Source organism: Hydractinia symbiolongicarpus, chromosome 12 (genome assembly GCF_029227915.1).
Source record: "Hydractinia symbiolongicarpus strain clone_291-10 chromosome 12, HSymV2.1, whole genome shotgun sequence".
Taxonomy (NCBI): Eukaryota; Metazoa; Cnidaria; class Hydrozoa; order Anthoathecata; family Hydractiniidae; genus Hydractinia; species Hydractinia symbiolongicarpus.
Genome location: NC_079886.1, coordinates 24,133,653 through 24,276,785, shown reverse-complemented (window position 1 = coordinate 24,276,785; position 143,133 = coordinate 24,133,653). Strand labels below are relative to the sequence as shown.

The 143,133-nt window shown below is 33.9% G+C and overlaps 13 protein-coding genes across 17 annotated transcripts in view; 6 read left to right on the top strand and 7 right to left on the bottom strand.

Annotated features, from left to right (window-relative positions):
- LOC130621690 (RNA-binding protein 48-like) overlaps window positions 1-184 on the bottom strand; it is a 3,518-nt gene extending 3,334 nt beyond the window's left edge. The window contains exon 1 of the mRNA XM_057437021.1: window positions 26-184. Coding sequence (XP_057293004.1) covers window positions 26-133 — 108 coding nt within the window. The 5' untranslated portion in view covers window positions 134-184. The remainder of the gene's footprint in view (window positions 1-25) is intronic.
- A 1,146-nt stretch (window positions 185-1,330) lies between these two features.
- LOC130621685 (partitioning defective 3 homolog) lies at window positions 1,331-14,716 on the bottom strand. Of its 3 annotated transcripts, XM_057437014.1 has the most exons (17): window positions 13,965-14,716; window positions 12,033-12,134; window positions 9,011-9,163; window positions 7,787-8,233; window positions 7,227-7,674; window positions 7,006-7,080; window positions 6,789-6,928; window positions 6,226-6,369; window positions 5,814-6,005; window positions 5,423-5,726; window positions 4,632-5,333; window positions 4,396-4,443; window positions 3,806-3,856; window positions 3,615-3,717; window positions 3,150-3,281; window positions 2,373-2,498; window positions 1,331-2,228 (listed from the first exon to the last, which is right to left on the bottom strand). In XM_057437014.1, exons 1-17 carry the CDS (start codon window positions 14,079-14,081, stop codon window positions 1,442-1,444), a joined length of 4,071 nt encoding a protein of 1,356 aa, XP_057292997.1. In that variant the 5' UTR covers window positions 14,082-14,716; the 3' UTR covers window positions 1,331-1,441. The 3 variants fall into 3 exon arrangements, with proteins under 3 accessions (XP_057292997.1, XP_057292998.1, XP_057292999.1); XM_057437015.1 differs by lacking the exon at window positions 3,150-3,281; XM_057437016.1 differs by lacking the exon at window positions 9,011-9,163.
- A 146-nt stretch (window positions 14,717-14,862) lies between these two features.
- Window positions 14,863-36,528, bottom strand: LOC130621689 (SWI/SNF-related matrix-associated actin-dependent regulator of chromatin subfamily D member 1-like). 2 transcript variants are annotated; one of them, XM_057437019.1, is made up of 18 exons: window positions 36,375-36,528; window positions 25,560-25,714; window positions 25,413-25,455; window positions 25,017-25,139; window positions 24,774-24,839; window positions 24,319-24,384; window positions 22,904-23,020; window positions 22,726-22,767; window positions 22,579-22,644; window positions 22,145-22,243; window positions 20,844-20,906; window positions 19,856-19,953; window positions 19,259-19,313; window positions 18,854-18,934; window positions 17,709-17,786; window positions 16,879-16,923; window positions 15,491-15,592; window positions 14,863-15,056 (listed from the first exon to the last, which is right to left on the bottom strand). In XM_057437019.1, exons 1-18 carry the CDS (start codon window positions 36,393-36,395, stop codon window positions 15,006-15,008), a joined length of 1,371 nt encoding a protein of 456 aa, XP_057293002.1. In that variant the 5' UTR covers window positions 36,396-36,528; the 3' UTR covers window positions 14,863-15,005. The 2 variants fall into 2 exon arrangements, with proteins under 2 accessions (XP_057293002.1, XP_057293003.1); XM_057437020.1 differs by lacking the exon at window positions 36,375-36,528 and adding an exon at window positions 27,743-27,899.
- LOC130621694 (transformer-2 protein homolog alpha-like) lies at window positions 36,525-43,925 on the top strand. Its single transcript, XM_057437024.1, has 8 exons — window positions 36,525-36,665; window positions 39,442-39,662; window positions 41,928-41,967; window positions 42,126-42,254; window positions 42,327-42,386; window positions 42,464-42,579; window positions 42,726-42,853; window positions 43,139-43,925. Exons 1-8 carry the CDS (start codon window positions 36,660-36,662, stop codon window positions 43,153-43,155), a joined length of 717 nt encoding a protein of 238 aa, XP_057293007.1. The 5' UTR covers window positions 36,525-36,659; the 3' UTR covers window positions 43,156-43,925.
- A 2,942-nt stretch (window positions 43,926-46,867) lies between these two features.
- Window positions 46,868-82,210, bottom strand: LOC130621688 (origin recognition complex subunit 2-like). Its single transcript, XM_057437018.1, has 18 exons — window positions 82,052-82,210; window positions 61,530-61,586; window positions 59,443-59,652; window positions 56,069-56,152; window positions 55,940-55,996; window positions 55,521-55,537; window positions 55,041-55,089; window positions 54,110-54,194; window positions 53,330-53,351; window positions 53,143-53,250; window positions 52,369-52,475; window positions 51,811-51,943; window positions 51,170-51,266; window positions 50,145-50,209; window positions 48,707-48,788; window positions 48,021-48,254; window positions 47,793-47,911; window positions 46,868-47,240 (listed from the first exon to the last, which is right to left on the bottom strand). The coding sequence occupies exons 1-18, from the start codon at window positions 82,053-82,055 to the stop codon at window positions 47,160-47,162; spliced, it is 1,611 nt and encodes a 536-aa protein (XP_057293001.1). The 5' UTR covers window positions 82,056-82,210; the 3' UTR covers window positions 46,868-47,159.
- A 226-nt stretch (window positions 82,211-82,436) lies between these two features.
- Window positions 82,437-94,406, top strand: LOC130621691 (poly(rC)-binding protein 1-like). Its single transcript, XM_057437022.1, has 15 exons — window positions 82,437-82,640; window positions 84,060-84,111; window positions 87,101-87,124; window positions 89,101-89,133; window positions 89,278-89,321; window positions 89,784-89,856; window positions 89,953-90,072; window positions 90,598-90,618; window positions 90,891-90,998; window positions 91,272-91,340; window positions 91,841-91,874; window positions 92,058-92,101; window positions 93,047-93,096; window positions 93,282-93,401; window positions 93,622-94,406. Exons 2-15 carry the CDS (start codon window positions 84,067-84,069, stop codon window positions 93,734-93,736), a joined length of 900 nt encoding a protein of 299 aa, XP_057293005.1. The 5' UTR covers window positions 82,437-82,640; window positions 84,060-84,066; the 3' UTR covers window positions 93,737-94,406.
- Window positions 94,407-96,564: 2,158 nt separating this feature from the next.
- LOC130621682 (proteasome subunit alpha type-2-like) lies at window positions 96,565-101,518 on the bottom strand. The gene is made up of 8 exons (XM_057437011.1): window positions 101,342-101,518; window positions 99,150-99,226; window positions 98,072-98,145; window positions 97,937-97,995; window positions 97,736-97,858; window positions 97,127-97,282; window positions 96,973-97,030; window positions 96,565-96,778 (listed from the first exon to the last, which is right to left on the bottom strand). Exons 1-8 carry the CDS (start codon window positions 101,383-101,385, stop codon window positions 96,659-96,661), a joined length of 711 nt encoding a protein of 236 aa, XP_057292994.1. The 5' UTR covers window positions 101,386-101,518; the 3' UTR covers window positions 96,565-96,658.
- A 123-nt stretch (window positions 101,519-101,641) lies between these two features.
- On the top strand, window positions 101,642-105,701 carry LOC130621684 (40S ribosomal protein S13). Its single transcript, XM_057437013.1, has 6 exons — window positions 101,642-101,742; window positions 103,415-103,463; window positions 103,684-103,762; window positions 103,887-104,056; window positions 105,326-105,426; window positions 105,634-105,701. The coding sequence occupies exons 1-6, from the start codon at window positions 101,720-101,722 to the stop codon at window positions 105,665-105,667; spliced, it is 456 nt and encodes a 151-aa protein (XP_057292996.1). The 5' UTR covers window positions 101,642-101,719; the 3' UTR covers window positions 105,668-105,701.
- A 1,187-nt stretch (window positions 105,702-106,888) lies between these two features.
- On the bottom strand, window positions 106,889-115,093 carry LOC130621681 (polyunsaturated fatty acid 5-lipoxygenase-like). Its single transcript, XM_057437010.1, has 10 exons — window positions 114,611-115,093; window positions 112,532-112,863; window positions 111,643-111,799; window positions 111,417-111,532; window positions 109,476-109,665; window positions 108,486-108,865; window positions 108,097-108,200; window positions 107,930-108,008; window positions 107,326-107,541; window positions 106,889-107,202 (listed from the first exon to the last, which is right to left on the bottom strand). The coding sequence occupies exons 1-10, from the start codon at window positions 114,738-114,740 to the stop codon at window positions 106,969-106,971; spliced, it is 1,938 nt and encodes a 645-aa protein (XP_057292993.1). The 5' UTR covers window positions 114,741-115,093; the 3' UTR covers window positions 106,889-106,968.
- Window positions 115,094-116,416: 1,323 nt separating this feature from the next.
- LOC130621683 (uncharacterized) lies at window positions 116,417-118,180 on the top strand. The gene is made up of 2 exons (XM_057437012.1): window positions 116,417-117,392; window positions 117,618-118,180. Exons 1-2 carry the CDS (start codon window positions 116,919-116,921, stop codon window positions 117,708-117,710), a joined length of 567 nt encoding a protein of 188 aa, XP_057292995.1. The 5' UTR covers window positions 116,417-116,918; the 3' UTR covers window positions 117,711-118,180.
- A 2,988-nt stretch (window positions 118,181-121,168) lies between these two features.
- On the bottom strand, window positions 121,169-125,900 carry LOC130622168 (uncharacterized). The gene is made up of 4 exons (XM_057437601.1): window positions 125,148-125,900; window positions 124,120-124,752; window positions 123,302-123,691; window positions 121,169-122,212 (listed from the first exon to the last, which is right to left on the bottom strand). Exons 1-4 carry the CDS (start codon window positions 125,203-125,205, stop codon window positions 121,914-121,916), a joined length of 1,380 nt encoding a protein of 459 aa, XP_057293584.1. The 5' UTR covers window positions 125,206-125,900; the 3' UTR covers window positions 121,169-121,913.
- On the top strand, window positions 123,420-132,468 carry LOC130622167 (uncharacterized). Of its 2 annotated transcripts, none has more exons than XM_057437600.1 (5): window positions 123,420-123,559; window positions 126,521-126,931; window positions 127,646-127,999; window positions 130,495-131,034; window positions 131,678-132,468. In XM_057437600.1, the coding sequence occupies exons 2-5, from the start codon at window positions 126,559-126,561 to the stop codon at window positions 131,962-131,964; spliced, it is 1,554 nt and encodes a 517-aa protein (XP_057293583.1). In that variant the 5' UTR covers window positions 123,420-123,559; window positions 126,521-126,558; the 3' UTR covers window positions 131,965-132,468. The 2 variants fall into 2 exon arrangements, with proteins under 2 accessions (XP_057293583.1, XP_057293582.1); XM_057437599.1 differs by lacking the exon at window positions 123,420-123,559 and adding an exon at window positions 125,917-126,105.
- A 4,986-nt stretch (window positions 132,469-137,454) lies between these two features.
- LOC130622461 (pancreas transcription factor 1 subunit alpha-like) lies at window positions 137,455-138,483 on the top strand. The gene is made up of 2 exons (XM_057437920.1): window positions 137,455-137,968; window positions 138,143-138,483. The coding sequence occupies exons 1-2, from the start codon at window positions 137,554-137,556 to the stop codon at window positions 138,295-138,297; spliced, it is 570 nt and encodes a 189-aa protein (XP_057293903.1). The 5' UTR covers window positions 137,455-137,553; the 3' UTR covers window positions 138,298-138,483.
- The last annotated feature ends 4,650 nt before the right edge of the window (window positions 138,484-143,133 follow it).

The window sequence follows — 143,133 nt, the reverse complement described above, 5'->3', positions numbered from 1 at the left end:
AAGAACTTTCAACTTCATGACCTACCTTAACTGCGCGTTCCCATCGTGCTTCACGATAACCTGGTCTCGTATAACATACCGAACCTTTCTTATGGTAAGCTTTCACAAGAGTGTTGGCAGAAGTTTCCATCATTTCTTTAAAATGTACTTTTATAACTTGTTACCTGGTTCAAGAAAACAAAACATGCATTATCAGTTGTGTCGATTATTATTTTATTATTCTTAAATAATCTACGTAAGAACTTCAATAGGATGATCATACTAAATATTTTGAGTTCACATGACGTCATGAGAATATAAATGCATACAGTCCAAAGTTGAATTTTAACCACCAACACAAGATAAAATTAACAGATTTTTCTAGTACATAAACATTTCAAGGCTTCTTGCTATGCGTTATATTAAATATTTGATGTAATTTTTATTTCTTATTAAATAAGACTCTTCCTAAAGACAAATCGTAATGGATACTCGGGGCCGGATTGTTGATGATCAGATGAGAGTAGTTAACTTATCGATCAGTAGAAAATACATTTTTATTTCTAGAATTTGTTGAATTTTATTTATTTTTTAAACTTTTTCATATTTTACAAAGAATTTTCCCAGGAACATGTACAAAGTGGTATTTATAAAGAATATATATAAAAAAGTCTATAATCAAACTTCACAAAACTTTATATACATGCATTCATTCATTCATTCATTCTGTAATATATACATATATAGTCACCATGGTTTTTTTTTGAAAACAAGTGAAAATCACGTAACATTGAAAGTTAAAACTTTTTCATAAGCCAGAAAATTTTCAAGATTGTTTATCACCCGGTAAAATTCAAAGAGAAAAAACAAAAAAGCCGTACCTGACAGCAAAAGAGACAGAGGATTGAATATTATCTTGGTCCTTATTTTATATTGAGAAAAATTCTATCAGTATTATCATTTTTGCATCGAGTGCAACAAGCACTTATGCAATAGTCATAAAACGCTGACTCAGTTTCTATTTTACATACGAATTCCAACAAAACTGCTAGTTTATAAAAAGATGAACAAAACAACCTCAAATGTTTCATCGTACATGCAGAATCGTTTAAAAATATTTATACACAATAAATAAATCCATTATATATTATAGAATGTATACTTTATCGCTTTTTATAAACCTGAACATTCAGGCAGTATTTACTAACAACCTGGTGGTTAGCATAAAGCAAGTGCAGAGGAGATTTATAACTCCATCGTTCGCATGTAAGTATCATTTAGGATAACAAACTTAAGAATCTGTTTTTTATAGGGTGTCTCATATATGGATTGGAGAATAAAAAGATCTTCATTAAGAGAAAACATTTTCTTCCATTTCCATAAAATCATACTAAGCACCAAGCCGCAATGTAAAATAAGCAAATATTCTATCTAAGATACAGTTGAAAAAAAATATTGCTTCTTAGATATCAGCTTTGTGTGATATAGACACACTACCCCCTTTTCTAGTCAGATCTGAAATGCTTGAATACATGGTTGAACTGTTCGCATGCTGTCTAGATCCTAACGTATGTTGAGAGGAGTCCTTTTTGATTTGCTTTTTTCGAGGTAGACTGTCAAACGCTGATTTAGGAACTTTTCGTACGGGTGTACTTGGTTTTGAGTTCGGCGCGGAATTACTTCCGCGAGTATGATCGTGTTTGTTTTTCGGTGAAGTCTCGGGGGATTTATACATAGGGCCGGATGGCATTTTCGGTAACATTCGCTGATCCACACTGTCTTTTTTATTACGAGGAGGTAACGAACTTTGTCGTTGTAACTGAATACTTCTTTTCGAAGTTCGAATTTCATCCTCGTTAAATAACTGTTTGCTTTTCTCGCGCATGTTCGCCGCGTCGTGCGCCTCCCACGATTGATAACTCGATTTGTGGGGAGCAACTTGCGTTTCTCCTTGCTCTTTTTCTTTCGTCGTAACACCAAGGTGGCTTTTTCGTTTTTTTCGTTTGTCCATCTCCTCCATCTTCGCTTGAACTAACTCCTTTTGCAGTTGATCCGCTTGGAAATATTTTAAACTCTTGTCGGCCGTCTTGTTTACCATTAAATTTCCGGCCACACTTACAGGCCGTTTATTTTTGTTTTTATTCGTCCCAGGCTTTAAGGAGTCAGTAAACATCTCGTTGTTTGTAGAATTGGTTGGATTAAGATATTCGGGTGATTGACCACGATCTTCCCTCTGCTTTTTGTTTTTTCTGAAACAAAAATGCCCAGACATTGTACACAAAAATATAAACAACAACAACAGAAATAAACAACAAAAAATAGTTAGATCAGTAATTTTTTTTTTTTGGTGAGAAAACACATTTCTAAATACAAGCAATGTCATATAAACATACTTTAGCAAGGTAGAGATTCCCTTCAAAAATCCTTTCTTTTTCTTTTCGTTATACGTTTGTTGATCTTCGTTCATCGGCCGATCAATGGCTGTTTTGAAACTGGTATTCAGCGCGTTGTTTCGCTTTCTAAAGAAGAAGAACTTAACATTTAAATTAAAATAACAAGCTAGGTTGCTTTTATAACATAGAAACAAAAAGTAGGAGCAAAACAAGCACGTAAGCCTGTAAGTCACATGAAGCATTTAGTTATCTTAAGGGAATTAATTTCGCGAGAACTAATTTTCGCGAAGTTAGCAAGTCTTAATATTTTCGCGAATTTTGAGAAGAAGAAAATATAGGGACATTATGTAGAAAACAAAATAAAGATTACTGAAGTTGGAATTATGTAAATCATATTTAAAAAGAAATAAAATCCAAATTTCGCGGATATTCATTTTCGCGAATTAGTTTATTTTAATAATTTTCGCGGAAACTAATTTCGAACGATTCGACAAAACGTGAGCTGATAGGTTAGGTTTAAAAATTAAAAGATACAAGGATTTATTGACTATAGAAAAATAAAGGAACAAACAAACAAAACAGGAAAAAGATGGTGGCGTGAAATACATCATGCATATTAATGATTTATAAATAAAATTAAGGTTAATGTTTAGTGAAACTAAGAAAAGGTTATACAAGACAAAGTTACAACTCAGTATTAGTAAAACGTGGTTAGTGAATGAGGTATTAGTGAGGTTAAAAAGTCAGTATTAATTATTATCATTATGTCGTGTTTACCTTGCATCGTCCAAAATGCAAGAATATGGTCTTGATTTTATGTTGCTATAATTACTTTTGGGCCTCAGTTTTACACCGGCTGGAGGTTTATCGTTTGTATCAATCGAATTACAATTTGTCCCCTCTTCGAGCCTAAAAGTCAAGATGTATTAACATTATTTATATACTGTTAATTAACAGAAATAGAGTATTCGAATGTCTTTATCATTTCAATAGTTTAATATCTTCTTTAGAGTTTAAGTTATTCAACCGTATAGTGCATGTTGATGGACAAAACAATTAGAAGGACGATGTTCGTGCAACACGAATATGAACAACTGTAAAGCAATTATAAATATAATCTTCTTCAACAACTAAAAACTAAATGCGCTGATTATGCCTCGAACAAGATAGTTCAGTGGGTGATAGTCAAAAAATCTCATGATGAGGAATACAAATGAAATTTCAGTAAAAAGATTTTCATACCCAGCTCTTAGTTTTCCTTCCCCTTCTGTGTATGTGGTAGACCAAGGCGTACTTGAACTAAAAACTGTCCCTCTATAGAACGGCGAGCGCTCCTCTTCGTCAACTAAAATAAAATCATATACAACTCAGACAGGCACGTGCATTTAAACACCCACAACGTAGGAGCGTGGATGTAATTTTAACTCGCTTACTTTTACTAATCAGTGTATCGATAGACTCGCTTCTCCTGTTACTAACCATCTCTATAAAAAGAAAGTCAAATGTTAGTAATAAAAGCATCGTATCTAAATTTTATCGAACACGCTACTACAGTTCTAAATGATCAAGATCGAGGAGAGTTTAAACATGAAGATATTTCGAGATTAATGAAATTCCAAATATTAACCAAAGTCTTAATACTTTACAGCCTTTTTTTAACAAATGAGGAAGTTAAAACGTTGCGTTTTTACATTCAACTTCACACGTTCTGTACTACACACGCACAGTAAAACGTAATCACGTCCACCGCCCCAACTTTCCTCCACCTACAAGTTGCAATAAATTTCCGCTATTGCTCATATCGAATAAAACCATTTTTAACTATAAACCGAGGCGTGCCGAACTCTAAATCTGTCAAACTCGAAATCTTTTACAATAGGTTACTGTCCTTAACGTATTAATTTAAGCAAGTGGAACTACATATGTTACGTCCCTTCACTTTGCGTTTCGTGAGCGCAATCAACAGTCCCAAAGTAGCAGTACACGGGTTCGGGATAACTTAGTTGATTAGGAAACTACTTACGGTTATCTTCAGCCATCACAATATCCTCGTCATCTAACATCTTTGATCCTGCAACAACAAAATCGTAAAAGATGAAAACAAGCTTAAAATTGTATTAGTTGCACGTACATACCCTAAGACACAGTCACTGTACACGGATGTATACCGATATTTCGGAGATTGGAAAGTAAAAGGGGGCAGATAATGATTATTTGATTACAAAAACATAAATTAGTCTTAAAAACAAAGTTTCATACCTCTTAGTTCTTCCATACTTTTAAATTTCTTTAGTTTATTATAAAAATCACTCTTTGTTGCATCAATATGAGCTCTTCCTTTTCTTTCAGAGATGGATGATCGTCCAAAGGCGTGCCGACTAAAGGGTATTTGGTTGGGTCCCACAAGTATCGAGTCAAGTGAGGACTGCGAGGCTATCGACATTGACTTATATAACTCGTGCTCAGGATCTTTTAAGTCGTTCATACTACCATGAGTCCGCGAGTCTAGTGAGAGTGATTTTTCGAAATGACTACTCAATAATTTCTCTTCTTTGGGAATCGAAGTTTTATCTGGAAGTAACTTGAATTTCGTCGAGTCGCTTTTTACCGTTTCAGTTCGACTCGATTGCGAAGAATTCGAACTGTTCGTGTCCCTACGATGCAAAGCTTCCTCGTAAGACGGTAGAATTCTGTGTTTTTCGTTCATCGAGCTGCGAACGTCCACGTTATAACGATTATTTCCCGATTCAATATAAACAGGTGTAGATTTTTGTATTATCGGTATTTCGCCAGAGGAGACAGACACTGAACGCGGCGATGGATTTTCACTTTCAGAGTCTCCACCATTATGTTCAGGCCGAGGTGAGACAGCTTTAAAATAAGACTTATTTCGATTTATATTATGTCGATTTGGAGAGTAATGCTTTTTTAAATATTTTTCATCGAATTCTCTTTCTACATCTAAATGCAAAAAATAAAATAAAAATAATGACTAAAAACGATTAAATTATCGTAGTGTAAATGCTAACCTAAAAAACTAGAATGCTGACCTTGCTCAGAATAGCTTCTTCTTTTAGTCATAGGACTATGTCCATGTAACATTTTGACACCTCCATGTAAGATCGGACTAGGGCCACGAAAGGGACTTGGAGCACCACTGCTAAAACTGCCACTACTTGGTCGAGAATCTTTTGGAGCACTTTGTGATCTACCAATGATAATACGAATAGCTCCAAGTGCTATGGACTTCTCCATTGATGCTCGAAGAACATTCATTGCGTCGTTATTACTTAAGCCAATCAATGACGTATCATTAATGCACAGCAGTTGATCGTTGACAATTATGCGTCCATCCTAAGGCAAAAACATGTGGAAAATAAAATATTTTTTTAACATTGATTCAAATTTACATCTTAAAAAAATTATCCTGTGTAAACCTACCTTAGCAGCAGCACCTCCTTTAATGACAGACTTAACATATATGCCTTGGTCATCGTCTTGTTCCCCGCTACGTTTTCCCTTGACGCTGATGCCAAGTCCTGCTGATCCTTGACTAGTAAGGGGTATGGTTAATGTTAGTATATCTTCATTCTGTGGTGATATACTTTCCTGGTGACTGGATATTGTTTCTTCCTGGAAAACAAAGGTAATATCAAAGGCTGTCCCAAAGATATATTATGCAAAAAGTGAGTCCTTATAAATCAGGTACAAATCTACAGTTAGCCTATTTCTTTATTAATTTTCGATAAATGCTGCTTTATAAGGACCAGGCAATGAACTGGAGAATTTTTTTTTAGTATTGAAGTATCAAGTAAAACAATGATTGTAACAATTTTTCAGCATTAGAACTTACGTTTCTTTCTAAGCTGATTGATGCATCCTCTTCAGTAGTAGAATTTCTAGGTCTTGCTAACTGTAGAACAACCATGCCTTGTGCTTGTCTCAACAGCTGAACAACTTGTGCTTGATTTTTGTCATTCACCAGTACATTGTTTACCTACAGATGATATATCTATTTTTTATACTACACCCTTAAACATCCCTACTAAAAACGTAAATATTAATGGGAAATATTGATCTTTTCCTAAGAGCCACTTGCATAACATATGGATAATACATAAACGTGAATTGCACCATAACACAAAAACGTGATGGCCTTATTCATTCAACATTTCTAACATTCAGCAATAGCTTTTTATATCAAACTTTCACCACTTATGCTCTCTGTGGTCTTTTTTCATCAATAAATTATTTAAACAATAACAAACTTTAAGATTTAACATAAATGATGAATCACGTTGAAATGGTCTGATACAGCATGTACCAATATGAATAAACATAAACTTTTGCAAAATCTGCATACTCTAATAACTTATTATTCAAGATATTCAATTTGAACCGTTAGTAAAAACATACTTTCATAAGTTCATCGCCGGCTTTGATTCTGCCATCAACAATTGCTGCTCCTTTGTGTAAAACATTTTTGACAAAGAACATTCTAGATTCAGTAGTTGCAACATCTCTACTAGTAATGCTAAAACCCAGTCCATCTTTACCTACAGGAGAAATACACAAGGCATATTAGAAAACCTTGTAAGCCTGTACGTTTTCCAACAATATTATAATATTTTACCTTTCAGTAAATTCACATGAAAATAAATCTTCTTATTCGTTCCAGTATCTTCATTTTTTAACTCTGTGGATGGTGCTAAATTTAAAATAACAAAAAATTTTAAAGTAGGAAATTATTTTAACATTTAGCACATGAAACCAGACATCATTGGTTAATGATAATCAGAGATAGACAGTTAGATAGCTAGAGAAACAACCTTCATAACCAACATACTGTATTACCTTCTATAGCAGCTTCCTTGGGCTCACTATTTGGCATAACTGGTAACACCCTGGGTGCTTCTTTACTCATTTGTAAAACTTCCTTCGGAACTTCTTGTTGAGGTATGTGGTCTAATTTAATTTGATCTTTTAAAAACATATGTGAACGTGTACGCTTTATTTTAATAATGTCAGATATGAGTGCTTCCTCAAAAATATCTTGCACTGCAGCATTACTGAGACTGTCTAATTGAATACCATTAATTTCAGTTATTCGGTCAGCAGTTTGTAATTCACCAGTACGATCAACATAACTCCCTTCGATTACATGATGAACCACCAAACCAATTTCGCGACCATCTGCAGTTGTGTATGGTTTTATATCAACACTTTTTAAAGCATGTTTATCTAATTCGATTTCTTCATTCGATTTCTCAGAATCATTTTCATCACTTTGTTCTTGTGAAACCTACAAAAAAAGAGAAAACATGATTTTTGTTCAGTGAATCAGGAGAGTTAACATTTACATTAAGTTGAAGCAAGGCTCCTGATACACTTTAAAGTAAACTTCGAAAACTCACCCTATATCCAGAATTAAATTTGTCTTGTTGATCAATCCAAGAATATAACATAGGGTGATTTGTTGATAGAGATTTTCGATTCAAATCACGACTAAAAACTGGTTTTAAGGCTCGTTTGGCTAATTCAGGACTAGATGCGGGAGAGTTTGATGACACTGACGATCTGAAGGAAGCATTTTTATTTTGTGGAAATTTTCGCTGAATTCCTCGTGGTGGCCGTGAAGAAGAATTCAAAGATGTGTGTGTACTAGTCTGGTTTGATGATATACCGTAAGAGTCAGCAGCAACGCCTGAATCGTTATCGGAAAGTGCTAAGATAATGTTAGTATCTTCCTCCTGCTTGCTGCAGTATGCATCAACAGGTGTGGATGCGATATTGTTATTGTCAATATCTGATCGATCATGTTTGCTGGGTTTTGGGTTTGTTTCATCATACACCGCTATTAGCTAAAAATAAAATTAAAACATTGTTAAGCATGTATTTGTTTCTTAGATCTGATACATGTATTTTTAATAAAAGGCCCAGCAGGAAAAGATTTTAAATCAATGGAAAAGACAAGAAAATTTTTCAGACCATCATGACTTATACAGACGGCACGACACTTTATATTTTAATCCTCAGCTTACTTAGGAAGAAAAAAACTTATAGATAAGCTTTAAGTCTAATTAATGAATGTATTTTGCTAAGACTAAAGATTGTACATGATTATTAAAATTGTCTTTCATAAGAAACAGTGAGTAATGGATTAAAATACTAAAATAATAGATATATTGAATGAGGTAATGTCTAACATATCAGTAAAAAATATTGAACAAAGTAGATAAAAACAACATTAAAAAAGATGTTAACATTCTCAGGTAAAAAGAAAAAATTCTTAACACAAAAGAAGGAAAAGCATTTTGTTATTATCAACAAACTGCTAACAGTTATATGAAAAAAAATAACTGTTATTGGGATAATTTAAGACACTGTTTTTTCACAAAGGATATTATTAAAATAACAAAAAAGGTTTATCTTAAATTGATCTATCTTACACTTATCAATGAAAAACACATAAAAGAGATTTGAGTTTATTTATAAAATTTTGCATTGTTTATCTCACAGCCACAATGTATATGTGCATGTATATGAATTAAATTAAGCATAAAATGCTTTACTGCTTAAATTTAAAGCAAAATATTTGGCAATATATTTTCAAACTCAGTTACTTGTAATTAACTTACCGATCCCCATTCATGCGCAATTTTTATAGGCGAAACTAAAACATTATAGCCTTTGCCGGGTGAAGATGGCACACTCACAAAGACATCAGTTAAATTACCATCCCTCATCTCATCCACAATGTCAATCCAACTATGTACTTCTCTATAATCCAGCTGCAGGACAGAAACAATTTTAAAGTCTCTCAATGTATCCACTTCAGTCACAAAATACATGTCATGTTATAAAAACAACGAACTTCTTAATACTTTGTTTTTGTAAACTTAAAAGCCCATTCAAGTTGAAAAAGGATCATTTACTCTGTCAAAAATTATTCACAACACATGAGATTTTTTACGTCAAACTTTTTACAATTCAGAAATCTAGTATGTCAGTTATATCACAGGTATTTATCTTTGTAAAAAAGCTTACGTTTTTTAAAAAAACAAGAAAAAGATTAACTCCTTTGATACAAATTAAAAAACAAACAATTTTAAAAGAATACAATTATTGTCAGAAAACAGTTTGAACACATACAAGAAAAGAAGAAGTTTTGTTTACATTTGAATTTTCAACATAAAATAAAACAAGTTTTACATGACAACATGGAAAAAGGCTCGTCAGTGCTATTAACCAAGATTTCATAGGGGACCATGAAAATATATTACAACATAATGCTTCTTGTCAACCGAGGATTTCTATTCTTTTTACAGATGTAATTGGTCGTAAAAATTATTTAATGACTTGAACAAAGTAATTACTGCAACATGCTTAATTCCATAGGCTGACACCCATTAACAAAAAGAAAATGGCAATGAACATGGTGGGGAAAACCACACTATTGGCAGAAACAATTAATCAAAGATAATGTAACCTCACTAAACCATGGCAATTATTTTTAAATTATTCTATTTTTCTTTTTATCCATTCATAAATGTGTACGAAGTATATTTAAACTTTTTTTAATAGCAGTTCATTTTTAGTAAAAATAAATAAGTAAACTATTAAATAAATTTAAAATAAAATAAAATTAAATAGAAAGAGAAAAGCACACATAAAAGCAACATGGTAGTAACAGAACAAAAAATATCACTAAGTAAGAAATACATTTTTGCAAAAACATACACCAATTTTATACAAATTTTTATTTATCAAACTGTAGTCCTACCTCCTAACTCCTAACTTATTGTCAATTAAGTAAAAGACCCAAGCTGCTAAGATTGTTTATAGATGAAGCAGGAAATTGCAGCTTTTAAAAGCATTGCATAATTTTAATAGTTTTGTAGGATTGAAAGTATTAAGGTGCTAGTAAATTTAATATATTATATTAAATTTTATATTTGGAAATTTGAAGAAACTATGATTTTTGTATGGTCATTGTTTGATTTACAAACGTACATTAGAAACTAAAAAATAAGACAATCAAATTATATTGTTGCCAATGCTTTTCGTTGTTTTCTTTTAAAACATTTTGTCAATATTTTGCACCTATCAACAAGTTGTATCAGGCTTCTAAAAGCTCGATAGAAAGCCCCATAATTTCATATGTTTCATTTTTTTTTTGCTGCCTGTAAAATTAAACAAAAACAAGTGAAGGCATAATTTTCTCCCACAATGGGATATAAAAAAAAGGATAAGAAAATGCTATGTGAATATAATTTCACTTAATAGTTTTTCCCACTATGAAATTAATATTACTCAAAGTTAAATTAATCATTTTCCTTCGACCCACTAATTTCGAATTTAAACTCATTTTTTTAAATTTGTATTTTTGGAAATTCTTGAGTTTTTTTTAGTTTTAAAATTAATGATTTACGCTTTAGGCTGTTCTTATTTTTCTTAACAAAAAACATGTACTCTTTTTTTTTCTTAACAAAAAACATGTACTCTTTTTATATAAAAAAAAGAATAATAAAGTATATACAGTAATAATAAGAAAAAACAGTTTCAAACAAACAAAATTTCTCCTGATGGTTTAATATAAGACTAGTAATTAAAAAATAGCTTCAAAAGCCCTGCCCATCCCTGGAGTATACATAACATGTTGCTAAGCGCTCAAGGGCATGGCACAAAGCAAAGATATCAAGACTACTAAATTCAAATTAAAACAGTTAGACAGTAATTGTTTTCAGGAAATTATGGTAAAGACAGAGCAATCAGTAGAATAAAACATGTCTTTGATTTCATCATAGAGTAATTTACATTCTTAACATGTTTAAGTAGTTAATGGAAGAAGTTATTTAAACATGTAATAAAAAGATAATACTGAGATATTTTAATTAAGTTGCACTGTTGACATCTATATTGCATTTCACTCTTCCACACACATATGATAGACACGAAATAGAAACTTGTGTCATATATAGCTTAAATTTCGCTTCGTTTTAAAAAGATTAGAACTGCTAAGACGATATACGTAGCAAGCTATATTTTTCCATTTGCTTTTTTTCCACAATAAGAAAATTTATACCTACTGTTAGGGAAAAAATCTGACTAAGAAAGATACTTTAGCCTGCCAATAAAAGAAATCTAGCCAAAATTCAGGATAGTTAAAAATTGTGAAGTAAATCCAAATCTACAGTTTCTTGTGAAACAAAATGTTAGAATGTCAGTAAAGAACAATGAATGGTGACAAGGCAGAAACCAACATTTAAAAAAATATATGTTAGCTTTTAAAGCACTGCGAAGATAAACAGGTTCCAGATAATTTCAAGAAAAAATCAGAATATGGAGATCACCCAAATTTTTTTTATTATTTAATGGCACTTCTTTGCTTCTGTAGTAAGGGTTCATGCCTTAAAAAAACACTTCAAATTTATTGCCTACCTAATTTATTATATAATTTCGCTTATTTCAACTATGAAATGCTGCTTATAAACAAAATGAGATGATCTTTGACTGACCTGATCTTTTTCCGCTGTGGGCAATAAAGATAATGATTTTATTAATCCCCAATGTGATATAGGTAATAGGGTATTCAAAAAATGAATTATAATCAAATGGATTATTTTAATAAAATTAATAAAATACGTTTATTTCACATACCATGTCTTTGTCATCACATACATCCACAACCAAGTCATCAATATCGAGAATAGCATGTTCTTCTTTTGTTTTCAGACAATCCACACGGACTTTTCCTGAACCCTACATAATAAAAAGTGACCTTAAACATTGAGAAGACCTTTCGTGTTAACATTTAGTGTGATCCATGTGACACAAATTAAATAGAATTTAGCTAAATGTTAACACATTCTTCTAAGTACCTAAAATTTTAAAATTAAATTTAAAGTACATATCTTGGAATTATGTTTGCAATGAATTAGGAATGGAATGGAAGGAAGTTTAGCACTAACACGGCAAACAACTTTTCATGTCTTGACCTTTTATAGCTTGGACACATTCCAGAAAATTCATATATTGATTAAGTTGACAAATAAGTTGATACATAAAAATGTAGTAAAATGGACCTTGAATTTCTTTTAGGTAATGTTGGCATACATAATTGACTCAATGGTGCATACATTTTTTTTGTTGACAACATCCTATTATATACATTGTCACAAACAAAATATGTATTAATTACATAAATCAATAGGCAGGCTCTGAGCCAACTCCATTTTAGAACAATTTTTTAACAAATATATAATATGAATTAAGTATAGTTTAGATATAACTTTTATGGTCTAAAGAGACAACTTTGCCTTTTTAGGCTATTTAACATATACAAAGCCATTTTGAATTTTTCTCTCTTCAGCATTCATATAAAATATTCCTGTCAGACAAAACAGATAAATATTACGTCTATAATGTTGTCTATGCTAAAGCAACCAAAATAAGCTTAAAAAATTTCGCTTAATTTGTAACAACTGATAAATACTCAGAAAACTACCCTTTTTCAGATGGAGTTTGACTCCTTAGTTCATCTTTAGAAGGATATGAAAAAGAACATGTATCTAGAACTATGCATACGACAGAAAATTTTCCTATATGTGACATGCTTTTGAAGTATGTCATTGGGTCTTAAAGATATAAATGTACATTTCGTTGTGTAATTGTTTGTGATATTTTTTTTATGTGTGCAAAAATTTAACGAAACTTTGGAAATTAAAAATTTGTAAAAAAGTTTTGAAGGAACTTAAAAGGCTCAGATACAACTACTCAGAAAAAAACAACTAAACAATGGGTCTCTCACAAATATAAAATGATGCCCTGTTAGTGGTACCTGATAACAAAATGAGGTTGAAGTGAAAATCTCTATATCATAATACCTGTATGTCTGTCTGCCATGCAAAATGGTACCTCAACTAGTGAGACGCACACAATGCAGTATAAAAAGGATAGAACACGTAGATTTTTCTACCAGCCCCAACTAGTACTGTGTGTTCTTTTGATTAAATAAACCAGGAAAAAACATGGGATTGGCATGGAAAATGTCTTATTCAGTATGGATGAAGTCATTCTTTAAGGGGTATATATACATAAAAAAACTTTGTAGTTTACCGGAGCTAATACCTCATTACTGTTTTCTCTTATCAGTTACAGTACGAGACAAATTGTGAAATTATATGTGTGCGCATTCTGCCAGGCAAGAACAGAAGAACCACATCAGGGAGTTGTGCACAAAGATTCCGAACATATCAACAAAATACTACTAAAACAATTAGCTAGCAAGCTAGTTAACAACAATTAATATGAAATTTTCTGTGTAGCTAGCTGTTAACAGGACAACAGGACAGGTGAGGTGATTTTCTTTTAGGCTGCTCAGCCTATGGCATACAATACACAGAAACAAAACACTCTTGTGCAAAAGTTAATGAAAAATGCATGCTAGTTGCGTATTGCTTTTTAAAACTGTTGTTTAGTTGGCCAGGCAATTTACCAAGTAAAATATTTTTAATTACTTTGATGCAATTTACTCAAACAATAAATAATAAGCTAGCACGCACAACCTTGAAAAATATCTTGCCTACTTACCTTCTGTGCTTTGCGATATCTACTTATAGCTCTATTTGTTAATTCCAACACAGTAAGTTCGCCATCACCACAAGGGACGATAACTCTAGCTTCGCCGAAGGACACTGTAACCCTCATATTCAAATATTATATGACCCCAAGAGTATATTATGTATCAGCGTGTAAGACATAAGCAATTCATATTCTAATTTTAAAAAAAATGGTGTGCGTAATAATTTTATTTCTTTATATATGTCGCAGCACTACTATGACACTTGATAAGATTTTCTATGACGCATAGCCGCAACTTCTAAACATAAACACTGCCACCAATCGCTGTACTTGAATCACGTAAAATAAAAACATGTTATTTCGAAGATTTCGATGTCCACAGGGAGTCCAAACCGATAAGCTTAGAGTTTAATCTCACAACAGTTGATGACCAACTTGCTTCAACGCAAGGCACCCTTGTTCCCAGGGAACTTCTCTCATCACGGAAAAGGCGAAAATCTCAAGAAACAAGGAGCGCCAAGTTTTATAGAAGAGATCGACACCTTTTAGATCACTATTGAAAACATTTCTTCTCACAAGATCATCAATACAATTTTTGCCCATCATGCACACAACACACAACAAACAAAAACACGTCAAATCGCAACGCGATCAAGGTGTGTGATGGAAAAAGATTCTCCATTATTTATTTGCTGCTCACTTAGATTGTCCTTTGAGGCCTGGTTCACAAGTCAATTATTCGTAAGACAAGGTATGGAATGTAAATTTAAAAGGGCTGTTATTGATTGCGTTTCGGGTACACGACACGATATATTCCTAAAATGCATACCAATCTTACGGGTGCGGACACTCGCTATATAGCCACCACAGTAACAAAGGAGTAGGGAGAAAAAAATACCACTAAATGTTTACTCTACACATTCTTTTGAGTTCAAAAAAATTAAATAAAAACTCGTCTAAATATTGACATAATTGCATCTCTCTCAGACAAGCAGCGCAAAAATTCACCCAAAATCTTCTACACATCCAAAAACAACCGAGAAAGCTCTGTCAGTTACGGATGCCCAAGGCTTGTTCTAATTCAGCTCGCTTAAGTTGAACCTGCAACGGAAAAAAAGCAAATTAAACAAAGGAATAGAAGTTTGACAACAATTATAGTATGATGACAGAATAAAAATGTGTGGGCTATAGTATTTACTAAGAAGTTTTGACCGTACCAGGAATAAATAATATATCAATGTACAAGGCCAAGCTATTGTGGCCGCTGGTGCACCAAAGAAAATTTTTCTGCATAGGTCTCTTCCATACAAATCATTTTTTAATTGGTAGTGGAGAGAGGGGGGACACACTCCTAACTCCTCCCTTTCCCCAATTGGCTACAGGGCTCCATATTCGGTCAGTGCTATATGGAAACTATGTACTGTCAAATTGAAGAAGTATTAAAGTATAATAATTTCATGCAATTACTAATCCTATTATTAACAAAGAAAAAATAATCATTATGACAAAATTATCAAGTTTTATTTTCAACTAACCTGTCTGTAAAAATAACGGTGAACGGCTTCTTCTGCCCACGGTTGGTTGTAAAACTCAGATGTGCGTTCTTCCTCGGGATTACCTGACACATCAGTCATCGTCTAAAAACACAGCAGGGAATAAACTTTCTGAAGCAGAGAATTAACTTGTTAAGACCTGTTCTCACTGAAATTAAATCCTTTTGCGGGAGAAATAATAAGTGAAATCGTTTTCGTAGACGGCGAGCGCGAGTATGTTGGCTTACTTCTTTTGTAAAACATTCCCGCAAAATATGAATTCTCTATATATGATTATATACATTGTTTATGTTAATATATGAACAATTTCACAAACATACAAACTCAAACGAAACAATTGGCAGGCATATAAAACGCAAGAAGAAAAAGAAATGTAACACATAAGTTAATGAAGTTATTAAAACATAAAAAGTTAATCCAAAATAAGCGGGCGCAGAAGCTTTACCTCCAGTCAAACTCTTTATTGAAAAGGTAAAATTATCTATAAAGCCATTGTAGGGATGCTGACAGCACATATAGAACATTATTTTACACATCATGTCAATTCCTTCGAGTCGCTACCACAAGTTGAATTAAATTTGTACCCTATATACTTGTGTGGGTTGAAATATAAAGTTATTTCAAACTTCTTATACGAATACTGCAAAGAAGAATACAACAAAACGAAGCATTTATTAACACTCTCATTTCACTGGATTTACTTGCAACAAAAATGTTTTACCGCGTCATTAAAAAAAATCCTTCATTCACTGAATTCAAAATAACTTTTTTTACGAATAGTTAATGTTGTTATTAGTATCTCTCCTTCTCAGATGATATTACCGCCACTTCAAACATGGCGCCTCATGTAAATAAAAATCGAACAAGCACTAGACAAGCCTAAATCCTTGCACAAACAGTGACGTAACAACTAACCGAAAAATAAATAACAATATCGTCATAAGTTAATTTTAAGTCGACCAGAACTAAATATAACTGCTCGAGTTAATTAATTAAGTTGTGAGGAAACTGTGGCGCATTAAAATCACGTCAATTCCGCGTTCGGTTGAAAAACACATGGATGTAAACAGATGGTCTTAATTAATGAAAGCATATTACATAACGGTTGACAAATAAGAAGTTTTACAGAATTAAAGATATTTAATTATAGTTTTATTAGAGAATACACGCTTTATTTATAAGCAACACAAAATTTTGGCTAAGACTTAATTTAGTTAAGTTTTTTGTATTGCTGATGATTACACATTGCTCAGTTTTTAAGTTGCTTATAAGATATTGCTTATAGCGCATATTGTGTCTAAACTGGTTATCCAGATAAAGCACTCTGCGAAGAAGTGTAAATGAATATTTTATCAGATCAACGACAGTACCTTTAAATCGGCGCATTGTGACGTCAGCCAATCGTTCATAAATTTCTAAAATAAAATACATTCAAAAATAAATACACCACATGATTTTCATAATTCATAGCACAACATCTGGTTCAGTGAGAATTTCATAAAATAAACAGTTCTTTATTTTAAAATCTGAAAAACCCTTTTACATATTATTTTCGGTTGACAAATTTAATAACTCTAGTCCTATCAGTTCGAATATCTATGCTTCTTCGAAAAACCTAGGTTTCTTCCAATTATTTGAAGAAAAACACCGATATAGTTTTGTGCAACATTTACACGGCTTTGAAAATTAATGGCGCCGCTTTGACATAATGCATGCTTTTTAAGAACCTTTAGTGTTTGTAAGAAATATAAAATATGCAGTCTCATCAGTTCGCTTTAACAAGGTCCAACTGTAGTTTATTAAAAACAAAAAACGAAAAAAAACAACAACAACAACAAAAATCAACAACAGGTAATTATATTCGCTAAAAAAAAAACTTCGTTGTTCTGGAAAGTGGACACCATCCCTTGTTACCTAACCCGGTAAGAAATGATAACAACATTGTTTAAACTCAACGCTAAATGGGATAAGTGTCTTTCTTGCATGATTGGATATGAGGGTGTCAATCTCAACTTTTACAGCACTGTTAGAACGAACTGCATAAAATACTCTTCTCAACATGCTTCGTCATTATAATTTCTAAATTTACATTCCTGAGTCAGGAAAACCTCACTGTTTTTCTTCTTACTGCAAATTTATATTTAAACCATGGACACACACACTAGTGTAAACACAGTTAAAATAGAATGTGAATCACAACCTGTGGATTTGTAGAGAAGGAAAGGAAGAAGTCACGGTGAACCTTCAATTGGTTGATACCTTCAACCGTCTCATGGATCTAAAAAAGGAAAAATACTTTAATCATCGCTCCTCTTATTATATTTGCTTGGCAACTTCTGCAGCAGTAGCGTTTTAAATGTCGAGATCGTTTTCGCATTCGCATCGCATCCTTTATTCGTTCGCATCCTTTATGAAGGATCACACCTGTCACCAATCATTCTATCATTAAGACTACACCCGATTAATATCATTTTAGGCATTTTTTTAAACAAAGATAATAAGAGTAGGGAAGCGTGAATTATTGTGAACATTTTATTTCGTGATGCTTTTCACGGTTTTTTTGTGTTTAATTTACAGTACGGTAAGAAGACTCATGACGGTTTTTTCTTTGTACATGTTGTAAGGGAATCGCTTACAAATTAGTGGCTGCACACATGTCTATTATACCTTCCATTTTAATATACCATATTACTGTAATTTATTAATTACCAAATCATGTTCTCTACCATGAAACGGACCAATTTAACGTCAATGCGTTTTTTTTCGTTGTTAAGGAAACATCTTCTAAACATGTTCCAGAAGTCATTGTAATAAAAAATGATGACAAACATTTTTTGTTGTGTTTTTATAGTACGTTGAACATGCGTCCTGTTCTTAAAATTAGGGAGTGCTTAATTTGCGAGTGACACATAATACGCTGATCATTTTCATCGGAAACTTATTCGGCATGATTTTATTGCGAAACTTTTGTCAACAAAAAAAATGATTATTTACTATAAATCTCAAAAAATGGTCAGAAACTCAAAACTTTATCTGGGTGTGAATTCAGAGGTTTTTTTTTAGAAAATGACTATTTCATAGCAGTAAAAAAAGAAATGGTTCCACTTTATACATCACACAAACGTTTGTAAACATTACCTGTGTTTTTTTACAAAATGAAACTCATTTTTATCCGTCGACGCTATTCGTGGAGACATTTATTTTGTGTGATGCATATTTATTTTTCCAGGTTCTATTTATACAAAGGTGTGCAGGTGGTATGTGCAGGTCTATTTTAGCATTAAATGTTATAGTAGTATTTAACTTTGTCAAGTTTCGTCTAAAAGATACCAAAATTAACTGTACCTTCGATTCAAGCGAGGCTATTTCTTGCTGACTTGCGGTGGATAAAAGAAAGGATTGCATGATATCACGTAGACTGTCATCCTAAAAGTTAGAATAATGGAGGATTGAAACTGACAGAAAAAACACGATGGCAAAATAAAAAAACTGCGAAAAGTGGCAAATTTTGAGATAACCTGACTAAGAAAAATAGCAAATATCAGTAAAAAAAATAGATGGTTAATGGTTAGTCCAAAAGAAAAAAGTTTTCGTTCAGTAAAAAGAACCTCCGAGTCAAAAATATTGTCACTTTGTACAGACTCTGTTTACCTATAGCTACGTAAGACGGCCCTTATAAAGTATAAAATAAGAATTTTATTTCTTTGCTACGAACATGATAATAAACTCACAAAAATATCGTATACTTACGAGGTCGATGTCGATATCAAAGCAGGATGGATTTTTATCTTCAGGTTTAGATGGACTATAAAGAAAGCAAACATAAGGTGTCTCTATTTTCAGTTCACCGGATACATAACAGTGTCTACATGTTTATTTCATTAAGTTACCTTGCAAAGATGAGAAAAAGGTATCACACGTAAGTACAGGACGGAGCTATAGCAAACTACGAAGCTTGTCCAGAGACTTAAATACTCATAGGAATATGCTGTAAAGAAAAAACTAAAAAAGCCATGCCTTTAGAAAAAAAATACAACATCGCACAATTCAGGCCAACGAAAGATAAAAACAAATAAATAAATGTTATGGGTTACATTGAAGTTCTTTAAAATTGAATTCAATTTGCTTTTTTTATTTATTATTTTCAAGACGAATATGGTAATTTTTCACCAATAGTACATCAAGGCTGTTTATTCATCCATGTACATCATTAGACTTTCTTCAAAACACTCACTGCAATCATCACAAAACCGTTTTTTTTTAACAAAACTACTTCGTTCCCAAGTCTTCTATGGGCCTGTCATTTCCGTAAAAACAGTTCGTACTACCACAACACATATTACTTACTCTACGGTATAGTGGATGATAATGGGATCTGGAGGTAGAAGATGGACTTGTAAACGTTGTGGTATTTCACAGAACTTCATTCTGTCGCAACTGAAAATCTACAGAATAAAACAAATTGAGTTTTGGTCCACTAAAATTTCTCAACAAGAGAGGAAAATGTTTTAGGAAATCTATCATATTCTTAGATCTCAAGGTTTTGTGTTTCCTTTTTTAAGCACAGACATTACTTATAGCGTATCTTTTTCCAAGATAATTGAGATTTAAGATGTTTGCAGTTTTGCAATAAATTTTGATGTCAAAAAAAGGGCTGAAATTCGAAGATTTTTTTTTGTCACAAATAAGGAGAGATAAAGAAATTTTCATTTCCACTCATTTTATAAAAGTAATTTTGTTATGATGTAAAACGCAACAAACAGGAATAAAACAAGTTTACACACATATTGGGTAATTGTTTTATACTTTTGCAAGAAGATAAATACATACATGTAAAATACTTTTCTTTGTATGAGATTTAAAAGTTTTAAGGAGACGTGGGAACCCTGTTTTAAACAGGTTACCCAAAGACGCTGATAGCAAAGTTATTTTTAGTGTCCAGAGCAAATAAAATCTTAGAATTTGTTTTCGCTATTAGCTCTGAAAAGTTAACATTTTGTTCAAACATGTTTTGGAAAGGATCAAAAGACGAAAGAAAATCATGTCAAATCCCAAAAAACTACTTTTTCCACACAAATTCCAAACATAACAAGAGGACCTAATCTTGAATATTTACGCCAAATAAAGATTCAACTAAACGTCGTTCATAGACAAGTGTGATAGCTTCACATTAAACTGCTTCTTCAGGTACAAGATATTCTGTTTTTTGTATTCTTCCATGAATTTAGAACAGTCAAGAAAGTTGTATCGAAAGAAAATCAACTAAACTTAACGTGTAAAATGTAAAAAAAAAAAAAAATAAATAAATAAAAAATAGTGAATAAAGAAAGTATACCTCTTTTAAATATTTATCACATGTGACATACTCTCGTTCTTCAGGATCTTGCAACTTATTTCTCTACAAAATGAAACATTACATGTTGAAGCATTTTTTCTTTCATACAACCTAGCATATTTAAAATGTTTAGACAAGCTTAGTCTATTTTACTACGCAAACATACTAAAATAATTTTTAATTATAATGTACGTATTTTAGTGTGAGATTCAAACTGTAAATCAAACAACCTACATCGTCAGTGCGAAGCTATATTCATTAAAGACACGATATCAAAAAAAAATAAAAAATTATGTGGGTTGTATGTGTATGTGAATATTATCATATTCTTGGGTATGGGGACTTGATTAAATGGCGGTAAATGACCACAAAACCCTTTCTCAAAATAATTTCCTCTTCCCTTTTAGTTCCTACCCCAAAATCGACTTTGCCAAATAAGTCCCTTAGACAAAGAAGCTCCTATATTTGTTAGATCAAATTGTAAGCATTATTTAGGCTTATGAGGGTAGCAGTATTACAAACGATTCTAGATGGTGATGAGAACAATGAGATCCATTGTTTTAAAACGAAATGAACCTGGTCATGCTAACCATGTAATACCCAAGGGGTAAATGCAGATATCAGACAGCAATAAGAAAAAAAATTTGTTTTAACTAGTGAGGAAAATATCGACAGAAATTCATAAGGAATGATTGATAACAAAGATAAAGATGGCGATAAAAAGATTAATACAGATTAATTGTTTTTTTTGAGGGATTATTTCTGCTGACATGCTTAAATATTCCTGACAAATATGGACTCAAACAAATAAGCCCAGTTGAAGTCTTTTCCATTAAAATCATTTTCTATAAATAAGCAACCTCAAGGGCTTATTTAGTCCTTCACAGTACAAATCTTTTTTGATACAAGAACTTGTGGGCAACTGGCATAGTAACGAGAAGTTTTAATGTCCTTGGGAATTCCATACTAATGGCTGGCTCTTCTTTTACTCTGACTGTAACTTTACATGCATTTAGCACAAGTTACATTACAGCCAGAGATATTTATAGCATTGCTCTTACTTGCTTGCCTGCCACACAAGCCGATTACCAGTCAGTAGATGGCACAAATGGGCTGATAACACTACATTTAAAGTGCGCTGGAGTGGGGACTCGAACCTGAAACCTTATGATTAAAAGCCAAATGCGCTACCACTACACCATCCATTTTCATACCGAGCATGATTATTTAAAAGGTCTGTAAAAATATCACTGGAGCATAAATAACAATAATTAACATTTGTGCATACTAAAGTTTCTTACCTTGATGTATTGCCATAAAGTGCTAATTATCATAGGTCTAGTTTGAGTATGTATTCCCAACACTCTGGCCAGTTGTGCAGAAAGTTTAAACTTTGAAGGCTAAAAAACAACAAATGCTTTAATGAAAAAAAGAGTTGCACAGCTACTGTTTAGGAATAAAAAAATACACTTAGAAACTTAATAAGAATGATTTTTAAAAACCTCAAAATTTTGCAGAACTTAACCACACAACAGCATATTCATATTCTCAAGTTTAATGTTGTGAAAGTTTTGTCCTGTTTCTTGTACAACATTGTGTGGCCTGTCAAGGATAAAGTATACAGCTTACTTCACATTATTTTGAAAATTTAAGGGACAATAACCCAATGCTTTTCATTCTTTTATGGCTTTTAAATCTTGAAATTTTTAAAAACAAGATGAAGAACATGACTTACTTGATATTCCATCATCATATATATGGAGCACTTAATTGATTTGTTTACTGATAACGGTCTTTTAACCTAAACATTGAAAAATAAGCGTACTAAAAATGTTGGCACTAAGTAAAATGTCACAATGAAATGATTTTTTAAAAAAGTTACCTGGAAACCATCTGTTTCTTGAGTACCTGTTGTTCGATGCCACTAAAAAAGAAGGAGTTAACATAACCACCGTTTTTATTTCGCTTTAAAATGTGCAAAATATGTGTTTAATTAATCGGTAAAATACTATTTTTCCTCTCTTCATGTTAAAAACCAACAGTTACTCCTACACTTTTACCTCCACAAGATGGTTGTCTGGTCCGTATATGTCGCGATCCAACTCTATTACCAGATTTTTAAAGAAGCATGAAAACTTTTTCTTTTTTTGATTATTTTCTTTTTGTTGTAAAAGTGGCTAAATAACAAACAAGTACAATAAAAATAACAGTTACATTAAGCGACTTGTTTAAATCAATATTTCCAAATCAAAAAAATCATGTAGAAAATTATCAAGAGGAGATTCCTTAACAGCGTGACAAATATCAATTTTTGTTTTATTTCACAGTAATCTTATGAAAAGTGTAAATCAACCCTAAAATTTTAACCAGGAAAGCTTTCATCTTTGTGAAAAAACAATAAAACTAGCATATGCAATAATTGTATTCATGCGCTGGGTGTTTTTAGAAATCCTATTGAGGTGTTCTATTAGTGAAGCAACTTTGGCGTGATCTATCACACCTCTGAAAGTGTTCTGTAGCGTTGTAGAAAACATTACACTAAAGAGTGTTTTAGAACATCCATAGGAGTGTTTTTAAATGGTTCATAAAGTACTAAAGTGTTCTAGAACACATTACTTTGGGTGTTAGGGTCATAAAAAGACCTTCCAGGGTGTTCTGTACCACTTTAAAATTCTTTACACTCAAAGGTGTTTCTAAACGCCCAATAGGTGTCTCAAGACCATATTTAGGGTGTTAAATCAATAAAACACTCAAGGCATGTACACCATCTGTATCATTGTGGAAAGATTTTTAACAAAATACGAATAAAAAAAACCTTGTCTTGTTTAAGATGCCCAGAAAAGAATCTGGGAGAGAGGTTGGACAAAAACTTTACACAGATTTTACTACTATCAATATATAAAATATAGTAAAAAGTACTGCTTGGTATACAAAATTATATATGTTATTTTAGTCAAAAACTTAAAATTAAATTCGTTGGGGTTTAGAATTTTTATTGTTAAATGAAGGAATAGTCCTTGGAAGGAGAGGTATATATGCTACGAGGAGGAGCACACAATGCTTATTTTGGTTAGTCTCACCTGGAGATGTCAAGAATATACCATTAAATGTTGTGTGTTCAGTGTGACCACACCATTAATCGGCATGCGTAATTTAACATAGGGAGTCAGCGATGTTGCCAAAATTTTAGGATGGAGCATTACCAATAATCAAGCCTTAAAACATGAGCTAGACAGACAAAACTAAGGTTAAAACCATTTGTAAAATGGTAAATGTTTGTTGATTTTATTAGTAATGCTAATCTTATCAAGGCCTTTGAAAATATGTTTTCAAATAAATGTTTTACCAAACTTTTTCCACTGATATAAAAATCGAAAAATAACAATATTAGATAGTGCTTTGTGTATTGTTTAGAAACAATGAGTAAATCTCCTTATGAAATTTATAGAAAAAAAAAATAAGGCTATAAGCTTACATCATCAATAAGACGTCCCTCAATGCGAACCTCCCATTCTGGAACGGCAGCAGGAAAAGTCTCTCTCTAAACAAAATTAATTGTTGTGATTATTAAAAGTTTTTTTTAATGTGGCAATGAATTATATTTGCATGCATCTGTGAATTATGCACATGTTGATCCATTGTTGTAAAATAAATCAGAATGATTTTGTGTAAGGTTTTTTCCATTGTTGTAAAATATCTGCCCCAGAACTTATAGTATAAAAAGCAAACCACTGATAGACATACTAACTGCTATTAAAAAAATCTTGTGCATAGGTAGAGATGTGAATTATTGTTATTCATAATGGCAACAAAGTAAAATAATGGTATGTTATCACATACTAGATTTTCAACCCCTGCCAATTTAAATCCTGGTAGCTACATACAATGCATTTGATTTTTAATGAATATTATCACATGTTTTAACCTTACCGTAGCATCCTCTGCTTTTGGTTGATAAAAGTTAGTTGATACAAAGATACGCAGTGTTCGCTTTTGCTAAATGTACAAAAAAATATATTTAAAACAACATTAAGTTAATTTCAAGGTTATATTTTACATACTCTGGTATATATCAGTTCTGCTACTTATTTTGCCACTACTGGTATTCTTATTTTCTTTACTTTTAACACATTTAAATAACTGGAAAGTCTAGAGAATTTAGATTATGCAAACCTTAACTGGTCGCTTAAGAGCCTCTTGAATATCGAGTCTTTTACGCATAATGGTAGAATCAAGTTTATTTTCAAAAGCAAGCAAGTCCATATATGCTTGTGATTCTGGAACTAACTCAATAACCTGTAACAAAGAAGCATAGAATAATAATAATAATAAATTGCAGAGAAATTTAAATGTACCATAAAGTGTAATATCATGAAAGGTTAGAAAGTTCCAAGTACCACAATGGACTCAAAAATGCATTTAATTTAAAAAAGAATGCCTTTTTTATGCATCAAAAATTTACTATAAAAACTTCACCAGCATTTAATTGTAGAATTATCCTAGTTCGATTACAGAACAGAATTGCAAAATTGTAAGAAAAAAACAAACAAGAATCAACCTTGCATTTACCTGTTGTGTTATAATACGATCTTTTATCTTTCTCTTCTTAGAACTAAAAGAATTCAGTGTAAAAAATCATTAAGCAGGTAAGATGATTTCTACCTGTGATGTGTTTATATAGAAATATTATGCATTGGATTATGCAAAGACAGTCACCTTTTGGAGCGTGATTTGCCGTCTGAAGAACGTTTCACACCTTCTGGAGTATGTTGACCTCCCATATTTTGTTGTCGCATTTGCATGCCTGCAGGACTTTGACTAGCTCTCATATTTCTTTGCCAATTTCCAGTCATATTTGGACCTGGGGATCCCTGAAAAATATCATAAATGTTGATTACAAATACACACTTGGAAATATTTACACACGGTTTAATTTATATCATGCCATTTGCCAACGTAAAATGCTATTTGCATGCTTCATGTTGCAAAGATTGTCTCTCCTTTCAGCAATTTATATTCTGTTTTGCAATCACATGCTCCTAAACACAACAGTACTGTGAGAGGAAAACCTTGAAGTTATACATTCTAATTAAAAAAAACAAGAATCTCTGTTAACATGTTCGCATTTCCTCTGGAAATTGCAACTTGCAGAGTGATAAAGTGAATTACAAAATCCTGGTACTAGTTCATAGGCTTTTGCACAGGATTGCAGTTTACACTATTAATATCATTGGATTTTAGTATAATTGATTACCCTTCCTCACATAACAGTTGAGTGTATAGGTGTTTTGTTTACGCAATAACATTTTCTTACTTGTGATTATTGTCTGAGCGTATGACTTTTTAATTTAAGCAGATGTGACCACCGAAAGGCAATAATCAAGGTACAAATATTAAAGTGACAGTGCGTTAGTGGTGGGCAAAACATGTTTTATAAACAAAATTATGTTTTCAAAGAAATTTATTTTATTGTAAGCTATACAAAAAACAAAAAAAATATATAGACCTTTTAATGTTAATTAGACTAGGTTATGATACTTATTTGTAGTTTGGTTACATGCTTGTAATTAGTTTCAAGTTTTTTTGTGTGTTAGGCAAGTTTTAGAAACAGATAGCTGTTAAAGCTGCTTAGCTTTCTTGTTGGGCATTTGATTGCTCTTGTGACTCTTATTTTATTTCATGAAAAATCAAGGAGTTTCTCACAGGTAAAGTTTCTGCTAAATATCTTTAAACTAAAAATGTAAATTAACCTGGAATAAAAAAACTTTGTAAAACAATCTACTGCCTTTTTGTTAAATTACATATAGCTGCACTGTCATTGACATTAAAAAAAAAAAACAGGGAACTCAACTCAAATGGACACAAAGAAAACATGGAAATTTCTATAAATAGTCACTAATGAGTAACGGCAATAAAAATGCAGCCAAATCAAGAAATTGGCAGCAAAAATAGAGGAGGTTGTTACTACAAAGACATCAGGACTTTTTTATAATTTTAATATAATGAAAATATGAGAAAAACACGCAGAAAATCTACAAACAAAAACAATATCCTAGACATTCAATTGCAGTCTTTTGCAACAAAATAGTGTTGCAGACAATATTTAACTGCAATGTGAACTTTACTGACTTTCATGAGTAAATGTTTGCATTATAATTCATTTTCCTTAAGATTTCCTCTTTTGCTTCCTGTAGTCTCCTTTCATTTCACAGGGCACTTAAAAATAAAGAGTTATCTATAATAAGGTATATGTTAAATACTAAGGACCAAGAAGTTTTAATTTTTTAAAGCTTCTAAAAATTACTCATTTTCAAGGTTTTCAAGATCATACTTTTAATTTTTTAAGGTATTTAAGGTCTGCAATATCCTGTAATACCTATGTTACCAGTACCAAAATAAGAAGTCAAAACAATATTGGCATGTTTATCATTTAATTTTATCCTATTTTTAAGGTAATCATTCATTGAATGCAAAGCAAGTCTATATTATTATATAACAATAGAAAAGATTCTTAAGAAAAAAAATTATTGTCAAATGTGTGCCTCATTATATTTACTTCAGCAATTTTCCTAATAACATTTATCCTTTAGCGCATTAAAAAAGACAGCAACCATTTTAATTCAAAAATAGGTTATTAAAGTAATTTCAAAGGGTCATTAAAATAAACACATCAAAATATAAATCACAGAACTAGGGAGTTTAAATATTTGTTTTTTGCTTGACCATGTGCACATACTTGCTACCTGACCTACATTTTTATCCACTGTAAGAGATGGTGTATTGTCAAAACCACAAAGTTATATGTATCGAGTTGCAATATCAACACCAAAGTCATTGTTTTTTTAGATAATATCAAGGCGGCATGCACTATGTGAAAATTAGTACTAAATGTTAGTTACCTTGAACAGAAAACAATTTCTCCAGTCAAATAATCCAAGTGAAAACAAACAATTAATTAACTCTCAATAACACCACTATTAATATCATTAACACGACGATTAGCAATTAACAATGTTCTCCAATGTAACCATTAAACAATATCACTGGTATAACTCAAGCTCCTCCACAGCTATGATTTGTTATTACTTTAATTAGTTAATATCTCGTCTAAAGGGAAAAGTATCAATCTCCCTTCTTTTCTTCTTTTCGTTGATTGTAAATTCGTATCAATTGCATTCACAGTATCAGGCCATAGTCTCATGGTTAGCTATCTCCCGAAAATGAATGTCAATCTCAATGTCCCTTTTACAACAATCTATCAACGAGATGTCTATCAACGAAAATCAACGTCTTTTCAATAACAAATTTCTATGAGCAATTATAACATAAATTTGCAATTTGCCCTTTTTTTTTTTTTTTTTTTTTTTTTTTTTTTTTTTTTTTAACACAAACAATGGTGAAATGTCTATTTTTCACCATCAATGACCGATGTTAAATCCCCTGACTTGAGAACTTCCATCAGGGAAAAAGGAGATGCCCCTTTCTTTGTCAGCACATCGGCTATTTGATGTTTTCCATCGATCCATCGTAGGGTGACTTCATCGTTGTTGATCATCTGCCTTAAGGCATTTATTTCCACTCGGAGTCGTTTGTCTGATACTGTCTTGGTTGAACCAGCACATTCGAAGAGTGATCTACTATCAGTTAAACATACAACTTCAGGTTTTTCGGCTAAAGACTCTTCAATCATTTTAGCCAAGAAGAATGCTGTGTCAGCTCCATCTACAGAAGCTAGTGACTCCGCTGAAAGAGTTGAACGTACTACACGACGAACTTTATTTGAGCTCCAGGAAATTGGTGATGATTTTCCTGAACCATCAGTTAAGAAGGCGATATGACCACCTTGACTTTGACCTCCTTCGAGATTGTTGAAGCTGGCATCAGTGAAAACCTTGATGCTTAGGTTATTCAAGGTAAGTTTTGGCACAGTAATGTGGCAATCTTGAGATTTCAAGAACTTTATCGTCTTATTGATGAGTTTAATATCAGCTAGAGTAGCTGTTGTTACTCTTGATGACACATCGCTTACGGTGAAGCTAATTTCTGGTCTTGACATACATGCCAACCAATTGAGCTTCCCAATTGATTGTCTCATTTTAGATCTTTCAACTTCATTGATTGGTTCATCCTTAGAGCATTTTATTCTCTCCATACTGAGAGTGATTGGCTCTAGCTCATTGATATAATCGGCTTGTTTGATGGTGATTGTTCCATCTTCATTTTGATCGAGGTCAATACCAATATATTTGAAGTGTCGCATATGTTCACTACTGGTCTTGAAGATACTCTTCAACTTTGATACCACATTAACGAAGGTAGAACTTCCTGCCCAAATCACGTCATCAACGAAACATACCAATATTCCGAAAATCAATGTATTTGAAGACCAGATGAATATTCCTTGATCTAGTTCAATAGGCTTTCCACCGAGTTGAATTAATTCACTTCGCAGTTTTAGGTACCAGCTACGACTTGCGTCAGCAAGACCATACACCGTTTTTGACAACTTCCAAAGGTTTTTGGTATTAGCCTCCTTCGGCGGCAGAACAATGACTTCTCTGTCAGTCAATACCAAAAGTAAGAACTATGAGGATTGGAAGAAATTAATTGGAATTTGGACGGAGCTTACAACACTAGATAAAAAGAAACAAGGACCGTCCCTTGTACTTACTCTTGATGGGAAATCACAGGAAGCTGCATTGGAACTTCCATCTGAACAAATATCATCTGAAGACGGAGTTAAGAATATCTTAAAGAGGCTCGATAAGATATATGCAAAGGATAAACTGACAGAAAAATTTGATGCAATTGAAAAATTTGAGACTTATAAACGAACAAAAGAGAAGAAGATTCGAGATTTCTTAACAGAGTTTGAAAAGAGGTACTATAAGATAAAGGCTTACATCAATTACCCAGATGACCTGCTAGCCTATAGATTATTAAAGGCTGCTAATCTTGACAGTTCTCATGAAAGACTCATAAAAGCAACAATAACAAACTTAGTTTATGATGATGTGAGACAGAAATTGATAAAAGTATTTGCCGAAGAATCAATTGATGGTGACTTAGACAGTAGTATGTCCTCCATCAAAATCAAAGCAGAACCATCGTTTTATGCTAATGAAGCATACCCAGACGAGTGTCAACAATCATCATCAGATGAAGAAGGGATATATTACACCAAACGTAATCTAAATCAAAGATTTGCATCATCATCAAGATACAACAAAAAAGGGAATACATGGCGCCAAGATAAACATGCTTCTCGACCCAAAGCAGATGGCACAAGAAAACCTACTAAAAACCCACTTGACAGGAATGGTCGTGTATCTCGATGTGCGATATGCGAAAGTGTTTTTCATTGGCAACAAGACTGTCCGGAAAAGCAAAATGATACATACATGGTTCATGAAATCGTCCTTCTCAACGAAAGCGATAAACCAGGTCAACTCAAACATCTAGTATCAGAAACATGGAATTGTGGCCTACTCGATTGCGGTGCCAGTAAAACCGTTTGTGGGGATGTTTGGTTAGATCAATACATAAGCTCTCTATCTGATGAAGAAAAGAGGGAAGTAAAACATCACCATAGCAAAAGTTTATATCGCTTCGGAGACGGTGAACAAGTCCAAGCTTGTGGAAGAGCATCTATTCCTGCTATCATTGGCAACACAAAGGTAAAAATAAATACAGATGTGATACCAAAAGTCCTACCCCTGTTACTATCAAAATCGTTTATGAAAAGGGCCGATATGATTCTTGACTTCCAGAGTGACACTGCAAAAGCATTGGGAGAAACTGTTCACTTGGCCACAACCTCAAGTGGACATTATACCATTCCTTTGACTCGACCGCGTCAAGTAATTGCATCAATCGACAAACCTTATGAATGCAATTTTGTTTTTATCTCAAGGGAAGACAACAACATGACTGTAATCGCTGAAAAACTTCACCGACAGTTTGCTCACCCATCTCTCAATCAACTCATGTCATTGATCAATAAGGCAGGACCACCATGGAACAACAATAAAGAATTGATATCAGAAGTAAAAAGAATTGATAAAGAATGTAAAACATGCCAAATCTACCGACGACCACCACCTCGCCCTGTAGTAGGATTACCCATGGGATCTAAGTTCCTTGAAACCGTTGCGATGGATCTAAAATTCTACGACAAGAAAATCATCCTTCACCTAATCGATCTCTGTACTCGCCTATCTGCTGCAACAATAATAAAGGACAAAAACCCGACCACTGTTATTGAAGCAATACTAAAGACATGGATATCTGTTTATGGCTCGTGTGATAAATTTTTAGTCGACAATGGCGGTGAATTTGCTAACGAAGAACTCATCAATCTAGCAGAACAATTTGGCATCACAATTAAGACAACTGCCGCGGAATCCCCTTGGTCAAATGGTATTGTTGAGAGACACAACCAAACACTATCCAACATGCTAGACAAGGTGCTCAATGATACAAGTTGCAGCTTGAATATTGCTCTTTATTGGTGTGTAAATGCAAAGAATTCACTACATAATGCACACGGTTTTACACCATATCAGTTAGCAATTGGAACGAATCCACGTCTACCATCACTAATGGATGACAAACCACCAGCCTTGTCAGGAAAACCAGCAACGCAGTTAATGAGAGAGAATCTGGAAGCCCTTCACAAGGCTCGAGAAGCATTTATTGCAAGTGAGCACTCAGAAAGAATCAGAAGGGCACTATCTCACAACATTAGATCTTCAGGAGAAACCAAATATCTTACAGGTGATAATGTTTACTATAAACGGAACGATAGCAACGAATGGAAAGGTCCTGGCACTGTGCTTGGTCAGGACGGCCAACAAATTTTGATCAAACATGGAAGCTATTACGTTCGGGTCCATCCTTGTCATGTAAAATTGGTACATGACGGCGGCTGTGGTTCATCAGAAAAAAACGACAGAGGCAGGGGACAACACCTTCACTGAGGAACAACCACCTAGATTCCAAGAATCAGAATCAGAATCAGGATCTGGCAATGAAAATGAAGATCATTCGTCTGAAAAATCAGAAAACTGGTATAACTCAAGCTCCTCCACAGCTATGATTTGTTATTACTTTAATTAGTTAATATCTCGTCTAAAGGGAAAAGTATCACTATGTTCCGTAGAAAGACTAGGAAGGACAATAAACTGTGATGTAATTTTTGTGAAGTGAAAAAGATCTTTACATAGCTGCGTACACAGACATGCTGTACATAACCTCTTAAAACTATACTATACTATTATAGGCTATCAGTTTTTTTGAGTAATCACTAAAAATTGAGGACACTTGAGATAGACACATTTCTGTGGAACATACTGTTTTAATTTGGCATTAAGAACAACACACTGTTACAGTTTACAGTCACACACAACCTTTAATACCAGGATACTGTATACAATTATGGCAAAGGAAAATCTGGATTTAGTTTTAACAGAAAGGTGTTAAAAGTCTTATTGTTGTCTGTCTGAATTTTTAAATCTGACAATTCTGGCTCTAACTACCAGTCATAACTGAAATCATGTTTAGGACTTGCAGGGCAGATGTTTCTGCTGCTTAATGTTTTTATGATTAACCTCTTTACAATATTCACCCTGTAATTAGAGTCTCGCCTTTTAACCCTTTTTATCTGAGCTATTTTCAACTTTATCAAAGAGTAGTAGTGCAGAGAAAGCAGAATTAGAAATCATGTTTAAACATATGGAAATCGTTATGTGATGAGATATTGTGTTTATATGGTTATTTATCAACACTAATGATATTGCTGTACATATATGGTTAAGATGTAAAAATGTAAAGTTCAATTAAAATGCACTACTCGTTTTTTTTGTTCGCATCAGTGATAACTTTACTCTTTTGTTCGTGTTTGAAAAATGAAAGAAGAACCCATCTTTGTTTTACTAATTTTGTAGAATTGTTGTGCAGTGAAATCGACAAAAAGTCTGTTTTGGAAGAAATATATTGTGAATGTGCCATATTTTATTCAAAAGTACTATTCTTTTATCGTTTGTCTGCACTACTTTTCAACCCTTGTCAATACAGCCAGTAGAGACAGCCAATCTCCAAAAATCAATAGCTTAAAGACACACAGCAATTTTATAATGTCTAAAATACCCTGAAAACAAATTTGATAAAGTCTTAGTAATATACACAAAAATAGAAATAAATACTTGTTGTATATATCCAAGCCAAAAACAATTAAACGGCAGTAAATATGCTGAGATTGCTGCAAAAAAGCAGAAACTTTACGTCATCAGACTATAGTTTAATAGAGTTCATGTCTTGTTTGCAAAACTCAATTAGCTCATGTTAACTGCGTGTCCCATTGTTGTATTTAATTGCTATGTTGTCGCCAACAAATCAAAGAAATAAAATATAATTTAACAAAGATTTAAGTATCTATTGTTTTTACTCACGAACAGCAATGTTAAACCATTCGTTTATAAATGTTATGTTTTCGCTGATGGTCTTGTTTTACGAAAGCGGAGTAAAATTTTATTTCTTTTCACACGAAACTAAATTTTATATTTCGCACATAAAAATCGCGCAAACAATTTTCTTATAAAAGTTAGCGTTTCGACATAAATTTCAATTGGCCTCTGGGAAACAGAAACAAACGAAAATAAAAACATTGTTTTAATGTCCAGATGCTCAACCTAAGAACAAAAAGCGATAAAAAAGCTTTGTAAGATCACACTTTAAAAGTTTAAGAATGTAAAGCAGTGATAGAAATGCTTTTTTAGATTGCATTTTAAAAGTGTAAGAACAAAAAGCAGCAATGGAAATGCTTTTTTACATCGCATTTTAAAAGTTTAAGAATGAATCAATACACATACAAAATGTTTTAACTTTAACGTGTTGTGTTCTATCAATTTTCTAAAATAATATATTTCAATAGCCTTCGCGACCTTAAACACTTTTAAACAATAACATGCAAGTTACAGGTGACAACAAAAGGATTTATCAAACCTTGTTGTTATGACTCGCGCACGACGATAACAATAGAAAGCAATTAAGTTCGTGTGTAAACAAAAGATATGTGTAGGTTCCTTATGTAGACATGAGATTGTTACATGAGGTCGTAAAACTTGCGTACATGTAAAGTTACATTTAAACGGTACTGTATATACATTAAAAAATGACAACATTTAAAAAAATTCAGTTCAAACCTGATGGATTTTGCTATCACGTACAACTTATTTGGTGCCATTTTAATAAATGATGTGACTATAGGGTTAATGGTCTTTCCTGATAGTAAAGGCTACCATAAAAAATATGTTATGTCTGCCTCCTTAGGTTAAACCAGGGTCAGTAAGTTCAATAAAAACCTGGGAAAAGGTTTACAGTGGTGCTATGTTGTTTATGATCCTAGAAAGGAATTTACTTTTGCAGATGGAAAATCACAAGAAAAAATCTAGTCAATCACCTAACTAATCTTTGCAAGGAATTTTTAAGGCAGAAAGTGAACATGATATTGTCCTCAATGGTGGCCTAAAAATAAAATTAAAATTGTATCGTATTTCTCATTATTAAAAGCCATTTTACCCGATATTGCTTTGCTTTTCCACATTCTAAAATGTGCACATGTGTAGCTAGCTATACCACCCCTAATTATGTGATTATTTAAAAAATGGCTCTATCAATTCTTTATATATATACAGATAACTTTATGAGTTTAAATATAGGCCATCCTTTGAAACAGCTTTTTAAAAATACTGGTGAACAGGGTGGGTATTTTCGCAGTGTTGATCCGAAAAAGAATCAATTAAAAAGTCCCAGTTGCGTTATTCACCTCTTAATCCTTAATTCACTGGAATTATTTGGCTGCATTAAACATTGTCATGTATCTTTTTGTTTATTGCTCAAAAAGATGCAATAGAAACTTGAAAAAGCAAATTAACAAAGAGGGTCTGTGGAAGGGAACACACATTGCAATGAAATTTTTCTTAAAAATATTCTTCTGCCTGTCTAGTTTCATAGTTTGTTTTTAGAACGTTTTTTCTCTCTTTTGTCTATGAAAACTGATAAGACGAAACCCTTTCTTATTGCACATTTTCTCTTTTAACAAAACCTAGATATTATTTGGAAAACATTTCTGGTTTCCACATAACCATTTTAGAAATAGCTATAAGCAAATAGTTGTCATTTTAAATGCAGCATTCAGCATTAACTGTTTTATTTATTTACGCTATCTTAAATAAGGCAGACATCAATAATATTTGGTGTTAGAGTCACCCGTCTGATCCTGTTTTTTGACAATAATTTTTGACATATATTTATACAGAATCAAAAGAAATACAACTACGAAAAATTAAATATACTTGTTGTCTTACAACAAGCATTATCCAGCATTATTATAGTGCTTCGCTCTAAAATTCCTGCAGTGAGTGCCAAGAGTCCTGGAAACTAGTTAAAAATGGCTTAAGGGAGCCGGTTTTAAACAAGATATACATACCATTATATATATGTGGTGAGGGCTGAAATGTATCCAACACCATTTGTGACCCCCACCTAATCTCTGCCTAAGTCATTGCAGTAACCTTGCAAGCCCGAGCCTATACTTTTGAATTATCTATCTATATATCTATATATTATTTTGAGGCGAAAGTTTTTTTTAAGACACCGAACTAGCCCTAAGGCCCTAAGGTTTTTGCCATTTTATCAGTGAGTTGGCACCCTTTGGAGCAACTTTAATAGATAAATTTCACGGTGTACATTTCTAGCGGTAAGCTCTTTCAGCTCTGGCATCTGCATATATGCGAGTTCGGGCAACTTTTTGAATTGTTTAAATTGGCAGTTGTCCTCTGAAACCGCCGGCACTTTCCCCGACTTGGCCTGAACTTGCCTGGAGCATTCCCGAAATGCAATTCCTTGTAATATACCATCCACGTAGACGACAATTGGAAGAAGAGGCTTTTTTCGGGCATTGTTGTTCGGGTCTGTGCGGGTTTTTTTGGGTAAATACTTTTTTAAATTTAAATATTTTTTTCGCAAAAAAATGAACTCGCCTGAAAACGCCTGCAATTTTTACAGCATATGTGGCTTATCAGCACCCTCGTGAACAAAATGAAGGCGCTCTAGGTGAAGCAAAGATATTTTCAGTCTATTTCTTCACACAAAGGCATTTTCTAGAACTTTAAATGAACTCAAATAAACCAGAAAGCATCAATCTAAACTTGATAATAGTCTAAATCTCAAAAATGTTTCTGTGGGAAGAAATTGATGGGAAAAGAACTCCCTTCACCAAATCCTACTATCAGAGCCAAAGAGATTACAACTGAAAAGTAAACAAATAACGTTAATAATAAAAATTTTCAAGTAACATATAAAAGCTGCAACGCAGATACACACAAAAAATATAAGTTTAAACCCATGTAGGAATCATTTTGGCAGCAACAAAGTCTACAGCTGTCAAGCTGTTTAGGGCTTGGTTGGTCAATTACATTTGGATAGCTATTCATCGCCAAATTTAAAATAAGCTTTTCTTAACACACTAACTTGCAATCCTGGACGAAACATTTGTTTGCCGTGCCGTCAACAACGTAGTACAGTACCCCTTGCGCCACCTTGCCTTGTTGATGAGTAAGATTTGAGTAAGATTTACAGCTTCGCTACCATTTTGCTATTCACGCGTATATTCACATCATTTCAGACCGTCCTTTTTCGCTGGATGCAATTTAGCTAGATTTACCCTTTCTTTCACGCGGTTTTATCATTCAAAGACCTTTTTACAGAAGTCCAACACACTCTTGTCCAAAACAGAACAGAAGTTTCAAAAAAAGAATGGCAGTAAGTAAATCTATACAATGTATCCTACGACTTAAATTATTTTAAGCGTTATGCGGACGCTATGTAGAGAATTTTTTGTGCTTGAAATATATGTCCAAAAATCTGATGATCCTGAATTGGATGACACATGAACCAAATACATACATTGTCATAAATAACTTATATATAGACCTTTTTGAATGTTCACGTTTTTCGCGGTAAGCCCTGGTGGCTGTAACAATTGTGTGTCAGGCAGAAAGATGCAGAAGCTTACTGAAAATAAGTCGTTTTCAGCCCATTTCACAAGGGTGCCGATAAGCCACATAGTTTGGTGTTTTGAAAAAAATTCAAGCATTAGCCCGAAAAAACCCGTATAGGCCCTAACAATGCCCGAAAAAGAAAAAAAACAGACACTAATATGATTCAAAAAAACTATAAAAATTAAAATAAACTTACTATGTGGTAGCAAAGTTCTTAAAAGGACTGTTTTTGATGGTTTTTGATAAAGTTTACTTTATAAATAACTTATATATAAACTTTATTAACTCCTTTCTCTTCAAGCGCCTTCTTCCCAAATATCGTCCGCATGGTTTGTTACAAGGAATTGCATTTCGGGAATGTTCTGGGCGAGTGCGGGAAAGTGCAGGCGGTTTCGGGGGACAACCAGCAAATTTAATCAAAAAGTCGCTTGAACTTGCACGTATATATGCGGGTGTTTACGGCTTATCGGCACCCTCTTCCCATTTCTTTCTACAGAAACATTGATGAGGTACTCAATTATTATCGAGTGATTAACATTATTTATATAAAGTCGTAATGATACCTTTCTGTAAAGAAACAGACTAAAAAGGACTTTACTTTACCTAGCGTCTGCATCTTTGGAACTAGATGCGAAATCAAAGCATTTGGTCATGTTGCTACTCGTCTAACAGTCTGGGAAAACTTTTAAATATGCTGTTGCAGTATAAATAAACTTTGCCTCCTAATTAAGCGTTATTTAAACTGTTATTAAAACAAATTTTTCCAAAATTTACACACTTCAGCTGAAATTCTAATCTTTTTTTGGTGCCAGGAAGCAAGTATACATACTTGCTCCAATTATTTTAAACCAATCAAAAAATTTGATGTAGTGCTTTTATGCGGAAACTCCCTCGCTTAAATAGGCAGCAAAATCCATCTTATTTTTATTCAACCAAAACTGCATGAGAGGCAAGATGGCGACAAGTCGCAGCAGTATTAATTTTTATCTCCCTTATTTTGATTGTATACATTTTAATATGGCTGTCTACAGGCAAATTAAACTATACCTTTGCTAAAAGCATGCTATCTTATAAACTCTTCGTTAAATGAACATGATTTTATTACCAAAGCTACATTAAGAGTTATTCCTTTCTTTAAAAACAAAACACAATCCGGCCAGGAAAAAAAGTCGTATATTAGCATTTAAAGTTTAACACAGCATATTTACGCTGTAATTCGCTTAAGTTGTATTGAACGTTTAATTTGAAGGTAACATACTATTTTCATACTATTTTTCCCTGACTGTCTAATGAAAAGTATATATATAACCAAAAGAAAAAAAGAATTCAGAAGGCTTTGGCCATGAATGTTATTCAAGTAGGTTAGGAGGATCGACAGACCCTGGACAAGTACCCTTTAAGAAAATTGCTATTACTGACACAAATGTGTTTTTGCGTAACAAAAAGTATCAAAAAAGTAAAATGCAAAAAAAATTTTATCAAGAATAGTTTTTTTTAATATTTTGCTAGATTACTTAAAAATATTATGATGGAGGAGGGTGTTACGACAAGCATAAAGTCGAAACATGGCAGTAAGTATTAAGGAGAATCAAAGTGAGAATTGACTGGCTACCATGCTAATTGACTAGCTACCCTGTTTCAAAATAATTAATCCTACTTAAATTATCTTTTCGTAGTGAGCTAAAAATTCGGATTAAACAAGATGCAGGAACTATAACTCTTGCATGCCAATGTCAATAACACATCAATGCAACAATATATTTGTATTTTATTAACAGGGTCATTTCAAAAAATCTAAAAATTGATTTACAGATGTTTCTAGCATTAGGGATATGATGCATGGCTATGATACTGTCTGACTTATTTATCTGTATAGACCCCTGCATGTGAAATTTTAAGGTCCCATACCTCTGAGAGCCTTTCACCATTTCTCAAAAATACCGCTTAAAAATTCTTATGAGATCCTTATAATGGGGAAATTTATTAACAACACAACTTTATTTCGTTGAGAGGAATCATTTCGCAAAAAAAAACTTTTGTACTTCGTATCAATAAATCATTTTGCGTAATTTGCCAGCCATCATATGAAAGCTGTCAAATTAAATAACTTTATTCAAGGCGCAAAAGCTTGGTTGGCTAAGACGTAGTAACGTGACCCCAGAGCTTGTGGGTTTAAATCCACCGAAAGGCAGTTTTTCTTATAAATAAATTAATTTTCGTAAAAAAGCTCGTTGATGATGTTGCAATTGATCATTTGGGGACATAGTTAGTCAGTTAGGAGTTGGAAACCAATGCTATCCTTTCAGGTGAGATAGTAAAAATAATAAATTTAAGGTAAAGAAATAAATGCCTAGCTATACATTTTATAGAATTTTGCGCATGTGCTTGAGCACACACGTGCTACTTAGTAACCCATATATGGTTAATTTTTATAAATAGGTAAAAAATAAATGTCTACACCTTTCTTTGTTTTATTTGCTGTTATATTAGGGAATTTGGTGATTTTTTATAACAATCAATTTTCTTTTTAATTTTAGCCTCATTCACGATCAAGATCTGCCTCTAAATCAAGGTCTGGGTCACGTTCTGCTTCCAAATCAAAGTCTAGATCAAGGAGTCGATCTCCAAAACGTTCACGAAGTCGTTCAAGATCTAGGTCCAGAAGCCCTGTACGCCGTAGAAGATCATACTCGAGGTCAAGATCATTTTCCAGAAGTCGATCAAGATCACCTTATTCAAGGCGTGGTAGAGATAGCAGGTAAATAGAAATTGCCAGTTTGCCACTGTAGCAACTGATTTGTTTCAAATTGCAGGTGTTTTTTTAAAGTAATCAGTGTAAAAATTTGCATCTCCTTGGAGTACCCGAGTGTAATCCAGTATTCTCAGCAGCTGTTGTGCATGCTATTTAACATTGCACACGCAACACAAAATTGCATGTGTCCCATACCTACTTTTTACTGCAATGAAGCAAAATAATGTTACATGGAGCAAAAATTTGGCTCCAAAACTTTGGGTACCAAATAGATCTGAATCTATTTTGTGCCTGTGCTCTGGGGACAAACTTTGAACATTTTGATTGTTGCATAGCTAATGTTGCTCGTGTCGTCACCTTCTGCAACATGTCCCAGGGCAAAATTATTGTTTCGCTACGTTTGTGCCTTGTGTCCCTATATCATGCAACAAATATTTTGCAAAATAATTTTATGCATAGTGTAATTGACCAATGAAAATGCAAGAAACTGTAAACATTGCTTTTCTTGAGAGGTCTAGGAGAAAAAGCAAAATTTTAGTCGACTTTTTAAAACAAATCCAACGTTATGGAATAGTGGTGATGCAAAAAAGCATATTCTTCTTCTTTTTCTTCATCGTCTAGCAAAAGTATAGCCAATACCATTTTCCTGCCTATACCTTCTGCCATAACTGAATCGCACTTAATTTAGGAAAATTTAAATCAAAGTTTTTATAACATCGTTCTGAGAAGTGGCGTCACAAGTGTGCATGCTATGAGACATGTTGCATAGCGTGCGCATGAAATTGTGCCTCCTGTCCCCTTGCCTTAAATCAAACCACCATGTTTTTTACTAGCTGTATATTATGCTATGGTCATTACCATTAACATTTGCTCCCTGCAACTAACTGTCAATGGTAATGACGATAAAATAGAAAATACGAAACATGACTTAAAAGTTTTGAAGATAACAGGGGTACTGTTTTGGCAAGGGGAACATTAAAGAGCAAGTTCCATCAAAGTTCAAGGTTTACCCTGCAACTGTCAATGGTAATGACAATAAAATAGAAAATACGAAACATTACTTAAAAGTTTTGAAGATAACAGGGGTACTGTTTTGGCAAGGGGAACATTAAAGAGCAAATTCCATCAAAGTTCAAGGTTTACCCAGCAACTGTCAATGGTAATGACGATAAAATAGAAAATACGAAACATTACTTAAAAGTTTTGAAGATACAGGGGCTACTGTTTTGGCATAGGGAACATTAAAGAGCAAGTTTCATCAAAGTTCAAGGTTGGAATTTAAATCCATGTATGGAAATTTATGCATAAGTCAATTAAACCTTGTAACTACTTGTGGGACAAACAATATTTAATGTAAATTAAAGTTCGTAAAGTTGAACGGCAGCTAAAACAATTTTTAACATTACTATGCTAACAATGCTAAGGATGGATCATAAAATACTATCCCAATATTGTTAAAGATTTTTATTTTAGTTATTTAGTTTAATTCTCCTTAAAGACAACCATAAAAATATTAAAAAATGTAAATTTTTATCTATAAAGCGTGACTTTTATTAAATCACTAAAACGCTACTCACAGAACACAAATATCAAAATGCAAAAAAACACCGTATCTTATAACAATATTTGGAAGAAATGGTCTCTAAAAAAATCCTTACAATTGTGCCTAAATCTCCCAAAAAAATTAAATGTTCATCCATATAATTCCTGTTTCTTGTACCTTGAAACAGTTTTACCAATTTTTATTTCTTCATACTTCCATTAAAAGTTCTTTTCTCATTTTAAAATGCAAGTATCCCGGAAAGCAGTCTTAGGCAAAATATATACTGTTTTTTGTTTCTACTAAAATTATGGAACCCTTACCCAAAATTTAGTCTGCAAATTTTGGGAAAAATGTAATCATGCAAAAAATATGTTCTGCAATTTCTACTCTTTAGATAAAAAATTAGGAAATAACCACTAACCTTATATTCTTCAGTCTATTTAAACCAGGCTTAAATTAGCATCTCGTAAATTGCGATTTACAAATTCATTGGGGATCATTTTAATCTATACTTGTTTTTTCCCAACCTTGACATTCATGTTAGCAACTACCCTGTGCCAACGTAAATTAAAGGCTGCAGTTGTATTCAGCTTTAGTAAATCAAAATTCTATATTTTATATTTTAGGCTAGAATTTGATCATATAAAAATCATATTACTTTTATGAAATAAGAGATGGTCAAAAGTACATTTAAATCATGCAAAGTTTTAATTATTTATTTTTTATAGATCACCTATGTCAAGCAGAAAGCGTCATGTTGGAAGCAGGGTAGGTGTTCTTTATTTTTTTTGCCTTTCGTACTTAATTTTTTGGATAAACAGATCCAGGATAAAATTTCGGTTGAGAAAAAGCTCTTTAACGACAAATCAGAATGCTATGTAATATGAAGCTTAGGTTGTTAACAATCATCTGTTTGTTTTCTACAGGAAGCTCCTCCACCTGGAAAATGTCTTGGTGTGTTTGGTCTTAGTATATACACAACAGAAAGAGAAGTAAAGAGTGCATTTCAAAGATATGCTGATGTTGTTGATTGCAACATTGTCCACGATCATGCTGTAAGTTAGACTTCGATTTTGGAAACTTATAACTAATCAATTTGTTTTTCTATTGTTACTATATAATTTTAGACTGGTCGTTCTCGTGGCTTTGCTTTCATAAATATGGCCTCACTGTCTGGCGCACAAGATGTAAGTTAAAAGTTACAGTATTAAAATGATTAAATTGTAGTATTTATGTATTTGTGACAACAAAATGGATGTTTTAGGTTAAAGAACGTTTAAATGGTAGCGAACTGGATGGACGGCGCATACGTGTTGACTATTCTATAACGCAAAGACCACATACTCCAACACCTGGTGTTTACATGGGTAGACCAACTCAGTAAGTTTGTTATACGCCTTGGTCGTTCACGTCATGAGATTTTTCTTATTTGAACGTGTGTTGTAGAATTTATGGGTGATTTGAGTAAAAAGTATGTCAAAGTTATGAAAGCCAGATAGTATCCTTAATTAAACATTAAAATTTAGGTCTTCTAAACGAGGATATCGGGGAGGTGGTGATCGATATGGTGACAGAGGCGGTGACAGAGGCGGTGAAAGAGGAGGAAGGTATTCCAGACGCTCCTATTCCAGATCTCGATCCAGGTCACCTTATTGTAAGTAACAGCCAATTTAAAAGGATAATCGAGAGTAGAAAAGTTGCTAATGGAGATGTGATAAAACTAAAGTTTGATTAAATACAAAAACCATAAAATCAGCAAAGTTGTAATATATGGTACACCTAAATTAGTGTAATGTATTTAAGGGCTTATTAAGCTGATTCAATACGTACAAATTCAATACGTACAAATTCTTTAGTTCAAATTAGTTTCGCATTTTTAATCTCTTTATCGTTTCTGCTTTTATCCTTTATTTCTCATACATATTTTTATTTCTTATAGATCGTGACCGGTACTAAAGCTTGAGCATGCAACACAAAGCAGAACTAAAAACTACTGGTTGTTTTACGTACCACTCAGCTTTTTTCTATGTAACACATTTCGTGTGCACGCGAAAACATCATTGATCGTTATACTAGTTTTCGTTTTAATGTATATATATATAGTAGTAGGTTTTACGTTAAGTGTCACATGTTTTTTTTCAGTATGGAATATGATTAAGAACGAAGTTTGAACCAGAATGAGTTATCCGAAGAAAGAAGCCAAAAGCTTCCAAGAATTTGTAAATTTATGAAGAGAGTTCAAAATGCTTCGTAATCAACGTAATTTTGAAGAAAGAAGCTAAAAACTTTGAGGGGGTACAGAAATTAGTATTCTTTTGTTGCTTTGCGAAGAAAGAAGTTTTAAGAAAAAAGAGAAGAAAGAAGCCAAAAGCTTTCAGATTATGAGAAAAATTTTAGCCTTCCATCTTATGAAGAAAGAAGCAAAAAGCATTCAGAATGTGGGAAAATAAGCTTTAGGGTTCGGTTCAGAAGAAAGAAGCTTTTAAAAATTCTAAAAAAAACTTTGCATAAGAAGAAAGAAGCAAAAACAGGCTAACGAGAAGGTATCTTGAGTTATAGGAGAAGAAAGAAGCAACTGAGAAAAAATGGAAGATTTTAAGAAGTATTTTCTTTGCTTTCCCTCTAAAAAAGTGAGAAAGTGTAGGGTTTTTTCCATTTATTTTTTGCCATGCTAACAAGTTGAACTTTAACGTGTTTACTTTTTAAGAAAAAAAACGAACCAATAATTGATTGTGTAGTCTTGTTGCGTTAATGCATGCAAAAAATCGCGTCATCTGGAGTAGTAGCCGCAAATCGATCATGCTAAGATATCGATTTATAGGTATACATGAAACTTAGGAACCAATGTATTTTGCTAAATACACAATATTTCGAGCGTTTTTGAAACTCTTCTGCTTTTTGACTAGAAATAATATGGTACGAGGTGATGCAGCCTTTTTTACCGAGTAACGGTATTTTTGTGCAAATTAAAAATATGTTGTTGACGCAACCTTTCTGCGGCCAGCACTAGATTTATTTTAAATCCAATCCTGTTTCAAGCGTTACACTAGGTTTTAAAAAGAAAGTATCTGGGTCTTCGCTGCACCTTATTTTTCGACCGGAAATGGCGGCGTTTCAAGCAAAATCGTAAAATGGCGTCCTGTTTGTAACGTTCATAAGAAATTCAAACTTGATTTGAAATGAACAGCGCGGAAGCGTTTCTTAAGCGTTTGTCTCAAAGCACTCGACTGTGACACTTGCGGCTTGAGCCGAGGTGCTATAAGATCAACTGGAAACTGTTGCTAATAATATCCTGTATTATCATCTTATTGCAAAAGCTACAATGAGGCGGGCATTTGCATGACAAACATTTTAACGTGCGTCCAAACGGTACAATGTCCAATAAAACAGGCAAAATTTCAAATAGAAACTGCCTGTCGTTACAAAATTTATCGTGAGCAAAAAAACAAACAAGATGCAAGAGCATCGACATAAGGAGGACTATATTTTGAACATAATATAAACTTTCTAGGTGAAGGTACAAAAATATTGTTAACTGTTTTTTCGTCAACAGCTAGCCTGGCCTGTGACTTTTTTTTCTGCAGTTTTTTAGTGATTTTTTTTTCTACTTTTCGCGGGCCTGTACCATAGTCGCCGTAGTGCCGACAAGACGGGAATGCATACTTTAAGGACAGAAATTTTTGCGAAGATAAAAAATCGCGAAATTTCGCGAAGGTAATTTTCGCGAATTCTACTTTTGGAAGAAATTTTACAGGAAAAACTTTCGCGAATTTTCTAAAGTCTTTATTTTCGGGAACAAAAACTTTCGCGAGTGACAATGAAAATGTGGGAGTAACACTGATGGGGGGAACTGAGTTTTAATTTTGTGATAACACTTCCTCCGTTAACTAACATGCCCGCCACTCTGTTAAAGAAAAACAAGAGAAAGAAAATGTCAATTTCGCATCAAGATTCTGAAAATGGGAGTAGAGATATTAGTGAAATGATTTTGAGCGGCAAAAAAAAAAGAAAAAAAAAAGAGATTCCAGCAAGAAAATTGTATTGTTATCAAGTCATTCTTTATATAAGAAAATAATCAAATACTATATAGAAAAATTCACCAAATTATTGTCTCACTTTTCTCTTCGTTTTTTGTCTTGAAATTTGAAATTTCTCGGTCTTGTGGCCCCTGAGCCGCTATCAACTTTATCAACAAGACAAAATGGCCTGATGGAACGAAAAATTTTTGCGAAAAAGGGGCAAAAATTTCTGCCCTAAAAGTAGTCACTACTTTCGCGCACACGTAGTCCAGGCGAAGACATCTTAAAAATTTGCTAGTCGCATACACAAACACGCCCACACCGAAAAATTTCAGTTCAGAACCCATGCTGACATTAAAAGTTCTAAGACCACTCTAAACATTGACAAGTTTAGGTATGGTGAAGATAACACCAAAGAGGGAATTATTTTTCTCCGTTTTTTTGTCAATTTCGCGAAAATTATTGTAGAACTCTAAAAAAAAATTCTCTCGATTTACGATTATGTTAATGGCGTTTTCGGCGGCAAGGTGTTATAAATTTCATTCACACTACTTCCAAGACCATCACACCGTTAACACAATTAGTTTCGTGTTTCCTATCGTAAATTGATAAAATGGAGAATACGAGGAAAAAAAGCAGCTTATTTACTTCTACTCTTCATCTTGCGAGAGCGAAAACAATGTAATATAAGAAAAAAAATGCGGGTGAGGGGAAAACAGACAGAGTATGGTGATTGTCCGTTTTTGTACAAGCTTAATTGATAATTATTCCAATTTTTTTCTTTTAGTTATACGAGGGTATTGCCAAACAGCTCCGGACGACAATCCTTTGTCTGTTCGTTTATTTCGTACAGTTTTCGAATCATTAATGGAATTACAACACACATGAACATGTGCGTGTATAGATGAAAAATATACAAGACAAGAGTACACAAAGGCATCAGTCATCGTAATTTATTCTGACACCGTGGGCATTCATTTTAAGTAAAACGTTTTGGGTCAGTTGAGCCATGCGCATTTTTTTCTCGACGTCTCGTTCCGCCATGTTCTTTTTCCCATTCTCAAATATTCGATTTTTGCACGTCACAAATCGAACATTTCAAACATTCTATATTTAACACCAGTGTTAAATATCAAAATCGAATGCTTCACGTTGCAATTCAAACGTTTTCTGTCACAAATCGAATGTTTAAAAATGAAAACATTCTTTTTAAACAATATGACGGGGCGAGCAGACGGGGAATTTTCTGAAGCTTTTTGGCAATGCCCTTTTGTGATACTACAGTACAAAAACACAATGTTTGTCAAGTTCCTTATACACGGTTGTGACAATCACCATACTGCCGTTGCCGTCTGTTTTCTATTAAAAATTGGGCCCACTTTTTGTTAGTTTGACGGCAAAATTAAAGGAGTTATCGCTACTGCGGTACCATTTTGATGCACGAACAGGCAGACACGTGTTATTAATGTAAATAAGAAAAAATAGAAATGAGAGAGAAAATAAGAAGATGAAAATATTAATAGAAAAACTAAGCCAAGGAGGGCTTTCGCATGTTTGCCATTACCTGGAATGTAAAGGAGATGAAGGCACTTATATTTTAAGAAATATATACCTGTTCGTAAAAATGTGTTAAAAAAGAAGTCGATAAATAAATTTTATTATCAATGCCGCTCAATGGAGGTCAAATTTAACCGATATATTCACGCTGGAATAAATACAGGTTGAAATAGTTCCTCGTTTAGAGAGGTTCCACTGTAAACCTTAGTAGAATAAAACGATTGATGTGTTTGTCCGCGTTCTTACAACGCCGAGTGATACAAGTCATAAAAATCATACATATGCCAGCATCATCATCACCCTTTAAATGATGATTAGCCAAACGATGAGTGGTTCAGTCGCAACATCAACAAACTGACAGCAGGCAAAGTTTCATGTTGGTCACTACGTATTGTCGTTTTCCATGTATTGTTTTATAGTAGATATGTCTAAGGCTACTGACAAGTATTCTACTCCATCAAAGCCCTGAAATTGAAAAAAGTAAAGTCATTTCAAAAAAGGAAATAAAAGAATACAACAACAAAATTACTAATACTGATCGAGCGTTTCCTATCCAATTTTCGACTGAAAAAATTCAAAAAAGCAATAGCGCTATAATACACTCTCCCAATCAATGAACTATTAACGCGGATTAAATTAACGCGGATTGCCACTTTCCTGCGCCTTAACGCGGAAAAGTGGATTTGACATGTAATAATTGAATTTCTTATAAATTAGTTCCCTCTGAGTTGATTTCTAGGTGAAAAGTGGAAATTCGTTATAGAGATTAAAGCCTTTTAAAACCGTGTATAAAAGGGGCCTCGGGCCATATCTCCTAAACTACTTACGATTAAATCTTATTTCAGGTAAAAATTTATTCTATTTTAAAAATGACATCAAATATTTTAACAACAGATTTTTTTGCTGTAGTTTGATTATGATACATCTTTTTTCCACATTAATAACTCAGAAAATTAAAGGACTGAAAACGAATCAACATTATGAATTTTAACATAATACCTTGTATCCTCTACTTACTTTTTTCGTTTTGATGAGTTTGTGATCTTTGAATTCAGTGAGCTGAGCGCGTAACGTTAAGTCACTGTTTACAAGAAATCGTTCCCGACATTTTGTGTAGAGTTCTGTGAATGAAAGACCTATAACAAAAACGAAATTATCAATTTTTTTCCTGGTCAACAGATTTGGCAAACTGCCAATCATAAAGAATTCCGAGTTAACATATTCTTAACGGAGACCTGGCTTTACCTTGATAACTTGTGTTGTCTTCGTTATCCAGTTGACAATTTGCGAGCAGTTTAAATATACCACACGCGTTAGGAGTCAAGCTGCGCAAGACATGCGTCAAAGAGCTTAGTGCTAATGTCCCGGATTGTTGAACTAACATCGAGTTTTCGTACGAAGTTTCTTCTGAGTATGGTTCAAAGGTTGTGCAATCATACCATAACCAGTTGAACTGGCTTGATTTGTTTTGATCCCAAACTACATAAAAACAAAAAACTTAAGCCATGAAAGCAGTCAGCCTAAACATCTATCCTGGTATACAATGTACCACAATTGCGAGTTTTTTCGCGCGAGTTGGATTTTAAATTTAATTTTTGTGCACCTAGGTTTAGCGTACATTTAATTCCCGCGCACTGCTTAATGAACACATCTTAAATCCACATTTACATATAGTTCAAATAATTTTTCAATATGGCGGAGTTTAATAAGCAAGAAAAAGGTCGTCGCCGTGGTCAAAATGCAGCTGCGATATTGCCGAATGAGAACAAAGGACCTGGATCTGAATTACGAACAGGCATCTGTATCGAGCTAGACAAATCCTCTTCATTAATCGCTATTTTGTTTCGCATAGAAACATTAGTTATAGTGTATGAAAATATAAAGCAGTAACTTGATAAATACATACAAAAATAAGAAAATAAACTACATACTCAGAGGAGCGTTGATATGATCAATCGAAGCTATAACGTGGATATTCTTTGCAGAAGCAAGATGTCCTAAAGCACTTTGTGCCTAAAAACGAGATTTAATCAATGATTTAATCTAATAACTTGAAAAACTATTAGCAGATATAAGAACAACAAAAAAGAAAAACACAAATCAATCTAATGTTTTATGATGACTGATTGATACAGATGGATAAAAAAAGATAGTTAATCGCGCCTCTTAAAAAATATAGAAAACAGTCCCAACGAGAACAAGAAAACTGTCCGGTTGGATCACACATTTGTATTGTACACATACTTTATACTTGAATATTGTATTATGTTTATCTATCATGTATCTATGGCAACGTTCTTGTTTATATAGGCCTGTTGCATAATTTTTATTTTACTTGAAAATGGGTGTATGAAATGTTTTTTTAATTTGTACAAATACACAAGGATGTCCAAGTTTTAACATAAAATATTGTCAACCAAATTTCTAATGTCTCATGTAAAAACAACAAAAACTGAAGCAGTTTGAAAACTCACACAACACTATGATGATAAATAATTAAAATGTATTTAGTAAAATATAAAATATACAATGATAAAATTTGGTATAAAATATTAAGGCACAAACTTAGAGAAAGAGATGATGATAAATTGAATCATATTAAAAGTTGTGACTATTTTTCGATAACTGAGAATGGCTGGAGTGCACACAACTCGAGTCAATTTCGAACATTATAACATTGTCAACATACAGTAAAACAAAACAATCATTTCAAGACAATAAACACCCTCATTTGATGCGAGATTTCTCGAAAATCGAACAGAATATATATCTACTGGTTTCATTATTTTGGGTATACTATATAAAGCTACACGATAATAAGAAAGCAACAAAAAAACGCTGCTATACGCAAAAAAATAATACATAAACAAAAACTTTTGGGCAATATAGCGCGCTATTTGTGGTGGCTTTGATTTTGATACTAATCGCGTCCCTTTTAACTTTTCGTTACCACCATGACAGAACGCAACATTTAAAATCTTCAATGGTGCAACAAAAATCCTGTTTATCTGCTTACGTACATTTGAACTTTGGCCATTTTACCACCCCCAATGAATCAAAGAAGAAAAATAACTATGAATCTTGGCACAGTTAATAACAAAATTAAAAGAAGTGATTTAACACCTAAAAAATAATGCTGACGTCATCATTTTTCTAAAAAAGGATTTTTATATTTGCTCAATTTACTTTAACACGCCAGAGACGGGTAATTACCACTCCCTTTTATATAAGGTTAAACTTCTTTTAGTACGTTTTTTCACTAAATAACACAGCCTGGGGACGGGATTCTCTTCATTCTGTTGAACAAAAAAAATAAATAAAAAGATTGCACAAAAAAAACGCGGTGTAATTACATAAAAATGCACTCACATTTTGAGACCTCAGCATCTGACCATCAATGTTGTGGACCAGTAAAAACAATCTTGATTTCATATCTACAGTAGAAGAAAAAATTTGTACCACAAACTTTTTTTGTGGAAATTTCAGCACGGTGGATAAGTCCTGAAACGCTGGTCCCGAAAAAGTGGATCAAACTGAAACTCTAGGACATTTGTGCACTTAAATACAGTGGAAACATCTTTTTTAACATTAGAGAAAAACTTAAACTGTCGTATAAGATTCCCATTCATTTTTCCCAAAATCTCACTGTTTTAACTTTTACAAAGGGAATACGGAACCCTGTTATGAAGTTCAGCTGTCTTCGAAATTCTGGAGAAAGAACAAGCCAAATTAATTGTCAGTTTTACCGACAAATTGGTTACTAGTTGTTACTGAACAAATACATATTTCAAGTTTAAGTTTTTAAAAAAATGCGGAGAAAAATTTATGACTTCTAACTTAATTTCTGTGTTAGAACAGAGATTCCAAAAGCACAACATTCCAGAAATTCTATTAACCTTCATTTATAGTTATAGTGTGATTACATGACTTGTGTTCATTTGCTTATAATCCACTTTCAATCCAGGTGGAAATGTAACATGAAACAGAAAAACTATGGGTACAACTACACGTCCGAATTTTTGAGGTACCATAAATGTACATTCAATACAGATTTTACTGCATGTGAGAGGTCATGCCTTCTGAGTTCTATACTGAGTGAATCCGTGTTTTTACAATAGCACAAGTCGAACCAACCAATAGCAAATTGGTGCAGGTACGCAAGGCGAACCAGCTCGACTACACGGCGCGACTCGTCCCAAGTTGAACTGATTAGTATATTTTGCATTTTGGTGGGTTGGATCACTTGGACGAGTTATTCCTTACTTGCAACAATGTCTTCGTATTACTTGAGCTCTGAAAATTAAGTGCTACTCTATGAGAATAATCCCACCCAAAAATATGTTCACCGTTTCAACTGGTTCACGTAAAACAAAACAAAAAATTATGTAGCATACCTGAATTAAACTCGTTTTTTATAAATGTGTACTGGTCTGAAATATTTTTGAAGGAGATATCCTTGCCCAATATGTCCTCTGTTATTAAATTTAATATCTAGAAGGAAAAAAAGCAGGTGTTGAAGACAAACTGAAACTGACAGACACCAAGCAACAAATAAAGATATAGAAACAGCAATAACAACAACAACAACAACAACAACAACAACAACAACAACAACAACAACAACAACAACAGCATCGGCAGCAATAGCGACAACAAAAACAACGACAACAACAAAAACAACATCATCAGCAACAGTAGTAACAAAACAACAAAAACAACACAGACAACAAAAACAACGACAACAGCGACAACAACAGCATCGGCAGCAATAGCGACAACAAAAACAACGACAACAACAAAAACAACATCATCAGCAACAGTAGTAACAAAACAACCAAAACAACGACAACAACAATGACAACGACAACAACAAAAACAACAACAACAATAACAATAACAATGACAACGACAATAACATAAACAACGAAAACAACAGCAGCGGCAACAGTAGCAAAAACAACAAAAAACAAAACAACGACGAGAACAACAAAAACAACAACAAAATGACAACAAATACAACAACAATCTAACTTACTTGTTTCACAGTGATATTTGGAAAAAATCCATTTATAACAAGATGCCAGCATTTCTTAAGACAATGTGTGCGAAACTGTTCCAAAAGGTCGCGTTTTGAACCAAAACCATATAGCAAGATGTTAAAACCACATCTAAGGAATTAAATTGTAGTTTTTATTTTGTTTATATGAATTTCCCACACTTTGAATTAATCTTCCTACTAAATAAGCAACCCTTTAAAAATTAAAAATTCCTAACAAGTACTATTGACAAATGTAGTTAGAATTATGTTCTTTTAAATGCGAAAGAGTTCCAAATTGGTAATCTTTTTTTTTCGGAAATTTGTTCAATGTAGTAGAAATACAACCAAATTTGTTTGATAGCCCTTTTTAGTTTAAGAGTTTTCAGAAATTTCACTTAATCGAGTAAATACGCAATATCACTTACAACCTACTCAATCAGCAGTAGTTAATTATCAAATTTTTTCCTATGATACTCAATTTAGAATAGACATTTGCTTTTTCAGTATGGGCCAAAAATAGTACATGATAAAGCAAATACGACAAAAAATAGTTACAGCAATTGAAACATCCATTTATCGAAGAGGAGAGTTTTCTCACTATGCAGTCTGACAGTTTCGTTGATGTGAGAGCTTTGCACGTCTTTCAAATGTTGCTTCAATTCCTATAAAAACATTAAATTCAAAATAATTGTCTTCTAATTTTATGGAGGAAGGGAGTCACGAGTCAATTTATGAAGTGAGAAGATTTTATTCAAACCAATATAACAATTTAAATATTACTGATATTAAACGCATTGGATAATCTGAGAGCAGAACTTTTATCAATATTAAATTACTGGAGTTAGGGAAATCACTTCCCCATGTTGTGACATGGTCCGAAATTTCTACTTGCCTTGTCCTGATTAACGTATCTCCCTTTATTTTGGCAAATATAACCAGAAGACAGTAAAAGCTTGTTAAATATGTAATCAAAAATCCCAGAAAATTAGAAAATGCCATGCACGAAAACATTTAACTGGAGAATGATGAACTTCAAAAATTCCCCACTTTTCTTTTTATCAACTTAAAGATTGTTCAGTTATCATGCAGCTTTTCTCACCTTAACACGCTGAAAGACCGAAGTAAAATGAATACAAAAAAACTATGAAAAGTAATTTAAAAGATTTAGAATTTAAAAGATTTAAAAATTTAGAAGCAGTGTGAACATGCCAACCTGGGCGTTGGCGAAAGCTTGCTGAAAGATATATTTGGATATGTCGTAGATTTTGTCGTTCTTATTATTTTTTAATATCTTAAAAAACTGCTTTACCAACAATTTAAAAGACTTACGTCTTGCTGCATTTTCGGGTTACTAAGTTTAGCTAGTGTTTTATCAGATGTTATTGACTTGTGACTTGTGTGGTGTACTTGAAAGTACTCATCTAGCAAATCGTGATTCTATGAGAAACGTGTAGTCAATTAAAAGATGACAAAATAAGAACATTATTTTGTAATAAAGTAGTGAAAAAACATCTACCTCCTTATGATCAGTAACTCCGCTAAAAGAAAATTATTTTGATTACTAGTTCAGAATTGACACTTGCATAGTACAACAATAGGTCAATTAATGAATATGATAAACCAACAGACTTTTCACAATATCTTACTTAATTATTCCACTCCATGGTAAGAAGAATTTTAGAGCTGAATGCGGTCGTTGTTCCAACGTCGACAAATAAAATAAACCAACCATTGGTGTACCCTCTTCCACAAACTTGCTTTAATGAAATCTAAGCCATGGCTGTTTCACTGATTTATTTAAACAAAATCACAAGATGAAACATTGTAAATAATTGTAAGAACATTTAAACATAGGTAATTTGAGGATATCAACTGATGTCATATTGAAGAAGAACTACTTTGTTCATCACTAACATACTGCCAAGCAGTGAGCGGGATTCGATCCGCGGTCCCCAGAACTGGGAGCCGCAGACGAACCCACTACACTACGTGCGGCACATATATATATATATATATATATATCAACTGATGTGCTTTACAATTCATTTATTCAGTGAAAGGTCTCTCTAAATGAGCCTATTGAGGTTCTTGTCTAGGAAACTATTCAAATGTACACATGATGCTGACACTGCATAAATTCCACTACTACTCTTTCGGTATGGACATTGAATTTTTTTTAAAAAAATGCTGCTTCATACAAATACAAGTTTAATGGATTTGCTGACACCCTGAGCACAAAACAGTTAGTCTTCAAAAGTATAAAAAGCTTGCATTCAATGACTTGTAGAGGAACTACCTTTCTTCGTCTTCAGTCTCTTCACTACTTGCATGTGAAGAATCGTCATCACTCTCATCAATATTGTTGTTGTTCATATTCACAGCTTAAAATAATGACAGAATGGGCTAGTTAAACTTAAAAAAATAAAAAGCAGGTATTACTATTGTTTAGGAGAAAATATCAGTCAGAGCCCACAATAGGACAGCTGGTCAATTATACACAGAGCCAGTACATAACACTAAGCATAAAAGCAAATAATTAGCCATTCAACTCTTTTTACTTTTCAAAAAAACAATATCATATCAGTATAATTTAACTCGCAATTCTGAGAATTTAGGAGGATGACGGAAATTTAGGATTTTTTGAGAGTGAAGGCCACCCCTAAATAAAAATTTTCCTAATTTTTAGGTTGATTGTAAATCCTGGTGAGAAAATGGAGAAAATAACATACACGTATGAAATAAAATAAAAAAAACTTGGGTTGCTTGGATAGCATGTGTCCTTTGAATTTTGTTTGTGGAGACCCCAAATGCATTAAACACCATGTTTTAAAAGAATGTTAACGTTTAAAAGAATTTTAAAAGAATTATAACATGTGTATTTGAGGTTTGGTTAATTTTCAAACAATTCTTAATATTTGGAACTATATTTTCACCCCATTGTCCAATGAAGTTCATTGACAGTCAGACATGAAATTTTTTCATTCAATGTATTGATGTCATTGAATTATAAAACAGGGTCAAAAAGGTCAGGTTTATTAAAATATCCATACAAGATTTCCATTTCTCTTACGATATATACTTTGCACTGTTGTTCAATTACATTACATTCCATGATAAAAGCTTGAAGCTATAGAAAAACGTAAATTTTGTCTTTTTTTGCCTAAGATTTGAATAGTCTAAGTATAGTATAGTATAGTATACAAAGAATCGAAAGTAAAATACTATACCATGTATATGTAAAGTCTTCTTCTTTTGCTTTTTATTATCCACTGAACTCTAAAATTTGCAGAAATAAATCTATCAGCAAACTTTCTATAGACACTCCTGTATAATTACTGAATTAATTGTTAAAATTGTTTTTGGTTATCACATCAGAGATTTTGCAAGTTATTAAAAAGAACAAGCATTTTAAATTTCTTTTTACAATATTGAAAAAGAAAATTAAAAGCGAGACAAGTACAATAAAAAAGACCTAAGACAATTGTATTTTTTTGATTTTTTTTTATCTTTAACAATAAATCAATTATTAAGAAATTAAACAGGTAACCGTCCACAGTTACATGGTCATGGTAGTGCCCATGGAACTGCTAGTTCACCAGTTAAGAATAAAGAAGTTAAATTTCATAGATGTTGATAAAATTATATTATCCACATCTTCCATACCTCTGATATAGAATATAACACAAAGAAAACAACAAAATATATACCTCCACAGACTTTTTATCTAAAAAAAAAAACAAATTTAGAAAAGGAGGAAGACAGAAAGTAGTACCATCTTGATGTAACAATTTTCTTTTAAGTGAATTCACCTATTGTGTGCATTCTGTATTTAAAAAAGGTTATAAATAAGAACATTGCAGTCTATTTATTGTATTGGCTCTCATGTGCATTTATTACATATGTACTGCTTGAGACTCTGGAACCTTGATACAGATAATAGCTGAGCACATTTGTGGCATATCTCTCTCACCTTGATAAAAAAATCGATTTTTTCCCAAAATTCTGCACATAAGACTGCACATCAAAGCTCAGAATACTGCTACGAGAACTGAATTTTCACAACAGCTAAACCAATTTAAGACAATTGTGTATCATACTTAACAAAAACGTAAAAAAATTTAAATACCACTTGGTGTCTTTGGTTGTTGAGAAGAGTTTAGGGGAAATCTCTGAACGCTGTTAGCTAAAGTTATAAAGACACAATAATAATCTGTTCATCCTTTTTTAATTGAACAAACAATAAAAAAAAGCTCACCAGCTTTCGCAATTGCTTCTTTCCTCTTTGGTGTTTTAAATCCATATATTGAATGACCAACACTGTCAAGATCATCAGTTAAAACTAAAAATAAGAGGTGAAATATTGCAACTAATAAACAGCTGATAATAACAACTTAACTATGCATGTTTGTGCAGAAGGAATTTCTAACATGAGAGGATGTAAATAAGGACTTGCAGAGGATTTTTAAATCAGGTCATAAGATACAGGGTAGTGGTGGTTGTTAAACATAAAATGCGAAAGTGTTCTTTTTCTTCAGAGATTAACAAAACATGTCTAGTTTGCAAAAGAAATATTTTTTCGTTAACTTCTACAAATTGCTGGGTCATCTGTACGTTTTCAAAAAAACCTGCATGTTTGAGCTTGACTTATACCAAGCTATATGATTATGAAAAAACTGAGAGGTTTATTGGTCGTGTGTCTTGTGTCATAAAACAAATGGGCTTCCATAAATTTCTGTATGTGGTTTGAGATTTTTTGGCGACAATGAGCACATGTGGGAATTATTGTTTCATTATACAAGAAAAAAATGATTGTCTATCTTATCATTCTGTTTTTTGTGTAAAATTAATACAAACAATATAAATATTGATTTTCTTTTTTATTTTGACTTTATATTTTGAGATGGGCTTAACAATTTCTTTTCCTCAATTTGGTTTCAAAAATATTCAGCTACATTATTTATGATTTTTTTCTATCAATAAATAAATTATAAATCAGTTTCATATGTAATACTGCTAATTTCAGCAGCTTCTTAGTTATCTCATCATCATCATTCTCAGCTTAACGTCCGTTTTACATGCTAGCATGGGTTGGACGGGGTATATTAATGACCCTCTTCCAATCAGATCTAGATTGTGTTAGATCTAAACTCAACTTCCTCTGTATCAAGTCCATCCTTATAACCTCCTGCCAATTTTTTCTCGGTCTGACTCTGGGCTTTGCCCCAGGAACTATCAAGTCTCTACACTTTCTTACCCAATTATCCTCTTCCATTCTTTCCCAGTGCCCCAGCCAATTCAATCTTCTATATGGATAACATCTTTAATTCTACAGATACTTAGCCTGCTTCTTAGCTCATCTGAACTTTTTCTGTCTCTTAGACTGGCGTTACACATCCACCTAACCATTCTGATATCATTCCTTTCTAAACAGTCAAGATCTTCCTGCTTCACTGCCTATGTCTCATTACCGTACAACATAACACTTCTTCCACAGGCCTCATACAACCTACCTTTTACCTCAATTGACAAGACTGCTAGTCAACAAAGGAAATAACTCTCTGAACTTTTTCCAAGCAGAACCTATCCTGCAAGTAACACTTCTTCCAACACCCCCTTTACTGCCCAACATATCACCTAAGTAACAAAAGTTCTGCAATTACTACATCATTAAAGCTGGAAATACTTCATTCTCTATAATCTCACCTTTGCAATGCTTGCATACAAACTGAATGCCAGCTCTTGACCTTCCATCAATACTACTGCACTTCTTATGTACCCAATGCTTGCAAGTCTGACAAAAAAATTGAGTTTCTACAAACCCCTTTCCTGCAAACTCCACAAGGCCACTTTCCAACTACAAGGTCACACCTGGCTACAATGCTACTAATCATGACTTTAGACTTTGCTGTGTTCACCCTTAGCCCTTTCTCTTCTAGTCCTTTCTTCCACTTCTCAAACTTTTCAACTAATTCTTCCATCAACTTTGCTATGAGAACCAAATCATCTGCATACAATAACTCCCATGGACAACCTGTTCTGAACTCCATCGACAGCACTTCTAAGACTAGAACAAACAACAAAGGACTAAGTACAGAACCCTGATGTACACCAACATCTACACTAAATTCATCACAAGTGAATCATTAATCCTGACACGACTTCTAGCATTGCTGTACATAGACTGTATCATTGTAACTAGCCACTCATCCACACCTAATTTTCTCATAGCCCACCAAATAAATTTACTCTATCAAAAGCTTTCTCTAAATCTACAAAGGCAAAACAGAGATTCTTTCTCTTTCCTAAAAACTTTTCCTGAAACTGTTTGAGTAAAAATATTGCACCTGTAGTGCCACGCCCTGGAACAAAACCAAATTGCATCTTATCTATATCAATTTATTCTCTAAGTAACTATCAATCACTCTTTCAATAACTTTCATTACTTGATCAACCAACTTCAAACCTCTATAGTTACCTCTTTCTAATGCATCACCCTTGCCCTTGAAACAATTCACTATTACACTCGACTGCCACTCACTTGGAATAGCACCATCCTTTACAATCTGATTAGCAAGACTTGTAATAAGCTTAACTCCAATATATCCAGATGCTTTTACCATCTCTGCAACAATACCTGATACTCCTGCAGCCTTGCCAATCTTCGATTTCCTAATAGCCTCCACTACCCAATCTGTCTTGATCTGCATAGCTGGCCCTTCTACATCATCATCAGACAAATTATCCTCGTCCCAATCAAACTCAGTATTAAGCAACCTCTGATAATAATTCTTCCAAGCTACCCTTTTCTCCTTCTCTGTGCCAAAACACCTTCATCATTGCGTATAAACTTCTCACCTACAACATCTTGATTAGTCTTCTTCATTTGCTTTGCTATCTTGAATACCTCATGCACTGGTCTTCCCTTCTAACACATCTGCAAATCTGTTTCTCTCTTCTTCTGATTTTGCCTTATACACTGCTGTACGAGCACAACGCTTAGCTTCTAAGTAAATATTTTTAGTACCACCAAAGTTTCCTCTTTTCCTTTATACACTGGTCAACTTCATTATTCCACCACCAGGTCTGTCTATGTCTAGCTGATCCTTTCGCCCACCCACAGGTATCATCAGAAGCTTCTAGAAGACAATTCTTCAAAGTAGTCCAAGTACTTTTAACATTGTCACTATCACATTGACCATTGTGGGCTACTTGCTGAACTTTTGCACTAAATTGTCTTGCTACAATCTTTTCCTTAAGCTTCCAGACTTTAAGACGGGGCCTGTACTTCTCCTTGGCTTCTTTAACACACTTCAAGATAATATCACAAACCAGCAACCTATGCTGGGAAACACACTCTTCCCCCGATATAACTTTCACGTCCTTCGCCATTTTCTTATCTGACTTTCTAACCAGGAAGTAATCTATCTGTGTTATAACCACCTGACTCATATGTTATCAGCCTACTTGTCTCTTACTGAATGATGTGTTGCAAACCAAACACCATGTCTAAACTAAACACCATGTCTAAACATTTTAATTCTTTTCATTTTTACTTCTTTCCGATACCTTAAAAGGCTCCACAAGTATGAAAACAATATACATTGATTAATATATAAAAATTTAACTTACCTCTCGCTTTTATAATGGGTTCATCATCAGACTGGCTATCCACTTCCACCTCCTCTGTAGTATTATCAAGACTTGCAGATGTTTGAAAGTCTTTTAGTTCATCTTGCTCAGAACATTCATCATCTGATGTTTCTAAGGATAGCTTCTTCTTTACTTCATTCTCCTTAACAATAGGGGTTGATCGGTTACGTAAACCTGTTCTTCTTGGAACTGCAAGAAAAGGTCATTGTATATTAATGCTAAAAATATAAACCTTGATTTCTGAGATTTGTAAACTTGAAGTTTAGTAATTAATTATGAATTATGAGTCTAATTATGAATTTTAGTTCAATACACTTTACTGAACTAAAATTAATTATTGGGCTTGACAGTACAATTCGAGGTGATTAGTAACCTTATCATAACCATTTTAGAAAACAATACAAGAGAATGTTGACAAACATCAATTTATTGCCTGAGCTTGTCAGGGCAAACATGACAGAGGACAGTATTGCTTAAAATAAATGGTTATAATATGGCTTATAAGTAATTAGCACAAGAATTTACAACGTTTTGGTTGCCATTTTAAGTACACATTTCATATACCAATTACAATACATTTATATATACATCAATATTGTACAATCATAAACTTATTCTAAATGGGAAGACAATTATCTGAAAATAGAGATAATGGCATGGAAGCAATATTTCGATTGAGAATTGACTTTTACCTATGGATCAACAGACTCTGATTTAACTCCAAATTAAATTATTAGTAGCCATGGAGAGCATAGAAAAGTTCTCCAAAGCAGGTCTACTTTTACAGACTTTGAGCTTTGACGGATTTTCCAGTCAAGGCAGAAACAACCATATGTTTGCAGGCTAATACTTTCAAATGTTGCATATTCTTACATACAATTTTTCTGATAAGCAATTTAGTCTGCCATTTATTTAGCTCAGTGTACCATTTAATTACTGTTTTGAATGAGGATGTAAATTCTGACATTTTTTTGCCTTACAAAACTAACTGCACTGGAAATAAAAACATATTTATGTTAAAAACACTTACGATCTACCTGATCTATTCTATTTTAAATTTTTTTTTACGCATGCTACTTTACTCAAGTTAAGAAATTAATAATAATGAATGAAGTATTTGCTGATATTGAAATTTAAAACTTTAAGAAAAACATTTCGACTTTATAATTTTGTCTAAATCGTTATCTTATGTTAAATTAACATGTATAAATATTTTATACAATTATTTATAGTGAGCTGTGTTTGATAACAAGGTTTTAATAACACTTTTACGTAAAAAAAACTGGCTTTTCAAAAGCAAATGTTATAAAACTTTCTCACTTTGTTTCATTCAAAACTTCAACTATGTATAAGTAAAATGCGCTAACAGATAGAATTTTTTTCCGAAAATTTGTTCAACCATTTTATTGTGTAGATCAAGACAATGTGTAGAGTCCTGTACTTGCATAAGATTATGAACTTTTTGATGATGTCGCCCTGCCTTCTCAAAGGGTCCTTAGGGAATTTTTATCCTATTTTGGTTCCAGTTGTTATGTTTCAGTTGCTAGTTATCCAGCTGTTAATGCCGGTTATTTTCTCCTGTTTCGACTTTACTTGACCTCACAGTTATAAGTGCAATTCCTTTAATTTTTGTTTGCTTTAAGAAAGTATGGTTTAAAGAATATGTGATTCATTACCACTAGCGTTTTTTGAAAGTATAATTGCCAGGATTTTGAAATAAACAATCTTACAATTGTCGCTTTAAAAACATTATTTTAAGCAGTGGCACAAGAACGGCCTTTTGCCACTGCTTTTAGAAAAAAGATAAAAGAAATAAAAGAAAAAAATGCTGAATGCCGTCGTGGATTTAGAGGGCTGTGTTAGGTGTATAAATCTGCCATTTTTGAGACTTTCTGGAAAAAATGACTTTATCACATTGAAGGGTCTATTGTTCCCTGGTATTGTGCAAAAAAACACCAATCATCCAATTCTGAGAAAAGTCTGGTAATGGATTAACAGACGCAGTTCATTTTTTAGGACCTCGCCATACCAGTAAACAGTTAAAGTACAGTTAAATTCTTTAATACCTGGTGTTTTTTCTGTGGTTGCTGATTTTCGAGTTCGAAGGCTGTCTCTTCTTGAGCCTGCAATTATAACAAAATATATTGTGAAGACAATATCAGGAAATCCTGACGGTTTTGCTATGAGAAAAGGAAAAATAATCACTCTGTTCTTACAGCCAATTAACATGAATGGTAATAGAGAATCTCTACTGCAAAGTGTAAATAAAAATTACAAAATCAGTATATACTGTGTATTCCATTTTTAGTAATACATTGTATAAAATATTTAAAATAATTCATACTTTTACTTTATTTTTAGTTTCAATTTCTAATATCATGCTTTTCAGGAAAGGCCTGCAATAGCACACACCCTCATATAGGTGGGTTATCAATAGCATATAGAAAACTAAATTTTCTCTATATACATGGTATAATCTTTCTAGAAAATCTGCCTTAGGGCTATCCGAGTTTCCTCCACACTAGCCAATTCTATCTGTCTATCTATAAATTTGAAATAAGTGAAGGAATTGGTTGAATTCTATAATATTTAATGAAATTTTATGAACAGTAATTTTTTGGAGAATTTCAAACTAATTGGTCTTCTTCACAGTTTACAGAAGAAAGGTAAACACAAAGGTAAACACAAACAGAAAAAATTGTGTTGCATAGTCTCAAGAGATAGGAAAATGCCGATCCTAGGACAGCGATTAATATGTTGTGCACACTCCACGTCAAATTATAGATCATCCACGTCAAATCAACGATAGAGGAGTCCATAAAATCCATGTGCACTTTACCACTTTACGTTAAATAAGCGGGCATGCTCTATAATATCTGTCCAAAACCCCCTCCCCCGGCCGCGTCCCCCTGGCCCCCTCCCCGTCCCATGGGTCCCTACCTACCCTCATCTGTCGTGCCCTATAATTTATAGTGATATGTGTGTCTATCTTTACCAGAAACAAGTAAAGATGATTGTAATGTTGCAAGGTTTAGCGCCACATAATGTCATAACTGAAGAATCGATTTTGATGATTCTTTTGAGATTGTTTGAGACCATTTGATCTGACAAAGGCATCACCCTTCCAACCATAATCCTTCAATTCATCACAAAGTCTTGCGGGCAACCATGTCTTATATTTTTTTCCCATTCTATCTTGAACCTCCGCATACATAGATTTTTCAGAAAGAGCACCAGGTCTTGATATTTCCATCTCTTTCACATATTTAACAAGGTAAATATCGTTTTTAGGCAGCTCTCTCCACTTTATGATTGGAGTAACTTGTTCTATGTTTTGTTCAAATTCTTCAACTGTTGGAAAAGCCATTGTGTTTATATTCACGATTATATCTCTTTATACCACTTTATAGATTTTATCGGAAAGCAGTTTTTGTTATCTACCATCTGTCAATCAAACGCTTATAACAATAGGATTTTACATACCAGAAAGTTGTTTACATAAGAAAAAAGTCAAAACGAAAGTAGCCGTTGCTAAGGATATTTGGTATGTAAGGAATGCATTGTTTCTCTATTGTTATTCTGGCTTGATTGACATTTAATTGACGTCATTCTTTATCTAAACAAATACCATATGAAATAACCTGTTGTCATAACAATCACAAGAGCGATCTTCTCATCTTCGTGTGTAGGAGGAGTATCTTTGTGGTAAGGTGCAGTAATGTGTTTATCTGTAGTATCCACGTGGTGTACGGTAATGTGTTTATCAGGATGGATATCAGGATGATCGGGTGTTACCGGCTTCTTTTTATGTGATTCGGTTGTTTTTTCAATAACATTAACCTTTAGATTGATACCAATGGTAAGATCCTCACCAGATATCAAAATCTTGTTGTTGTAACCTACCACCCCTGTCTTAATTCTGAGATTCATGTCACTAGGTAACATATAAATACCTTGTCCAACCGAATAATCAACCTTACTTGAAGCGTAGTTTAACGTATCCTGATAACGTTTAATGTCCTCCTGAATATCAACCCTACGGTTAACAATGTCTTCAAGGTTATTCATAAAAACTCTTTGGGCGGTCAGAGCACTTGAATCATTACCAAGGATGGAGGAGCGTGCTGAGGCCTGAGAACTAAGAACTAGATAGGCATAGGCCCTAACACTGATAGAGATCTTCACAAGGCCCGTTTTTGTAAATCCATCGGATTTTTCCACAATCCACCGCGTCATGGAGTCGTTAGTGAAATAACTCAACCCGGGAGTTGGATAGTCTTTACGTCTTTTTTGATATGAACTGAAAAAGTACTGACCTCTGTATTTCATGGGGTTGGAATCAACATCATACTCACCACAGATTTTTAGAAATTCCTCATTTGAATAGGGATTATCATATTGATTAAAACTATCCTCAAAGGGTAGAGGTGTCTGCAGGCGCTTAATGATTCGTCTAATGTGATAATACACATGAAAACGATATATCGACCTGACCATAGATCTACCATCCTTAAGGTGTTCGGAACTTACACCACAGGCACTTGAAGCGCACCAAGTGGCGAAATTTAGCTGGGTTTGCCATAATCTAAAAGGTTGCTCATTCCAAATTCTCATACGTTGCGCGTTCTGACTAAGTTCATAATTGGTAAAAATATTAGGAAAGGAAGCGGGGAAAGAGCCACTTTCAGACACAATAATGGCCTGTTTGTACAGATCCCTAGCGCTCAATATTTGAAGATCCAGCCCTCCATTTGGTTTATATGTCGCATTCGGGTTATATCTGAAAATGTCATCCATTCTTTGATTTAAATATATTCACAATCTCTAATATAATAATGTATATCACAATAAAGGACGTAAATAGCGAGAAGAAAATCTATTTGTATCAACCGATAGACAACTCACATGGTACAAAGGAGGTTGCGATCGTGGAGACGTTTTCGGATAATGTTACATATGTAGTTACAGCTACAATAGATATACCCTTGGCTGATGGAGTTACCACGGTTAGGTTACCACAGGGTCAGCACTACACGGGGAGGGAGTTGAATTCAATCATGAGAGGTGATGTAAAATCAACACAACTAGCTAGAAACTCTAAGTTGAGTAAAATATTCAATCTAGGGGGTATAACGGAACTACATTTTAATCTTAATGAATTGGATAACTCGTTAAATCTTAAAGATGGTGAATATAGCAACAACCTGATGACATATCATATATCCGAGTATGGTGGTGATTTTACATATATTGAACCGAAAAATCCGCAATATAAGAAACTAAAGAAAGGTTTACTTCAATCACTTACCATGAGAGTCACAGGTCAGGATGGTAAGGTGCTATGGGGTGGTATGAAGACAACAGTTACCCTACACATAAGAGATACGGTGGACAGATGATACCGTAGCATTAACCGAATTAAAGTAAAATAAAATAAAAGTAATATGGAATAGCATGGAATACGGGAAAAAGTTAAACCCAGAGCGTTCACTTAGAATCGCACATGGCGTAAAAGGAACGCATCAAAAAGTAATTGTCACTCACAACCCAAGTGAGATTGATCAGAACCAGTTACTCCTGATTAGGTTCCCTAATTTAGGTAACGATGATGTCATTGTTCCGGGTACTTCGAAAATAAGTTTCGACATTGATCTCGAGTCAAAAGCTGACACGAAGAGAACATTGGTCTCTAACATAGGGAGGGCAATTGTTAAAAAGTTGGCCATCAAGTTCGAGGGTACCGAGATTCTGAGCATTGATGACTTTGATCTTTTCGGGTGCTACAGAGATTTATGGCTAACCAAGTCTGAAAAAAGAAATGCAATAAGACAAGGTATCATCTTTGATGAAGGGTGTACAGAAAACTGTATGAAACTGAGAGTTGGAGCCGCGGATAAAGACGCATCGGAGGTAGCGGACAAAGCTATTTATGATGCATACAAAAACAAGTTTATCATTCCTCTCGATTTTGAAATGTTAGATAGCACGATCCCATATTATCAGGCTGGATTAGGTAATAGGCTGTGTTATGAGATAACATTCAACAATTATGACAGGGTAGTATTATCAACACCTACCAAACCTTCGGGTTCCGCCACGGCACCGGCGCCGGATGCTAAACACAAAATCTCCAACATATCTCTAGAATATGAGATTGTGACACAACCCACACTCGCCAGATTCATCTCAAATGCATACCAAAACATGGCCGTGCTCTATGACAGATTCTTGAGACATAGACAAATTAGGGTGGATAAGTCAGACACAACGTGGAATTGGTCGTTCAATACACCATGCAAGTCCCTGAAGGGTATATTGGTTCTGTTTGAGGAAGAGAAAGCTTACACACGAGATGCAGGTAGGTTCTACAATCCTGAGATCAAAAAGGTATCCGCCATAGTTGAGGGTAAGCCCAACCAACTTTTCGCTCAGGGAATGCAACCGTTTGAGCATTATGGTGAAATTTGCAAGTATTTTGCAGAGGGTAAACAAAGGGATGGTAATGCAGGTGAAATACAAAAACATCTGCAACTACATGTTGTGAAGGTCGCGGACTACCTAACCACGAAATATGCTCTATGGTTGGATTTCAGAACCATAGATGAAAATTCACTGCACGGGACCGGCCGACGGATTGAAAATGTGAGCGAGGGCATCACATTGCAAGTTGAAAAGACGGCCGAGGCAGCGGGATCCTTAAACGCCTACATATATCTAATAATGGATGCCCAATTAAACATTCAAAACGGTGAAATTATGGATGTACTATATTAAGATGGACTACATGAAAGATCCCCACACGGCGCTATTCGTCGGTCCAACCGGCTGCGGAAAATCCAAACGCGTAGTAACGCTACTAGAGAGTGAATACTTTGATCACTTCGATTTCATTGTGATTATATGTCCAACATTAAGATGGAATAAGACATATATGTGTCGAAAATGGTTCTGGAGGGATAGATAATGTTATTCTAATTGAGCCCATGGGCTTGTTGTATGAATGGATCCAAAAGATGACGGATTTATTCGCAGGATACAAAACATTATTCCTGATCGACGATATCATCGCGGATGAGAAACTGGACAAAAAGAGGCAACCATTGCTGGAGCTGGCCATCAGCGGTCGGCATCGAAACCACACCATGTGGCTACTCACACAATCATACACCGCAATACCGAAGAACTTACGAAGGCAGGCAAAAATGTTATATGTGTGGTATCCAAAGGACAGACATGATCTCGCAACTATCCACGAGGAGAATGATGTCATTGAATCATCAGAGATACAGAAGGTTAAGGAAAGGCTAAAAGATGGTAAATATACACATTTAGTCATGAGGATGGAACATCCAAGAACCCACGTGATTTGCTAGATTGGAAGTTTTTTGTTACAAGACCCTTGTAACAAATCTATAGGAAAACTACAGTACTATCCTATAATGATAGAATATATAAATTTCATATTACTGGTGATAGCTATAGTGCTATTGCTGGTATTGGTTAGTTTCTGTCTTTTTTGTATTAAAAAATACCTATCGCTATTGAAAATGGCTGAGACCGCAATTGACAACCTAATTTTTATCGAGGACCAGGATGATGGGAAGAGACAGAAATTGCTCGAGTGCGTGCTGACAGGAAATAGCAAGTTATATCTTGGTAAGATGTATACGGAGGCGGAGATCCAGAAGCTCAAGAATGATGAGGTGGATAAACTGTTCGCCATATACGAGGCTAAACTGTCCGGTCAAATGGTAAAGTCTCTAGGGGAGTCAATAATCCACATGTACTCCCTGGGTGCCTGTACAGCCCTGGGTATAAAAAATCAAAAAGCTCTGAGTGATGACCTGGAGAATGATCCATTCCTAAACTCGGCACTCCAAAGGTTCACATGTAATCTATATTATAAGTTCGGATCACTACTATCACCAATCAGTGTAGGTTTAATAACAGGTAGGCATTATATCGCGGGAAAAAATTTAAACAATATCGATACGGATACTAAAGATGTCGGATACTCCAGTTCAGGTGACAACGAAGAACCCTAAAAAGGTTGAGGCTGGTAAGAGGCTGGCTGAATTCAACCGTAAAAATAGGGAAGAATATAAAAGATTGCTCATGGCACAGACGGAGGTACAGTCGGCACCTCAGACACAAACCCAGCCGGCACCTCAGACACACTCAGCACCTCAGACACAGTTGGAGGATCCTAAGGATCCTAAGGATATTGTCATTGTGGATTCTGTGACAGATGGCCCTAAACACGGTGGAGTGAACTACACAATAATGGGTGGTGGTGGGGTGATAGTACTTGTCTTAATTGGTGCTTATTTCGTCTATAAAAATAAGGACAAAAATATTAAGGTGAAGGGTACCCCACCAATTAACTCAGGTAATAAAAAACTATGAGAATAAGTAAGCTTGAAATGGAATAAAGGGATAATATCACGATACTATAATCTTGAAGTAAATATAAGACATGGATAAAAAAAGTATAGTCAACGATATTTATAAAGCATCGGTCGTATGCGTTTTCGCTGTGGGCTATTCAATTCTCGGGAAAAATGTATTAAAAATGACACCACCCTCAATTCAGAAGTTTGACCTGGAAGATACCGGAAAGCTTGTAGCCATAGTCGCCGCAAGCGAGATGACAAGAGAATATCTAGTTAAGCAAAAAATTATACCTGAAACTATAAATATATAATGTTGCGAATACTGGAATGGTTGGTCTGGGTTTTATATCGACGTAAGAAAGTTGAGAGTATTTTACCCAAGGTGGAATACACGGAGGTGGATACGGATGTCATAGACTCCGAAGCTATCGTATTAAAATAACAACACTAAATTATACTGTAGTAGTAGTATATGAAACATGGCTTCAATTGCAATGATGTTGGGAGGTGCCTTCGCGAACGCTTTGGCTTTCACCGGATCAAGCTACCTCTTTTCAAGTTTATCCAAGGATAGGATAGATAAGGAACGGAAGCGGCATGATCTGGCCATAGAACAGCTGCAAAAGGCTCAGGTTATATGGCAACGTAAAAGACAAGAGAGGGTGGACTTTATCAATAAGCAGCTCAGACTTGAGAAGAAGGCCGAGGGTAAATTCACAGAGCTGGATGATGCGATGCGTGAATATAGAAAAGTGTTTGGAGGGTCAACTCTCACAGATATTCCACGCGAACCTGTATTGAGGGACTTTTATACACCCAGCAATGGCCAGCATGAACGGGAATTGGCATTTATCGCACTAAGCATGATTGGTGTCGGGGGCGCCGTGTGGTATTTCGAAAAATAGTACTATACCGCAGGTATTATGTTACATGACACATGTAACATATATTCCAGATTCCACTAACGCTTTGTAACCATGTAGGTGTATATCAGACCTCTGATTCCAACTATCAAAGCCCAAAGGTTTTGACTCAACCAACCAACAGCCTCCTTTGCTCTATTGAGGATCCACGATACGATGGATCCAAGTATACCCGGTAGTGATGCAGCCGCGGCACTGGCTAATCTACCTAGGAGAGATCCTAGTGCGCTCAGCTTGTTCTTTATCCATTCCCTCGCACCACCCTCTGTTTTTTCATGATTTTTTGTATTACTGGTGGATGACCCCCCACCCCCTGGTGTCAAAGCTTCAACTAGAAGGCCGATAACCATACCAAATGCCGTTAGTACACTGACGATGGTGATACCCTGCTCACGGAATAGCGTTCGTATCTTTTCACCCAATGTTGTATCTTTGCTAAGTACCTTGGCGATTGTCTCCTTTATGCTTTTTATCTGGGTGTTAAGTTCACCCTTGAGGATATCGATGGCATCCTGGTTGGCTTCCAACTCATCGTTTAGCTTTTCCAACTCCTCGGCCTTCTTCTCCCTCTGTTCATCCGTGTATGAGGGATCTTCCAACTCCTTCAACTTCATTTGTTCCTTCTCGATGTTGTGTTCGAGCTGAACCTTTTTAGCGGTCGCGAGTTGGAGACTCCCCCAAATTTTTTGCACGGAACTATCCAATCCACGAATATCACCCGCGGGATATTCGGCTCTAAGTGTACCATCATCGACCAACGATACCAGGTCCTCCACACTGTTCACCACATCTCCAGATATGGTTTCTAATTCTATATCGGTCGCTGTTTCTATTTTATCAGGTGACGGTAGTCTCTCTTCTATTTTGTTTAGTCTGGCGGCCTGTCGGGGGGTTATACTACCTTTCAGTATATCGAACCCCAAACTGCGCAGCCTTTTCTTGCCAAGTAAATCTGCAATGGTACCGGTAGACCTTAGAGATCCACCATGTGTCAGCGGTCTGTTATCACCCTTGTAGTATAATTCACCACCACGAATCTCAAACAGGTCGGTATGTATCACACTAGGGTCCTCGTTTGGATATTTAGTTAGTAGCACCTCATAGAGTGATTTAACCTGTTCACTAGTAACTCTAGCTCGTTGAGAGGAGCCTCCACCGAATGATGTCTCCTTTTCATCGGGTGTGTGTATCTGTACCCGTGTGCGTTCCTTTGGTACCAGGGGTGTGGTTTCATCGGGGCCCTCGTCGGTTTGACCATGTTCACCAAACGGATCAATATCAATGTCCGCCATTATTTTATTTATTTAGAGGATAGTTTTTTCCTAATATAATAGAAATGGCAGAGCGTTCTAATACCAGAGAAGAAGCGTTTAAAACAGATATATCCAATTCCCAACTTGAGGAGCTGGTGAAATTACGAGGTAAGTTCTATGACAGGATAGACAAATACGGCGGATCTCTGATTATATCGGCGCTTATGGGGGGTATATCCGGAATCATGGCCGTTACAAGCTCGATAGCGACCGCAGCGGCCATTATTAGAAAAGGCCGTGCAGTTTGGGGTCCGGGTATGTGTCTATTAAGCTCTGCTTCATGTGCGGTTACCACCGAATATGTTAAGATATATCGGGAGAAACTTAACAAAGTCAGAGCCTCATATCGCGTTGTACAAAATGCCATCGATGTGTTCGATAAAACGCTACCAAACTTTTCATCATACATCAGTATAGCCGATTTTGAAAGTTTGTGTGATACATATCACAGAACTCTCAAGGATCTGGATAAACTAGATAAACCATAGGTTATTTAGAGGAAAGTTTTTCTTTGTAATAACTAATGGCAGAGATTTATCCAAAGCTACCCACGGCTCCTGAGTATTCGAGCGAGCGGGACAAGTTTAATACTAATACCGTGAACTCTCAACTTGAGGAGCTTATAAAATTAAAAGGTAAATTCCAGTCAAAGGAGGACAAATACAACAAGAAATTACACAGACTTGTGATTCTAAATGCCGGCGCCACGGCCCTAACCATCACTTCCGGCATAGGTTCGGTGGTAACAGGTGCTACACTCATTGGGATACCCGTTTCTGTCGGATTGGGTGGTGTGGCCCTATCTGGCTCTATTTCCACCGGCATTATCGCGGCCTTGATAAAAAGATATCAGAGCAAACTTGACAAAGTCATGAAATTATATGATGTTGCGACGTCTGCCATCGCCGTGTTTGAAAACTCCTTCTCACGGGCGCTGAATAATGATGACATTAGTCACATTGAATTTCAAACCCTGTGTGGTATATACTACGAAGCTCTGGACAAGATGACGAAAACCGACAGAAAGATGGAGAGCGAAACGCGCAACCAGTTTGAAAAAAGTCTAATGGCCGAGGTCCAAATCCTCAGAAAGACGGTAAATCAGTAACAAGGTTAGTGATATGCGCATGTACACCACTCGCATATTTCGTGTGCTATTTGAAAAATTAATATTTGAAAGTAAGGCGGTTTGTGACATTATGTGGCGCGATCGTCCCGAGCCATAGCGGCCCTATCTGCTGACAGCCCTGTGCGATCCCCGGCATAATCTTTACCAGATACAGGTAAAGATACTTTTTATGTATCGTCCCCCTTTTTCACCAACCTTGCACATAATCAGGAGGTAATTCTGTATCTTCAGGTATTAACATCAATTCCTCTTTTACAAAAGCCCGTCTGGGTCCGTCTTGAACATAGTACATTACACGGTTACCAGGTTGCGCTATTACCTCACGCAATCTATATGTGTTTTTCGACCATATTCTATCGGTTGCCCGTCTCTGCCCATCATCATGCTCTTCACCAGGTTGTAGCATCATCCGCAAGTATCTTGTTCAACGCCTCAACAAAAGCTGTGTGCGTATGCTTATATTTTGTAGTCGCCCTTTTAATTTCAACCTTATGCTTCTCCAACAGCTTTGTCACATCTGCTTTGAATTCTGAACCGTTATCACATTGGAAAGTTTTCGGATAAGTTAATGGTCCGGCCTTGTAGATGTCTTCAATCATAGCGGCAACCTCTTTGGCTTTCTTAGTCCTCAAAGGTCGGGCTACTTTGTATCTGGAAGCAGCATCGACTCCCGACAAAATGTACTTATATTTATTACCATACAGTATGTCACCGGGCATGTACAATAAATCGAATTGATGTAAATCATTAGGGGTGGTAACTTCATAATGTGGTCTTTCAACATGTTTTGGAGCGGGTAATTGTACTTGCCAAAATGCTTGTTTTGATAGCCACTTCTTAATCCCCTTTGGCTTGAAACCGAATCCTCTTAAATTATGAACAGCCTTTTGTCCTTTCCATAAATATTGAGGTTGATAGTAAGTCTCTTGAAGTTTAGAGTTTTATTTATGCACACCTTTATTTATCTCCTTTTTTGTTATGATGTGGTACGATAAAAGTGCTTAAAGTTTTTTATATTATATTAATATGTCAGACATGGATACCACACCAGATTACAAATTGATGAAACTGAGAGAGTTGCGAGAGGTTGCTAAATCCCGTGGAATTAAGTATATCGTGGGGATGAGAAAGGCTAAATTGATTGAGGTGATTGAGAAGAATGATCTCGACCCATCCTACACCATCGATCTGGATACCAAGAAGGAATGGTATGGATACTGTTCAAGGTGGAGGTCGAAAAACAGGGAGGCATATCTAAAAGCTCAAAAACGTTATAACGACAAAAGATCCAAGTGATTGGGTATTTTTTTTTTACTCAGACGAGTAACAAATGTTGGTGGGTGGGTACCCATGGTGTACCGGTCACGGCCCTCTAGGTGCTGGTGGGTGGGTACCCATGGTATATCGATGTATGTGTGTTTTAGCGTGTTTTACTACAATTTTAGCATGGTGGGGCAACCACAAACTAGGACACTCACGACCCTTCAACACGGTTTACGATTTTTAAAACCGTCTTAAAGATTACAGATCGTATATCGTACACAAGCATGACATCGAGAAATACAGTTGATAACAAACCGTCCACCCGCGAAATGGACTGGATATTATTCCGAAGAAGGCAGGTTGAATTCAAAACCTACATCGTTAATAATAGAACGATTGATGATATAAGATATATAGCTAAAAAACTCGAACTCGAACTGACTGATAAGTATATTGATTCTGATGATGAGGATTATGATGAGGATGTTGACATTATAAACTGTTTAACACGGTATGTTGTGTCAACATCCGTTGATGATCCAAATGAACCACGGGCTGAAGTATCTATTGGCTATGTACCTATTGTTGCGAATAGACATATGAATAGACATCGATTGGGTGGATTTTATAGTCAAAAATGGTTCGAAGATGAGTGCCATGAAGCTGTACACATGAGCTGTGGTGAGGCCCACGATAAGGATGGGAATATCGAATACATTACATATTATGAGGATGTGATGAATAGAATATATAATGATGATTCTGATGATGAGGATGATGAGGATGATGAGGATGATAACAAATGTTGTTGCTAGTTTTACGTCGGCCAAAAATATTGATTGAACAACCCTTTTTGTTACCTGATCAGGTAACAAATGTGGACCCTCGAGGTGCTGGTGGGTGGGTACCCATGGTATATCGATGTATGTGTGTTTTAGCGTGATGGTTGTATTACAAACGATGACACTCATTACACTCCAACACGGTTTACGATTTATAAAACCATCTTAAAGATTACAAAATCGTATATCACAACCAAGCATGTCTTCAGGAATCGTTCTCGATTTGATACACAGTAGAGAATATATTGATGACTTTGATCTTTTCACGGTCCCTGATTTAAGAGCCAGAGCGAGGTACCTTGGCCTACGTGGATACTCGCGGCTCAGAAGGTCTGAGCTTATCGAATTATTGTTATCAACAGTACCCGCAAGATATCCCGATATGACTTTGCCGCTCGTCCTAGGGATGCTGGATCTCGAAGTGACCGAATTTTCAGGACCCGTGATGAGACCAAATGTATCAGTGCCAAGACCGGTACCAGCACCGATTAGACCAGTACCAGCACGGGTTGAGGTTGATGATGAGGACGACGCGGACGATGGTATTGATGAAGATGATAGATGTATCATTTGTCTTTCTAAACGAAAGACTGCCACCATTGTTCATGGTAGAACAGGGCATTTTTGCTGCTGTTTATCGTGCGCATATAAATTGGAGAAGAGTGGGGATAAATGCCCTATATGTCGCGCATCCATCGATTTTGTCATTAGACAATATAATTGATTTGTTGGGGGGGTCAGATTTTTTGTTACTCACGCGAGTAACAAATTAATCTTTTTTGGTTTCACGATTGTATCCAGCTATCTTAAAGGTCTACATATAGTATATCATAACCAAGCATGACTTCGAGAAATACAGTTGTTGAATTAAGAGCTCTCGCTAGAGAACGCGGCCTACGTGGCTACTCAAGGCTCAGAAAGGCCGATCTGATCGAATTATTGACACCCACTACTGTGTCAGCACCCATACCCGTGCTGAGACCAATTAGACCCGTACCCGTGCCGAGACCAATTAGACCCATACCCATGCCGAGACCCACTAGACCCGTACCCGTGCCGAGACCCACTAGACCCGTACCAGCACCGAGACCAGGCACTAGCCAACAAGACATGGATTTGAAAAGCAAGTTGATCGAATGGAGAGACTGGTTAATAAATCATGTACCTAAGGCTATTAAGGAGAAAGCGAGCAAAGCTTTCAAAACCATGAAGGATAAGATCATGGGTTTGTATAAAAAGGGCAGTGGAGAGGAAGAGGAAGAGGTGGAGGAGGAGGAAGAGGTGGAGGAGGAGGAGGAGGAGGAGGAAAACCCCTATACCCCCATTGAAGAAGCTTTTGTAGGTTCATACAAACGTTTCAAAATAAACTCGGATGGTGGGAAGAATGTCAGGGTCTTTCTCGAAAAGGTCGAGCACGTCGTAAATAGGTTGATGAGTGACATGCTAGGGCAGAAGAAGTCGCTGAAGACTCAGGCGACCTTGTGGGTGAAATGGGTAAGGGAGGACACCAGCTCGGCTGATGCCCCGTGTGTACATGTCGATAAAGCTTTCAATAGCTATATGGAGATACTGCACGCCCACGATGACATTTCTGATGTTTTCGATCGTATGTGTAAAAAGATAATCGAGCAGATTGAAAACCCTGCTCTACCTGCCAGCGGATTCACAATCGAAAGGATCCTACATATGCATGTGGACTTTCACAAATTAAAATTAACTAGAGGTAGTTCTTACTTGCCGCTAACTAAGAATTTCAGTGGAAAGTTCTCCGTGATTAACCCTCATAACGAGGATGAAGAATGCTTCAAATGGGCCGTTTTAGCTGCCTTATATCATGATAAGATTGATAATCATCCTGAACGAATCTCAATCCTTAAGAAGTTTGAAGACAAGTGCAATTGGGATGGTATAACTTTCCCTATGGCACTAAACAAGATAGATTTGTTTGAGAGAAGGAACCCTGATATCGCCGTGCATGTTTTGACAAAAGATGACATAGAGGGTGTCTATATGTGTCGAAAGTCGAAGCATCTTGACCGGGATGAGACAGTTGTTTTGTTTTTACTGTGTGAAGGGGATAAGAGGCATTATATCACTGTTAAGAACCTAAGCGGTGTCCTGAGCAAGGCCAACTCAAAGCATGAACATAAAGAGTATTATTGCTTGAATTGTCTCTCTGGTTTTCCAAGCGAACAGAAAAGGGATGAGCACTTTGAGTATTGTAAGAATAACGATGCCGTTAATATTCAACTCCCTATGGAGGGTAGCACCTTAACCTTCACCCACGGTCAGTACCAGCTCAAAGCCCCATTCATCATGTATGCCGATTTCGAAGCTTTTACAAAACCTGAAGAGATAGAGTGTGGATCGTCCACCGAGAAAGTTGGTAAACATATCCCTACCGGATTCTGTTGTTATAGTAAATATGCTCATGGTGAAGTTTTGGACCCTCTGAAGCTTTACCGTGGTGATGACTGTGTTTCACGATTTGTGGATCATGTGGTTTCCGAGGCGAAAAGGTTATACAACATGTTTCTACAACTTGGTATGCAAGATCTAACCGATGAAGAACTTGATGGATATGAAAATTCCACCAACTGCCACATCTGTATGAGAGAATTTGGCGATGATGACATCAAGGTTAGGGATCACTGTCATTTTACCGGCAAGTTTCGTGGATCGGCACACATGGAATGTAATCTCCGTTACAAGGTGCCTAATTATATTCCGGTTGTCTTCCATAATCTGAGCGGATATGATGCGCATCTATTTATCAAAGAGCTTGCGAAGAAGTATGGAGAAGGTGGTATGAGTGTAATCGCTGAAAATAAAGAGAAATATATCTCTTTCTCGACCGATGTTAAGGTTGGTGAATACACCGACAAAAATGGTGAGACCAAAGACAAAAAGATAAAGCTGAGATTCATCGATTCATTTAGATTTATGTCAAGAGGATTAGGTTCCTTAGCTGACAATCTATCCGATGATCAGTGTAAAAACCTTAGAAAATTCTTCAATGATGAGCAATTCAACATAATGAGAAGGAAGGGTGTATACCCATATGAGTATGTTGATTCATTCGATAGGTTTAATGAAACCAGGCTTCCTTCGAAAGATGACTTTTATAGCAAGTTGAACATGAATCAGCGATGCCGATTATGCACATGCTCAGAAGGTGTGGAAGGACATGAAGGTTGAAAATATGGGCGTTTATCATGATATCTATCTTAAGACGGATGTTCTGCTTCTGAGTGATGTGTTTGAGACATTCAGAGAAACATGTTTGAGAACTATAAACTAGATCCCGCTCATTTTTACACGGCCCCCGGATTAGCTTGGCAGGCATGCCTGAAAAAGACAGATGTTGAGCTGGATTTGTTGTCGGATATGGATATGTTACTGTTTGTGGAGATGGGTATTAGGGGCGGTCTATGTCAGGCCGTTCACAGACACGCGAAGGCAAATAATCCATATATGGGCGATATGTATAATACTTCAGAAGATACAACCTATCTACAGTATCTTGATGCTAACAATCTGTATGGATGGGCTATGATACAGAAGATGCCCACCGGGGGGTTTGAGTGGGATGATTCCGGTAAATTTACACCCAAACTCATTTCAGAGTTGGCTGTGGAAAACGGTGAAAAGGGGTACATGCTTGAGGTTGATGTTAGATATCCACATAATCTTCATGACACACATAACGATCTTCCTTTCATGCCCTAGAGGAAGGTTATCAATGGTGTCGAGAAGCTGACACCGTGTCTTTCGGACAAGAGGAACTATGTGATTCATATCCGTGCGCTTGCTCAAGCTTTGAATCACGGTCTTGTTCTGGATAAGGTTCATAGGGTACTGAGGTTTGATCAGAGCGCATGGTTGAAACCTTACATCGACTTCAATACACAGCTGCGCACGGAGTCAAAGAATGACTTTGAAAAGGATTTCTTCAAGCTGATGAACAATTCTGTCTTTGGTAAGACAATGGAGAATCAGCGAAGACAGAAGGATATACGTTTGGCCACAAACCAAAAGAATTATGAGAAAATGGTGATGAAGCCAAACTTCAGGGGTGCAATCCGTTTCTCGGAAACACTGATGGGGATAGAGATGTCCAAGATCAAGATCAAAATGAACAAACCGATCTACCTCGGCCCCACAATCCTCCATCTATCCAAGATGGTTATGTATGAGTTCCACCATGATTCCATGAGACCGAAATATGGTGATGATGTGAAGCTTTGCTACATGGATACGGATTCATTCGTTTACCACATAAAAACAGACGACTTCTACAAAGATATTGCGAACAATGTGTCTGCGAGATTTGACACATCTGGGTATGATAAGGAAGATGGTAGACCTCTACCATTAGGTTTGAATAAAAAGATCATTGGGCTGATGAAGGACGAGTTGGGTGGTAAGGTGATGACTGAGTTCATCGCCCTAAGAGCTAAGACCTACGCATACAAACAGCTATGTGGTAAGGAGGGTAAGAGATGTAAGGGGGTGAAGAAATGTGTGGTGAGGGAGACCATAGGTTTCGATGACTATAAGAGATGCCTGTTTGAGGGTGAGAAAATTTACAGAACCCAAATGACATTTCGATCGATTAAGCATGATGTTCACACGGTGAAAACAAATAAACTGGCGCTCAATGCGGATGATGATAAACGCATAATTTTGGAAGATGGTATTACCACATTGGCAAGAGGACATTATAGACACACATATCACTATAAATTATAGGGCACGACAGATGAGGGTGGGTAGGGACCCATGGGACGGGGAGGGGGCCAGGGGGACGCGGCCGGAGGAGGGGGTTTTGGACAGATATTATAGAGCATGCCCGCTTATTTAACGTAAAGTGGTAAAGTGCACATGGATTTTATGGACTCCTCTATCGTTGATTTGACGTGGATGATCTATAATTTGACGTGGAGTGTGCACAACATATTAATCGCTGTCCTAGGATCGGCATTTTCCTATCTCTTCTCATAATAAGGAGTACTGAGAACAATAGAAATATAAAGAACTAAACAATAGATTAAAGGTAACAAAATTATATCAACAACCCCCACCCCAGGACTCTGTTTACACTTCTTGATGTTGGGTCATCTTACATTGTGATTAACAATGTGACTTAAACCTTGAATATTTTATATTAGTCTGCCAACTAGTAGCACAAAAAACCTGTCTTAGATTGTCAAAACTATAGAAATGGATGATACAGACTGGTTTTGTCTATAATGGCCACCTGTCTAAACGGTGTTTAGGGGGACTACCTATAGGGTACTATCCAGGGATAATTCATGGGGCAATGCATACAAGATTTCTTTGTTTATTTTTCACCTTTATGTGACTTTGCTTGACAAAAAAAAATTAAGTGCTTGCTATAGACAGGTCCAGTGCATTCTCACAGGAACGTTGTCGAAGCTCTAAAGTATTATCATGTGTAGATTGACACATTTCAATGTATATAGATACTTACAGTTTTAATAATCCCTCTATGACAAAGAAGTAGATCAAAAAGATCTTGCTTTTATCTACTGGTTGCATCATTCTAACTGCCACAAAAACGTTTTAAGACCAAGAAAAACAAATCAACCAAGCAAATAGCAATGCCTGCCTGATACAAACTGAGCAATTTGAACAAGTTTGGGGAGCTTTTACACCAATGTCCTTTTAGGTTTCCTAGTCTTTTTAGAGTCAAATTTAAGGACTTCTAAGAACTTTTGAAAATAAGAATTTTTAAGCTTTTTTGAACAGATGATATTTTCATTTAAAAAAATGAAATTATAGGGCGTTATCATATTCAATGGCACAAGCCAAGAACAGATTACAGTACTGTTATCAGGACACCTAACCTTGTCATCATGTGCGTGTAACATTACAATTCATTTTCAAAATAAAAACATGTAACAAACCACATAGTTTTAATAATGAATTTTGACTAAATAACAAAGGAATATATATCCCCAAAGCAAACAGCTTATTAAACATGTCATGTATTAAAACATTATTGTTTTAGGTAATTGGTGATATTAGTTTCCACCCAATACTTAATTTGATCAAGAGTGTTGCTTTCAGCTTTGTTTGGAATAAAAATACAAAATAATTTTCATTTTGGATCTCCCTTTCCCATTTTAAAAGATGCATGTTTTTTACACATGCAGTAAGTTTCTTTATGGCCAAGATCTTGTTGTGACTTTCTATCTTGGTTTGTTTTTTCTGAATAAATAGACAAGCTACAATTTTTCAAGATTGTATGACAATGGGTCAAATTTGCCAAGTCAGGTAAGTTAAAGAATTATATATTGCTCCAAGATAGGATTTAGCAGCAAATTTATTGTCACAAATGCATTTTTGATGATCTAGACTTGTCAATTCTCAAAATTTTCCCCTCTATTTAGGAAAATAGTATTATCATCGCCATCGTCATCGTCATCACCATCACTATCACCATCATCATCATCATCATTCTTGGCTTAACATCAGTTTTCCATGCTAGCATGCATTGGAAAGGGTATATTAATGACCCTCTTCCAATCTGATATAGACTGTGTTAGATCTAAACTTAACTTCCTTTGCATGACCAAGAAATCTCTGGATACATCACTGATTTATTTTGAGATGACAAAAACACAACCATGTAAGCCTTACAAGTTGCTGTAATGGTATGTCAGGTTAAAACAGCTCTAAAAGGATTGAGAAATCACTGTGTATCGTTAAAACCTTACGGAAGTCAGTCTGTAGAATTGTAGAAGAAAAACATCACCAGTTTTCTTCTACACTTAATTATATGTACATACCAATATCTACAACATTAATAAGTCTGTAGAAGACGATTGGATAACAATTGACAAGCTGACCTATTTTAACACTGGGCGATTTCACACAAATAAATACCTAAACTTTAACATAGCTAACTAGCTAGCTACATGTTTTTCTTTTTCTAAGCGTGATGCTTAAGCATATTAAGGCTATTTATAAGAGTTTTTTTAAACCTTACCTCCTACTTGAAAACAAGTTAATTTCATATAGAAGATCTTGAAAAGTTGTCTAGCAATCTTTTATTTTTTTTGAAAAATCTTTTTTGGTTTTCAAGATTTTAGACTTAAAAGTTTCACAATTATGCATGACATCATCTCCCAGATTAAAGTTAGATGTTAAATTTAATAGTTTAACCAAGATATGATGATGTATAAGTTTTCAGCCATTTAGGTTGGTATCTGAAGCATATTAAAATGAATTTTAAAATTTAATCATTACCATTATCGTTAAAAATGGCAATACACCTTTACGATAATTCAATTGTACATGCGTTCCTACGGCTCTCCATCGTTTTACAATATCGGAAAAAAGAGGTAAAAATCGTGTTTTAATGAGAGTTTGTTAGAGACAACAGCGTGTTTTCTCAAGTTTTTTTAACTTCCGTCGTATTAATTTCTTTCAAATTTTCAGGAAACGTTAATAATAATAAGATACAACTTATGTGTACTTTTCATTAAAAACAAAACGCGGCAAAAAAAGTTATCACGAAAAACGTTTTTCTCATTAATAAACTGTTATAAAAGTGTGATGCTTACCTCCTCCGATCGCTAAATAAGCTGCGATGGAGTGTTAGTTTTCCCGAATTATCATAAAGGTGTATTGATCTTTATTATCAGGGAGATGATGTCATAAGTTCTGAGCTCAAAATCTTAAGAACCAATAAAGGTTTTTTTAAAAAAATAATTTTTAATACAGCTTTTGAATTTCACTTCGGCACTCGGCAATTGCCGAAGTATAAGCAGTGATAAGGCTTTCACTTTGGCAATAATATTGCTGAAGAAAAACTTGATCGTCGACTGTTGTAGTTTCCCTTTTTTAATAAATATTTATATTATCCATACTCTTGATTTCATCATCATTCTCTTTTAAGGGAGAATGTTGTAAAACCCTTAAACGATGTGAAAGTAGACAACATGATCCCTTCAACCAATGCACAATTATTCCGTTTGGCCTGCAGTTCAAAATAGTGGAGTGACCAAGTAAGGTTGCATTATTGTTCCAAGAAAAACAAAAACATCCGGATTAACTCAGTTGAATTTGTTGATATTTGATACTCGTCAAGGCTTGGCACCATATTTATATTTTTTTATTTTAAAAAGTGCCGAAGTCTGCCGAGGCAATTGCCAAAGGTTTTCAGTGCTTTTGACCATTGTCTTCGGCATTTTTTCTGCCGAAGGACTCCCGAAGTGATTTTGAAAAATTGCGAAGTTACTTTGGCAATTATTGGTCGAAGCAAATATATCTGAAATTCGAAGACTGTGATATGAAATAAGCTTGTTTTTAAGTGGGAGGTAAGCTTTAAGCATTCATGAATTTTACTGTACTTTTCTAAATTGGGGAGATGGCACATTGTGTGGTCCGTTGGATATTGCACTGAGTTGTCTGGTGGAGGGGGATAATTTGGTCTGTGTAGCTCAAAATGAGTATTTAATGCTCATGGACTATTTAATGCTCTAGGACTCCCAATCCAAGCAATGACCCTTCCTGGAAATAGTAGAAAGGGTATATCCTTGGATATTTATGAGGCTAGCCATGTAAAATACACACACCAATGTAAGTAAAACATGTAGCTAGCTATATCTAGCTATAGGTTTCGAACAATCAAACGCAAATTAGCTAGATAAAAAGTAAGAAGTTATGGCCAGAAACAAAGTAGCAAATGTCTTACTCATGTTTAATCTTTTTAGACGAGAAACATTCACGAAAACCACGGTAAGTAACGCTTTCACTTGGTGCAAAGACGCACTTACTTATTTACAAGCTGCTGCTTCTTGTAAAATGGTTACCATATTTGCAGCTACACGAGCTCTGAATTCGGAGAATTTCGCGCTGTAATTAGATCCATATATGTACCCCCCTCATTCTTGGTAATAATAAGTAAAAACCGGGGGGATAAAAAATTAAACAGCTTTCAGATTGATCTTTTGGTTTATTATGCGTACACAATGAGCATTAACATAGGTAGATTATTATGGAGATACCAAAACAACCACAGAAGCTAATAAGTACTACATGTAAATTATTTACTTCCTTAATTAAGTGCGTAGGTAGTTTGATCTTTGTTTTGGTTTTGATTTGAATGAGTGAATTCCATGAAGTTGTAGATCAGCAGCAGCAAAGAGTGAATAGTAACTGGCTGGAAGAAGCAATTCACAGCTTGTCCCCTTTTGCTGCTTCATTCCATACATGGTACTTTTCTAAAAAACCTATGAGCTCCGACCCCACTGTTCCCTAAAACCTCTATCGAAATACACAAGGTAGGGATCTTAGGTTTTTGTTTTTACTTGCACAGTAAAGTTTTGTTGCAGATTTAGTTCCTTTATTATAGGTGAAAACAAAAATTTAACTACCTGTTGAAAAATATTTATTTGTCTAGTCATAATAATAAAATAATTATAATCTATAATCTATAATGTAATACCGTAGTCATAATAATAGTGTAACTTGAATAAAGAATGTAAACACACAGTGTTTCAAACTTGTTTTGAAATATGATATGTTTTCTTTTTTGAATGAAATTCTTTTGCCACTATTTATACTCGTGACTGAACAGAATTCACCCTTTTTGCTTGGTGTTTGTTTTATCACCACTCTAGACAGGTAACGCATTGAGGTTACTCTTGCAGCTACAGCTTTATTTTTTAGATTTTCTGGAAAAATATATACATGATATTTCACATTCCAGGAAGAAAATGGAAAAATTATACTACCTATTAAACTTACATTACAAGACTTTATTCAGCCCTAGACTCAATCCCAATTGCTACTCGTATAGGTTGAAATTATTTGTTATTAATGGTGTAAACATTATGCAGATTTTCATAAAACCTAATAAAATAAAAATTCCTTATTTTGAAGATTAAGATATGCTGTTCATTAATTAGAGGTCAAGTTACATTGTCACAAAGGATCACCACAATGTCCTCCTTCCTCCTCATACTGGTGGGGGACTCAGATTTTTTATATTAAGGTCAAAATTATCATTATGGAGAATATTAGGGGATAAATATTATATACATAGAATGTGTTAGATTGAAGGAGGTTTGGAATTTTCTCACTTAAGGGAGGTGCTTTGAACGGGGTGAGGAAAGGGGGGGGGGGCGATTTTTAGTCAAAATATATTACTTTAAAGTCAATTTTTACACAATGTATTTTATATTAAAATAAAATGTTTATTTATATTTTCTGTTTTTTTGCGAAAGTTTCCTTTTTAGGCCTTAATAAAATCTCTACTTTTACCTGATCATAATAACCCATCAGATTTTTTATCTATTTGAAAAAAGGCTGATTTTTTCAAAAATCATAAGATATAAATTCATAAATAGCCAATTGCAAATAGATTATGCTAAAATTGATCATGCAATGATAAAGGAAATAAAATAGTTGTTTCTAATCAATCATGCTTTTAGAAGATTTAAATCTCAGGCTTATACTCCTTTAAAAAATGTTTACTGTCAAATTGCTAAATCATGATTTTCACTAAAAGTTGGTGCTTGTTCAATTTTTTAAATCTATTATTTTGCAGTAGGCTAATAATAAAAAATCAGAACCAAATCTTGATTTCAATTAAATAATTTAGTTTTTCTCTATTTTTGGAGATATAAGCTGACATATTAATATTGCTGGTATTTTGTGCCTTGTATGTTTTCTCCTTCATTTTTTTCATTTTGTCACAGGTAAATAATGGCTGAAGAGAAACTTGAGCTACACTTCATCATACTGAGCCAGGTACTATATGGTATTTAAATTATTTATATGTCAACATCATGTACAGCATAATTTTAGTGAGAAGTTCAGTGAACCTCTATGCTTCAGTTTATATCTAAATATTTCTATGACATATAATAGGTGTCATGAAAGTATTATGTCCTTTTTTCTTACTTTTTTATTAGACCTAAAATGATTATAGTTTAAGTATATTGAAGTTTAAACTACTAAAATTTGGGATACAATAAGAAAAATCATTAGGGTTAACCTTTATTTTTTGTCTAGTCCTAAGTTTCTCTTACATACAGTCACAAGCATTTGTTTGCCCTTTCGTCCTTGACATTCTTTCACATTAATGGGAAAAATTGAATTTGTTCTATATTAAAAGTATATATTTGTTAGGCTTAAAAACTAAAAATTGAAAAAAAAAAAAATTTTATAAAGATTTTGTTTGGAAACAGTACAGTTTATAAAGATGTACAAAGCAAGTTTATATGTAAAATACAGGTCACCTAAAAAAAGTTTGTTTTTATGGACATCTGTATTATTGCATTGATCACATGATTCTTTTACTGTGTGATACTGATTTTATTAAAATAACATTCTTAAGGTATTTATACACAAAATAAGGACCAGTTTAACACTTGTATTTTTATCGAGTCTGTAAATTGTTATTTGAGTACAGCCATTAAAAAATTCCAACCATTTTATTATAATTTTTTTCATAATTATTTTAAAAAGGCGTTTTCGGATGCATAGACGATGGTTTAGGTTTTTACAAAGCCAATGGTCTCTCACTGTGATTTAATATATGTAGAGCTTCCCAAACATTATAGAATGTTTTGTTTTTTCAGGAATTATATATTTGTTTTTTAAACCGTGAATAAAACAAATGAAGTACTTGGCTCACATTTCCGAAAAATGTCATATTTAAGAGAAAAAAAGTCATTTGTCATTACTGTATATGTGAATCACCCAAGGTGTAATTAATCTCATAATTTCATAACATTTTTGGATTACATTTTTTACTTTTTGCTTTTATCTGTGTGATCATTTGACAGGATCACTTAAGTTTCTTTAATGAGAATACATATACTATTTGTTAGAGTTCTATATTTAGTGCCCAAAAATGTAATTTACAAATGGTGCCATAAAGTAAAATCATTTTTGATAAAAGTTGTCTGACACAATTGAAAACGTATTATGACGATAGAATTCTAAATGAATTATAAATAATACATGCAAAATCATGTTGTTGGCCGATTTTAAAAATTAAAAAGGTAATACTATTTCATTTAGTTTTTATTCAAATTTTCAGCATTATATATAAGTACTCAGTTAAATAGCCTTCAATTGAGAAATGGCATGTGTATCACCAAATCTTTTATAGGAATACAGCATAACAAGTTAAATTACTGAGTGTCCTGTTTCTTTAAGTTGCTAGAAGATATGAGTTTTTTGACAAATATGTTTTTTTAAATTCATAACATATTAAATGTAATCTTTATGATGTGATGACAATTGAAAGATTTTATCAAGTTCTTAGATTTTAAACCTGTAGGTGGATTTGACCTTTAATTTTCCGGTGAAGAAGAAATAAATTTTACCCATAATAAGGTAGATGTGTAAATGTTAAAAAAATATTTTCACCTTAGTAGAATGTATAATATATCCTACTAGTATCTAAGTATTAGATATTTAAAATTTTATGAAAAGGATTTGTAAAAACATTTTCGATAAATTATGGTCAATTTCTTGTTGTTCCTGTGCCTTAAATATATTGTTAATTTTTTTTTAGTTTACACATTCTATTTATGCTTCCATCACTTTTTGCAATTCTCGATAAACTACAAACCTATCATCTGTTCTATTTTTCATTTTTTCGATAAATTATTTTGTACTTGAACAAAATTTTTAACTTTTCATCAGATCTTTTTATTGTAAAAAATTTTAAAAATGTAACAAATGATTTTGCTAAAGTTTTGGAATCAATAAAAGACAAATTAGAAAGCAACAACGCAATGTTGGTAAATTTGAATTATTATTTCACATCTGGATAATATTTATTTCTAAATTTTCCACTTTTTCTGAACATTTTCTGTTGTATTCGAAGCAGAGTAAATAAATTGTTAAGCTTAGCAAAATTACAAATATCTTAAAGATTGGAAATTTCTGCTTTCCATATTACTTCATGTTATTTGACTTTGGCAGAGTCATCGTGCAAAAATTAAGTTTAAGTTTTTAATTGCACAAAAATGCATTCTGTTTTTGCAAATCTTATTAGGTGTTTTCTGGTCATATGGTATCGTTTCTACACACAAGTGGAACAAACATTATTGTGTGATTAAACACAACATCACACAACTTTATTTAAAAGGACTTATAGTAAATGTATCAATACATAATTGTGTTTCTTATGTTACTTCTAAACGGAAGTTACGATGATTTCCTAATAACTGATGCCATATCTAAAAAACAGCCAGAAATGTTTCCCATATATTTTTTGTCATTTTAATATTGTAGTTGTAGATGTTGTCATCTTTCTTATTATTTTTTTATGTTTAGTTCTTTTATATTTGTTTTGTTACTAATGTTGCTGTATTTCTCATGTTGATGTAGTTGACTTCCCATTACTCATTTTAACTCTAGTTTCTGTGGTTTTCTGACTAATTTCGGTCCTTCTATTAAGTTTATTTTGGTACTATCAAGTATAAGTTCCAGTGACTATTGAAAATAATTTGAGGTTCCACACAGAAATAGTTTAAGTTCTTGAATGCTGATTCTATGACTTTAATGACTAACTCTGGTATTTAAGTTATGTTAATACCATTATGTTTCAATGGTAACTAGTTATTATTAATTAGACTATATGAAATACCAACAAAATTGTATGTCAAAATTGCAAAAGTCAATTTGAAATGTTGGTCCTAACTCATTTTTGAGGGTACTTTTATAATATCAATTTTAATTGATAAATTGAAAACAATATAATACTGTTATTGATATTTAGGATGCTGGTGGAATCATTGGAAGGGTATGTTTTTTTATTAATTTTATTGAGATTAGCTTTTTGTTTTTTTTAAACAAGAAACAATGGAACTTTAAAATATTATATTCATGAGGAGACTGGTAATTGTATTTGGCGCAATATTAAAACTAATTATTAACGGCTATAACAATACCCTTAATATCATGCAAAGCATTAGTTAAGAATATTTTTCCTTTATTGATGACATGAATTTGTTTTTACTGTGTTGTCATAAATAATTTTGTACATGATTTAAGAGGTTTAGTGATGTGTGTTATGGTTTTTGCTTATTATTTTTTTGAGATAAATACCCCCCCCCCTACCCTGCCTTTTTTTTCTTTTAAAATATTTGGAAATTTAATTTTTTTTGTGTGTGGTTATCTTAAACAACAAACTATATACTTACTATATGTAAACAAGACTGTTTTAAAAACAAGCCAAACAGGCTTTGTCGATGACATATTTGTCTTGCTGTGATAATTAAGATGAAAACAAAAATAAAGTGGCTTTTTACCACTACTTAAACAGCATAACAACTAGAGCTAATAAGCTTGTCAATAATATGTCATCTTTTGCTGGTTCTTATAGTCAGTTCAGCATAGTCAGAATATTTTCAGTACTAAGTTGCATTTGCATTTTTTTTTTGTCACATAAAAAAGGTAGACCTCACACGATGCATTTTTTTGTGAGTAAGGGAATTGTGACGGGATGTTCAAAGAAAGAAATATATGCATTCTTTAAAAATATTTAATTTAAAATATAAAATAAAGCTAACTTTATTTTTTATTTGTTAATTATTTTCGATGTCTAAAAATAAACCTATTATGTATATATCCCGGTGTTTCATCCAGGTGGCCATGTTTATCCTAAATCAACTAAAATTTGAACCCTAGTTCTCATAAAATATTTCAGCATTGTTTATATGACATGTATTTTTATTTTCAAAAGTTTTTAACCAGTATTTTTGTTAGTAATTCCCACTGTTGTATTTGTTTTAGTATTTTTTAAGAGAAAGTCAACATACAATGGTTCAGTAGAAAGCAATATGTTATATTTACATAATATTTCATGATTATTGCAAGGCTGATTGAAGTAATCAACTTCTCTGGTATTTAAGAAACAAAGGCCTAATTATTTATAGTGACACTTCCATTTCTTCCTAAATTCTGTAAAAACGTGTTTTTTTCTAAATCTTGACCCTAAAATCTCCTAAATTCTCCTAAAATCTCCTAAAATTATAAAATTTTAAAGCCGTGGCCACCTTGATTGAATGATTATGTCAAAACGCAACTACAACAACAACTTTGAGAAAATACAATAATTTACACTATTTAAATTGGAATTGAATGGTTTTATAAATAGAACCCAATGTCATATTACATGTGAAATATTTTTCATGTTGGTATTATTAGAGTATTTTTGTTAGGTAGTGAATTATCACTCTAAACAAATCAAGTTTGACCTACAATTCTTGTGTAAAAACACTGCAAAAATTGAGTTACAAGTTAACTGATCAATACAAGCATGCTGTAGGTTGAACAAAGCTTCAAATATAGACGAAGTAAACAGCTTTTAGAATGTGCATGTAGCAGTATCTGTCTATGTTGCATTCATTGACATGAAATCCCTGCACAGTAGGAAGCCAAAAATGAACAGTAACAGTCCTGTATGAATACTGATTTCGTCAAATGCACTACCCATAAACATTTATTTCATCAAACGGGCTTTAGATTTAAAACTTAAAATTTTTCTTGTGCTTGATATTATATTATTTAATTTTTTTAAATTATTTTTATATAAATACTGTGTTCTCTATCTCTAAAAAAACAATCCAGACCTCTGTTCCCCTGTTACTTTGCAATATCTGACATTTCTCACTTAAGATCCAACTTACTATTTGGAAGAATATTTTAGTTACTCACAATTTGACATATATCTCACAATTTGTTAGGCACCCTTTAGAAATTTGCACTATTTTTCAGGAAGGAAGAAACATCCGTCAAATGAGAGATGAGGTAAACATTTTTTTTTCTAAAAGCCTTGTTACAATATGTTTGTTGTAATCTGCTCTGAAGTTTATAATTAATTTAGTATTGTTTGTATGTAATAGGAACAGTCTTAGTTCAGGAGTTTGTATTTTTAATGTTATAATCTTTCAGAGTGGTGCAAATATCAATATATCTGGTAGTGCAGGGGTTGAAAGGTAAGAAAACCACCGATGAGAAATTAAAAATAACCATGTTATATAAAAAAAATATATTGAACATTCTTCTTAAAAGATGCCTTTCAACCTATTTTATTTTTTATCTTTACCAAGGGTAGGAAAACTGTTTCAGTCATCCAGGTTAATTTTAAAAGTACTTTGTGACTTTATATTTTTCTTTTTTACACCCTGTTTACATCTCACAAGATTCCAACTTTATAATGATGAGAAAACCTGATTATTGTTATCAATGTCCCTGAAAAAGTGTTTAACTTTTTTAGCCAATTTGTCACTGATATTAGATCAGAAACTAGATAAAGATTTTAAAGACTTTGTTTGTAACATTAAAGCATGCACCTTTTAATTTATGAACGAGAATTAAATAAATAAAAATAACTCTAGATATTTTAAATCAACGTTCAGAGTTTGCAATGTATTCAGTTAATATTATGCTGATTTTAGAATCTTGAATATCAAAGGTACAGCTTCAGAGATAAAAGCTGCAGTTCACATGACAAGTGAAAAACTACAGGAGGTACAAATACTTTATTGTTGGTAAAGCAATTCAATGTACTTTTAAACCAAGATAAAGACCTTGCCTTCAAAAGTTGTTCCGTTTGTTTACGTTTAGGTTTCATCGACTGGCACTAGTGATTATGTTCCTCCTGTTACTATGAGACTTCTTGTACCAAACAGCCAATGTGGTCCTTTAATTGGAAAGGGAGGTACAAGGATAAAGGAGATCAGGGAGGTAATTATTAGAAATATTTGGTCATTTACTTTGTTGCACTATTAGAGTGATATTTTATTGCTGTTAGAATTATTGATGAGATCAAAATGAAGCATCTTAGGTTGGATTAACATTTTCTTCAGTTTTTTTATACCAAGGGTACCAATTTTCTCTGGTTTTCACTTTCACGCTTTCCATAATTTTTAACCAAATTTGAAAGAATATGTACTTGCAAACTATTTTTACTATTTAAGAGAATTAATACTAGCAAAAAAAAAAAACTCGTGGAGTGTCAATCTTTTTTTTTTTAACCCAATTCGAAAAAATAGAGCAATTTTATTCACACAAATAAAGAAATGGACTGTTGTCGCCAAAATTATAACAAAGTATTGTGGGCTTCTGCACATGACAAACTCTACCCCCAGAATATTTTTATTTTTATATCTGAGAAAATTATTATCTACACGCTAGAGTGGGTGCCATTCAAGTGCACTAAAAGTTAACACCTTTTGTGATTTTGACATATTTATTTTTTTTCTCTTTCAGATATCAGGAGCTACAATTACTGTAAGTGACATTTAAGATGCTTGAGAAATATATCCAGACAACAATCCTGTACTCTAGTTTTTGCTTTGATATAAGGTTCAGTAGCAACAGAAAAGCAGAACAGTCTTCATTTTTATGTGAGTGAAATATCATACCAAAAGAAAATTTAATCTCAATTTTCCATCTGAATAAAAGTCTTACATGCAACGTCTGTATAATTATCTTCGTAGTATTGAATTAAAAATCACTTGCTTCTCTACTTTCTGACTTTATTTTGCTCAATAACATTTTAGATTCCTTCAGAGACACTGCCAGGTTCATCAGAAAGATCTGTAACACTAGCTGGCTCACCTGAAGCGCTTGGTAACTGTGTTGCTAAAATATGCGAAGTGTTTGAAGAAGTAAGGCTGTTTTTTGTCTCTTTCAATCCTAATTATGTCTGTTTTTTTGTGATTTGTTAGAATTAGAAAAATTTGGTGTTTGTTTATAATTTCCATCTGTTAACTGCCAAACACATGATAAACAATAGCGTTGCTAGCCACAACTGAGTTTGTCTAATTAAAGTTCTTTTTAATAGAATTGCAGTAAAAAGTTAAGATTCTTTTGGAGATAGGCCTGCCATTCTTAAAAATTTAAATAAGATGTGTATTAATCATTTTCCTTTCATTTTTTAGTTTCCAGCTCGTCAGAACAATGTGCAATATTATCCTCATATGTTTCCAAGATCAATGGGTCCACCTCAGGTTAGCATTTTTAATTTATTGTTTTGGTTTTAATAAAATTTATTTTATTAGTATAGTTTTTTCTCAGTTTTTTGTACACAAAGATTTAAAGAACAGTTTGGATAGTTCTAATATCAGTCAAATCGAATGTTCCTAAGTTTGGGAAGCAGGCAATACATAACAGACATAACTTTTTCATTGTTGTTATCAACAACAGTTGAAACGGCTGCTACATTCTAATATTGATGTTGTTGAACTAATTTCATAAGCGGATTCGTACGGAAAAATCTAATGTCCAAACTAGCCTTTGGCTGGCCTCTCTTTTTATAATGTCTGTCTTTCACAAATAGAGATTGGATAATCAAGGTACTGGTAAGTGCTATGAATTCGATTCAAACAAACCTCTGATTAATTTCCTTTATAAACACACAAGGCCTCCTAAAACGAGTCCGAGTCCTAATTAGCAAAAGTTCTTCAACTAGGGAGGTATGCTCCAACTAATATTGTTTGTATTTCTATAGGTTTCTATGATGAGTGGACAGCTGTCATTTACTGGTAAGATCCATAAATTAAGTTTTTTATGCTTAATTTTATGATAGCTAACAGAAAGTCTTAGATATGTAGATTTGTTTTACAGAGGCTTATTTGATCAATGTACTTCAATGCAAATTCTATTTTTAATCGGAGTTTTCTATTTTCTTTTCCTCTTGTAATGTTTTTGTTGTTTTTTTTCTTTAGGCTTATCGAGAAGAAGTGAACAGAGAGTTCGACTGCCCAGCAGTGTAAGAATATTTGCTCAACTACTTAATATTGTATAAGTGAGTTTAAACTAACATGCTAAAACAGTTAACTAGCGTGTTATGTTTTTTGATATATCAGTTTGAACAAGCATGTACTTAATCAGTTTAAATTAGCGCCAAAAAGTTTTCATGAGTTAAATATTTCAAAATAGAATGTGTTAAGCGTAGATTTTTAAACTGACGTATTAAACATCACGCTTATCCAAAAAGGGTGTTGTAAGTAATGGAATTATCACTGTAACCGTCCTCCACGTTCCATTCGTTATCTTTACGCAAAATATCTAGACGGTTAGACCCATCTTAAAAGATAAAAAATGGTTATGGTTTTTTGGGGTGCTATGTACCTATAAAAAATTGTGTTAAGGCGTTTGGTCATAAAGAAATGAAATTCTTTCTTCCGTCAAATAATTGTATTGATTAATGAAAAAAACATCACGAAAGTGTTCGAAATTTGATATATAACATTTTTTTATTCTCTCATCATACTGTGTCTAGTAGTGCAACAGTCTTTTCAAAGTCGCTTACAGAATTTCACTTGTGCTGCAAAATAGTTGGTTCAAAACAATTCCCGTTTATGTTGTATATGTATTTAGCGCCTAAGAAAATTTTTAAAAAAATATAAATTATCTAGCTCTCCATTTGAAGTGGTCTAGCTCTCCTTTTGAAGTGGTCTAATCCTTCCTATATACATACACTACAAATTCGTATCCTTGAGTTAATTTTTGCTATCCGTAATAGCATGCAGTAAAATTACACAATTTATTCCAAATTGTGTCAAAGAATAACAAACATGTATTTATGTGCTTCGTAATAAGAAGGGAAGCGGCGTGGCACGATGTTGGCTATGAAAAACGAACATTTTGACGCGACGTGATTAAGTGTAAGGTAGAAATTGCGCTATGGTTATTTTTGTATTTTAACTTTTAGGTTATTGGTTCATTGATAGGCAAAGGTGGTTGCCATATCAACGAAATCAGGTATTTACTTGTTCTGACGTGTTATGTTACATGTCAATATTTTTTCCACATTTTCTTCAACAGATAATAAAAAATAAAAAGTAATAAAACAAAATATAATAAATAACGGATAGGAAGTATTCTGAAATGTTTAAAAATATTATTTCCGTACGCATTGATTGAATATTCCTGTTTTTTTACCGTAGACAATTTTCTGGTGCTACAGTGCAGGTGGAAGAAAGTAAGAAAGATAACCGCATGTCTGATGTGATCATCGCTGGTACACCAGAAGCAGTCAGTTGTGCTACCTTTCTTATAAATGCTAGGTAAGTAATAAGTGGTCAGGACACGAGTGATAACCAAGATATGTAGCTTAATCAAGTCGGACACCATTATACACAATGTCGGTCGTTAATGGCGGGGGAAACTATGCACAAAATGTTCATGTATAGCTCAGTTAATAACTATTCTAAGGTCTCATCGGCTGCCATTATGAGAGATGCAATTTGCTGTCGAGCGAGAAACTTAGTTTTTCTTTTTTTGTAGAATATCTGCCGGACGCCAAGCTAGTCGTAACCGTCGCACTGGGATGCGAGAAGAAGGCGAAGAACGACGGGGTCGCGGTCAACGAAGTGATAGCAATGAATACAGCAGGGAGTAATGGGTATGAGCGCAAATCTGAAATTTAATTATATCATGCACCTTTCAGCCACCTATGCCAAAGCCCGTAAAAAGAGGATTTTTATATGAGATCTATAGTGTTTTAAACTAGAAAAGTTTGTACAGAATATTTGGACCTTGGGTGAATGTAAACCAATTTCAGCTTACCTATCGCTTTTTGCACCGACATTGAGATAACGTATAAGAAAACTAAGCGTGAAAAATAATGAACTCTCTCTATTTTTTCCATAAAGTTTATCAAAACGATGAATTCGTTATATATTTTTTGAGCAGTATTTATGCAGATTAAATTTTACAGTATGATCAACGGTTGAGACAGTTATTGGTACGTTCTTGCCCATTCGTCTTATCCGCCGTATCTGGCTTACTCACAGTTGCGTTGCTTTACATGTCTATGTAAGCCTTGCGGCGGGTGGTTTGACGTAAGAATGATTCTCTTCGACTTTTATTATTTATAGTCGATATAATTTAGTTTATTTTTAGTTTTTATTTATCTTATTTTCCCTTTTGTGGTTCGGCGTATTTTAGGCGTATTAAACGTGGGTGTTGTGCGCTAAAAGTTGAGAGTAAATTTCTGTTGCAAACAGTTTTTAAGTGGACATTTATTGTATTATTTCTTTGTCCAACACCAAATAGAGAAATATTATTAACACGTGTTTTTGCTAATAAAATTAACACGTTTCGAATGTTGCATGCAAGTTCGTTCCTGGGGCCGTTCCTAGGGCCTCTTCGCTGTATTACTAATAAAAACACAAAAAGAGACCCTGGGAACGAAGTTGTGTTACACATTGGTTACGTCAATTTCTTCCAGTGCTGCGAATAACAAACTCGTTTTCGGGGCTCATTCTCGATCAGTAATAAAACTGGTCAAGAATTGTATCATATGTTAGAAGAGCGGTAACGTAAGTAAAACTACTCACAAGGCATTTTGCATTTACACTCTAGGCAATGGGAAAAAAAGACTGAAGGACTGCAGTGTGATTAAAAGAGTTAACTGTAGATTTCTTTTTTTAAAAATACAGACTAAGCATAATAAAAAAATAAGAACTTTTTCACTGTTCATCACAACCTCGTTCACAGCGCATGTTGTCTCTTTTTTGTCTCACCGTCAGAAATCAAACCATACGCTAGCAACGAGTTTGTGTGTGTTCAAGGCAAGCAGACCAAAAAATGATTAAATTAGCGGTTACTAGCTGATCCTTTTTCTTAGATTTATCGAGAGTTTAAAGGAAGTAAATAACAGGAAGTTTTAACGTCCTTGGGGATTCCATCCTAACGGCTGGTTCTTCCTTCCCTCCGACTGTAACTATGTTACATTATCGCTAGAGATACGTCTAGCATTACTCTAACTTGCTTGCCTGCCATACAAGCAAATTATTAATTATTTACAGTATAAGCCGAATGCGCTACCACGACCACCACCTTCGCGTAAAGTTTATCGAGACGAAAATAGATTCAGCTTAAACAACAAACTGATTTGTGCGGCAGTCAAACAACAATTGAGGAGGAGCCGCAGACTTGGTCGTAGCTAAGTTTTCTCTTAAACAAAAAATAAATTTAAAGGTACATAAAATTTCCCCAACCTCTTTCCTAATAAGGAAGGGTGTCTGCATGCTGCCGTTCGTTCTGGATATTTTACCTGTTGCCAAAAAAAAACAAAAAACAATCCCTGACATAATATAACGGCCGTATTTGGCTATTTCTCGAAACAGTCAAACGGAATCACTTGGCCAGTGCTCTGCGACCAGTGGGCTGCAAAGGTTTCACTTTGGTAGGGGGTAAGGCCAGGTAACCGGCGTTAAAAATAACCTAGAGCATTATGGGAAAATCCGTTTTACTAACCAGAAAGGCCCGCAAGATCGCGAGAGCTGGTCGTGCTGACGCCAGCAAGAATTATCACGCTTTAAGATTTTGGATCTAACCAAATAACCAAGATCCAAAGTCCGCTGTGAAGATTAGAATGCGTGTTAATTAGATAAAATCGGCTTTCTCAATTGCTTGTGGTCACGAGGTTTGAAAATCCGCTCTCCCTTGCACTAATTCATGAGCAGAATTGTAGTTCAGCAAAGCAAGAGAGAAACTTACAACGAGCTGGAAATTTTCCTGAGTTTTTCTCAAAAGTAGTACTATTTTTCCTAGGCATTAGTGTTTACATTTGTTTTTAAATAAAAAAACGAAACATCACCTTTGACAAGGTGGCAACTAATTTATAAAAAGTAAATTAAAGAAGTTTTGTGAACTTTCAATGAGCTCGTTCGAAAAAACACGAATTTTAATTAATAAAAACCGTAAAACAAACCTGGCGACTTAAACCTGAGCAAAAAAATCAGTTAATCTTTTTTTTTAATATTTGCAACTTTTCAGGAGCATATTCTACTTTCAAAGTTTCGAAGAGTTGTAGCCAAGACTGATTATCATAAAAAGGCTGGGTTAAACATCTTCTTCGAACATATTCTCTCGGATGCTTAATTAAAGGGGGGCGCTTATTAATTTTCATCTGTATCTACTTTGTATCACATATTTTTGTCGTATGGGCGAGGATGATTTGAAAGGAGGCCACCACAGTGTGCACAAAAAAATCTGACCCCCATGTTTAATAACCCCCCCCCCCCCCTCGCTGCTTATTGGTTCTCAAAAAAAAATCTGACCCCCCCCCCAGCTATTAGGACCCCCTCCCTTGTATTAAGCAGCTGAAGTATCATCCTTACATAGCCCCAAAGATTTACCTTTATAAAACGTTTTAGGGTATCCAGATACGGTATGAACCTTATCTGCCTACCCGTATTTTTGAGATGTCGAAAAACCGGATTTCTAGTGGCAAGCTCTATTCGTTAAACAGTTTTAAACTAACGACGTAAATTACAAAATCTAGTGTCACAACCAGTCATCTCTGGGTGGGGGGTTATGAGAGTATTGAAGCAAGATAGTCCTTTATCTCGTTGGGCGTTAACTTTCGAAAACCACCTTTATCACAAACACCTATTTCTATGTTATCTTCTGTCATCTGTCCCTCGAAGCCTTCCTAAAAAATCAAACACAAAAGTGAGAACTTTCTCAACCTTTACTGCATAAGAAAACCACGAGTACTATTCTCCTTTTAAGGTTGTTAGGTATTCTTTCAACACAATTTTACTGTAAAACATAGACTAGTGAACCTAACTAGTAGTTGCGTTACGTAGATAAGATTTCAAAACTTTGGCTTGCAACAGATCTTACCTTTAAAGTTAACACTGCTGTATGAATGGCGTCCTCTAATTCGATAGATTCGTTATATCTATACAGTAAAGTAAAGAATGGTCAAGCGTACGAGATACGATTTAGAATGACTTTTAGATTGCGTCTTTTACACTGCTACAAAAAATGGACTTACCTTTTTTCGAGAAACGTTTTACCATTTACGAAGTTTTTTCCTATCGCTGTTGCTTTCCAAGCAAAATACGCACCAGAAGGATCGCATTGAAACAGATGAGGAGTGTCATCATCCCAACCGATCATTAATAATGAAACACCGAATGGACGAACACCGCTGTAGAAATAAAAAATAAAATTATAAAAGCAAAAATAATTTTCCTGAGATAACTTTACTGAAAATCTTTTCGATCTATCTTTATATTTTCTGCCATAACCATAGGGCTTGTTAAAGTTAACATATATCACAACTAACACAGGAGCATCTTATTCTGTTCTTTTACAGGGTCTTTGCCCGATTTTTTAATACTTTTAGAAGTTTTCTCAAGTTTTCACAATTTTTTTTGCTGTGTTTCAAGGTGTGTTTTGCTATAATTCTTATGACTACATATATGGAAAATTGTAAAAGGTGTACGTGTACAAAGAATGTAGAAAGACTTTAACATTTTGCGTGAATATTCAAAAATTGTTTTTTAAAGTCACCTGGTTTTTTAAGCCTGACAGACACCCTGTTTTAGACCAGATATAAAAATAATAAGAAAGAAACAGCAAACGTAAATAAACAACATACCCAGATTGTGTATACTCCTGCATAACCGCTGCAACACGGTGTACTAATTGTGACGTTGGGATGGGTTCACCATACTGCAAGGTATAATTTACAGAAATGCGACGAGCTTCAGCGACTAAAAGTCTAAAACAAAGAAGAGATCGAAATTAACAACTTCCAATGCAATTCCTTCACTAAATGAGCATAATTCAGATCAAATACCTAAAATCTGGACCCATGCCACTATAAACCATTCCTATGCGATCTGAAATAATTTCCATCTAAATAAGATAAAAATAATATTTTATGCGGACAAATCTTTACAATATCCTTCAATTGAAGAACAGACAATCAAACCTTGGAGACTGTACGTTCATCATACAGCATTGACTTTTGTTTTTTCTCTGCTGCAATAACAGCTCCATTAACAGCTAAAATAAACATGCATATTATAAAATATATCAACATACATATGTTTCGGTCAAAAAGATAATTGCCTAGATAGTCTCTATTTATAAAGTATATCATTTCAATTTGTTTCAGTTGTACCAGGTATATAAATAAAACAAATATTTAAAAAAAGTTATTTATTCATTAGCCTGTAGAATTTGCAACTTTCAAAGTTGTAAAACTATCCTGACGTCAAAGTTTATAAACACGTGGGTGTAAGAGGAATTTAACAATACTGTCATTCTTTATAGTTATTATGCTTCTTACTTCAGGTAGATCAAAAAGAGCACATAATATATATATACTAAGAGTTGGTGTAGAAATAAAATAGTGTACCTTTGAAATAATACAATAAGCGTTTCAAAGTTTGTCAGATATGTTTTGTATAACTCCAGGTTAAAAACAGTGTAATAAATTTCAAAGTATCTTACTGATTCACTTAAATATTACAAAAAGGATAACCTCCGTGTTTGAAATATTTAAGGATATTTCACATAACCAATTACGAAGTGTTTGGAGATCAATATTGACACAAATATTGACCTTTTTTAGGGAAGAACTGAGAAAAATATACAAGTATCATAATAATGTGGTTTTACTAAAAAATATAGCATTTAAAAGATCGTAAAGATTTACTTTCCTGTATCGCTGTGCTAAGAAGCTACAGCATTGTTATTCGTAACTGAGAGGTCTGGTAACAAATCAAATACATAGAACGAATAAACTTAAAGCCATTAAAAATCTCCATAAATGCTGACTTAGTGGCATGTGTGAAATAGGCTAAAAAGTATAATTAGAGAAAGATTTCTATGGTGTGTGTCTCAGCTAGCTTAAATAGTAGTCTGCTTTTGATTAGTAAAGTATATGTTCTATCTTAACTAAACGAAAAACGAATTATCTCATTTCTCAGAATTGGGTGAATCTTTGTGAGCGCCAGATCGATTCCTTTCTCTTACTAATAGGTCTTTTATCAAACATAGCAAACCTTTTAAACCCACAGATGGTCCACCAGCAGCAACAGCAGCTAATGCATATTCGATTTGAACAAGTTTACCAGAAGGACTAAAATTTAAATTAAAGAAAGGCAATTTTACACATAAGCATACACAACACATAGCTATAATACAGTATTATTCATCATCACACATTACAAAGTATTATACATCAAGCAATTATGATCAACTTTAACTTGTAGCACTTTTTTGATTAAAAATATGGTATTATTCAAAAAAATTTAATCCAAAAATTTTTGTAGACAAAAACTTTCTTGTTTTTTTTTTTGATTTTCTGCCATTTTGATTGCCCATTGTTTATTAAAACCTGTTTAAAAGTTCATTTAACCGTATTTCAAGACAAATATTCTATAAAAAACAAAGTCATGTCCTCACTATTTAGAACAAAATTAGAGAAATAATTAGGCTAAGAAATACTTGAAAAATAAATCAAAAAGCGAAGTCCTAGCTTATGTTATAACGACTTAGACAGCAAGTAAGATTTCATTTCCGTTCAAAATTTATTATATATTAATTTTGAAGGCAGCATAAACCAGTGCGGCTCAAGTTACAATAACAGAAATTCTTTCAATATATAGCTATATATAATATCAAGAAAATATTTTAACGTCTACATTACCAAGGCATTTATATATATTCTGACAAGTGTTTCTCGTGCAATCAACACCTACTGAAAATCTTCAAATATATATATGTATCATTCATTTTTTTGGTTCAATCAGAACAAATTTCAGAAAAATGAATAATTTCTAAACCAGGAAATAAATTCCTGATAAAGAAATATTTTCCGTTTTTGTATACTTGACCAGAACTACTGGCCCATGCAATACTATGATGGCCCCTATGGCTCACTTCTCTTCTCAATAAAAACACTTCTCTTCTTAGTCAGAACACTTCTCTTCTGTATAACAACACTTCTCTTCTGTATAAAAAAACCTTCTCTTCTGTATAAAAAACTTCTCTACTTTGATACCTAAAGTTCTCTTCCGTTCGAAACACTTCTCTTCCAAGTGCGAAACACTTCTCTTCCAAGTGCAAAACACTTCTCTTCCAAGTGCGAAACACTTCTCTTCCATAAGCTCGAAAATTTCCCAGACTGAATCTGGTCCTTAATATATGAATTTATTCAAATATTGTTTATGAATAAATGGCACACCCCGGCCCTGCGCATAGGAAATTTTGGACCCAGTAAAAAATATAATGATACCTCCACACCTCATACATTTCACTTAAATAGTTATATCCTTTTTGGCTTTACTTTTACCTTTCACACTCTTTTTCTTATTGATGGTGGTTAGTAGGGTGGTCAACCTACTTGATACGTTACTTGTTCTACCACTACTGCTAGCATGACTTGTGTTAGCTACACAAGACAGCGAAGACCTTGTGGCTGATGGTGTTATTGTAGTTGCTGTCAGGGACGAGCCAAGCTCCTCTTTAACAATCTCACGTACCACAGACTTCATGCTCATGCTTGCTTGACGACGGTTGAAAAATATGTCACATGGCGAGGGGACTGGTCCCGTGTAATAAACCTCACAAAAGGTTAAAACTACGGACCAATGATGTAAAATTGCGGACCAGATTTTAGAATTCAAGTTGTAAAGAGCCACATGCAGAGAAGTGTTAAGTGCAGAAGAGAAGTGTCAAAATACTGAAGGGAAGTGTCAAAATACAGAAGAGAGTGTTTCGTTATATAGAAGAGAAGTTTTTTCGATGTGGGAGAAAAGGGAGCCATAGGGGCCATCGTACAATATATACTGCGTCCGGGAACACACTGCGGTACTGCTAATGCAGAAACCCCAGGAAATGTTTCATCGAGGCAAAGATGAAATCGTTTGATTGATTACTATGAAGCACGTGGGAACTTTGGTTTTCATACGATTCATTATACGATTCAAATGAAAGGGGCATCTAAAAATTTTTGCTTGCGAGCCTAGGGGACTCAGTCCCCATGCTCCGCCGCACTTTCTATATTGATTTTCAATATAGATCAAATCAATATAGAAAAAAATGTTTCAGTATGGGCGGTAGTTAGTTCGTAACTAATACGCTCATAAAAATTGATCAGAAATATTAATTCAAACTGGATTACAAAGAAGAAGACGGGAAATGCACAAGCTAGCAGCTATTCTAGCTATACTTGTTCCCCAATTTAAATTACCTAAATGTCGTCAAGCTGAAACTGTATCTCTCTGTCGATCCCATTCTCAATAGTCCAATCTGAATTTGCGTTGGAAACTGTTTAATTTGCCAAAAAGGTTATCATCTGAAGCTGTGCTGGTTTATGCTCGGTGCTGTGTTTCCATATTTTTGTTAATTCACTGTGCCTTGCTGATCTAAACAAAGTTGTATAAAGTTTATAAAGTGGAAACTGTCTAGGCGAGGCACGGGTTTTGGAAGCCATTGAAATGGCCGGTCTTACTAAATCCAAATCTTGAAACGCAGTTCAGTCGGAAACAGTACCCCTGGTCAACCATGGCTTGCACTATCAGCCATTTACACATGCGATCAATTCTTTCGAAAAACACAGCCAGCCAAGATGGGTCGTATGCACGCAAAGGGGTATGTAGCGACATTTTTTTCTTAATTTCTTAATAAATGTGGTGTTAACTGTGGAAAACGCTTATGGTGTAATTTACTAGCTATTTTATGGTATATCGAAAGTTTCAAAAAACTTTTCAGCTAATATTTTGGTCCAAGGCTATTGTCAAAAAAAATAAATTCCGTGTTGATCTTGTATGAAGTTGTACAGTCAGGGAAAACAGGAAATTAGGTTATGTAACCTAATAAAGCTATTATCTCCTAATTAAGCAATGCTGATAGCCTAATTAGGATATGAAATCATATTTTCAACTTTTGCGAAAATAATACACACATTTGCGTCCATATTACTTGTTGTTTTGATTCTTACTAATGCTGCGCATAACTCATCAAAATTTTAACGAAAAATAATGACGGCTAGACAAAATATTTACATTTATGTAAATTCCTGCTAAAATGACCTAATTAGGATATCAAATAGCCTAATAAGGATGTTGAACTTAATGTGGTTTTCAAAATGGCGGTTGCGGAAAGCGATGTTTGGCCGAAAGGATCTAGTTAGGCCATCATACGCTAATTAGACTATGCACAAAATATTTTGTTGGTTTTGGTCAATATCTTTTAGTTCCATCGTACAAATGCAGCGATAGCTGCATTTGTACGATTGCATAACCAAGTTAGGTTAGAAATTCCTCTCCTAATTTGGCGAATAGCCTAATTAGTGTATGATATCTTAATTTGCTGTTTTCCCTGACTGTTGTATGAAGTTTAAATTCAAGCCACCTTAGCAAGAATATAAGTTTTTTGTTATTATTCTTTATATGGCTTCATTTTTTGGAGCAATTTAGAATACAAACAAAAAAAGATCTTGATTCAAAATTAAAATTTGCGATGATAATATGCACTTCCGAGTGTCATATAGCTAAGAGGTGCAACGCAGATACACACTTTTAAAGATCAAAATATTCAAGCATCATTTAAGGCTGTAACAAAGATACCAAAATATACACTTTCAAAGAACAAAAATTTCTGATAATTATGTAACTCGAGACCCAGAGTGGCACAGTTTCACGTTGTAGGTAAAATTTCACCCGCTAGGTTTAACTGTAAAAAAGTAACAAATATTCTGGGTAATCAATGTAACATGCTTAATTATTAGCTAACAAATTTGGGTTTACGGTAAATCTCCTAAGATCTATTAAAATAAGGCATACTTTAATAAACGAGGGTTTAACTGCCTCATACTGGCGAAATAGTTTGACACATTCTTCACAAAGAAGAAAAAAAATTTTTTTTGCTTATTTCTTTTTCAATATTGTTTCAAAAAAATAAAAAGAAACATATTTATCCTGGTGAATTTTTAGAGATTGTGGCATAACCCATAACCTTGGACAGCATTTAGAATTGGTTAGTCACGTTTTCTAAAATTCCAGCACAACTTATGCCCTGTTTTCACATGCAAAACGTCACACTTAGTGGACTGATGAAACTACTATAGCATACAGTTTTTACACCCACAATTTTCAAGTTTAATGTTCAAACAGAAAAATAAAACTATATTTGCTTAAGCAGACGCATTTTGAACATGTAAACCTTGAAAACATTGTGCAAGTAATTTTATTTTGTGATGTTCTATCCTTATGGTCTACATTACACAGTTTTTTGTATGTTTTTTTTACCTTTTTCATTCTAGAAAAGGTATTTCCGGATCTGCTCTTCCATACCGAAGAAGTGTACCAACAGTAAGTGTTTTTGATTTACTCGATGTGCTCTAAGGATTTACTGAAAATGTTAAAGAAAGTTATATTAACATTTACCTTTTGTTAGAGTAAAAAAAAATCAGACATTTGCTGTATTTTGCAGTGGATTAGTAGTATAAAGGTTCAGATTAAACCAACCAACAACTATAAAATCAACCTGGACCTTTCGCCTCTCATATCTCTTTTATGTACATTATTTCAGTGGTTAAAACTGACCTCAGAAGATGTTAAGGAGCAGATATTCAAGTTGGCCAAAAAAGGTTTGACCCCATCTCAAATTGGTAAGCTTGCCTTATTTCTTATTTTTTTATTTAATTTTTGAGCCGTGATTCCTTACTTACAGTTTTAAAAAAAGAAAGAAGTATATTTCACTTTTGAAAAACAAAATTTAAACTTCTTTTATAGGTGTTATCCTTCGAGACTCTCATGGTGTTGCTCAAGTACGTTATGTCACTGGAAACAAAATTCTCCGCATTTTAAAAGCCAAAGGTTTGGCACCATCTTTACCAGAAGATTTACATTGCTTGATCAAAAAGGCTGTGGCAGTACGCAAACACTTAGAGCGAAATAGAAAGGTGGGTTTTATTTATATGTTAGTTGTTATCTAATTATTATCCATGCATATAATAAATGCATATGTGCAGTAATACTAACTTTGTCAAAATTTAACTTTTGTGTTTATATGAGTTTTTTTACACCCACAATTTATACCAAATTGAGTTTCAGGTTAGGATTATATGAAGTGAGGTTTTTAGAGATTCTGATTGGCTTAGCGGTCTTGACGACAGGCCTATATGAAGGGTATGGTAGCTTAAGTGTAAACAACCACGAAAAACAAGTTTCAAGAAAGATTGGAATGATTATATATTTAACTCCTACACTTCATTTATCAATAAAAACATTTTCATAGGATAGAAACAACAACAATGTCAAGTTTAACAGTTAAAATAATCTGATTCAGGGACTTTCTGTCTAACATGGCTAGTTAACTAGCCACATTGTTAGATTGTCTGATATCCAGTTTTATCAAAAATACTTAATACAAGACGACGAAATTATAACAAATACGTCTACTCTCATTTTCAGATTCTATCTTAAGTTTTTTAGTTACTTAGTCAATATAAAACTCGTTGAAGCCCATGTTATTCTTGGCCAGCTAGGGAGCTACGTAGCTAGTTAAAAAATTTACTTTAAAATTTGCTGTAACTAAGTTTTAGTTGCACATTGTTCTGTAAGTGTCGAACATCGTAATATTATGTTTACAAAGATTTATTCTATAGGCATTTTTGAATTCTGCATAGAATGTTTGTTTTCACACAAGACTGTTTCGAATTTCGATCTCAAGTGTTAACGAAAGTAGTAAATTATGTTATTATAAGAACACTGAAATCAAACTTCCTATTTATATTTTTAACTAACTTGACGGTTAACAATTGCAATAATAACTGATTACCCCGGGCTGTCCTGCAAAATACTGCCCTCAGTCATTGCACTGACCTAGGGCGGTATTTTGCAGGACAGCCCAGGATAATGGGTTATTATTGTATTGTTATAAAACATTTGCTGCCGTGCAATTAAACTGTCCATGAAAATAAAATGAAGTTTTGATCAGGATTATTCCGAATGCGAAAGTAATACTGCATGTTATGATTTTTTTATTAAACTTTTGAAAAATAGAAAGTACTTAAAACTGATTATTATTCATGCGATTCACAATTTAAAAAAGGTTGTGCTAGTCAGATCTTAATTATCATTCCATAACAAACTATGGTTCTAACCTACATTTGCTAATGATGAATTTGTACCTTGTTGAAGTATTGTAAGTGAAATAACTTTTGTTTTAGGACCGAGATTCAAAATTTCGATTAATTTTGATTGAAGCTAGAATCCACCGACTTGCTCGATACTACAAAACAAAGCGTGTTTTACCTCCAAACTGGAAATAGTAAGTTCTTGGTTTTCTAATATAAATATTGAAGATTATAGGATCTTATGAAACCTGGTAAAATATTTCGAATAGATGATATATTAATAACTCTAAAATATAGAGTCAGGAGAATTTTGAGAATTCTTACGATGTTTAACTTTAAAATAAAAAATAAAACTGTACAATCAAGTAAACTTTCTCTTACATGTTTATTTTTCATTATAGCGAATCATCAACTGCATCTGCTTTGGTGGCTTAATGTTTCTTACCGAATAAACTTTAGAACATCAAAACGATTTTTTATTTTGTTTCCGTCTCCCTTGTGATAACCCTAAATGTTCTTGTTTAGCCAAGAAATTCTAATTGTCATATGTAAACTTAATGTTACATAGGTTTGGAAGCACGATAAAGCGGCATCTGTGACGATCAATCTTAATGTGGTTTACACTTTTTCATATTCACATATTTCGATATGTCTCGCAAGATTATAGAAAGTAAAAGTATTTATGAAATCAAAAATGTTTAATACCCCATCCAGTTGCGATGTTGATTTACTTGAAGAGAGTTTTATATGCACTAGTTGATGTTTGGCAAATTATCGTGAAATTACCAAGACTGTTGTACATCATGCATAACTCACGTCCGCTCGACGAAAGATTTGTATTAAGCTTACGGGCTAAACATAGCATTTGAAAGTAGTTCATAAAAATAAGGTACGTCTTTCCAATAGCGCCCTGTTGCGTCGTACATAGGGTAGTGCAGTCTTATGTTTGCTTTTTTAAACTTAACCGTAATTTATACTGCAATCTTTTCTTCCACAAACGAATTTTTTGTTCTGTACCGAGTGCTTTTTGCGTACTTGAATTCTTAAACACGGATGAACTGGGTGGCTGGTATAATTATTAGTTTTTTTTAAGCGGACATAAATCTTAGTTATAAGAAGTGAATTAAAGGATTGCAAAGAGCTAAGTTAACAGAAACTATTCTTATTAAAAATTCCACCTACCCAATTAAATTTTCACCAGCTTAAAGTTTCTTTTAAAGATATATTCCGCAAATAAATAAAACATTTCTTTCTGTGAGTTTTCGAGGGGATAAAATAACAAAAATTAATTATTATTACTTTTATCTACCCAGGGTAGCCTCCTCAATTCTTAATGGTACTGCTATCAACGAGGGTTCTGCAAGAGGGGTTTTACTGCATTAATGCTCCAATTTGAGCTACGAAAGTCGTACAATTACTCAACAAGGTAACCGTATAAGATATCAATCTCATTCTTATGCAGAACTTTTTAAGCAGAAAGGATCGATTTACACTTTTTATAGCCGCTGCAAGACTCGCCCGGGCTTAAAAGCTCTACCAAAAGTACAACCAGTATGTAAATAATCTGCTTGTTTTATTGTTTAAAAAAATAACATATATCCAAGATATTCACTTTGCGAAAATGGACTGACAATTGTGGAAGAAAAAACTATGTGATTTTGAGATTTAAACATTATTTTCAAACATATTTCCCAACTCTTATCAGGCATCACTATCCTCAAACAGCCAAGGATCCTTCAGCAATGAATGCTATTTGGCAGCCATCTTGGTTCCATGTATTGATAAGTCAAATCACCCTTCTCGTGTCGTTTCGCATTTAAACTTTCCAGTTGTTTTTGAATGCAGGTGTTCAACTTTTGAAATGTTTTCAACACAAGATTGCTTCCCTTACGATCCGGCAGCTTCAATCCATAGTCAAATAAACGATTGATTCGAAGAGAAGATAACGTAAAGGTGAGAACTTCTTGCGTCTGCAAAGAAAAGTTACAAAACCAATGACATACAAAGTCATCTAGCCGTTTCTCGTGAACAAATAATGAAGATATTGTTTTTGCATAGAGAATAAAGTCTAAAAAAAGTTAAGAGATTCTTACCAGAACAACTGCAGCATTTGGCAGGCTGTATGGGTACTTTCCTTGTGCTTCTTGTCGTGGATCAGAGTATAGCTTGGTTGGTGCTATTGGAAGGTACGCACCATTTGGATACAGAGGATAACTGTTTGCTGCATGTAAAACTGGCAGCCAAATAAAACGCGAAAGGAACGTTGAAACATCTGATTGCTTTTCGAAACTTGAAGGGAATCCGCGATACTGTGCAAAAAAAGATTTTAGGTTTATGCTACACAGTCAAGATAGTTCAGAAATACGTACTTACTCAATTTCTTATCATATTTCAGATTTGTTGCTTTACCTTCTTCAGGTAAAGCAACATACATATCATCCTACATATCTTATTTGCTCATAGGAAATAAAAAGATGGCAATCTTTAAGAATGCTAATTTTATAGAGACTCCAAGTATTTTTATTTCTTAGAGACCATCAATTTGTTTATACATAGGGAGTCAACAATATTTTTCTACGTAGGGAGTAAACAGTATACATAGGGAGTCAGCAATACTTTCTACACAGGGAGTCAACAATACTTTGTTACGTAGAGAGTAAATAATATTTTTATACACAGGGAGTCAACAATACTTACATCACCGACAGTTGCTACTTCTGTCACGAAATTTTGTAATTCGTAATCATTTTGAACATCTTTTTTATTTTTGTAATAACTAAAAATAATTATGACATGGATGGAAATGTAATTATTCCACAGAAACTGATTACTCCAAAAATTCCTTCTGTAATTTTTAAACTCACAGTTTTACATATTTTTTTGCAAATGTATTGATTTCTTTCCAAATTATTCTTCCATCATCACGAAAAGGATAATATTTGATATCATCATTATCCAAGCCTTGTTTCTAAAATAAAGAAACAAAAATTAAAATTCTTTGCACCCACTTTCCTTGATGCTATACAGTTTGCATAGCATATTTATACAATGAATTTTAACCAGGTGAGTGCATCATTTCTACGAAGAAAATTTCTCGGTAACAATAAATCTAAGAAAATCAGCAAAACCAACCTCAGCTGCAGGGCATCTTGTATCTTAAAGAGACAACAGCAACTCTTTTCTTTAAGGCAATATTTTCAACTTAAACTATACAAATAGCAACATTTCCATCAATTTTTCCAACAAAGTTTACCTTGAGTACATACTCCAGATCAGCATCTGCATAATTTTTCTTCTTATAGTATTCATTAATAAGAAATCTTGTCCCAGTATGTCCAAATCTAAATAATCTATGCATGTATCGTTCCTCGTTGATTAACGCTGTAATACCCAGGGCTCCCACGGGCGTTGTTCCCTCGCAATGATGTAACAAGATATGATAAAGTGGGTGAAACACACTAAAATGGCGTTTGTATAAATTGCATATGATTTCTTCAGTTTTATGTGTTTGTACCAAATGTCCATCCAATTGACATACAGCCATGTCCACAATGTCAACAAGACCTTTTGCTTTTAACCACTCGAAATCATCTTCAGGATTGTCTGTGCCTTTTGGCGTCACCACCCTAGAATCTAAAAATTCCAAAGCTCTTTATTATTATTTAGAGGGCGACTAAAAATAATTTACAAAATATTTTTTTAATCCATAAGCTTTTGTAAATTTTTTCTTAAACGTTTCGCTTATCCAACCTCGTTTCGAGGACTTGTTAGTGTTTTTATTTTATATTTTTTATATTTGGACGGCGTGTTTAAAGCCCAAAACGTCCTGGGGACGAGGTTGTTTCATATCACTTTTGCATTGTACAAGTCATTAAATCACCGATGATTCTTTATTATTATTCGATCTAAATTACGGACATATGCGCAAATTAAGAGTGTAATGCTCTACTTATATTATTGAAGTTAAAAGCTTAATTGAACTCTTTTGATCAACTTTGGCCAACATTTAATTATTTTCCGCAGGACAACAGGGCGAAATTTTACTTTTTGCGAAAATTAATTACCTGACCAAAAATGAGATTTTTACGTTTTCAGGTTGCTTAGGTTACTGTTGTTACTTCTATCGTTGAAAAAATTTTTTAGCGAATGTTGGGTTGCGGTCGTGGCCAAAGGAGAAAGGCCGGGGGCCCAGCTCGCTCTAAGCCTCTGCAAAACAAAAATTTCTAGCTGCGCAAATTCTCACCTTGAGTGTAATTTACTTGTATTGCTACAACTTCTAAGTTTCCACTCACTAATAAGAACACTGTAACAGGCGAAGCATTGTCAAGAGCAACGTGTTCGTCGTACGGATTCAAGTCCATGATATCACGTGTTGTTGGTATACCGTTAAATTCTTCATGGTGTAACACATACAGTATTCCAGCATCGATCGCCTATTGGTGAAAATGTAAAGCCAATTTGATTTATGTGTGGATTGGTTTTTAAAAAACGTAGATATTTGCTCGGCCTTGTATAATCCATTTTAAAGCTTATCTCCCGCGAAAAAAGCAAGTTAATTTCCTATGAAAGAGCTTGGAAAGTTTGTGTTTTTTGATAAAAATCGATTGTTTCTTATGTTTTACTAATTATGCGTGACATCATAAACTATGTGTTGTATTTAACAATTTTGCCAAGGCAGTGCCGTAACCACAATTTTAATATTGAGGGGGGGGGGGGGGGGGGGTGTTGGTGACTATATAGAAAATTACCACATATGAATTTCGCTTTATATAGTGGCTACTTGAGGTGCCCCCGAAAGAGATACGTATTTACATTACACGACTACAATAATATAAAAAATGTTATCACTAGAAATTTTAGAGTGCAGCCACTTTTTAGAAAATTTAAATCGCATTTGGACTTTTTAAAATGTGCTGCTAGCCCCCTTAAAACATTCAGTGATTTTTATAATAATGATCTTTGGGAAGGATCTTAATATTTCTGGACGACTTTCTCTCTGCTTTGTTTTGTTTTCTCTGTCTCTCTTGCTTTCTTTTTTTCTCTCTTTCCTCCCTTTTTTCTTTTCTTCATTTTTTCTCTCTTTCTTTCTTTTTTTAGCAGGGAAATTATTAGGGGGGGCTGTGCCCCCTGGCCCCCGGCAGTTACGGCACTGCAACGCATATACGACTAAATAATTTGTTGGTTCTTCACTTGGCATTTCCAGCATTTTACATAAATTCCAATATTTAGTTACTATATTTATCCTTCATAACAAGGGCAATTAAATGATTAAGGACTAATTAATTTTCCACCCTCGCATAATTAGCAATACTTTTAACACCTAAGTTCGTATGAACTTAACTTCTTTTATTCGCGGAAGATAACCTTTTTCATTGTTAATTTGTTTTTTATTTAAAGGACATTCACATTTTTTTACTTTTTAGTTGGGTTTATTAAACTAAAAGAACGTTTAGAAGAATTTTGCAAAATAAATGCTTCAAAAAAAATACATTTAATCTAGCGTTAGAGAAAATGGCAAATACGTTCTGTTTAAGTTTATGGAGAAGCTATGTGCGATATTATTAAAACTATTTTAAAAGTCTTCTTGTATAAATAATGTCCGCACTAATGGTTTATTACAACATACACGTATATTTTTATAAGAAACCCGTTTTTAAGAAACCCGTTTATAAGAAACCCGTTTATAAGAAACCCGTTTATAAGAAACGCGTTTATAAGAAAATAGATGCTGAAGCATCAAATATAATTCAGAAACTTTCAGTACTGAAATTTGTAAGCTTCAAAAAAATTAAGAACCTTATACGAATACTTTTGCTGTTCTTTTAATGCGATAATTGTCATTTCAAACGATCGAATCTTGCATTCATTTGAAATGGAATTGAACACCATGTATAAAAACACGTATCTGGAACATTAAAAACAAAAAAAGGCGAAAGAATAGCCTTTTTTTACGAAGATCGGAGTGTTTTGGCTACTGTAAAAATTACAAACCCAATACGAAACTTGCAGTATGTGTACGCAACAGAGTTGTGAAAGCAGTCGTTGTACCCTCTTCCCCCTAGTCAAAACACATCTAACATTCTTTCTTATGCAGACGTAGGCACAGACTTTATGAGCTTGTTCCTAAAATCTACAATAGAAGAACAGTGATAGATGGATCCTTTTGAATTTTTATTTACCATACCTCATCTAATGTTATCGTGGCTTTATGCATATTCGTCAAACGCTGATTCCAGTTAAATGAAGGATTAAGAAGACCTTTTAAATAACCCTTAGACATGCCAGTAATCTTCTTCGGATCTAAACAAACACATAATTATTCTAAAATGAAAGTTTAATGCGTTTACAGCCATGATTTACAAATAAAATGTGAACTTGCACATTTCAAAGGAGACAGTGAAAGCTTTTACCTGTTTCCTTGGTAACCTTTCGAATATAGTAAGCACATTGCGCGGCGAGTCTTCTTTGCACGAAATACTTGTCGTTTCTCCATTTATTGTCAGCGACGATGTTAGTAAAATTCGTCACGTCATATGGTTGAGAAAAAAAGTGCGGAGCAGGAATTTGCTGAAAAGAAATGGGCAATTACTGTTACTTATACTATTACATATTTAAAGTAGAAATGCTCTTTGGAAAAAATAAAACCATTTAACAACAACAACAATAATAAGAAAAATAGCGAGATAAAACGATATTATTTTTCTATTCGATCAAAAATACAGTGGTATTCCGCTACAGCGGTTACCGTCTAAAGCGAAAATCTCTATAAAGCGGATAATATTTGTTGTACCGATGGTGTCCACTTTGGGGAGATTCTGTTGTTTTATATTCCCTTCTACTCAGGCTTCGTTCCTAACTATCCTGTTTGTGGCACTTTATCAGTCTTGCATTGGAGGGGTTAAAGTAACCTTATTTTGTATGGGAAAGAATACGAACCTGTTCTTCTAGTTCAAAGAATAAAAATTTTGTCGTGACAAATCTGAAATTTACTTATTGCCACAAAGGAGAGGTTGTGTTTATCTTGCACATACGCCCTTTTTAAAACTAGTCGGTGGCGTGTGAATAAATCCACGGTGTTGCCGGTCCCTTATTTACCGCCTTTCGTGTGTTCCGCTGCTAAAGTACTATTTTGCGCAAAAAAACACATCAGACGACTGTTATTATTATAGAGAAGCAACATCTTATAAGTAACACGAGGCATAGGTCTTTCAAAATACGAAGCAATTTGTAACCAACCAAATTACACTTAAAAAAACAAGCCAAAAAAAAATGCGTGTAACAGAAAAAGGAAAGGGGTACCTTTATCACAGAGCGAAAGATTTCAAACAATTCTCTGTATTCGTCATATGTCGACATCGGTTTCTGCGTAACTCCTTTCGCAATCAAAGCACTCGCCGTATCATTTAGCAAACCTATCATACTGTAGTACACGCTAAACCATTTCGCATCTTCCTGATCGAACCTAGCTTTAATTGCGGTATGCACTTGGCTTTGATCCAAACTTGGCATGGAGAGTTCAAATTCTGGATGGATTGCTAATCGATACCATTGCTTAGCCGCTAGCTGTGAAGTATTCCTTTTTTCTGAGCAAGAGGTTTTCACCTTTTGTGGTAAAGAGATTTTACAATCATCTAAATAAAAAGTTCGCCTATATTATTAGGCTCTGTTTATTTGATGTAGCCAAAAAAGTTATGTCTCAAATGTCAAATTTTCTGACGTTACGGCACGACGTTAATAACATTAATGTCAATATTTTAATTTAAATTAATAAAGCCATTACAATGCAGTTATAACTTTGAAGCCAAAAATAAACAGGTGGTCACCTCGCAGGTAACTAAGGACACCCTGGGTCCAAATAAGGACCAATTTACTAAAGCTGGTTCAACCTACACGTTTCGGAACAGACGGGTTGATGACGTCATCAAAAAACAAATAAACTTCAATATTTCTGTAACCGTTCGTAAATAGTAAATCATGATAGATTTTCTTGATCAGCGCTTCAAACTCTACACAATACATGTAGCAGCTATGAAAATTTAAAAAAAAGTTCAATAGAGGGAATGAGTCAAAAAAATAATTTTTTTTTGCGCATTGGCACTCTTTACACCCTTTTATCTCCCTAACCGCCGATCGAAGCCGTGCGATCCTATACATTATTTTGATCAACATTTTAAGCTCTACACAATATAGGTATCATCATCATCGTCATCATCATCTTCATTGAAATTGTTTACCCAGAATAGCCTCTTCAGTTTCTATTGGTACTGCTATCAACGAGGATAAAAAAATTGTAAAAACAAAACCATTCGAGCATCGACGGGTCATTGTTGACGTCATCAAAATTTAAATGACGGACCTCTTTTGTTTTTGTTTTTTTCCGCCTAAGTGGATTTTTCTACAGACGTTATTGACTAGTAAATATATAGAATAATAATAAAAAATACAATTAATGCATTAATTGTTCGGCTCAAGAGACACCTTTAGTTTCTACTGTAACACAGTCCTAAAGGTTTCTGTGTAATTCTATAAAGAGAGAAGGTCTTGGTTTTTACAGAGTTAATATTTTCTGAAGGGTTAGTGTTTGGGGGAATGAAGACATTTTACAATCTCGTCCCCAGGACTTTTTAAGTTTCATGTAAGAAAACCTAAAAGCACTATAATTCTATAAAGAGAGAAGGTCTTGGTTTTTACAGAGTTAATATTTTCTGAAGGGTTAGTGTTTGGGGGAATGAAGACATTTTACAATCTCGTCCCCAGGACTTTTTAAGTTTCATGTAAGAAAACCTAAAAGCACTATAATTCTATAAAGAGAGAAGGTCTTGGTTTTTACAGAGTTAATATTTTCTGAAGGGTTAGTGTTTGGGGGAATGAAGACATTTTACAATCTCGTCCCCAGGACTTTTTAAGTTTCATGTAAGAAAACCTAAAAGCACTATAATTCTATAAAGAGAGAAGGTCTTGGTTTTTACAGAGTTAATATTTTCTGAAGGGTTAGTGTTTGGGGGAATGAAGACATTTTACAATCTCGTCCCCAGGACTTTTTAAGTTTCATGTAAGAAAACCTAAAAGCACTATAATTCTATAAAGAGAGAAGGTCTTGGTTTTTACAGAGTTAATATTTTCTGAAGGGTTAGTGTTTGGGGGAATGAAGACATTTTACAATCTCGTCCCCAGGACTTTTTAAGTTTCATGTAAGAAAACCTAAAAGCACTATAATTCTATAAAGAGAGAAGGTCTTGGTTTTTACAGAGTTAGCACTAGGACGACGTTGAACATCCTAATCTAAAAGCGAGTCGGATTAATTAATAAATAAATAAAATACATAAAAATTATAAAAAATTTGAATGCATTAGTGAAATAATATGAAGTTCAACTAACCAGGCTTGGTACAACTCAAACTATCCTCTGCTTTTCTAAACTGTTCAGAGTAAGATGTGCAGATTAATGTTGCTTGAATAAATAGCAGCAGCAGTAATGGAGCATCCATCTTGAATAGCTTTGAAACCATCAAACATTCGTGGTTTTCTCTGCCTGTGTCAGAAATTACCCGCAGTTCTCTGATAATTTTAACAATGTTATCGGAAACGTTGTTAGATTACCACCTTGAATTGAAAAATAAAAATACGACGAAAGAGGGTGGACTTAATGTAATTGTTGCTATTTCATAGAAAATAGTTAAATTCACATAGGCGTATTATATTTTGGTTTTAATTTATGATCTATTAGAAATATTCAGGAAATATACAATCACGTCGTAAACGCAATATTGTAAAAGTGTGTGAAAGTTAAACTGGAATTGTTTCTGCTTTATCGGCATGGCAACACATTGCCTCGCTAAGTTAACAGTTTACAAACATGCTTCTCTTACAATCAAAATGCGCTAGCGATAATTGGCTGCAGATATTGATTTCCTATGATTTGTCTGCAAGCAGAAATATTCATGTTCAAAGATTACTTCTCCTTTCTTTTGCTAAAATAATCTCTATATTAATAATACCCACATTCTATCTGTGCTCGAGAGAAATAATCGTGCAACGGACACACGGAATAGCAAATGTATTGTAAATATATTTTTATCCACTTTGTTTCGACCGACAAGTACAATTTTAAGGACAGGCAAACCCGTGGATTTCAACAGGCTAGTATACGTTATAATACGCTGTCCCTCCTACACAATGCAAAATGAAAAAATCAATCGACCTGCACTAAATTTTGAGGGGCATTATTTAAGCTGGCCAAACCCATAAAAATTATCAGCTTGGCTCAGTTCCTCGGCTCGTCACATTGTTTTCAAGGCTTGCGGCATGGGTCAACTGAGTGGGTCGGCTTGGTTTAGCACGCCTCGGTTCAGTACAGCTTGGTCCAGCACGGCTAGATTTTAGTTATATGAATGCCTTTTATGTTTTGAATTACCGACAGCGCAATTTATATTACGCAATAGTCAGGTTTGGACTTGTTCCGTAAAGTACACTTGATGCTTACACGTGCGTTTTGTAGCAAAACCACTATTCATATAGATAGCTTGTTACAGTAAGTTCCCATCCTTCCATTCTCCCTCCCCAAAATCCGCTAGCAATAATGAAAATTCCGCCAAAATATTCAAAATGTTTGGTTGCATATTAGCGAGAGTAAAATTTCAGAAACATTTATTTCTGTGGGTTTTGGTTTATTATTGAAATAGGTGTCCTTTTATTTAATTGTCCAGCTAATACAAGTCAGCTAAGAAGGTAGATAATTAGTGGGACAGAAGTAACGTAAATTACACTAATTAACCATATAGTTGCATTTAAGGTTATTAAAGGGGCTCGTTCTTTAAAATTTCTATTGTTTTCAAACTTCTGATGTGGCTTTTTTAATGTCCTGAGGGATCACGTGTAATATAAAAAGTAAAGAAATTAATCTTGTGTGTAAAGACTTTTACGTCAAAAAACAAAGAAGAGATTTACCTGTCAAAAACTGGCTAGGACCGACCACCCCAGCGCTACCGACCCTGTAATAAAATATGACATGATTTCCGTTTTTTTGTGACGCAACATATATATCAATGACGATCCCTGTATAAGCAGCTACACAATTAGATCATAAAATAACAGAACAAGAACTTACAATAAGACAAGCTGCGTTTTTTCCTATACAAAAAAAAAGATCAGGAGACGCAGTGTACATACCTACCGTGTTTTTATCCAAAGAGACAAGAGTTAATTATCAATATCAGTTTACTATCTAGATGGTTAGCGTCCATGATTTAAAGGCCTATAAACGAAGTTGTCTGATTTTATCCTGTTAGTTACTTTCGTGCCTGGAATCCAACCGTTGTTCCAGTCCACCAGCCAGTGTTAGGACTACCTTCGCCTTGCCTTTCAATGACAGGAGAAGTGGATAGCCCTGGAATCGAGGTTGCTGGTGCTAAACGACTTTGATTAGGTTGCATACCCTATGTATGGATGAAATAGAGTTAATCAGATTAATAGAACAATAGCTTTAATTAGCCAGCAACAATTTCTTTTGTAGGAACAATAAATTACTTCTTGACGTCATTTAGTGTAATTAACCAGAAAAATTTTACTTACTTGCAATGACGAGATGTCGACAGAATAGAGTAGTTATGTTTACAAAAACTTTGATGTTGTTTATAACGACTTATTATTTATATTTACTTGTGATTACTCTCTTTCTTTCGTAGAAAATGAAAAACGATACTGATGAAAAAATGCAAGTAATGAAAGATGGTGAATTTGTAGCGGTGAATTGCGAAGCTGAGCCAGACAAAACTGTAACAGAAGCAACAGAAAATCCACCGCCATTATTAATCTATGATGATAGACAATCAGAAAAAATAGAGAAGCATTATCCAATACAGGAGAAGAGAAACCCACACACGTATCTGGTTGCACATCGCAGGCCGTCGTACGAACCCTACTCACGATCACGCGTGAGTAACCTGACACCTGCAGCAGCACTGCACGACGAGTCGTCATATGACAGTGACAGATTCAATCCATCGCAGAGTAATGACAGACTTTATCACCGTCATCATTCATGTCACTCACGAATTTCAACAGAAAAATATCGTCATCCTATTTTCGCGACAGCTGAAGACTTGAAAGAAGAAGAACTTAGAGAGAAAGAAGAATGTAAGGAGTGCGAAAGAGGACCCCATGTAAGTGAACCTGAAACTGAAAATGAGGAATTTTTACATATGGACAATAGAAGTCCAGGAAGAACTCTCGATGTTCACCCTTATGAGGACGAACATGGAAGGAACTCACCACATGTGTTTCGGCACCGTGAAGGAGAGCGACATCGTCGTATAGCTTCCAGGGGGAGGCCTTCACATTCAGATGAAAGTGACACTAATGACGCGTTATCTTTATTTAAATTTCAGGTACTTGAAAAACGTGAAAGTTCAATTATTTTATTCGTTGAAGTCAATGGAAGAAAATATGGCGGAAGATTATCATTAGATGAAGTGTTGTAGCTTCTAATACGAAAGAGGAAAAATTCCTGGCATATTTTTCTTTAAACTCCCTCTGAGGCTCCTTATATGTATATGTATATGGTTAAAAAATATGATATACCATCAAGGGAAAGATCCAGCATGCTTTGTATATTTCTGCGCCATTTTGACAAAAATTACAGGCTAATTCGACAAAACATGCAGTCTGTAGTTATAGTTCTGGCGGGGGTGAAAGTCACGTTGCAAATGCGTACTATTACAATGATATTTTATATTAAAAAAACGCCTGCTTAATGTAAGATTTACTACGCGTCTAACATTTTTAACTCGCAAAAATGGAAAACAAAGATAACATGGCCTCTCCATGTTAAAAAAATGTATTACTGTGTAAGTATATATTATACATATTATGTTTACAGCTGATAGCATTTATTTAGATATAACTTGTTTTATTTAGAGAAAAGAGAAAGTCATGCTGCTCAATTTTAAAATCTATTTTATTTATAACCCTCCAAACACGTATTACTTAAAAAATAGGTTAAAATGGACAAAAATCCGATACTGTTATTTCGGGAATTTTTAAACTTATTTATTTTAATGAATTAATTTTTACATTTAATCTTTGGACGAAAACTTCTCCAGGCTTAACATTCCTTATTTTACAATTTTTTTAAATATTATGAAAGCCCACTAAATGATGGAGCAAGCCTCAAGTGATCTTTCTAAGATTATTTAGTAGTGTTAAAATTTGGCGTCAATTTTGACCAATGTGGAGGGCTAATATTTTTGAATTTTTTTTCCTCACTAGACCCCAATCAAATGATGGGGTCTCCTTAATCGCTACATGTCTTTTTCGCTATAAGAAATACGTTATTTCTTAACCTGAGTCTTTGATTATGTAGGTACTTCAAACTACTTTGAAAAATTTATGTTTACATTATAGGTTGACAGAGATCTTTGCTAAAATCAATTTTAAGAAGTCAGAGTTACAAGAGACAGCTCATATGCATACTCCTTAACTTTAATTTTTTTTAATGATTTTTTATACGATAACATTATATATCGATGGCGAAAGTAAACTATCTAAAAATTATTATTATCCATATATTTTTACGGGGGTACTAGGTGAATTGCCCCCCCCCCCTGGAGAGTTGCCGCCTGGTGAATTACGCCCCAGTAAATTGCCCCCCCCCGGAAGATTGCCCCCGGAGAATTATTCCTCCAGAGAATTACTCCCGGAGAACTCCAAAAATTTTCATGGAATGGATTTTTTTGTTATATGCCGTGAATTTTTTTGCAAAAAACCTGAAAAAAAAGTTTGTTTCTTTTACATTAAACTTTTAAGTCATTATGTACGTCAGTATTATATTGCTGTGTGGAATCACAAGTTTTATGAATTTGTCTTTTTACTTCCATTACTAGTTTATATCATATGAGAGTATTTTTTACTTGTTAGTTAGTACATCGGGTAAGCGATCGCCGTCCTAATGTAAAAAAGAGACAACATTGTAAAAAAGAGACAACATTGAAGGTCTTAAGCAGAGCTTTCCGTTGAACTCACAGCATAAGATGAAAAATGATGTCGTTTAGTTAGTTGTTTAGTTTTAGAGGTTGTCGCCATGTGCAAAGAAGCAAAGTTGGAGATCTAAAAAAAACACAAGGCTCTTTTTTCGCTGGAATCTTTTTGATAACAATGTCGTAAACATTTGTGAAGTTTATTCTATGAAAATAAATAAAAAAATAGGACATGCCAGGCGTGCCTTTAACTTACCCTTTGACTCCACAAAAAATATCATTATTTGAAATTACCTTTAGTATATTGAAGAAGAACTACTTTGTTCATCACTAACATACTGCCAAGCAGTGAGCGGGATTCGGTCCGCGGTCCCCAGAACTGGGAGCTGCAGACGAACCCACTACACTACGTGCGGCAATATGTTAGCGATGAACTCAGATAGTTTATCCGGATGGTGTGTATACATATAGGTGAATATTTATCATAGCACATCCGTATTTCATTCTCAACAGAGAATGCTTCACCCTGATCAGACCTCTGATCATGACGGACGAGTATAATGCGTGCAAGTCATATTGAAGAAGAACTACTTTGTTTATCGGATAACATGAATGAAATAGAAGAATGAAAGAATGAGAATGAAATACGGATCTGCTATGATAAATATTCACCTATATGCACCTTTAATATCTTTAAGCCTTTTGTTGTAAACAACATTTGTTGTATCTCCTAAAAACTCTGTAATTTGGAGACAGGGAATGTTCTTTTTGTCGTCTCTGTCTTAGCAATGCTCTTAACAACAGCTTGCTACAACTAATTAGAAAGATTTGGTAGCTGGTCAGATGAGCTAATTTATTAACATGTCCATAGGATGACAATATATTTTCTCCAAGGCAGTGTGATCACAAGTCTCAACGGGAGTAGTAAACTGCCAGATATTATAAACGATTCAACAAACCTGCCAGTCAAACCGTACTTCTAATCAGAAAAATGGAAAGCTTAATCACTATAGGAAAGGTTGACAGACGGCCTAAATGTTAAGTGGAAAAGCGGCTTAGTCTTTGTCGGATTAAATAATACGAACTCTGCACTCTGGTTAAACCGGGTATTATTTCTTTTGACGTCAACAAATTGTTGTCATAGCGACCAGGTATGTATTTCATTTGTCATGGCATGATAAACTTTTCAAGCAGTCTGCTGGTGATTATGTTGGAATGTTAATGTTGGAGAAATAACTAACCATGCTTTTCTATGACAGACTTTGTAAGAAAAATAAGAAAAATAGAACTTCTGAAACACAGGTAAGCAAACGATACTATTATTTTCTATACATTAAGGTAACACGGAGGTCGATTTGAAAAAATGCGTTGCTTATCAGAAAAATGTTTTTACTACAACCTCATGGCCTTGTGGCCCTGAGCCATTATTACAAAGCGGCCAACAACAAATTCATCAAAAAAGCAAAAAGCCCTGAGAACGAGGTTGTTTTTAGTAATTATTAAAAAACAAATTTCCTACACCGTATAAAAGAATTTTTAAATTTTCAAGAATAAATTTTTATGAATGTACGATTTCCTATTAAAACTGCGATGTCAAATGTGTGTTTTTATTATGGTAGTTAAAATGAACTCGCCAACTTGACTATCGAACTCGTCGAACTTGCCGATGCTAATGAAAATCATTTTGGCTTATTTACTGCGGAAAAAAAAACGGATGTCTAATCGCTCAACCTTGGTTTTAGTGTGTGTATATTACACCCGATAACTCAAACTTTCACTACTGGAACCATATTCTTCGGTTCCTTGAACGTTAATACTTTCTTTTAAATAACTCCGGTTAATTCGAACCTTGGATAACTCGAACATTCTTTAACTCCCATTTTATATAGTCTCTTTGAGGCTAATTTATTTGGATAACTCGAACTTTTTACTCTAGAATAGAAACCAAAGATACATAAATGTCAGGTTTGAGATTTCTTTAGTTTTTATTAGTAACATAAATATACAAATGTTGAGATATCATATCAAGATGACACGTATGCACACACATCAGCTCGCGGTCCTTGTTTTGGCGGGAACTTTGTAAAGTGATGTCAGAAAAAATTTCCGTTATAATTTGAAACTTTCTTCAATGACAAAAAACATCCACTTGTGTAAGAGACAAGCTCACAAGTAAACACTATAACTCTTGATCTCTGAATAAATAGATTACACAAATAGTACATCAATTTAGTACTAGCCAGAAAACAAACAATCTTAAACCGCCCAGCTTAAAATTTCCAAAAAAATACTGAAACAAATACGCCCGGGCGCTAACAATGTGCGGTATATCAATAAACTTAAAGTTATCAACTGAGTAAATTTTGTAGTAAGAAACTTAATTTTAAACGAAATGCAATCATTTTAATTTTAACCATAGAGATTTTTTTTTCGATCTCGTGGCAGAATTTAGTACTGATTAACCCCTCTCGGCATAGAAAATATCTGAAAAGATAAATTATTCATTCTTTCAAGAAGCAAGAGAAATATACAAAAAACAGACAACGTGATATAACAAAAAAAAAAAAGATTTATACGATAAAAATGTAATCAAGTATATATATATAAAAATATTATCTGAGATTTGTGATAAAAGCTAAGATGCATTTATAAATAAAAAATTCGTGAATAGTGTACATAAAAACGATGACGCGTCAACAAACAGTACTGTCAACAACTGTATACCACTTTCAAATATTTATTGACACCTGGACAAACGTCATCGCCAAATAGTTCATTTTCAGCCGCTAAGTCACAAGATTTCCTACTTTCGCATAAAAATTTAACCGAGTCCATAGCACGTGGGTTACTGCATTCAGGAATGTCATCTCGATAACCCAAATCACCTCTACAATCTTTGCCATTTTCTTTACCATAAAAAGCAGAGAGGATTTGAACGCCAACATCTCGTTCACAACTGATGGTTCGCCTGTCTCCATTACATATCTTGACCGTTGTGTTTTGTTTTTCTGAAAAATAAAAGTGGTACAGACTACTTAACGAAAACAACAACGACGATAAAAACAACGACAACGATAGCAACAATAAGCACGCCGACGTCAACAAAGCCGATGACAAGCACGACGACAGGGAAAAACGACGACAGCAACGAAGACCACAACGGAAACGACGACAACAACAAAAACAAAAATACGACGAGGTCAAACGGCGACAACGGCTACAACAATAAAAAACAAAAAACGACAAAAACAACAATGACGGTAGCAACAAAAGCGACAACCACGATAACAACAACGACGACAACAGCAACGACGAAAACAACAAAGATAACAACAACAACATCAAATTAAAACTTAACGGTTTGCAATAAGGCACTCGTTTGTGGTCTTGGTTTTAAATTTTGTTAAGTTATATAACACCAGACAAAATGTCCTCATGTAAAATATTTCAATGTTTGTATGTCTTAAAACGCAAGAACATCCCTTCTTCTCTCTAAAATCTATATATACAACTACAAGTGTATACTGCGCATGCTCATCTTTTATTTACTTTATTTTTAGATCTATTCTTCGATTTAAAGATAGACAATCCGGATCCTTAATATAGTGAGGCTTTAACAATTAAATCATGCTTGCATTTTATCATTAAATGATAAAATGCCAAGCAAGTTTCGTATTGAAAACTTAGTTAGAGATTGCTGACAAGGCGTGGAAAGATCTGGTCGTTTTTTTTACAATATAACAGAAGATTATTTTATTGCGTATTCACAAAACGAAGATAAACCAATAATGTGAGGAACAAATTTCAAGAAAAAACTTATTTCACACTATTATACTATTTAATACCATCACACAACGTCTTTGCTTATGTTACGAAATAAATTCGTATTCCAAACAGACAAGGAACTTTTTTTCACTAACAATTTTTTCAATAACAAGTCTTAAAAAATTGATTTTGATTCTGGACTGATTGAAAAAATGTTTTTTATTTTTTTCTAAATCATGATTTTTTAACAAGTGGAATCAATAATTTTTATGGGTTTAACTTCATAGAAAAGAGGGCGAAGCAAACTAGAAACTGATCTACAATGCACCTACCTGGAGTAGTTGACCTAGATACTGCATCTTCTTCTAAGTCTTCCTGTGGTGTCAACTTCACAGGCATGGATGGCAAATCTGTTGGCATCTGGATGCAAGAATATTTTAAATACAAATACTTGTTAACATTCGGACATAAAGATTTCCCGTAGATATTGTCATCAGCAAACAAGAGGCATGTTTGCTTTCCATTGCAGGAATTTTCAACATTACTTTTGGCATCCAATGCTGAACACGTTGGAGATTCGTCTTTATATGGTAAGTCCCCTTTGCAATCTTTACCAGTCTTTTTACCATAAAATGCATAATGAACTTTAATGCCTTCTTCAGGTAAACAAGCGATTAGCTTTGATTGACCATTGCAGATTGTACTTCCTCGAATTCCTTTCTCTAAAAATATCAACACGATAAAACGAAAAGCTTCCAAAGAAAAAAGATAAAGAATAACGATAATTTAACTGTTAGTCCCTGAAATTATTTTTCTGATTTACTTATTGTAATTCTCACATCTTTTTTTATATAACAGCATATAAAGATTTCTTGGGCACTTGAATTTAAGAATGTAAGCTAAAATTCTGGTCTTTAGATTTTACTCCCCCCCATCTCCCTCCCTCCATAAATCAATTATATATATTTTTTATCTCCAAAGAACTCGATATTCCACGTGTGTGGAATATGCAAAAATTAAAGGATTTACTCCGTTACTCACTGACGGTAAAGGTTACCGCACACTTTTTGATTTGTGAGACATCTAGTCTGGAAGTAGCTTACCTCGTCATAATAAAATTTTAAAATTTCGTCTTATTAAACATTCATACCTTCTGTCTCCTTCCTTTTAATGTCTTCTAAATTTGGTAGTTGTGATTTCTGCGAGGCCTCTCCTTCAACTAATTCGAAAGATTCAGGTGTGCTTTCATTGGAAATTAAACTTTTTGATTTTTCTTCAACTTTTTCTTCTTTAAAAACTCCTGGAGTTGGATTTCCAGGAGGTAAAATAATCTTTTTGTTCGCTATATCTTCTTTCTTCTTTTTGTCCTCTTCAGTTTTAAGATTGTGTTTAGCTTCCTGCACTATAAAACCATGGCTAGGTACTGTTACTACCTCCTCATTCGAGGAGCTTTTCTCATGTTTCAGTTTATATCCAGGTGCCAAGCAAAAGAAGGTTACATATAAATAAGCTCTATTCTCTGGACATGGTTGACCATATATAGATTTATCAGCAGCTAGTTTACAGGTATTCTTTCCTTGACAAATGTTTCTAGCTATCATTGTTGTTTTTTTTCTATCTTCACTGCATGTTGGTAGATTGTCTGGATCAGGATGTTGTCCCTTGCAATCATGATTTCTCCATTTTCCATAAAAGCCTTGCAAGACGTGAATGTTTTCATTGCGTGGACACTTAATTTGCTTCATCATACCATCGCATATCGTGACAGAGTCATAATTTAGAACTGAAAATGGTAAAGTTGCTGGTAAAGACATAAATCATAAATTTAATAATTCATAAAGTCATGAATTTCAACAAGACAAAGCATTTACATGTTTTTTTCTAACATATTTTTTTAAAAATAAATTTTAAATTTCTGTAAATGATACCTTGAAAATGGCCACTCTTTTTTATTTCAAAGAATTCTTGCAAATAGCTTTATAAGCCCAAGGAACTTTAACAAATTTCAAAGTTGCTACTTCAGACCGTGTTAAACTTTTTAAGTAAGAGAGAAACAAATATATTAAAAAAACACGTCTGAATCAATATCTATCAACATGTGGCAGCTGGCGTGGTACGCTCTTTTTCGTAGGTTTGTAAACATATTTAAATGTTTCAGCTTAAAAATATGGACCTTACCATGAGCTGATGTAAATGCCAATACGTGTGAAAGTAAACACACCCACAATGACGTCATAGTGGATGTAATAATTTTAAGCAAGGCTCATCAATACTTCGATCATCACATTTTCCTTTCATACTCATTATACAAATAATTTGTTGAATTCGCCATTTTTTTTTTTTTAACAAGAAGTGTTTCTGTGAGAATTCGCGTGTTTACTTGAAAATCTGTGAACTGTGCAGAACCTTGTTAATATCGTTTAGCTAGCAGTTGGAAGGATTCATTCAACCGTAAGGTGTCTAAAACTGCTGTTTTGTAATTGCTGCAAGACTTTATTCGTTTCCCTTTCATTTTAAAGGACATTGGGAAACAATTGCCTTACACGGTTTTATTAAGTATTTTATATTTTGGCAAACTTAGCTAAGATTTGAAGAGGGGGATTTTAAACGCAGTTAACTATTTTCTTGCTCTCACCATTTTAAAAAGTAAATTTGTCAAATACATTTCTATACCTACTATAACAATAGTAACCAAAAAAGACAGAGTAAATTGCAGAAAAACTATCTTGTCAACTAAAAAACAGAAAAAAAAACTTAGAGTTTAAGATTTATAGCTTAGTTTTCACATTTATTAAAATCACAATCTGTATAATAATCAACTTTTGTTGACAAATTGTTTAATGGCCCATGGTGAGCACCATTGAGCAGCTCAGTTCATGCTAAATTATCCGTGCAAGAAACTTGCACCTAATTAAGCCGTGAATGCGACTTTTGCAAAAACGTTGTAAGACATTATACAATAAAATAAAAAAACTGTTTTCAACTTAGAGAAGAAATGTAGTGAGGAAGTATAGTGAACTTGTCTGAAAACGTTCAAGCACATACATCACAATAAGCATGTCATATGTTTATTTCTTTTTATTTCTTCTAAATTACATTGAATATACCCTTCAGTTACCAGCATCAACAAAAACAGGTAATTTTACCTATATGTTGCCATTAAAGAACGTATATGTTTTTGATTTATATTAAGTGCATTGTTCAGTTTAATAACTGTGGTAGGTAGCTAGCCATCCGTCATAGGTAGTTCTTTGCAGTAAATAGCTATATGTGATAGGTAGCTATTTGCAGAAGATAGCTATTTGCAGTAGGTAACTATCTGCGGTAGGTAGCTTTCTGAGTAGGAGCTATCTGTGGTAGGTAGGTAGCTACCTGCAAGGTAGCTTTCTTTAACTATCTGTAACTAAGACAGAGCGCACATATTTAATAAATGATATTGAATATGCAATGAAAATGAAATTGAAAATGTAATGGTGAAGCATCTTATATCCGCTTGTCACTCTTAAACATAATATGATGGCGATAAATAATTGATCATTTTAACCATTTAGATACATCATCACAATCTCTCACAGTATGTAGAGGACAAATGCGATCAATAGCTTGTCCGAATCTTCAATTACTTCATATATACAATGCTTTTTATGGTAAACTCAGTGGTCATGATTGTGAGGACCCCGTGACGCAACTGCGTGATCAAATTCCAACCTGTTTCTCAAAGAATGCTCCAGCTATCATACGTGAGACATGCCAAGGCCAACAATCTTGCGATCTATATGCGGAGGACAGTTTATATCATGACCCATGTCCCACAGTTAATAAATACATGTTTGTGTCGTTTACATGCCAGGGAAGATCAGGATTGTCAGAGAGACTAAAGATGTTTGAAGAAAAAGAGAAATTACAGAATTTGATGTTTATTAAGCAAGTAACAAAGGAGATGCTACCACAGCTTAGACATGGTAAGGTTTTATATCATTATTTATTGTCCTAACAATTGTAATTTTTTTAACACACGAAAAATATATTAAAAAAATTTGATTGTGTTTTAGATTAGACATAAATGTTAAACCTTTGCCTGTCGTGTAAAGGAAAGACTGTATATAGTGACAATTTGTTTTTCTTCGCGAATGAAAACGACAAATTGAGCACTAACAAATCTAACACACTTTAGAGGGAATATAAAGTTAGCTTTTTGTGGGGAGTGAATAAATAATACAGCCACGTTTGTAGCAAATACCGTCTAACATTTTCTACTCAAAGCAAAAAGAAATCGTTGATCCTCCCAGACAATTTTAAACCTAATATATGTTAACAGCACACATTATTTCTAAAAAAAACAATTTTGTTTACTTAATAAACAGTGTTAAGATATTGGTTGTTATTATTGACTCTTGTGACTAAGATTATGGCAACCTTGTTTCCAGGGCATTTTGATTTTATTTTGAACTTAAAGAAACACTGGCAATGAAGTTGAGGTTGCAGTACCTTAAAAATGTAACTTAAGTTACTGAAATATTGTTCCTAGATAAAGCGTAATATGCTCTAATAAAATTCCTGAAAAGATTATCTGCCACTTCAACATTGTCCCCAGGTTTTCTTTCCGCGTTGACACTAAAGAAGAAACAAAAGCCTTGTGGAGGATAATACATTAAGACCAAGTCATTTTTCTTTAGAAACTGCCACAGCTCCGAAGATTATGAAAGCAATTGTCTGTTCTGGTCAAAGTGGAAGTGTATTCTGTCCGGAGTTGAAGCTTTTACGTATTAAAACAGCATTCTATGGTAAAGAGAAGGGTCGAGATTGTTTGGGTAAACAAACGAATGATACGGCACCGACATGTTACGCCCGTGACACGATCATGACTGTTAAGAATATGTGTGAGGGACAGCAGTCATGTGATATATTTTCTGACCCTCTTTTATATGGACACACCCTGTGTGGGGAGAATGTATTGAAGTATTTGAAGGTGGAATACACGTGCGAGGGACATTCTGATTTAACTAAAAAACTTACAGACAGAAACAAAGGTAAGAAATTTTATCATCCGGACAAACATCTTTCCCAGAAGAAATACGCTGCGCTGAACAAATAGTTCTAGGCAAAATATGCGGGACCTAAGTTATTCTGTTTATTGATTGTTTTATGGTAAAATCTATTATACACATACTATTGAATTTTGAGGACTAATGTTCCCGCCAATAATTGTGAACTCATCCTGGCCCCAGGGTTTGTTGCCTATGTCAAACCACTAGCGCTTACTTGACGGTGGCTAAAATCCCTGGTCGGTTAAACTTAACAAATCGATGGCATTAAAGAGATTTTTCTTTAAAAAAACAGCAGATGAAAAATTGGGTTTTTAAATTTTTTTTCAAAATTACATAAGTGCTTATAGTTTTTAGGTGTGTTCCAATGAAGTTAAAGAACCTTAAGAACAATCGATCCCATTTTAATTACAGCGACCGCTCTTGGGTAAAATTAACGACTCACCCTCGTCCCCAGGTTTTTTTGCCTTTTTGATATGAGAGAAGACGGCATATCATTTTATATCAAAAATGCAGAAATCCCTGGAGACGAAGGTGATTAACAACCCTCTCTATCCCAAATATCTGCATGCTCCAACTAGCAAGAAGCTGGAAATTTTTTCGAGAAAAAGTTCGAGTAGGAGAGAGGATATATAAAAAGAAAAACCGGCAAAATATCGAACTACCTTATCGGTACAAAAAAAATTGTAAAAAACGTTAGTCGGTAAACATAAAAAGTCAGCAAAATTTAATCATTTTTGCCGACTAAATTTTTGAATGCAGTCACTTTTTGTTGACTAAATTTTTGAATTTAGTTACTAATAAAGAATAATTGCATAAAACTGATAAGAATTAGCAACAAGGAAGAAAATGTCGGCAAAAAAGTTTAGTCGATACTAAAAAAGTCGACAACAATTTTAGTCGGCAAAAAATATTAGACACATAGCTAAAATTTAGTCACTCACTGCTGACTTTTTTTACCGATAAGGTATCTGATGGAAGTTTAGAGCGCACTGTACGCGTTTTTTATCGGTTAAATAACGTAAAAATCGAATTTTAACCCTGAGAAATAATTTCCTTTTTATTTAAAGTTGTCTTTTAATTTCCCCCCGGTTATGATGTTAGATGAGAGGATTAACATCGTAAAACCAAGAAAACAAAATGTGCGATAAGATTGTTTAGGAAAAAAAACAATCGTTTTACACACCGCCAACACTTAAAATATTTGAATTTATCATTTTCATTTTGTCGCTTACGCTGTGTTTTGCTTAAAAAATGTTTGACACAAAAGCAAAGTATTTAGCAATTCACGAAATACGAAATTTCTTTAAGACATTTTTATGATAGGTCGATACTGTTGCGAGTTTACATAAGAACGCAGCACGTACATAGCGCATTTCACCTGTTTTCATTGAATATAGCAACATGGGAGGTAAAGATAAGCTTTAGCAATTCAAATCATGCTCAAAATGAGTAAGGTATTTGTACAAACAAAAAGCTAAGACGTTCCAACCGAATGCTTTGAACGACGCAAACAAAGCGAAGGGAGAAATGTTTTGGCTAAAGATCGCGCAAATTATCGTTTTAAATGCGATTTTTTGTTGTATTTCTGCTTATCCAGGTACTTCTTATATCAGTATACAATTTTTTGTTCACCTTACTTTATAATTCTTTTATTCGTTACACCAAAATTGTTTGTATTTTTCTTTTCTGTTGGCGTACCTTCCTGTTGATCCAAAAAAGGTCCGCAAAGACAGCATTGCGATGGAAATTCATTTTGGATAATACTTACATTTTCACAATATTTTAAAGGGGTAGCTAGTTTGAACCTTTAAATTTTATATGCATAAATTGAGACTATGTTAGAAATACAAATTATCAGGCTAAATATATATGTTTACGACATACTGAAATTTTACTTCACTAGTCGTTAGCCCGTGGAAAAATCCACGGGTTCGCCCTCCTTTTTATACCGCATTGCGTGCTTCTCGCTACTTCCGCAGCTAAGCTACCATTTTGCGTGACAGACAGACAGACGTATACGGGTATTACAATATAGATTACTTTATTACTCCCGACTAAAATTATTAAAAATTATTAAAAATTTTTAGGTACACTTGTACAAACTTTTATAAAACTTGTGATTGTTTCCATGGTTATTTTATTTTGATATGGGTAATCCACTGTGCTATTAATTAACCTCGTCCCAAGATCTTTTTTGTCTTTTTCGCAATTTTTCTCGCCGTCCAAGATTGTCAGAAAGAGAAATTGAGACCTGGAGACGAGGTTAATGCATCATGTAAACCGCTCCTGTATTTTAAAGACATAGCTACGTCAGACAATCATTTTTTGTACGGAGTCATGTGTGAGCAAGGAGGTCCTTAGTGTGAGAGATGGTGATATCTTTCACAATAAGGAGGTTACAAATTTAGATGATCTTACTGCACGTTTAGGCGTAAGAAAATAGAGAAACATTGATTTTTTACATGTTTATATTTCAGCACAATATGCATATCAAAGTCCGCAACAAAATAATTTGTTCTTGAGAAGATCCACAATGTACTATCCAAAACAACAGCAATATTTTAAACAATGGCAATCTACATGGCCAAGGAAAATCGTGCAAAACCCGTGGAAACGCACGCAAACTTGGCCTAACACACCCGTTCAGCAGTCACAAATACAACAAGCCTTAAATTCCTGGCCTAATCAAATGCTTTATAGTCAGAGGTCAAATGCACCTCAACCACAACAAGTGCAACGCCCTGCCAATCCATGGTCAAACCAACCGAGTTATAATTCTCAATTATATACCCAAAGATCAAACACTCTCTCTCCTTGGTCTAATCGAAACCAGCAACCATGGTCACCGAGACAAGAGGTGAGCAAGACTCCTACAGTAACGGGTGGGTTTCGACATAGCACGTGTGACCAATGTAACGGTGACTGTAACAATTACTTATGCTACGGGTGTGGAGGATGTCAAGAGCCCCCTCCTGAGCAACAAACTTATTATTATCCTTACCAAAGACAAGATGCAGGTTGGTGACAACATTATACTTACTGATCAATTCTAATATATACACTTTACCTTTTATTTAATACAACCTTGTCTCCAGGACTTTGTTTGCTTTTTAATAGTGCAAAAAAGAAGACTGGGTACGAGGTCGGTTTTAGTCCTTTTTTAAAAAAGTTTTCCTACTAACGGAGACGTAACACATATATGCATGAGACGACTGTTCTCTTCCTTCGTTCAGCTTTTTTCCAACCTCGAACACAGGACCTTTTTTCGCTTTATTTGTTTAAATTGATTGTATATGCAGTAAGAAGTTACAAAATCGGGGGTGATTTCTCGACTTTAGTGGTTTACATAAAAATCAATTAAGGCTATGAAAAGTTTATTAACGCAGTTATTTTAGTGTGTTTACACGAAGAGGAGCCAACCTCGTTCTCAGCTTTCTGATATGTGCTCCTCTTGAGAAAAAAAGAAAAGGGTTGAGAAAAGACTAGTTAGGGGACCCAAAATGATTTGTAGTTTATTTAAATAGCTTTGATTGATTTGATTAGTTGATTGATTGATTGATTGACTTGTTGATTGATTAATGGTTGAGTGATTGTTTGATCGATCGATCGATCAATGGATTGATTGTTGTTCAGGTGATTGGACTTATGTCTTTCTTTCAGCCTACCATGATGCGTTCCGTGGAAATGAAATGGCACTCTCAGGATTGGTAATTTACCCGGTACCGAAAATGCCAAAGTCAATGAAAGGAGGTGGTGGACAGAAACCACATAGATCAACCGTCGCAAAAGATGATGATGGTGATGATGATGACGATGAGGATGACGATGATGACGATGATGATGACGAGAATGAGGATAAAAAGAAAAGTAAAACAAAACATTCAGTGAAATCTAAGAAAATAAAACGAGATATTTTGGATGACTATTTTTACGATTATATTTATTAAATTTTTCTAAACTTAAGTTAAGGTAAGATGTCCGACATTCTGAGGAATCCAACCTCGTCCCCAGGGCTTGTTAGGCTTTTTATATTTGGACGGGACATGGGGACGAGGTTTTAAGGAATCAAGTTTGTTTTATAAAATTTATCCGACGCAATTCTGTTCTAGGTAGTTAAGTTATGAGCGAGTGCGAACAAAAGATTTATACGCCCATAGTGGCGTCACCTTTGCAACATTGCGTGCTGAAAGTTTCATCAAGAGATTAGGCAATGTTTTGATGTAAAAATGACACTCTTTTTGCTTTATTAAGTTCTGGACAAGTAATAGTATTATTTTGGAGTCTTTTGAGTTTTTTAGACAATTTCGTACTTTTATAACAGAAACATGGTTCGTGTAAAGACTTGATTAAGGGGAGAAATATTTTTCTGGACAATTTGACATGCACACACGACGACAAATTACGTGTACATAATTAATATGTATATAAATATATTTTTCTTTTTTTGTAAATGTTTTTGTTACTCTCTAGTACTATTTTATATTTATTTTGATCACCTCAGCGAAGAGCCAAATTTGAAAACCAGAGGACTCTTGACCACTTGTTTCATTATTAAGGAATTCCGTTCCAGTATTTAAGAATTGGCATTACGCATACCTTATTATCCCGCCAGAATGATGCCACCACTCACGTATTAAGAGCATTAAAAATAAAAGATTAAGGGAAAAAAACACACCATATCGGGAATGAAAAATTTTTTTTTTATCAATATTTGCCCTGCTAACATGGAAAAAATTTGATAACATTGTTTGTTCTTTTTCATTGCAACATTCAAGCGAACATATACACTCAAAATATAACATGGCAATGGCGTGTTGGTATTATACAGAAAGTTATTTTAAAGCTGCAGACAATGGGGAAAACTCCCGAAAGATCTGAACAAACTTTTCATCTTGAATACAGTTGACTCTAATTTGAATTTCTATAATTCGAATATTTCTATAATTCGAACTAGTACTCCTTAGGAAGCTCTTATAAAAAACTTTCTACAATTCGAATTTCTCTATTCCGAAACTTTCTATAATTCGAACAGTCTTTTAGTCCCTTCAGCACGATTCTCTCCCTAATTCGAATTTTAGAGTCTACACAGGGCTATTCGAAATTTGTCTTACGAACGTCTTTTTTCAAATATTCAATAGTTTTTTAAATAGAGTTCCTTTTTTGTGTAAAATATAAAAATAAAGATTGAATGAAACTTCAATTATGTTTTCTTGATTTTGAAATTAATGTAATTTCTCTCTGTAATTCAAATTCTCACTCCCTGAAAAATTACAGAGACTTTCTATAATTCGAATGTCTCTATAATTCGAAATTTTCCCCGTGGGAACTCGAATTAGGGAAAGTCAACTGTATTTCTTAATATTTCTGAGCCGAAGCTTAAAAACCTTTTTCGTAGAGATCTACCTTAATTTTGTTGTGGCACGTGGACTAGTGGTAACGGACTTTTTGCTTTGTAGTCACGAGGTGAATGGACATGTTTCACAAGTGCCTTTACCACAGCTACGGATCAAAGCATACCATGTAAGGAAAATTGGGTAAACAAGGGCAGTGTATATCTAATGTGTATTTTATTCAGAACACAATACACGTTTCCCGAATTTTTAAAAACTAGACGTTAGCCCGTGGAAAAATCCACGGGTTCGCCCGGCTTTTTTATACCGCATTGCGTGCGTCTCGCTACCTGCGCAGCTAAGCTACCATTTTGCGTGACAGACAGACGGACAGACGTATACGGGTATTATAATTTTTAAAAATGTTTGAATTTTGATGTCTTGATTTTAAGATCATTTTCAGCATCGTTGTATTGGTGTGTAAAAAAATTTTTAACCTAATCCAGCATGTAAAAATACTGTTTTGATGGTGTTAATAATGTTATGGTCAAAGCCTTTTTAATTTTCGACTTGTACTAATAAGTTTCTTTTTCAAGCAGAGTTCAATCAGTACAAAATTAAAAAACTGCTGTAACAGGTTGTTTGTTTGGTGTATAAATCTGAAGATTTCACATTTTATAAAGTTTCATGGAGGATTCAAAAAATGACATTCGTTTTGTTTGGCAAAGTTGAGAAATAGCAGCGGTACATCAAAGAAAACTAATTCGGCAAAAGTGTATTGATTATATGGTGCTTTCAACACTGAAGTCTATCCTGTGAAAATATTTGGAATAATAATTGCTTAATAGTAATTCAATGACATTGAATTACAGGGCATTGTCCCTGTCGAATTCCCAGTATGAAAACAACAAATACCAACTTTATTAGAAAAGATTGTGGTATTATGAAAAAAATGTAATTGACGAAAGAAAAAGAAACATTTGTAATCATAAGAAAGCAGGTGCAACAATGAAGAAACTACAAAAAACAACAACAATACATCTTAATTGCAAGCTCATTATAAAGCAATATATTTTGTTTAAGAAATTCAAATCTCTCACCCTGGAATAGATAATGGGTGCTTATTCCCACCACAGAAATGCATGCATGGGAAAAATAATGTGTTAGCCAGAATTTTTTTTCCACGGGTAGCGATGCATGATAATAGAAGTTTTCTAATGTGTTACTGTTAAAGATTCTAATATAAAAAATGGTGCTTGGGAGCGACATCAATTATTTAAAGTGCTTAAACGACTGCGTGATACGTAAGTTTTCCTCGAGATTCTTTCCCGGCTGTTTTCATGAGAAAAAATTTCCACAATACACCTGAACACGAGGAAAAAATTTGAAAATATTTTATTTTACAGGCTGTGACGTCATGCCACCTTTTCCCGCCATTATGAAACGACATATATTTTAAGCTTTACCTTCAAAAATCTTCTTAGAATTGAAAGTGTAGTGATTTTTCTCCCATTTCAATTCTAGAACTCTTTCTGACTTTCGACTAAACATTTGCTCAGAAACAGGATTTTAATTAACAAAGTTTTTTAATTTTCTCCATATTATATTTTTGATTGGTAAATCTCCGGGAAAAGAACTTTCCTTTAACTAAAATTTGATGACGGGGCCTTGGAGATGTCCTTTGATTCTTCGTATTTTTAAATCTTCCCAGGACTTAGCATAACAAAATGGTAACCATGTAAGCAGTTTTTCAATTTTACCATGCCTTATACAAACCCATAGAAACTCTACAATGTTATCAACTTGTTCTAAGTTTTGCAAGCTAGTAACCATTTAAAGTAGTTCTTCCAATAAAAAGTCCTTTTTTTTATCAATTTTTTCTTCTAATAAAACGTATAAATCTATGTGTTGTCTATTTGTCTTCATCTAAAAACGTTCTGATAAAAAACTTTCAACAGTAGTTTCAATTGTAAACAAATTGTACTTAAAGCCTTATCCATAGTTTTTGAAGTAAAAGCATACGTACACGTTGCACACATGTTATGGTACAGTGTGAAACAACCTTTAAAAATGTATACCAACATTCAATAATAACTTTTGCAAACAGTAATGATATCCTAATAGACACAAACTGGTGTCCAAGCCTCTCACATATTTAGAATGGGTTGCTTTCCAGCAATTAAAGACCTCAGAGAAACCTTGGAAAATAAACTAATTAAGTTAATAATCAGAGAAAATAAACAAAGACTTTCCAAAGACACTTCACAGGCCTTCATCAACAATAAGGAACTTTTACTTCTACATTGATTTCGGGATGTCAAGAATAGAGGGATGTTTTAGTAAGCTACCTATTTTTAAGTAAGCGAACACAAGAACGGTAAAAGGATGATGCAACCTCGTCCTCAGGGCATCTTTCATCGCTGTCTTTGGACGAGGTTAAGGGTGATAAGGATTTCCATGCGAATTAAATATTCCTTTGGGAATCCAATTAAAATCAATACTGGTCCCTAATTTGCGTATTTAAAGATTATAGATCAACATTTAGGTCAAATATAAAATACTAGTCGTTAGCCCGTGGAAAAATCCACGCGTTCGCCTTTCCTTTTCATACCGCATTGCGTGCGTCTCGCTACTTGCGCAGCTAAGCTACCATTTTGCGTGACAGACGGACGGATGGACGGACGGACGTATACGGGCATTATAATATAGATTAAGAATAATTTTGTGTCAAACAACAATGTTGTAGGTAGGCTACAAATGACTAAGAACAGGAATATAAAAAAGAAATAGCAAGGTTTATTTCCTACTGATATTTTCTTTTCTTTGGTATAAGCCAAACAACTTTTACTTTCAGAACAATATCAAGGTAGACACAAATGAACAAATTAAAAAATCTCAGGTTGCCAAATTTGCTGGTCCTTTTTCAATAAATATATAATTTTGTAAAAATGAATATTTTTTGCATAAACATTTTTACGAATCCTTTTTTTACCCATAAGGAAGCACTTTTTCTTCTTAATTTTTTTAAGAATTTGCTATCAATCAAGTATTTCCCATTTAGAAGTGACGCCATGACTATCGGGTAATATTTTGAACCATATGCAAAGTACCTACAATCAAGTCATAAACACGAATAATATGTAACTCATAAAGTTTTACCTTATTTTAAATATAACTAAAAAGACACAGATTACTAAAACGTGTCAAGATTTGCTTTCGTACTCTCCAACCATATTAGATTTTTTTGGATTATATGCTTCGAATAATTGGACAACCTCTTTTTTACTAATAAGGAAGCCCTTTTAGAAGAATCATCATTCTGCAATTTTTCAAGAATCTGTGACGAATTAAGCATCCCCACCCCCGCAGTACGCCATTTTGACAATCAAGAAATATGTTGAATCATACACGAAGTATCTACAAACAAGACATGGAGAGGAAGTAGAAATGTAATGAAGTATTTCATTACTTGTTAACTTCTAAAGTTTTACTTAGGTTGGAATTTTACACACTTCAAACAATTTGACAACGCTGGTCCTGATATTGAACTATTACTGATTTCGCTCTCAAAGTGTCATTAAAAGATGATCAGTAAATGAACTCAAATTCCCTCTCATCTTCAGAACCCACGCGCAAAAAAAAACACGTGTGTTGGAAGAACCAATCTGTATTTAGCCAAACACTTTATTTGTTTTCAAAAGCTTTTAATGTTCGCTTATAAATCCATTTAACTTTTAAAATATTCTTCCGGGTGAAATTTTTAATTATTTCCATCTGGTTCTATTTGAAAATAAAATTTAATTCGATTTTTATATCTGCTATTTTCTTTTTGTTATTTTCAAGTTTCTAGATAGTAACACTTTCGTCCTGTATATATTTGTAATTATCTTTCTTTCATAAAAACGTTACAACAATGTGCCCTATTGTTTTACGCCGCCGTATTCAGAATTGTCTTTTGTTACATCTTCAATCTGATTGGTTAAAAGAATAATAGAAAAATATGCAAGCAACAAAAAAAGACAATAAAAAAGAAAAGCATAACGCATACATATACGAGCATGTTTTTTTCAAAAAATTACCCATAATGCTTTGGATCGACTTTAATATTTGGCCAGCGGTATTTAAAGTTGCTTTTCGCTGATTTAGAACAGATTTGACTTTCTCACGGACTCTTAACATCTGAGCAAATTTTGGGATTGAAATAATATGGATTCGCATAATAATTTTTATTCGACCTTTCCCATGCTCCAACATGGGTTTTGTACAACACCCCTCCAACAAACACAGGGAAAACAATACGAACAACACGATGTAATTGGATACAAACGAAAATTAAAACGATCCGACACAGGTTACGCAAGAACCAGATCAGCAGCAAACTTGCGTGAACGAAGACGTATGCAATGTATCAACGAAGCTTTCGAAGGGTTGCGAAGTCATATACCTACACTACCGTATGAAAAGAGATTGTCCAAGGTGGATACTTTACGCTTGGCTATATGTTACATCAACTTTTTAACGGAGCTTATAAGAACTGATAACGATAGCCCGGAAGACGATGGAATTTTCTCAACACATTTTAAAAATGCTGGGAAAGTTGTCATATATAATGCTTCAAAAGGTATGACTTTTCCATCTTGTTGTTGTTGTTATTAACTGATTAAATAAAAATAGTTAAATAAATAAAAATTGATCAAGCCAACTCGCGTGTCTATCTTCCACTTTCTATTTTTTTTCTTACGTCTTTTTTTCTTTTTCTTTTTTTTTTAATTATGTTATTTGTGTTTTTTTTTAGATGATAGTGAAAAACAAGGATACTTACCTTTAAGAGGCCACTCATTATCTTGGTCAAATGAAAATAATTCCCAAAAATTAAAATTTATAAAGACGAAGAAAATATGGCGACCAGAAGATCCACGGCAAGCAAAAAATGACTTATTTTTCAGATAACCAGAATCTATTATGTATTATATTTTTTCCCCTTTTTTCTGAATTTTTAACGAAATACCTTTTCAGCTTGTACCTAATGAATTATCATAATGAAATCTCACGAACATTATAGAGAAATTCTATATAAAATATGAAATTGGTAAGAAAAATTCTTTTATGTAAAATCGTAGTGGGTTCTCCTAGTTATAATTTTTAGACATTATTTTTAATTGTAAATATTGTTGTAAATTCTAAATGTAAAACTTTGTGTCTTTGTTAATACTATTTTTTATATATATATTTGTTATCTTGTGCATTAAATATTGGAATGAAATAAAGATTATGAACGAAATTTTTAGTTTGGTTTTCTCTTGTGTAACACTTACATTGTTCTTGTCATTGCTATGTAGTTGTCTAGACGAAGACTAGTTCGTTGGTGTATGTTTTCATGCAAGATTTTAGATTTATTAATCTTGTGCCAGACTTAATTTAACATTTTTCTTTCCTTTGCTCTTTTTTAAAAATAAAATTATACACTTATACACATCGTCAGCTCGTGGAGAATCTACGGAAATAAATTCTCCTGTCACAGCAAAGTCGATAAAATTATATCGCATTTGTTATTTTTAGCTTCGAGATTTCGTGCGTAGCTAACAAAGTTACAAACAAACAAACGGACTACGGGTATTATTATAGAGATATTTATATCACCTGCAAGAATTATAAAGAAAATAAATTTTCAAGTCCGACGTTTACTGAAATTTTCAACTTTAGTCAGTGAAACATTTCGAATTTTGAAACACAAATTAAATTATATATGCAATGATAAGATGCAAAAAACCTTTTGAAGAAACTACAATATTAGAAAAAAATTGAAATTAAAGAATCATATTGAGCATTTTTTCAGACTTCTTAAAAAAATAAGTCATCTTATCACTAAGCCATAATTGAAATCATATTAACTTGCTGAAGTATATAATAAAGAAAGAAAATATAACACTAATTCAAAAATGAAAGAGGGGATTTAGGTCAAATAAAAGGGTTAAATATGACATTCATAAATGCAAAGTTTTGGAAATTGAAGTGTGATTAATAATCACTATAAAAGCTAGTTTTAAACTATAGTTGATAAATTTACTACAAGTTCTTTTTCCAAGTGAAGAAATATTACTTATTTGATTTCTTTCTGCACGTTGAAACAAGAACTATGTTATATTTAAGAAGTCAATTCTTTATCGCTCCCACGGGCGATGGTTGCTGGTACATACAGATTGTTTCATTTAAGACACAACGTAAACATTTAATGGGAATCATATCGTATATGCTCGAACGAGACAAAACATATTTACAATACGATATGTTGTTGAAAGTTAGGACACATTTCTTCTTGTCTCGATCGCTCAAAAACGAGCCATCTATTCCATCCTTTTCTTCTCTTAAACTCGTGAAATCTTCAGTTTTTTTGTGATTACCAAATGTGCGAACGTGTTCTAAGCAAACAAAATGTGTTTCTGTCTATCTTTTAATTGAAAACAGGGCATTCACTTGTCAGCTACAAGCTTGCTCTTGTGTACTCCAATTCGGAACATATGATCGTCGACAGCGTGCTTTCCAACGAAAACAACCCAACGTATTTTAAAAATATACTTAACATGTTTTTTGTAATCTAGACTACATTTTAGAGATGCTGTTATTTGCATTTTATTTTTAGTTCTAATGTTCTTGTACCTTCAGTGCATCAGTATTAGCAGTCGTTGAATTATATTCCAAATATCAATTAAAAAATCTATAAAGAAGGGCGGGTAAATAAACAAGTATCGATTAGATACAAATAAATATTAATTTTTTTCTCAAAAAAAATTAAAAAGTACAATTTACAGTGATTATAAATTTACGTTCTTACAACATTCTGCAGAATTCATTTTAGCTGGCTACCTTGTGCGTGTTTGAAATTGTTGAAGAAACATGAAATTCGCAACACGTGTGCAACAGAAGAATTTCAAATAGATCGTGAATGGTCAGTTTAAATATATAAACAGCTAAAACACAAATTCAAGATAAAAACGTGTACTTCGGTTTAAGAAACAAAAAATCTAGGCTGGGGCTTTTAATATAATTACGCAGAAAAATGCTTTAGTTTGGTTACAGATTGCTAACTCAGACTTCAAAACGAAGTGCCTGTCATATTTGCATATCAATTTTAAAATACGAAAGATACGTAACATGCGTTTTTTTTTAGTTAAACAAGAATGGTATTACAATCTGGTTTTCACTTTATCTTTGACCGACTCTTCAGTTTCAGTTAAATAGGTCTTCTACTCGAAATATGAAAAATCTGTGGCCAAACTGACCAGGTAATTTAGTCCGTTCATATTTATCAACCTAGGATATAGAAATAATAAAAGGTATTGTCTATAGACAGAGTAGAAAAATAATGTAAAAATAAAAATGCAAAAATGAAATCCTCACACAGTCCAGCTAAAGATATAAACTACACACGCATGGGTTTAAAAATTTAACCGCTGTACATGATAACAACGTATGCTTAATGAAAGTACAAATTTTAATTAGTTTTAATATATACTTAACGAGAATCTAATACATTCTGGTTAAAAATTTATGGCAAGAAAGTATTATAATTTGGCATGAAGAGTTACCGCACATAAATAGTAGCAGTCGGGCGAGATAACAGACGATATACCAAACATCAATCATTCAGTGGGAAGAGTAAAAACAGTTGTGTCTTTGTGCTCAAAAAATAATCCCCTTTGCCTTCAATCTTTAAAATACACAGAAAGAATTCTGACACGTAACCTGAATTTTGTGTTAGATGTTTCCTTCTAAGGAAATTATCAGAGATCAACTTCTGATTACTGTTTTGTACTCTTTATATCAAAATATAATTTTTGCAATTTAGGCTCAAAATTTAAGAATACCGAAAATACTCCATTAAGACTCCAGAAGGCTTATTTGTCAGAAATGATTTCCAGGGAGAGCAAAACTTTATTTAAAAGAGAAATCCTCTGTAAACTTTTAAAAGTCTTTGGAAGTGGATGTATTGTTTTTTCAGTCAGTAGGATAGTTGCTTGTATGACGATATGATTATTATTATATTATAAAGTTTTTTTTCCCTATTAAACAAACGTTTTAATAAAATTCAGGCAAAACCTCAATGGGCGTTTATTGTCGAAGATGGGAATGAGAAATGGGTTTTTAAATTTGAAAGTTCAGGCATGATTGGATTGAACATCCATATATTTTTTAAGCGTAAATTTAAAAATAAAAAAAATGTAACACTCTTTTCTTTTGTTTTTACTTTTTCCAAGATTCATTCACCAACAAAAGTTTATTTTTTCATGCGATAAGACTTTAAAAGCTAATTGGTTAATAATTTCTCTACTGTTGTTGAAATCTTTAACTTTCTTCACAGACAGAAAAATAAATACATAAATTAAAAATTGATAAGAAAATAATTAGCTGAAGAACCAATCAAATTGTAGTATCGCTTATCCAGAAAGAAACAAATTCGCAAAGAGGTATTTCTTTTTTAAAATTAAGCTAAAATTGAAGAGACATAAAAAGCAATAAATTTCTCTCTCTTTTTTTTTTTTTTTTGCAATCCAGGTAGAGCTTCACTAGCTGTAGTGACATTGCAGACGATCATAGATACTTACCTTTTTTTAAAAAAAAATATGATGTAACGTATTACACCTTGGGAAAACAACACCTGGCCTTCTCGATTGTTCAAACACTACATTGATCTGATCTTCTCAAGTGTTTTTGTTTTACAAAAAATAAACAAACAATCCAGCTGCGTTTAATGTTTGCTAATATTTCTTCTTTATTTTGAAAAGTTAGCTATGTTATGAAAAAGTATCATATAGTATAACCAAAGCCTTCTCATATTAAACACAGTCTGAGGAAAAATAATGATCTTATAACAAAGATGCTTTAAATTTTTTATAAATAAAAAATTTAAATAAAAATCTCAAATAATATAATATAAAATCGTATTAAAGTGTGATTCTAGACATTACACAAAAACCAGGGTGGGTCAAGAAAGTGTTACAAACAGAAAGGGTTGCGGGTCTGCATTTTAAATAAGTACTCTTACTAGTTAGGTAGCACGCAAGTAAGGTGAAGTTTTGAGCATTTAATTTAAATTACTACACATACAACAACTTAAAGGAATTAGATGAATATTTTGCGGAAGATGGGCGTAGAAAAGAAGCTGAATCCTGTTCAAGATCGATTTAATTTTATACTATACGACTATAAGGAAACCTCGTTCCTTGTTCTCTCTTTTTTATTTCGGGACAGAGAGCGCCGTCCGATGTTAGAAAAGATACAAGATGCCCTGGGGACGAAGTTGACTATAAGGTTGATATTTAATGTTACAGCCGAGTTCATAAAACCTAGGAGGATAACTAAATGTTATCGAATGATCAAGGTAAAAAGTCATTAATCTAAAATATTATAAATAATATTTTATTTTTTTGCAAAACTGCTATGCCTATTGTTAAGAATTATTAACCAGAATACCAATCCAGACAGTTGACCCGCTAAAGGATTATTTCTAGCAAAAACTGTGTGGTGACCTAGATAGTTATATCCCGGTCCAGTCTTGTGATATTTCTGGAGGTAACCAAACGCATCATGGACTGCTGAATGATGGGCTATAGGTCCTGATTGATCAAACAACAAGCCATGAAGTATAGTACTGTCACCAGCTCCTGTGCGACCTGAAAGAAACCCAAATATATCACTCAAAAAGTAACAGAAGGACGAAAAAGAAACGTTTTAGATACCAATAAACTTAAATATTAATTGTTTACCAGCAGTAGGGCATAGTAACAC

Coding starts and splice junctions, on each gene's coding strand:
- LOC130621685 (XM_057437014.1), bottom strand. CDS start 14,081: ATGAGGGTTACAGTGTCCTTCGGCGAAGCTAGAGTTATCGTCCCTTGT. Junction 5,334..5,422: donor AAGAAGCTATTCTGAGCAAG/GTCAGCATTCTA, acceptor TTTTGCATTTAG/ATGTAGAAAGAGAATTCGAT. Junction 3,857..4,395: donor TGTGATGGCTGAAGATAACC/GTAAGTAGTTTC, acceptor TTCTTTTTATAG/AGATGGTTAGTAACAGGAGA.
- LOC130621689 (XM_057437019.1), bottom strand. CDS start 36,395: ATGTTTCGTCCAGGATTGCAA. Junction 25,456..25,559: donor GGCAAATCACGCTCCAAAAG/GTGACTGTCTTT, acceptor GAATTCTTTTAG/TTCTAAGAAGAGAAAGATAA. Junction 15,593..16,878: donor CACAATGCGCCGATTTAAAG/GTACTGTCGTTG, acceptor CTGTGTTTTTAG/ACGATGACTGATGTGTCAGG.
- LOC130621694 (XM_057437024.1), top strand. Junction 42,255..42,326: donor ACATTGTCCACGATCATGCT/GTAAGTTAGACT, acceptor ATATAATTTTAG/ACTGGTCGTTCTCGTGGCTT. Junction 42,387..42,463: donor CACTGTCTGGCGCACAAGAT/GTAAGTTAAAAG, acceptor TGGATGTTTTAG/GTTAAAGAACGTTTAAATGG.
- LOC130621688 (XM_057437018.1), bottom strand. Junction 56,153..59,442: donor ACCCATTATAAAAGCGAGAG/GTAAGTTAAATT, acceptor TCTTATTTTTAG/TTTTAACTGATGATCTTGAC. Junction 48,255..48,706: donor TCATATCAACGCTCCTCTGA/GTATGTAGTTTA, acceptor GTTTTTATGTAG/TTTGGGATCAAAACAAATCA.
- LOC130621691 (XM_057437022.1), top strand. CDS start 84,067: ATGGCTGAAGAGAAACTTGAGCTACACTTCATCATACTGAGCCAG. Junction 87,125..89,100: donor CTGGTGGAATCATTGGAAGG/GTATGTTTTTTT, acceptor ACTATTTTTCAG/GAAGGAAGAAACATCCGTCA. Junction 93,402..93,621: donor ACCTTTCTTATAAATGCTAG/GTAAGTAATAAG, acceptor CTTTTTTTGTAG/AATATCTGCCGGACGCCAAG.
- LOC130621682 (XM_057437011.1), bottom strand. CDS start 101,385: ATGGGATCGACAGAGAGATACAGTTTCAGCTTGACGACATTTAG. Junction 97,996..98,071: donor ATGAACGTACAGTCTCCAAG/GTTTGATTGTCT, acceptor TATCTTATTTAG/ATGGAAATTATTTCAGATCG. Junction 97,283..97,735: donor CAGGAGTATACACAATCTGG/GTATGTTGTTTA, acceptor TTATTTCTACAG/CGGTGTTCGTCCATTCGGTG.
- LOC130621684 (XM_057437013.1), top strand. CDS start 101,720: ATGGGTCGTATGCACGCAAAGGG. Junction 103,763..103,886: donor TTTGACCCCATCTCAAATTG/GTAAGCTTGCCT, acceptor CTTCTTTTATAG/GTGTTATCCTTCGAGACTCT. Junction 104,057..105,325: donor ACTTAGAGCGAAATAGAAAG/GTGGGTTTTATT, acceptor CTTTTGTTTTAG/GACCGAGATTCAAAATTTCG.
- LOC130621681 (XM_057437010.1), bottom strand. CDS start 114,740: ATGGTTTCAAAGCTATTCAAGATGGATGCTCCATTACTGCTGCTGCTA. Junction 108,866..109,475: donor ACAAGTAAATTACACTCAAG/GTGAGAATTTGC, acceptor TGGAATTTTTAG/ATTCTAGGGTGGTGACGCCA. Junction 108,201..108,485: donor ATCTGGAGTATGTACTCAAG/GTAAACTTTGTT, acceptor TCTTTATTTTAG/AAACAAGGCTTGGATAATGA.
- LOC130621683 (XM_057437012.1), top strand. CDS start 116,919: ATGAAAAACGATACTGATGAAAAAATGCAAGTAATGAAAGATGGTGAA. Junction 117,393..117,617: donor AGTGCGAAAGAGGACCCCAT/GTAAGTGAACCT, acceptor TTTAAATTTCAG/GTACTTGAAAAACGTGAAAG.
- LOC130622168 (XM_057437601.1), bottom strand. CDS start 125,205: ATGACGTCATTGTGGGTGTGTTTACTTTCACACGTATTGGCATTTACA. Junction 124,753..125,147: donor GGCATTTACATCAGCTCATG/GTAAGGTCCATA, acceptor TACCATTTTCAG/TTCTAAATTATGACTCTGTC. Junction 122,213..123,301: donor ATCTAGGTCAACTACTCCAG/GTAGGTGCATTG, acceptor TTTATTTTTCAG/AAAAACAAAACACAACGGTC.
- LOC130622167 (XM_057437599.1), top strand. CDS start 126,027: ATGTCATATGTTTATTTCTTTTTATTTCTTCTAAATTACATTGAATAT. Junction 128,000..130,494: donor ACTTACAGACAGAAACAAAG/GTAAGAAATTTT, acceptor TTTATATTTCAG/CACAATATGCATATCAAAGT. Junction 131,035..131,677: donor TTACCAAAGACAAGATGCAG/GTTGGTGACAAC, acceptor TCTTTCTTTCAG/CCTACCATGATGCGTTCCGT.
- LOC130622461 (XM_057437920.1), top strand. CDS start 137,554: ATGGATTCGCATAATAATTTTTATTCGACCTTTCCCATGCTCCAACAT. Junction 137,969..138,142: donor CATATATAATGCTTCAAAAG/GTATGACTTTTC, acceptor GTTTTTTTTTAG/ATGATAGTGAAAAACAAGGA.